Raw genomic sequence first — 124,861 nt, forward strand, 5'->3', positions numbered from 1 at the left:
CTTCACGTTACTTGTGTACCTCGTTGTGTAGCGACGGAGGACTTCTTCTATTTCATCGTCTTTTTCTTCTTCTCCTTCTTCTTCGTCGTTGTCGTCTTCTTGACAGACTGGACTTAGCTTTGGCGTAAGGCAGCCCCCCACAGTCTGAAGACGTAACTGCACTTAAGGGGTGTCCCATTTCTAAGCCCTTACACTTATTTTTGAGGGCCAAGATTGAGGGCCAAAGATTGAGGGTTAAGGGCGAGGGTTGAGATTGAGGAGTTAAGGGAGGAATTGGAATTGGCCCTTGGTCATAATGTCCGATGTACTGAATTTTGTTTTGAGGCCTCGCTCGGAAAATACGCTTCAAAGTCACGCACAGCAGAAGCACCGGAGATCCTGGGAGATGCTGCTAGCAAAACATGTGCGTTACACACACACACACACACACACACACACACACACACACACACACACACACACACACACACACCGATTGTATAGTAGGTAGATCTTTTTGACTTGGTCATTTTAAAAGTAGCTCGCATGTTGAACAAGTGTGAGCACCCCTGGTTTAAAGGTACAGAGTGTAAAATCCTGCCATCTGGTGGTCAGATTTCAGCGCTCATTCACTCACCCTCTCTCCTTTGTTGAGTGTCAGATTCTAAAGTCGACTTTTGACTTTGATTCTCAGAGTGATGACACCCTGGAAAAACTCTCCATCATTATAAACTCTCCTTCATTTCTTCTTTATTCAGGTTGTGGAGGTGCAGTTTGTCAAAGCTCAGCTGTGATTGGCTGCTCTCAGCTCTGAAGTCCAACCCCTCCCACCTCAGACACTTGGACCTGAGTTGGAACCACCTTCAGGATTCAACAGTGAAGGAGCTGAGTGGTTTTCTGCAGGGTCCAGACTGTAAACTGGAGACTCTGAGGTCAGTTCACCCTCTTCACTCTACAACCTCTATCACTCTTGTTGTTGTTGTCATGATTTTCACTTCACTGCTGTTGGAAATTCTATTTGCAGTCACTGCTTTGTGTTTGAATTGTATGAAATTGGGTGGAAAGGTACAGTGTGTAAAATCCTACCATCTAGTGGTCAGATTTCAGATTGCTTTAGTGTCAGATTCTGAAGTCAACATTTCACTTTGATTTTCAGAGTGATGACACCCTGGAAAAACTCTCCATCATTTCTTCTCTATTCAGGTTGTAGAGATGTAGTTTGTTAGAGCTCAGCTGTGATTGGCTGCTCTCAGCTCTGAAGTCCAACCCCTCCCAACTCAGACACCTGGAGCTGAGTTGGAACTGCCTTCTGGATTCAACAGTGAAGGAGCTGAGTGGTTTTCTGCAGGGTCCAGACTGTAAACTGGAGGCTCTGAGGTCAGTTCACCCTCTTCACTCTACAACTGCTGCAGTTATTGTTGTCATGACTTTGAATTGAGTTTGTTGGAATTCACTTTGATTCCATTAGAAATGTGTAAAACTGGTTTTAAATTACACACACACACACACACACACACACACACACACACACACGTATGCGCACATACGCACTCACGCACGCGCGCACACACACACACACACGCGTGCGCGCACACCCAACTGTGAATGACACTCTCCATCATTTATTCCGTATTCAGGTTGGAGAGGTGCAGGTTGTCAAAGATCAGCTGTGGTTGGCTGCTCTCAGCTCTGAAGTCCAACCCCTCCCACCTCAGAGAGCTGGACCGTGCTGAGAACTATCTTCAGGATTCATCAGTTAAGGAGCTGAGTGGTTTTCTGCAGAGTCCAGACTGTAAACTGGAGACTCTGAGGTCAGTTCACCCTCTTCACTCTACAACTTCTATAACTCTTGTTGTTGTCGTCATGATTTTCACTTTACTGCTGTTGGAAATTCAATTTGCAGACACTGGTTTGTGATAGTAATGAATGAAACTGGGCTTGAAGGTACAGTGGGTAAAATCCTCCCATCTAGTGGTCAGATTGCAGATTGCAGATGCTGAAGTGGACATTTCACTTTGATTTTCAGAGTGATGACACCCAGGAAAAACTCTCTATCATTATAAACTCCATCATTTATTCTCTGTTCAGGTTGTGGGGCTGCAATTTGTCAGAGCTCAGCTGTGATTGGCTGCTCTCAGCTCTGAAGTCCAACCCCTCCCACCTCAGAGAGCTGGACCTGAATATGAACCCCCTGAAGGAGTCATCAGTGAAGGAGCCACTGATGGATCTTGTCTACAGCAGTGACCATCAACTGAAGAGTGTGAGGTCAGTACTGGTTTGGAACCATTGGATGATGGTTCCAGCACCAAAGCCAGTTGATCCCACAGCAGAGGTCCAGTGTTCCCAGTCACAGTGTGAGAGGAGGAGGATGGTGACGTCCAGCTGCTCCTCATTCATCCAACATCTGCTGCCAAACTGCTTCTTCTCTCAGTTCACCACCCAATTATTCATCAGTTCATCTTCATCAGGCCTCAGTATCAGTCCTACACTCCATGGTCACATGACCTTCTGATGTTCCACACTTGACATGTGACTGAGAGTCTGCTTCTTCTCACCAGTCACTCCATCATCTCCATCAACAGTCAACGTCTGTGTGATGATGCGTTCAAGGACCGTGAGTCCTGACTCCTGCTGTCTCTTCTTATCTTTGCAGGTGATGGTGAGGATGAGGAGAGTGAAGAGGAGCGCTCCATCTACTGGTGGCTGACAGAACTACAACCAGTGGAGCCAAACAGCAAGCTGCACGCACCAACACTGTGTGGGCGTGTCACGACCTTTGACCCCAGTGCAGCCTGGTGGCTGGCGGACTGCTTCTCCCTACAAGCTGCTGTGGTTACTGGGAGAGACGTCCCAGAAGCCACTGGTGGAGCTGAATCCTCAGTGGAAGAAGCAGGACTTGGAGCAGCTGCTCAGTGAAGGCAGCAGCAACACAACCACTGCTTCTGCTCTCATCATCCACGGCTGGAACATCTCAGCATGAAGGTTCCACACATCAACAACACACTGCTCTGCTCTCACTTCAGACTTCTATAACATCTTCATTTTCAAGGTGAAAAATACTTTTCAAGAGACTTTATTTCTGCTTCATGATCTTAAATAAGGAAATCATGTGGAAAAGATAAAGTGATTCACAACACCTGTGATGGGAACTCAAATCATTATTGAATCATAAGTAAGACAAAAGAAGTTTCCCTCAAAATAATTCATGGTTTTGATGCTTGCCAGATGTTTGTGTGGAGATTTCAGAAGGACGTCAATGAATCAGAAGGAAACCAGATCATTTATTTTATGTGATTATGTTATATCATCCTAACTTTGTTACTAGCTCAAACATTATATTTCAATGATTCAATATTCTGACAATAAAAGCCATCACAACCTCTGACCTGTGTAACCTTGACCTCAACTGACGTTTCATTTCTGCTGCTTTAACACTTTGATTATATATCTCCTGAAGTCCTGCCATGGGGATTCTCCGTATCTGAATAACTTGTGTACTCAAACCTTCTGTAGACCATACCCACTTCTCCACTAGGTCTCAACATAAACCACATGAATCAATGAAAATAAATCTGACTTTTACAAACAAATCCAATTCAGTTCAAATATAATTTAAATAAAATAAATGATACATTATAATTAATCACCAACAGATAAATCAATGCTGGATATGAGGTGGTTTGCCCTCTCTGGGTCGGTGGGGAGGCCCTGCCTCAGGGGGAGGAGTTCCAGCATCTCGGGGTCTTGTTTAGGACGCCTCCCTGGGGAGGTGTTCCAGGCATGTCCCACCAGGAGGAGACCCTGCTGGAGGGACCAGGTCTCTGGGCTGGACTGGGAAGCCTTGGGGTCCCGCTGGAGGAGCTGGAGGAGGTGACTGGGTCCAGGGAAGTCTGGGGGTCTCTGCTGAGGCTGCTGCCCCCGAGACCTGACTCCAGATACGGCAGTAGAAGATGGATGGATGGGTGGATGGATGGATGGATGGATGGATGGATGGATGCCAGGTGATAGAACATTTCATAAAAACAGACTCTGCATTATAACTTCTATTACACTCTAAATAACTCACTCCAATATAACTGCACTCGTCCTTCTCTCACATTACATTGGATCACAATGACCAAACAACACAACAAAGACAATGATCCAACTGTACTGCCACATCCAGACTCAGTATAGGTCTGTAGGCCTCTTGGACCTTCATGTGAACCACTGCGTGTTGACTGGAGGTGAAACATGGCTGACTGCTGTCCTCCCACCTGGACAATGCAATCTCACTTTCAATCTCACAGCCACTAAAAAACCTGATTGTGATTGAGAGGTCCTCAGCAGCCAATCACTGTTGGGAGTCCAGCCTTCAAACACTCCTCCTGAATCCACAGTCACATCTGTGAGCATCTGGAACTTTGGCCCTGATCCTCCACACCACACACCTTGGGATGACAGCGTCACCTACCTGGATCCTTTCAGCAGCCAGTCCATGCTCTGACCCGTTTCCACTGTGGCCTGTTGGCTCATCTGGACCGGAGTCTGGATCATCAGTGTCCAGGTTCATGGAATCTGTCAGAGTGCCGCCGTCCTGTCATGTAATGATTTCGATTTGTCATGTATGAATTTCACCATGGTTTTTTTTTTGACTCGGGGAACAGTTAACAGGCCAGTGCCAGAAGACCTAGGATATGATGAAAGCAGGTCAGTTAGATAAGATGGGCCAAGACCGTTGAGACATTTAAAAACTAATAAGAGAACCTTAAAATCAATCCTGAAGCGGACGGGGAGCCAAAGCAGCGACTTTAAAAGCGGTGTAATGTGTTCCCTTCCTCTGGTCCTAGTCAGCACACGTGCGACTGAGTTTTGTAGTATTTGTAGACTGTAAACACTCTTTTTGGGAAGACCAGAGAGCAGGGCATTGCAATAATCTAGTCTACAAGAAATAAAAGCATGCATTAGCACCTCCGTGTTGGCCTGAGAGAGGAACGGGCGGATTCTGGCTATTTTCTTTAGATGATAAAAACCTATCTTTGTAATATTTTTTATATGTGGAACAAAGGTGAGCTCAGAATCAAAAACAACGCCCAGATTCTTTACAAATTGCGAGGGTTTAAAATCCCAACGTTTTGGTAAAAGTTCCTCTCTCCGGCCTTCAGGACCAATAACTAAAACCTCAGTTTTGTCCTGGTTAAGCTGTAGGAAATTCTCTGCCATCCATGATTTCATATCTAAAATACAGTTTAAAAGGGCATCAATTGGCGCTGTGTCATCAGGAGACACGGCAATGTACATTTGTGTATCATCAGCATAGCTGTGGAAGCTGATGCCGTGTTTCCTTACGACGTCCCCCAAGGGAAGCATGTAAAGATTAAAAAGAACCGGACTTAAAATTGACCCTTGGGGGACCCCACATCTAATTTCATGCATTCTGGAGGAGCACGTATCCATACTTACAAAGAAACATCGATCTGTGAGATAAGAACGAAACCAGTTAAAAACAGTACCTGACAGGCCCACCAGGTTTCTGAGTCTATTTAATAAAATATGGTGATCTACTGTATCAAAAGCAGCGCTTTGATCCAGTAGCACCAAGACTGTCAGCTTCTGAGAGTCTGCGTTACACCTGAAATCATTGACGATCTTTAAAAGGGCTTTCTCAGGACTGTGGTTCTTTCTAAAACCAGATTGATAATTCTCTAAAATATTGTTTGTATTTAAAAAGTAATTTACTTGGTTAAAAAACAGTTTTTCTAAAATCTTACTTAAAAATGGTAAGTTGGATACAGGTCGGTAGTTATTAAAAATGTTTGGATCCAAGTTGCTCCTCTTCAAAAGGGGCCTCACCACCGCCGTTCTAGAGGCAGCAGGGAAAACACCCGTCTGAAGAGAGCAATTGACAATATATAAAATCTGCTCCTCAAAGAACCCATAAAGTGACTTTAAGAGTGACGTGGGAATTGGGTCTAAAAGGCAGGCTGTGGGCTTTACTTGGGAGAAAACTCGACCAAGTGTCCTTGCATCAACTAGAGCAAAACTCTCCAGTGTTTCCTCAGATAAAAGTGGTTGTCCAGATGTGTAGAAAAATTGATTTTGATTAATTAAAATACTGGACCTAATGACATCAATTTTACTTACAAAGTGGTCTGCAAAATCCTCACAGAGGGCATCTGTTGGTGTCTGTACGTCCTGATTAAAATTTGTATTGGTTAAAAGATTGAAGGTAGAGAAAAGAAATCAAGGGTTTTTGCTATTGTTTGTGATGAGGTTGGAGAAATGGGTTATTCTTGCCTGTTTGACAGTTTTATTGTAAGATTTGAGTAGATGACGAAATGTTTCATAATGGACAGTGTTACGAGAGTTAACCACTAGATGGCAGCCAAGTTCCATGCAATATGCAGAGACATCTAGTGCGAGTTGATGACGTTGGCTTCCGGGTGTTTTACCTGATGAGCACTGTTCTAACCATAGATATATACAGAAGGCGAGATGTCTTATCCGCGCTGCTGGCCAATGGAATGGAACGTCCGCACTGGCGGCCATCTTGCCACAGTCACCTCGCTCCGCCCCTCTCACTCATAACTGTATTCTTCTTATGTATTCTTATTGTGCATGTTCTTTTAAATAGCCCTAAATTGCTCTATTTTCAACCGAATTTCGAGCGGTTTGGTTTGTTACAAAGGTTATAAGCATAGTTATGATACTGCATACTTATTAATGATTTATAACCATAGGCTTTCATGTGAAAATAGCAAAAACACGCACACACCCGTATTTAATAAAAACATATATGCTAAACGCTAAACTAAACAAACCAGCACTAAATCGTAACATTAATCAAACAGCTCCAACAATATCTTACAGATGAAATGTGATCCTACAAGCTTTTGTTTGTGGACAGCGACGATTGCTGCAACCATAAGCGGCACAGAAGTTCGGCATTTTTTCAGTCACCGATTTCCTGTAGAAACCATAATGCATGATGCTGTAGCAAAGCAATCCAATTGTAAATCATTTGCGAATTAAGTTAAATGATATAGAAAAAAAGCTATTCTGTCTCTCCATATGTCAAATTGCTTGTTTTATTTACACCTACCAATCCTAATCCCTTTTATCACAACAAGAAAAAAGACGGACTGTAATCTCAGGTTGTCACCGTTCGACTCTGAATCAAACAGGTGGGGGATGAGATATCAGCAGCTCTAGTTCATTGATCACCGTGTCTCTGCTGCATGAACTGATGAGACTGCGTTCATGCAGCAGCAACGTTATAGGAAACGCACCTCAGCAAATAACTACAACCGACACCACAAATATTGTATGTGAACAAAATAGTAGTTTGTCCTGAAATAGCTGTTGGCTAAACTTAACTTAAGAAATGAAAATCTTAGTGGTCTCAGTCGTATTAACTTGTGCAGATAGGCTGCCATAGCACCATTGTGTTTTTTTTCTAATAGAAAGCTGCACTCTCAACATGTTCAACCATCCAGAATTATTGCTACGTTATGAACGTTTGTAAGAAAGCAAACCGTGTGCAAAGCCGTCAAGTTTTCAGCGAGATCAGAGTGTTAATGTTTGTTCAGATCACTCACGTTCCCTCACATTCACTACATCAGACAGTGACTGCCTGACTGTGGAAAGATGGCGGCCAGTGTGGACGTTGGATTCTGCGCCGTGAGACATCTAGCCTTCTGTATATATCTATGGTTATAACTAGCGGCCATACAATAAAAGTAGCGTATCTACAAAGATTGCGTGACTGTATAAAAGAAAGAACGAAACATGGTGTCAGAAGCGGAAACTTAACGCCGCGGCTGAAGACAGAACAACAAGGCGCTATAAAGGCTGGACGTTTTTTCAATGGAGCTAAACTGCTAAGCTAATACCTGACGAACCATGGCTTTTTCGATTCCTGTACCAGACGCAATGGACATGAAGGGCGACGTATATAACAACTGGACATTCTTTAGAGCACAATGGGAAAACTATGAGATAACAACGTAACTGGACAAAAAAGAAGCAAAAGTAAGAGTAGCCACCCTGCTTACAGTAATGGGCAAAGAATGTCACATAATACAAAGACATCTTCACATGTCAGCGGAGGACAGAGACAATCCACAGAAGAATCTGGATGCACTACAAAAACACTTTGAACCTTCCAGAAATGTAATCTACGAGTGCTACGTATTTAACACTGCACAGCAGAGTCAACATGAGTCAACAGAGCAATATGTTGCAAACCTGAGAAAGCTAGCAGACAAATGTGAATTTGGTCCCCTGCGAGATGAATTGATCCGTGACAGATTAGTGCTTGTGACTAAAAATGCAAGTACACAAGCACTCATGTTACGTGAATCAGAACTCACACTTGCCAAAGCAATAGACATGTTTAGAGTCAGCGAACTAGCACAAATTCAAAATAAGATAATAACTGGTGTGGAACAGGAGAATGTACACTTTGCACATGACAAACGCTCAGAGATGCGCCCCTCATTTGCACCTCAGCATAATTACAAAGAGCATATGGGACATGCAAACAAAGATAAACGCCCAAATAATAACCTCTGTCGTTACTGTGGAGCAGTGCATGACAGAATGAAATGCCCTGCATTTGGCGTCATCTGCAAAGCCTGTGGAAAGAAAAACCACTTGCCACTGCAAGAGTGTGCAAACAAGCCCAGCGCAAGACACGGGTGAACTTTCTTGGAGAAGACAGAGTAGAGGAGGAAGAAGAAATGGAAGAGGTGTGGTTCCTATCAAACATAAACGCTATGGAACAGGGAAACGAGAAATGGCTTGTCAACCTCAAAGTAACACCGTACATGACTGAACCAGTATCATATGACCCTAGCCATACAATCACATGTCAATTGGAAACAGGAGCCACAACCAACGCCATAAGCTTCAGAGATCTACAGCTCATCACACAAGATGGTAATCCAGACATACCAGCCAGCAAAGCCACCATTAAACTGTATGATGGGTCACAAGTGAAACTAGCTGGGTTGTGTCACCTCAAAGCTGACCATGATGGACAAACACACGACCTGAAGTTTCAAGTTATACACACGTCACAAATGCCTCTGCTTTCTGCAAAAACATGCAAAAGACTCAACTTGCTATTTCATACACCACACAGATATGTCATCTACAGCGGTCTCACGCAGCACAACAGGGACAGATATGCATTTCACAACCACCACAGAGGACATCATCTCAAAATACAACAACGTGTTTGAAGGCCTTGGCTGTCTTCCTGGTGAACTACACCTCGAGGTGGACCCCGACATTAGGCCTGTGCATCAGGTGCCACGACGAATTCCCATTCCGCTCAAACACAAAGTCACTGAAGCCAATACGATGCATGGAGAAGAATGGCATCATCAAAAGAGTCACAGAGCCAACACAATGGATCAGCAACATGGTTGTCATAGAAAAGCCAGGAAAGCTGCGCACCTGCATTGATCCCAGCGCACTCAATAAAGCTCTACGGCGGTCACACTACCAGATGCCAACAATAGAGGAGATACTTCCAGACATTGCAAAAGCAAAAGTATTCTCCGTGCTTGATGCCAAAGATGGCTACTGGCAAGTCAAACTTGAAGAAGAGAGCAGTTATCTGACCACCTTTTGGACCCCGCTTGGCAGATTCGGGTGGCTAAAGATGCCTTTCGGCATAAAACCAGCTGCAGAAGAATATCAACGCAGGCAACATGAGGTGTTGCAAGGCCTGACCGGTGTAAGTGTCATTGCAGACAACATTCTTCTCTACGGCTGTGGAGACACTTCAGAAGAGGCACTAACTGACCATGACAGAAACCTGACTGCCTTGCTGCAGAGGGCCAGGGAGGTCAATCTAAAGCTCAATAAAAAGAAGCTGAAACTAAAACTATCCAGTGTCCAATACATGGGACATCTTCTCGCCACAGAGGGCCTTCGCCCTGACCCAGAGAAGGTGGCAGCGTTTCAACACATGCAAACACCCACTGATGTTAAATCGCTACAGAGATTCCTGGGGTTTGTAAATTATCTTGCCAAATTTCTTCCTCATCTCTCAGATGTGTGCGAGCCTCTCCAACGCCTGACAGATAAGGACGTGGAGTGGACATGGCTATCACAACATGAATCTGCCGTTGACACTGTGAAGCAATTAATCACATGCCACCCAGTACTCAAGTACTACAACCTGCAGGAAGAAGTCACACTACAGTGTGACGCCAGCGAGACAGGCCTAGGTGCAGCTCTTCTCCAGAATGGGCAACCTGTTGCATTCGCCTACTGAACAGAGATATGCGCAAAGGTGGTGTAGAAGCAAGGGAAGGATCTTCATGTGGCAGATTTTCTGTCGAGGACTTAACAGCCAAACACACAGCATGCCCACATGCAAACACCTGCCACCATCTATGCCATGGGCCTCACCACCGAAGACCTACAACGAGTCGACCACCTCGCAGACACGAATATTTCAACAGCTACACTGGAGTCCATTAGAACTGCCACAATCAAAGATCCACTATGTTGTGCACTGCAGACTTACATATTGAAAGGGTGGCCCACAGCTACACAAGCAGTAGCTCCAGAACTGCGACCTTTCTACTACTCTGACGACTGGGAACTAGATGAACTTTCAGACACAACTAGTGATGTTCTCTCTGACACGGGGCTTCGAACCACGCCCCACAACTCGGTAGGGTTTTTTTCTGAAGCACTGCTCCGGAGCTTGCTTCAAATCACGTGACTGATGACGTTTGAACCACTTCACTGCTTCATTCAGACTGAATCAGCTGGCTGGTTTGGTTCAGTGGGCGAGGCTTTGAAAGACTGGCAGGTCTCAGTTGAGTTTAAAATGGATGAAACGGCGCAATGCGTTGCCTATCTGGTCGATACCTTTTGGATTGATTTGATCAGCTTTCATATTGCTTTCGGTTTGCTTTCTTATTGCTCTGCAACGGAACCAACCAGGAAGAGATCTCAAGTCTGGGAGCACTTTTAAATCGTGCCGCCGAACAAGGTCATTTGTTACAAGCGTATTACTCAACTTATTCATACAATAACAAATAAAAGCCCTGAAAATGCTGAGTCAGCTGTGCGCCGGTTAAAATCTGAGTGTGCAGCATTGTTGCAGAATGTACCGCATGAAGAGGAGCCACCATCTACTTCGAGAGCACAGCCAGAACCAGCTGCATCTTCCCAAGGTACAAAAATTATAGAATTTGGATCAATAAACTTTATTTGTATTTTTTCATGTACGGACTAAACTTTATCTAATGTTTCATTTTCAGCCATTGACCTGTGGAAGCTGTTGGAGCGGGACGCTGAAGAAGCGAGGGCATCCAGCAATGCTACTGCTGATGCCATAGTGGAGGTGCAGTGTTATCACAGGACCCTCTGGTGTACTGGATGACACACAAAGCTGTATACCCAAACCTATACAAGCTAGCAAATGAGTACCTGCCTGGCAACACCAGCATCCTCTGTGCCCTGCGAGAGGGTGTTTTCGAAAGCTGGGGAAATAGTTTCCGAAAAGAGAAACACCCAAGCACCTTAAGCCCATACACCCCATCTGTACATAAAATATATAGAAAAAAAAAAAAAAATAAAATATATATATATATACACATATATATATATATATATATATATATATATATATATATATATATATATATGTACATATATATATATGTATATATACATACATTTTTTCCTTTTTCTTTTTTCTATATATTTTATGTACAGATGGGGTATATATATATATATTCCCTGGTGGAAGATGACTGGGACAACAGTCAAACAGACAGCAGACTCGAGCACATAGTTGGTGACAGGAGGGAAGGGGCTTCAGAACTAGAACGGGCTCCAGTGTTGACTGATGTGCCAAGTGTCCCCCAATCTGGACATTTAGGCCTCAAGCAGACCAGAACCAGATCCAACATAAAACCTCCTGAGAGTTACCGCAAAGACTTTGTTGTTTAAACTTTCTGAAGAAGGAATGTCATCTCTTGTTTATTTCTGTGCCACTTTGTTCATGTGGACTGTTCATTTTTTTCTAATGTTTAGGAGAGTGAACTAGTCATTTCTGTTTAACCTGTAGCCAGCTATTGTTGTTGCTGGCCACGTAACTCTCATCTGGTCACTATTGTCCATTTTCAACTGCTTTCTTTCCATATGTTAAAGGAGATGTTACGAAAGTTAACCACTAGATGGCAGCCAAGTTCCATGCAATATGCAGAGACATCTGGTGCGAGTTGATGACGTTGGCTTCCGGGTGTTTTACCTGATGAGCACTGTTATAACTTGCGGCCATACAATAAAAGTAGCGTATCTACAAAGATTGCCTGACTGTATAAAAGAAAGAACGAAACAAGGACAGGAGTTGGGGAAAGAACACCTCACCCCATCAACAACCACAGAATCAACGAGGCAAACGTCCCTGTCACTGTCCCGCCACAAGGGGCGAAACGTCAATGAATGGTAGTTCATGGTTGATGACCCTGCAGCCGACCCGTGGGCACCGAAAGAAGTGCGACAGGCAGCAATGCCAAGCAGGAAATGTCTCCTACCTGTACATTTACAGTAAGTCATAAAATAGCTATATTGCATTTATTTTTCAGTGTTTTAAGAGTCCTTTCATTAAAAAGCTAAATACCATGAAGACACATATTTTGTGGAAACACACCCACTCCCACATTCAGGTGGAGGTCCTCCACCCCCGCGAGATGTCCCGGTGTTGAAACTGTAGGAGGCGGCGACTCTCACTGGAAGTGTCGGGACTGTTCTTCGCTGTAGGGGAGCGCTCCTCGTGGAGCAACTCTACTTCCGGTGTAGGGAATGCGTTATGCAGCGTTTTCTTGCTTTGCATCGCTCCTCTGATGAAGTGAATGTTTTTATGTCCTGCAGCGTGTTGTTTTTTGTTTGGTTTTTTTGCGTTTGCACCACAATCCTTTTTTTGTACCGTTTTAAACTTGTATTTGTGTTTGTGACTTTGCGTCGTTTCCGTGCTCAAATACGCGATTGTCCCGTATTTGGCAACTAAAAAAGCTGTCCCGTAATGAACTGAGACGGGACGCACTTGACTTTGTCTCCACTCCGCCGCTCCGGCAACCCCAGTGTCCACGCTGAGAACTCTGTCCTCCGCAGTTCTTGGCATTTCGGCTCGCATTCCCAGAGGTGGGCAATGGGCATTCATTGCTGAATGTTTTAAAAAGCTTCTGGCGCGTGGTGGTGGGGTTTAAAGCGGGTGCACTGGGCTTGGACATTAGCGCAGCCGGAGGAAGAACCCTGGTTGCGGGTACCCGTTCATCGGCAGGTGGTGCTGTGTGTGCGTGATGGTTGTGCGTTCACCGCTTGGCTGTTAAAGCCTGGAAACTTTCTCTGCCTTTTGGACTCATACGGTGCAGCTGGAAGAAAAAGAAAAAAATCATCATTCTGAAGGCGTAGCGGTGCGCCGCCTAATAAAAGCTCTAAAATTATTAATTAATACGTTTCTGTTGAATTTTATTTTATGTGCTACATAGATTTCCTTGTGCGCTGAGAATGTGCAAGTAGTGCGCGATTGCGCAAGCAAGCAGCTTAGAGGGAACATTGGTTATGATGCAATAAAGTAAATACACTGTGAGTCAGTAAAGTACCCGTTCTCTACTTGTTCTGTAAAATAGTGGTGTGTGTGCGTGTGTGTGTGTGTGTGTGTGTGTGTGTGTGTGCCAGATAAATATCAGCTGTTTCCCACATTGACTGATGTGCTTTTGAAACTTTGATCTTGTCTTCATGGTGTTGACTTTCTAAATGTCTGTGGTGAATACATGGAGAACAAGCAGAGACTTTATCTGGATTGTCTTGTTGCTTTATTGCTTCAATTCAACAGTTGATCATTGACTTGACATTGTTATGCAGTATAGACTGATGGTATATTTCATGACTTATTGATTGACTGTTGTCACATTGAGCCAACAAGGAGAATCAAAAGACAAAATTCTCTCACAATATTTACATGCATTCATCTGATTGTTGACAAACGGATCAACAGTCAGAAGGTTGATCAGATGGATGAGTTGTTGAAAGGTCAAAGGTCCAGAGTGGAAACAGACCTCAGCTGTGTTTCCACAGTAATAAAGTTGTCATGTGGACTAATGACACATTATTAATCTGCGGGATGAATGGGCTGCAGAGGAAGAGAAACAACGTGGCACAAACATCCAGCAGGTGGACAACAGTCACCAGGAGCACCAACAGGAAGTGGCGTCCAGGCCCCGCCCACCCTGTGATTGACAGCCGGAGACACTGGGCAACAAACGTGAAGACAGAAGAAGAATCAAAGGTGAGAATTCAGCTCAGAGTCTCTCTGACGACTTCAGTCACACTTTCATCAACTCAGCTGAAGAACCTGAAGGAACATAAAGTCCAACATGTAGCGGCTGAGTGAAGGAGGTCTGGACTCTGTGGAGGAGCTCCATGGTTCCAGAGACGCTGTAGAAGGACAGAAGACCTGCTCTGTGGTCCAGGTGACCTGAGACACGAGTACTCATGTTGTTGTGACGAAACCAATATTCACCTGGGTAACAATATAAACTCCAGGATTTGTCATTTGCTGTGTCTCAATTCAGGTTCTGCACCCTTGAGGCCGAGTGTCCTCCGTCTGAAGGAAGCGTTCTTAGAGTTCCCAGCCTAGAAGGACGGACCAAACCCCGCCTCCCCGGTAACCACTCGGGACGGTCTAGCCTTCGGCGTATTTCCTCGTTTCGTCACCGCCGTTCCCTCTGGCTGGCCAACCCCGGAAGTGACGTTTCTATAGTATCACGCTAACCATTGGTTTGCCATCTAACGATGCCGTTGAATGTTCAAATAAATAAAATCCTACCTTAAAAACTGGATACTTTATGTGAAACGTCAATATTTAGATTGATATGTCGTGTCTTAACCAGTACATGCCGCTAATTTCAGCTGACTTCCCAGGATCCCACGATGCTTTGCAGCAGCACGCAAAGCATCATGGGATACCCAAGTACGCAAAGGATAGTAGCGGTGTATTCTTGGAATCGGCTAAAGCGAGTGCGTATTTACGAGTGCGCATTTTGAGCGTCCTAAACGCCCTCGGGAATTGGGACAAGCCTTCGCGCAGTGCGATGACGCAACTTCCTTTCAAAATGCGCACTTCAAGGATGCCGAGGAACCTGAATTGAGACACAGCAATTGAATCCAAATCTACTTTCCTCTGACCTTCCTGCTCTGCCAATGTTCCTGTAGGCCACTGCTACACCAACCCCCTAAAATAAACCACAGAAGTCCCTCCCCCTTCTCCACTCAACCTCCCAGTAACATCGTCCAGTCAGACCTTCTCTACTCAGGACCTGCTTCTTGTCAGTGAATCTGTCTGGATGATCACAATAAGACTGAACTTCCTCCATGAATGTCACTTTTCTGTTCTCCTCAGATAATAACAGACGTTTGTGCACTGTGCAGAACTTGCTGTATTTCATCTCTCAGCTTGGTCCAGCTGCTGCCACGTCCTCAAAGTATCTCAGAGGACGGATCTCCAGGCTGGAGGAGTCTGGAGACGCACTGAGTGCTGGCAGTGAGGAGAACCTGTGGAGAAACTGGCTGTGGTCCAGTGTGTGTGAGATCTTCCCCAGCTCAGCGTCTCTCCTCTTCAGCTCCATCATCTCCTGCTCCAGCTTCTTCTCAAGCTCTTTGACTCCACTCACTGCTGCCCCCTGTGTGGATCTGACCTGCTGCTGCACCTCAGAGCGTCTTTTCTCCAGCAGACGGATCATCTGGGTGAGGATCTTCTCGCTGTCCTTCACTGCTTTATCAGCAGAGCCGTTGATGGACTCCACCCCCTTCAGGTCTTCCTCTGTGTGCTGGATCTTCTGCTGGATCTTCTGCCTGGTCTCCTCCAGCTCTCTCTGCCTCCCAGGCCTCTGTACTGCTGCTGACACTGTCTGATGACCTTTATGTTCATCCATACAGCATAAAGCACAGATGATCTTCTGATCAGTGCGGCAGAACATCTTCATCACCTCATCATGACGAGGGCAGATGTTCTCCTGGAGCTGCTGGCTGGGTTCCACCAGCTTGTGTCTCTGTAGGGGAGCAGCATCACGATGAGGCTGGAGGTGAGAGTCACAGTAGGAGGCCCGACAGACCAGACAGGACTTGAGGGCCTTCAGTTTCCTCCCAGTGCAGACATCACAGGCCACATCTCCAGCTCCAGCATAGCAGTGATCAGCAGGAGCATCTTGGAGTCCAGTCCCCAAGATGCTTTATTTAGTTAGATAAAAATGTTTCCTCCCAGCACAATATGTATTTGTTAATTTAACTCACATTCCTGCCATCATCTTAACACAATTCAGTGTCACTTTTAAGTTGGAAAAGCATAATAATTAAATTACTTAAATGGCACATTTCAAGTAAAACAGTTGCTATTTAGTCTATTTGTGGTGGTATGTGAGTTATACTTCCCATAAAAAGACTTCCTTTTACATCAAGAATATTTAAATTTTTCATCGATGACTCCCAAAGAGACAGACATATTCTGTCAAGTTCTAACCTGAAGACCACTCTGTCTGGTCCAAAAACAATTATATTGAATTGAGAGCAGCTGTTCTTATTCTCTCTTTTTTGAGAGAGATTTGCTCAGATTTTCAGTTGACCTGTTGATTTGATTTCTCTGATTAAAATTAAAACAAAGTCTGATATTTGGCAGCTTGTTTAATTCTTATACATAGGTATAAAATACATTTTTTATAATAACATTCACGAGTTTTCGTTGTAAAAGTCATCATTTTCATATACACAAGTTGGACATCTAAAAGTATCAGTATCTGTATTGGTATCGGGATACTAGCCTTGGTATCACCTGGTATCGTATCGAAAGGAAAAATAGTGGTATTGCACATCCCTACTTCCACACACACACACACACACACACACACTATACTGTAAATGGCTGCAGTGTCCTTTACAAAAGTGCTACAGACGTCATTCAAACATCCAAGTGTTTGTCTCATCAAGACCTATATTTTACATTTGACAGCCACTTAAAAAAAAATGCAGGTCAAAAATATGCATCATTTGCATACACAGGCATATGATGATTAGACCTCTTCTCCCTCTTTGTCAACACACAAATGCCTGCAGTTTCCTTTAGAAAAGTGCTACAGATGTCATTCAAATACCTACGTGTTTGTCTCATCAAGGCCAATATTTTACATTTGACAGCATCCTCCAAAAAAAAAAAATGGAGGTGAGAAATCTGCATCATTTGCATAGACTTCTTTCAGCAGATGTCGCCGGGCGTCGGCAGAGGACGGGGGTCAATTGCGGGCGTCGACAGGGGTCAGGCGTCACTGGGGGTCATCGGGCATCACGTCGGCCACGGCGGCTCAGTCCCGCAAACGCTGCTTGCAGCTTTAATTTATGAGTTTATGATTATTTTTTTTACCCTGTGCATCTTTTGTTTTGTTCGTAGTACTTGTCATTGCTCCAACACGAGTAAACATGTTGCGTCCCACTAGATGGCGCATTTGCCTTATTTACAAGCACCACGGTCATCGGAGCTGATCGCTGCCACTCTCAGCAGCGTGCGTCTACTAAGGTCTACTAAGATTCCACAATCTATTACACCTCGTGAGCAAAACAGGCTACAGGTAAAATTAAACATCTTCAGTTGAGCAACTCAGGCAAGTTAAACTGATTTAAAAACAAACAAACACTATAATACTAGGAAAAGAATCGTCTATATGTCAATAAATACAACAGATTGAGTATTCATAAAAAAAAAAATGCTTACTTTAAATAAGAAAATCCAACAAACCAACAAGTGCAACACTAAAAAGCAAACCAACAATTAAAATAATGCTTAATTGCCTTAGCTTCGTCCCACACTTATCAGCTTAGCTACTAAGAATAACACACATTATTCACCTGGACAGAAGGAGGTTCTGAGGAACGTGTTGGTCCTGGAGCTTCCTGGTCAGGATGTTCGGGAGATCCCTCGGGCTCAATGTCTGCAGCGCCAACATATTTTAGAATTGCTCCTGCAGAAACAAAGCTCACTAGATCATCAAGCAAAACAGATCAGAAGCACATTTTCCTATTTTATTATTACAGTGATGTTGCAGTAATATAGGAAAATTAAAAATTTATTTGTTTTTAAATTAAACATTATGATTGCAGTGTCCCTTTAAAGCTTTTACCCAATTACAAAACTGTCACTTTTAAGAGTTTTTGGCATTACTTTACACACTGTACTAGTTAAAGTAATAAAACTAAGATAAATGACCCACTGTCACAACAGTCTAAAATAGTCAACACCATGCCAAATAAAGTATTTCCATAAAATATTTCTTTGAATTATAAAACAGTAGCACATTTCTAATGAAGGGCCTACAAAATACAAACTAAGCTTAGTAAATTCATCCTAAGTTAAGGCTAAAATAACATTAAGAGTCAAATATGTGAGAGACAACTTCCACTGAACAATAACAGGGGACTGACTACAACAACAACTACAACATGCCCTCCCTCCCTGTTAGAATGTGAATGAACGGGTGTGGAGTCAATCAGTCATTCCCATGGCAGGATAGGCCAACTTGACAGGATATGGTCAACTTTCATAAAACAAACAAAAACGCTGATTCATGACGAACAAATATTAGCCAGCCAGCTAACATTTAACCGACGCTAGCTAGCTGGCTAGCAGGACAAATAAACAAACTTTGGGGGGGGGGACAACAGCGTTTCACCTCCACCTCTCCAGCCCACATCACAAACAAATAACTTACCTTTCCCCTTTGCAAGTTTTTATTGATCAGTTTTCTTTTCCTTCCGTTTTTCCGCACCGCTGGGATAAGTCCATTTTGATGCCATTATGGTGTCTGTTTGTTTTTAATCCTCTCGCTAACGGGAACAAATGGTAGCTATCAATCATTCACATCATACCTGTCGGCGTCGCCGGCCCGCTACGTCACAACCTGCGTGACAGTGCGGCAAGCCCCCAGAGTCCAAGATGGCGTCCCATTCCTTTCAATGAAGTTGCTCACCCAGCGCATGGCTCCCAAAAACCTTTTGACTTTCGCATTGATGGGATAACAGAGCATGCGCAGTTGTGTCAGTGTGGAGATCGTCACTGACAGACGTGCGCGCTCACGAACCGTACAAAATTCAACATGGAAATGAATGTATTTTTTACGGAACAACTGACGATTGTTGTTTCAAAATTTTATCAAGAATGATTATTATTATTATTATTATTATTATTATTATTATTATTATTATTATTATTATTATTATCATTATATTAATAAAATAGTATTATTATAATAATATACTATTATTTGTGTATTAAACAAGTGAGCAATGTGCCACTGAATAATAAATGATAATTCTTTGAAGCAACTCTCTATGGACCATAACAGCACTGCCACACATATTTTTTTAATTAATAACCTCTTTGGAAAGCAGACAAAGTAATAAAATGATTGGTCTATTTATTTCATCAGAACTAAAAAAATAAAAAATAAAAACTCAACGATCTTGAAAGTTCCTCCCTTTCTCTTGCACCTGTCGATGTGTGTAGCTAACACAAATTTGCAAATATTTTGTCGTCCTCATGGAATTAAACAGTATACCATGTTAATTTATCAGCGAGTGCTCTCTCTTTTCATGCAATTCATCACTCTTAACATGTAATGCTGAATCATGAAAGCTATGGAGCAAAAAATAATAATTACATAAACGACAAGTGAAATAAAATGTGTCATTCATTCAGTAAAGATTTCATTCATTCATTCATTCATCTTCTATACCCGCTTATTCCTATTCAGGGCCACGGGGGTCTGCTGGAGCCTATCCCAGCTGTCTTAGGGCGAAGGCAGGGTGACACCCTGGACAAGTCGCCAGTTCATCGCAGGGCCACATAGAGACAAACAACCATTCACACTCACATGCACACCTACGGACAATTTAGAACGTTCAATTGACCTCACATGCATGTTTTTGGAGTGTGGGAGGAAGCCGGAGAACCCGGAGAGAACCCACGCAGACACAGGGAGAACATGCAAACTCCACACAGAAAGGTCCCAGGTCCGGGCCCCGGAATCGAACCCACGACCTTCTTGCTGTGAGGCGGCAGCGCTTTTATTTCATTTAACAAAGCATATCATTATTTCATCATGCATTTAATTGTTTTGTGGTCCTGTGTTTTAGTGCTTCATAATTGTATTCTGTTGTCAAATTTGCCCATCAAAGTCAGATTAGTAATCCTGTACATCAGTTTAAGGAAAACCAATTCTAGGTAATGGATTGCAGATCTGGTAGTGACCTGTTACAATGGAAAGAAATGTATACATAATAAGTACGTCTGTGTGCCCGATATTTTAGCTAACACTAAACTTTCTGCACAACTGTCTGCATTGTGTTTAAGTTTAAATTAGTTAAATATTTTTGCATACCCAATTTTAAGTAAAATTACACAAAAAAAAATATTGTACATTTATTTTTGGAATGTTTTGCTTTTTACAGCTTTCCTTTTGGGGACAGAAAAAGGTTGCACAAAAGGGTGGAAAATGTGAGAAGAAAAAACTGGACACCCAATGACAACTCCAGGCTGTGTGCTCTTCACTTTGAGGAGAAATCTTTCATTTTGCGTGGTGAGAGAAAGTGCCTAACTTCAACAGCTGTCCCAACCATTTTTAGTTTCTTCAAATCAGGTAAGAGCATGTCTACCAAACAAAAGGTAAGTGAGTCACACACACACCCACACACACACACGTGATTTTGATCAAATCTTTGACCACACATATTCTAAAAAATGTAAAGAGGTGTCAGAGATCTTGGAAGAAGACAGTTTTCTCGTGATTCAGGAACCATGTGACAGCCATACTGTGTCTGATGTAGATGTAGAGGTCACAAATGATGTACAGATCACCAATGATGAAGAGGTCACAAATGATGAAGAGGTCAGAGCAACAATGAAGGGATTTTACATTGACTGTTCAGTTAACATGTTCAATGTTAAAATATTCACATGAAAAAAACTTGAAAATCATTACGGCAGACGTAAAAAAAAAATTTGTAAGAAAGTGTTGAAAGTTATCTTGAAATCATTTATGAGGATACTCATTATAATATTGATGAAGTGTTATTTCATGTTTTGTTGGCTGTTTCAAGGGTTTATTTCGTTTGTTGTGACACAATCTAAGGTTCAATTTGTAAAGAAATAAAAGTTCTTGTGAAAAAAGATAGTGGTCAAAGTGATATTAGTGTTATTTGTGTTTGTGTTTTTTGTAGTCTTGTCTGGATTTGTCCTGTTCGTTTCTGGTCTGTGTTTGTGTTCCCACTCTTGGCCTGCACCTTGTCGTGGTGAGTGGGCTTTTAACTAAGACAGGCCAATTATATATATTGTGTGAAGCCAGCAAAACAGTCATTATTATGAGAATTATAACTGAAGCACACTAAATAATACACCATCAGTCACATTTTGCTTTTCTGTTATTAATCTAATGTGTGTTATGTCAAGCCTCCACAGTGGCGTGCTGCAGTCAGGATGAGACGACCAAGGTGAATGGATGGACGGATTGATGAGCCCAGCGAGCCTCCACCATCCACAGACAAGCCAGTCCCATTTTCCACCCAGAAGGATGTCTCTTCCATCTATCTTTGCCTGCCAGGGAAATGCAACCAAACATAGTAATTACAGATGGTGTTGTCTCTGTTAAAGTGACACATGAAAAAAAAAAAAAATATATATATATATATACATATATATATATATATATATATATATGTATATATATATATATATATATATATATATATGTATATATATATACATATAAATATATATATATGTTTTGTGATTCATGTTCATGACAATAACAATCGAACAGATTTTCTTCATTCTTCCAATGAGTTTCGCAAACAAACATGGAATTTTCCATGGATCATACTAATACGTTTGTAGATTATATAAAGAAAATTATAAAACACATTTTTTGCGGTTTTATATTAAAGCAGATAGTCAAACGTAAATGTAGCGTGGTAATGTTGCGAAGACACATTTATTTTTGTTTTTCTTTGTTTCTTTAGAAGCTTTTATTTTGGTTTTCAGTGGAAGCACAACAGACAACACACATGTTAACGTCCGCTACTACGGTTCGCTCCATATAGGTCTCACGAGCCACTTGAGAGACTTCCTCTCGAGCGTTATCTACTTTTTACATTTCAAAACACAGATCCATACCCGACTTTGACTTGAACTTATTAATCATGTCGTTTCCCACATTCAATCTTACTCATATACATTTAAATATTCACATTTCTACTGAATAAACATCCCATAACGTTAAACGAACACTAACGTAACCGAGCGTCAACCCCGCCTCCTGGTAACCTAGCAACGGGCTAGCCGTTGTTTCCTCTTCGCTAGGTAATCACTCGGAGACGATACATTCAAAACGTAAATTTAACTCACATACCCTCGATCTCAGACTTCAATTACGAAACAGCCACACATACATTTGCTCTTATTTTCAACCATTTCCCCTTCTCACCTGTGGAAGCACAACAGATAACACACACGTTAACGTCCGCTACGACGGTTCGCTCCACATAGGTCTCACGAGCCACTTGAGAGACCTCTCTAGCGTTATTCCCCGGGGCGAACACGACCTCCACTGGTAGAAGTGGGTAACTGCACCCTGCTCACTCATCACTCTCACACACGCCACAAACCACAACAAAAGCAGGAACAGTGCTTTGCCACAATTATGCTACATAAACACGTCCTGGTCCCCTCTGGATCCTCTTTTCCGGTCCTCGCGATCACTCTCTTGGCTGCGGTGGGCATGGTTCTGCCCGCGGTGTCTTCCTTTGTCAGGGCATTCTCTGGCCCAGTGACCCATGCGGCCGCAGACGTGGCACGCCCCCTTTTCGCCTCTGTCTCCGCTAGTCGCCCTTCGTCGGTTGTCGTTGTTCCTGTAGGGCCGTCTCGCCGTGTCACTGAGGTGCTTCATCATGGTGAGGGAGGCACGCTTTATCTTCTTGTCCTCTGCATCGCTGGCCTCCTGCAGAAGCCTCTCAGCGTGCACTGCATGACGTCGGACCTCTGTCAGCCGGGCATCTTCAATCCCCACACAGCAGCTTCTGTTAACTGCTTTGGCGATCTGGGGGAGCAGCCCTTGTCTGAAAGCAGTGATGAGGCTGGCCGTTTGGTTGACAGCAGTCCTGATGAACGTGGCGACGCTGCGGCGTCGGTGCTGGAGTGCGCAGGGTTGTACGGTGGTAGCGTTGGATGAGGGCAGGCGGGAGGAGGGAAGACAGGCATGTCCAGGAGAGGGTCCCTCAGGCCTGTAAGAGAAGGATACAGACGATTTGGTGCATTTGAATGCTCGTGTGTGAGTGGCTCCTTTTCTCCCTCCTCTGGGGAGTGTGTGTGAGTGTGTGCACCCTCTGCCGTTATCTCTATCACCCCTGTGCTCCAGCGCCCAGCGCTGTTCACACCTTTCTTTACTTGTTTCCTGTCCCTGACCTCTGCTTCAGGTTTCCAGAATGAAAAACACCTTTCATGATCTTTGATGATTTGAATCTCCCACCTGTTTGGGTTTTTCTTTTTTGTAACCTTTCCCTCGGCTATATTCTGTTTATCCCGGAGGTTTCTCAATTCCTCCATACTCAGTGATCCCCCCTCTGGGAAACCATACTTTTCAACCCAAACATCCGACATATCAAGACAATCTGGACCGTATTTTTTCCGAATGTCGTCCACAATTTGTCCCCCCTGGGGAACTGCAGCAGCCACTTTGCTCTGGTTCTTCCCCATCCCTGTCTAGACTTATTACTTGTAGCTGCACAGGCGTCCCTGTGCCCCCTTTTTTTAATCAGGCGCAAAAAGGTAGAGAAAAAATTCACCCCCTCGGTACTTAGTCACCAAAGGTTTTGCCCGCTCAGCCCTCACCAACCTTCTTGGATATCTGGTGAGCGGGACAGGCCCGCGATATGACCTTGACTGGCGCGATATTATGATTTAGCGTACGTTACGCTCAACGTCATTCCGTGCAGCAGGTAAAAAAAAAGGTGGTGTTGTCCTGGGTGTCCCAATTCCATCGCAAGCCGATCGGAGCCGATTATCACCCGGGTCGTTTGTCGGGTTGGTTGACCCGTTTTGTCGTGCAACAGCTGCAACTGCAAACTGCAGGCTTCAATTTACTGACGCCTTACACATGTGATGGCATGGAGACTGTGCATTGTAGCAACATCAGTCCCCTCAGAGAGAATCTTCTCCAAAACAGGGCAGATATTTACAGAGAGAAGAAACAGGATCAGCCGCACAAAGATGAGGCTCTTGGTTTTTCTCATTGTCAATCTTCACTAAAGGACAAAACTGTTATCTGAATGCTGATTTTTTTTTCTTTTTGTTTTACACATTTTAATTTATATTTTGTTGTGTGAGTTTCTGTAAGCGTATGTTGTTTGACTTTACATTTGTGTAGTAGTAAAAAACTAAACGTTTAAAATTGGTAATAGTTATTTAGATAGAGGCACCTAGACCCACCTGTGGGTCATAACACCCCCTCTCTTAAGAACTAAACCCTATTAACATACCTACAAACAAAACTAAACAAGAAAAACCTCAGTTCCCCTGAAATAAGAATTCCGCAGCTAGTCCACATGTACACGTGATAACGCATCTGCCAACACATTATCAACCCCCCTTCCTGTGGCAAATCTGGAGATTGAAGTCTTGCAGGAGCAGAGATCACCGCATCTACGGCTGGTTTGATTGCGCATCCTATCCAGGACCACGAGGGCATTATAGTCTGTAAAAACCTGACCCCAAATTAACATCAAGATGGGCACTGTCAGAAGGAGAGCCAAAGCTTCTTTCTTAACTTCCCAGAATTGACTCTGTGTGCGTGCTGCTTAGTTGTGGCATGTCCCTCTACTTCTATGTCATGGTGCAAAACTGACGTACGGCGGGGGTGGTCAGAAAACAATAGTGGGTGGCTCTCAATTAATTTAACAATATCATGACGGGCTGATGCAGGCAAATGGGACAAAAACAAGCTTAAGTTATTCATAATTTCAGAGTTTCCCAGGCGCGCCGAATGAACACCGATTTTTTTTTTTTTTTTTTTTTTTCATGAGCCCTCCCTCCGCCAATGGGCACGGAGGGGGCGGAGGCTCAGGCGACACATTTTTCCTAGCGACGTAACGCCCGGTTCACACTGGACGCGGAAGCGCCACAAAGCGCCGCAAAGTGCCGAGCGCTTCCATTCGTCGCCCATGTTAAGCAATGTAGTAGTTCACACCAGACGCGAACAGGCGCGCGGCTCCCCCTCGCGGATCGCGCCATGCATTTAATGTCAGTTCACTGGACGTGGAAGCGAAGCGCCGCCGAGCGCTTCCATTCGGCGCCCACGTTAATCAATGTGGTGGTTGCGCGGCTCGCGGCATGCATTTGTTGTTTCGGCGTCTGCTCTATTTCGTGCGCGAGCCGCGAGCGGTCCTCGTCAATAGTACAGGAAGTCGCTCAATAAAAACGAGAAAATCCGGTGAATTTTCAAAATAAAATAATTTCAAAATAAAAACCCAATGACAAATTCGATCATATATCATATTTGTATGTTATATTTGTCAGTACATTGTATCAGAGTGCGAGAGAGATTAAACACACACACACACACACACACACACACACACACACACAGAGGAAGACTTGATCAAAATACGTCTGTTTGATCCTAGAGATGACACAACAGGCCACAGTGGAAACGGGTCAGAACATGGACTGGCTGCTGAAAGGATCCAGGTAGGTGGCGCTGTCATCCCAAGGTGTGTGGTGTGGAGGATCAGGGCCAAAGTTCCAGATGCTCACAGATGTGACTGTGGATTCAGGAGGAGTGTTTGAAGGCTGGACTCCCAACAGTGATTGGCTGCTGAGGACCTCTCAATCACAATCAGGTTTTTTAGTGGCTGTGAGATTGAAAGTGAGATTGCATTGTCCAGGTAGGAGGACAGCAGTCAGCCATGTTTCACCTCCAGTCAACACGCAGTGGTTCACATGAAGGTCCAAGAGGCCTACAGACCTACACTGAGTCTGGAAGTGGCAGTACAGTTGGATCATTGTCTTTGTTGTGTTGTTTGGTCATTGTGATCCAATGTAATGTGAGAGAAGGACGAGTGCAGTTATATTGGAGTGAATTATTTAGAGTGGAATAGAAGTTATAATGCAGAGTCTGTTTTTATGAAATGTTCTATCACCTGGCATCCATCCATCCATCCATCCATCTTCTACTGCCGTATCCGGAGTCAGGTCTCGGGGGCAGCAGCCTCAGCAGAGACCCCCAGACTTCCCTGGACCCAGTCACCTCCTCCAGCTCCTCCAGTGGGACCCCAAGGCTTCCCAGTCCAGCCCAGAGACCTGGTCCCTCCAGCAGGGTCTCCTCCTGGTGGGACATGCCTGGAACACTTCCCCAGGGAGGCGTCCCAAACAAGACCCCGAGATGCTGGAACTCCTCCCCCTGAGGCAGGGCCTCCCCGCCGACCCAGAGAGGGCAAACCACCTCATATCTTGCATTGATTTATCTGTTGGTGATTAATTATAATGTATCATTTATTTTATTTAAATTATATTTGAACTGAATTGGATTTGTTTGTAAAAGTGAGATTTATTTTCATTGATTCATGTGGTTTATGTTGAGACCTAGTGGAGAAGTGGGTATGGCCTACAGAAGGTTTGAGTACACAAGTTATTCAGATATGGAGAATCCCCATGGTAGGACTTCAGGAGATATATAATCAAAGTGTTAAAGCAGCAGAAATGAAACGTCAGTTGAGGTCAAGGTCACACAGGTTGTAATGGCTTTTATTGTGAGAATATTGAATCATTGAAATATAATGTTTGAGCTTGTAACAAAGTTAGGATGATATAACATAATCACATAAAATAAATGATCTGGTTTCCTTCTGATTCATTGACGTCCTTCTGAAATCTCCACACAAACATCTGGCAAGCATCAAAACCATGAATTATTTTGAGGGAAACTTCTTTTGTCTTACTTATGATTCAATAATGATTTGAGTTCCCATCACAGGTGTTGTGAATCACTTTATCTTTTCCACATGATTTCCTTATTTAAGATCATGAAGCAGAAATAAAGTCTCTTGAAAAGTATTTTTCACCTCCAAAATGAAGATGTTATAGAAGTCTGAAGTGAGAGCAGAGCAGTGTGTTGTTGATGTGTGGAACCTTCATGCTGAGATGTTCCAGCCGTGGATGATGAGAGCAGAAGCAGTGGTTGTGTTGCTGCTGCCTTCACTGAGCAGCTGCTCCAAGTCCTGCTTCTTCCACTGAGGATTCAGCTCCACCAGTGGCTTCTGGGACGTCTCTCCCAGTAACCACAGCAGCTTGTAGGGAGAAGCAGTCCGCCAGCCACCAGGCTGCACTGGGGTCAAAGGTCGTGACACACCCACACAGTGTTGGTGCGTGCAGCTTGCTGTTTGGCTCCACTGGTTGTTGTTCTGTCAGCCACCAGTAGATGGAGCTCTCCTCTTCACTCTCCTCATCCTCACCACCACCTGCAAAGATAAGAAGAGACAGCAGGAGTCAGGACTCACGGTCCTTGAACGCATCATCACAGAGACGTTGACTGTTGATGGAGATGATGGAGTGACTGGTGAGAAGAAGCAGACTCTCAGTCACATGTCAAGTGTGGAACATCAGAAGGTCATGTGACCATGGAGTGTTGGACTGATACTGAGGCCTGATGAAGATGAACTGATCAATAATTGGGTGGTGAACTGAGAGAAGAAGCAGTTTGGCAGCAGATGTTGAATGAATGAGGAGCAGCTGGACGTCACCATCCTCCTCTCACACTGTGACTGGGAACACTGGACCTCTGCTGTGGGATCAACTGGCTTTGGTGCTGGAACCATCAACAACTGGTTCCAAACCAGTACTGACCTCACACTCTCCAGTTGATGGTCACTGCTGTAGACAAGATCCATCAGTGGCTCCTTCACTGATGACTCCTTCAGGGGGTTCATATTCAGGTCCAGCTCTCTGAGGTGGGAGGGGTTGGACTTCAGAGCTGAGAGCAGCCAATCACAGCTGAGCTTTGTCAACCAGCAGTTCTCCAGCCTGAATAAAGAATCAATATTTGATTCCTTCCATGGTGTAAATGTCATATTAAGAGTCATTTCTCCCTGTTGATGATCCAGATGTACAGCTGTTGGGATCACTGAGTCATTCCCTCAAAGGAGTCATTGTGCCAGTGGGTTGTCAACACAATAACAACAGCAGTGTGTCAGTCAGTGTGCAGCCAATCAGCAGTGAAGATGGAAAATAATCAGTGAGTCCTTTGTGTGCTTGTGGCTGTTTTCAGTCATCAGAGTCTCGTTACTAGTCAAACACATTCAAAGGACAAGATGAAGAAATACTGCTGCACTATTAATCTGCCTCTAATATTTCTTCACAGGATCTTCTGCTCAGTCATGTGACCTTCATCTCCAATCAACAACTTCCATTGAGCTCCAAAGTGACTGGAGACATTTTCCACACTTTCTTCCACCATCCAAAGTCTTTTCTGGCTGCAGATTGTTGACATGAAAATATCAACAACATCCACTTTGTCTAGATGAGTCTTTAATATCTGCTTCAAAGTCTTCACACTGAGCAGCATTACACACCAGTTGTCATCTGCTGACACACACTGTCCACCAGTAGAAAGCAGGAACTGACCTGAGAACTTCCAGTCTGCAGTTTGGACTCTGCAGTCCAGCACAGAGCAGCTTCACTCCAGGATCCCTCAGGAAGTTCTCACTCAGGTCCAGCAGTGTGAGGTGGGAGGGGCTGGACTGCAGAGCTGAAGACACCACTGTACACTGAAGCTCTGAGAGTTCACTGGATGAAGGAGAGCAGAGAGAGAAGTTGTGGTCGACATGTGAGATTCTAAAGACAGTGAAAGTGAATCAAGACTCATTAATGTCTGATCATCATCATCATCATCATCATCACCATCACCATCATCATGTAAATGGAGGGAAGTCCCGCGGTGGTGCAGCATGTGTTTACATCTGTGGTGCGTGGTGCCGGGACACTGCAGTGGTATGCAAACACTGTTCACCACTGGCACAGTTGATGATCATCATCATGTCTTCAATGTCCGTCCGTCATACCAGCACCACTACATCATTCATAAATTGATGAGACGTGGGTTCCTTTTAACTCGTTAATTTTCCTTCTTGAGTTTTTGGTTCGAGGCAACACAGACAACGTGAGGTCAAAAGAATTTTTGGCTCACCAACCACTCCGGCTTGACCCGCTTTCCATCAAACAAACATTTCGGCCATTTTTTTTTCTCGACCTAAAATAGCTGCGGGTCACCTTTCAAAATAAAATAACGGCTTCAGCATCAGAATCGGATGGTCTTGGTTCCCTTTCTTGAAGAACTTGGCAGTTGTCAGCCGGAAGGCATCTTGCACTGTACCCCTGACGACGCCATTAACTTCGTCCAGCAGTGCAACGTAGGGCTCTTTCATCAGACGTTGACTGATACATGACTGAACGAATGGCTCGCGGCTTAGCGCATCAGCGACAACGTTCTTAACGGCAGGGACATACTTCAGATCGAAATCGAATGCGGCAAGCTTAGCAACCCATCTTTGTTCACATGCGTCCAAACATGGCTTTGTTAAGATGTAGGACAATGGGCAAGGACAATGACCAAACTTGTCACAAATGGCCCATTTTAACGCCAGGAATTCCAACCTGTGCGCTGGATAGTTAATTTGTGATCGGGACAGTGTCTTGCTGGCGAAAGCGACAGGTCGAGCAACAGTCTCACCTGGTGGCACTTGAGACAGGACTGCGCCAATGCCATCAAACGACGCATCAACAGCGAGAACGAAGGGCTCACTGAAGTTGGGGTGGGATAAGGTGACATTGCAAGCTAATTCATTCTTCAGGGTCTGGAACGATTCTTTGCATGCAGCAGTCCAGTCGCTTGCCATAAGCGCTGGTGGAGCAGATGATCGCTTTTTCACCTTCCTGCCTCTCATGGCCTTATGCTGCACCTGCCTTCCAGAGGAGTCTGAACAAGGGTTTTGCTTTAGCAGAGCAGTCAGCTATGAAGTGCTGATAGTAGAAGATTAGGCCCAGGAAAGAATTAATCTTCCTCCAGGAAGGGGTCACACCATCACTCTCCATCAGGTCAGCCTCTCCCACATCCATGATGGCTTTCATCTTGTCAGGGTCCTTCATCACCCCGTCCCCACAAATGACATGTCCCAGGAACCTTACTGACCTCCGCAAGAGATGACACTTCTTGGGGGCCAGTTTGAGTTTGTGACTTTTCAGACGGGAGAACACCATCTCTAGACGCTCAAGCGCCTGCTGTTCAGTTGGGGCAAAGACCATCAGGTCATCAAGATAGCAGAGCAGACTAGTGAAGTTTTCATCCCCGAAGATTGACATCATCATTCGCATGAATGTTGCAGGACTGTTGGACAGACCTTGTGGCATTCTGTTGTACTAGTGGAGGCCAAAAGGTGAAGAGAAAGCTGTGTATTTTTTGTGCTCTTCATGGAGTGGCACATTGTAGAAGCCAGACGTCAAGTCCATGGTGAAGAAGAAGACATTTCCTCCAAGTGCAACCCACTGATCCTGGGGTGCCTTGGGCAAGGCCGTCGAGTCGGACCATGAACAGGACTGTTTGAAGCTGGGGAAGATCTTTGCAGGAGCACCTTCTCCAGCATGTTAATAAGGCGGTTCAGGGCATCAGGGTCAGTGGCCTGTGGCTGCAGTGGGCTCTGTTCTTCAGCAGGTGGTGCAGGTGGCGAGACAGCAGCAAGAGCATTCACTGACACCCTTTCTCTGGAAGTTCTGTTCACTGACATCATTTCAGAATGATATTCGTTCAGAATGTCTTGGACTTCACGAGCAGTCCACTTGTCTATCGTCTTCGACCTGAAGGTCATGGCGAGCTCAGTAGACGGGCAGTTCTTTATGAACATTCGAGTCACCTCAGTGCTGGGGCTGTCCAGTGACTTTCCTTGCTCCTTCAGACGTTCAATGGCCAAGTCAACAGCGCGGTTCAGTCTAAGCCAGTAGTCAAAGGCATCCTCACCCTTCCCAGGAAGAGTGGTGTAAAAGTCTGCTAATGGGAGTGGTGAACACGGAACAGAATCAAAGTGCTTCCGCAAGAGACCATAAATGGCATCGGGGTTACAGGTGATGTTAATACCACTGTTCCTGGTCCCAAACCTGACAACATCCTTTGCTTTGCCACCAAGATGAACAAGGATCTCCTCCGCTTGTTCCTCAGGTTGCAGATTCCCCCTCTTAATGAAACTCCTCATGAGCTCCTCCCACTCCTGGACGGAAACAGAGTCTGAGTTGTCTCCTCTGAAGCAGGGGGGCTCCTTCAGCTTTCGATGAGGGACATATTGCAAATGGGACACGTCAAAAGCATTTGTGGCAGACACATTGGCATGGCTAGGTCAAGGGGTAGCACTATGTAAAGGGGAACTGGCTAGCATATCAGCATGGGCAGGTGAAGGGGCAGCACTGAGTAAAGGGGTAGTGACAGATGCACTGAGGTGAGAGATAATGTCCTGTGCCACCCGCTGGCTGACCTGTTGAATCAATGCATCACCCATCTGACCTACAATACTAGCAGCAATAACACCAAAAGGAGTTACAAAAACATTACCCTGAGGATTACTCATCTTTCCAAAAAGTTAACAAAACACAATACCACAAAACAAAAGGATGAAACCATAAAAGGCCTAGACTGGAAACTGAAAAAAAAAAAAAAAAAAAAAAAAAATCAAATAAAAGTACATAAACCCTCTATCTGATGTCTAACACTGCACAAAAGCAACACATCTGACCGACTTCAGTGACCGCAGATGAACAGCAGCAGCAGAACAGTCCCCGGGTCGCTCTGCAGCATCGGTAGCACAACAAAAGAGTCTCGAGTCACGGCACCAATGTGACCTCTCCTATTCTGTCCTGCTTGCTGTATAATGAAGACTTGCAGAAGTCAGGTGTGGAGCAGCAGTTTATTCTCTGAAACAGAATGGGACACAACCATAACTTGCTCCGTGAAACTTGGTCACCTCCTGCTTCATGGGCTTCCTCTGTACTGAAGTAGTGATCGTATAGTTGTTGTTTCTACAATACAAATAATATTAAAAATAAAATACATTTTTCTACAAAATACAAAAAAATGACATTCGCAATTTCAATAATTCGCTCCCTAAAGCTCCATTTTTATACACTGTAACATTCTTCCAGTTACACACACATACCTGAAACAGAATGGGACACAACCATAACTTGCTCCGTGAAACTTGGTCACCTCCTGCAGAGACAACGTGCTCCGTATGAGAGCTGTGTCCTGCTAATGGACATGCTAGCATGCTAATCGTTTTTAATAGCAATAAAAAAAAGAACTTTGCTAAAACAAAAAACAAACAAAAAAAAAAAATTAAATGAAAGACACCAGCACACATTTAAACACTGAAACACAGTTACATGAAGCATAGCTCAACTTATTGCATTAATTTCTGTATCAGCAGGGAGGAGACCGTCTCACCTGCTTCATGGGCTTCCTCTGTACTGAGGATCGCCCAGAATGCAAAACGCTAACTTCAAAATAAAATACAAAATAAAATAAAACATAAAATATAAAGAGCCATGGCTGTGCCCCAACCAAGTTTAACATGATTGAACACAATTTATTTTGTGTGTGTGTGAGAGAGAGAGTGGATGACGCCTTGCAGGTGCGGTCCTGGATGTCGGCTGCTGATTGGACGCGCCACGTCTGAGAAGGAGGAGCAGTCGAGCCAGCCTGACTGTCATCCCTCCTCCGCTCCCAAGTCTGCAGTTAGTCACTTCTGAAATGGTGTTAGAGCACGCAGCCGTAGGTAGTGATGGCCGATGGAGGCTTTGTTGAAGCTTCGACACTTGTTTCAAAAAATGGTTCATTACTCGAGGCTTCAATGACACAGTGCTCGAGGAGGTCATCTAGTGCTCAATAAAATGAAGTGCAATAGAAACGTGTTCATTGTTTCATAGGTTGTTTGGGATTTGATTCGCCATGCATTCTTGTTGGACAACACTACATGCTTGTACGGTTCAATGCTGACACAATAAAATAAAAATGACAAATAAAGACAATGTCTCTTTTTTGGCACGACTGATTGTAGTAGACTATAGCTCTATACTTAGCCTGACAGTTTGTGCAATGAATTATATTATATCCTAAAACAAGACTAAATAGCCCATAGTTTAAAAATATGTTCAATAGTAAGTGTTCAGTGGGTGAGATGTCAAATGTGATCTATTTAAAATGTAGAATAGATGAGCTAAATAACACATATATAATACACGTTGATGGGAATTGAACCGTCGCCTCAGTCTTGCAAGTCCAACATTGTCATAATGTACCACAAACCCAAATCACACTCCCTTTTTTCATCGAAGCTGTTTGAGTAGCGTTAGCACACCGTGATTCCTCATCAACTACAGGCCTACACTTCAAATAATTATGAGAAAAACCCAACGTAAAGAGAGCACTTCCATTAGGAAATAGTCAACATGAAATTTCGTCTTCTACTGACACCTGCTGGTCAAATTGAATAGTTGCAAATATTGTGAAGAAGTTGTCATCTAATTCTAATCCTAAACAATATGGCCATTCGAAGTGAAGTATTAAGACAATTAATCAGGTTTGTACTGCTTGATTGAACACATTCATCCCGTTCCAGTGCAATAAAACCCACTTCCCTTCAGGACCGTGTCAGCGAAGCCAAAACTTCCTTGAGTGACGCTGTTTCCCAGCATGCAATGCGAGCTAGCGATTCACAATACTATTCCATCACAAACATGGATGTAAAAAATAAAAAGGGACGAAAAATGAAACTTCAGGAACACCAACCATTGCAATACAAGCAGAACTGGGCCGAAGTTTTATATTATGTACACCATAATACAGCCTTCTAGTGGACAAGCTATACTATTTAATCCGTGTCCTCCTATGGCACTTCCGTGGGTGGAAGCTCGTCGTAGAGGTCACGTGCAGGTTGTGTGTCACTCCACCGATCACCTCGGGGAAGGTCGTTGATTCAGGTGAGTATATGGAAAATATGGGTCAATGTGGTCAGTCGTAACAAGAGAAGCTTGCTGGCAAAAATAATGCACTACAAGTGGATGTGACACTTTTTTTTTGTTTTGTATGAGCATTTAAAAAAAACAACAACATAATAATAATATGGATTTTGACCATGTATGTTTTGGAGTTCATTGAAAGAGGTTAATATATATATGTATATATATATATGTGCGTGTGTGTAACTTTAACTAACTTATCTATTTCTATCCATCTATCAAACTTACTATCTAGGGATCTATCTACTACTAACTCTCAAAAAACTAACGGACAACCAAGAGCAACAAAACCAACCTACTGCAATTCGTATATTTTAGTGTGTGTGTGTGTGTGTGTGTGGGTGGGGGGGGTTAAAATGAGCACAGTGATGGTTCCGCAGCATAAAGTGTATCTTCAGTCGTCGATTGTATGTGTGGGAGTCCCTCGGGTTCAGCCCAGCTGAATTAATGTTCGGTGAGAGGACCCTTGCGTCTGTTAAGGGGTAAGTGGCTTTCTGATGTTAAACGAGTAGAGAATAATGTGTTAGATTACGTAATTTTTTTTCCGTGAACGCTTGCATCGTGCTTGTGAAACTGCTCACCAAACTCTTGTCGCCAGCCAGTCTAAAATGAAGCGGCAGTTTGACAAGAAAGCTGTGGCTCGAGTTTTTGAGACAGGCGACCAAGTGTTGGTATTGTTGCCGTTACCCGGTTCCGGTGTGCAGGCTGGTTTTTCTGGTCCGTATGTCGTGGAGCGCAAACTTTCCGATACAGATTATGTAGTGCACACTCCTGATAGAAAACGATCATCCCGCGTCTGCCACGTCAAAATGTTGAAAAGTTCCGCCCGGTTCACACAGGACGCGGAAGCGCCGCGAAGTGAAGCGCTGCGAATCGCCAAGCGCTTCCATTCAGCGCCCATGTTAATCAATCAGTGCGTTTACATGCAGAGCTTAATCGGACTAAGCAATCATTCGGTTTTCTCGTCCAATCGGAGTTCTCACCTTGGTCCCCGTATACATGCAGCTGAGAAATTCAAATTATTGACGGGTCCTCCTCCCAACACTAGGGGGTGGAGTGAGTCTTTTCAGCCGGTCAGCTGCTTTCGGTTGACATATTAAATCTATTATGATATGGAACGATAGTTCATAATGTACGTGTTACTTGCTTTGCAGATAAGGTGTACCCTATTTCTTGTGCTCCTGGTTATTTTAAAAGGCAGACAAGAACGTTGTTTGCTGTTGGAGGGCTACAACAACACTTCGATGCTACGCTTTGTGCCGTCGCTACGGACCCCAAACTCTCGTTCTTGTTGGATTCGGGTTCGGAGCAGACTGGTGGGAGAGTTTGTGTACAGGTTTTGCAAAGGAACGGTGTCTTCAGTTATACACACGCTCATTAAAGTGCCGACCGTGGAGGAAGCTGGTGCCGCTGCACGCCGTTTCCAGCAGAATAACAGCGAAATTACCCAAATAAAAACAAATCAGGAAAACATCTCTTTGCTGTGCTTTTATTTACAAAGTTGAAATTCTTCTAACTTACAAAAAATGTGAACGAAAAGGTAGAAATATAAATACGAAGGAATACGTATTTGTTCAGGGGTGCGCAAAGCCGGAGCCCTGCATTTGCTGCGCTACCCTTTTTAAAAAGGTCTCCGTTGCGCGTTATTTTAATATGTCCATCTCTTTTAGAAGAGAAAGCATCGCCCCGGTCTCATCCTCTCTCCAAATGTCAACATTCTTATTCGCGTTTGCCAGGTTGTTTCGCGCCGTCTGTTTTGTTAGACGACGTAGTTGTGCGGTCATGAGTCGCGAGAGCGAGGCGTGGCGCATGCGCACTCGCATTGTCCAGTTAATAGTCCGATTAAGGCGTATACATGGCAGAGAAATTCGAATTCCAATCGCATTATCTGGGTGTCTCAATCGGAGTTCTCCGATTCCAATCGGAGTTCTCAAACTCCAATCATAATCGGAGTAAGGTGTTTACATGCACGTGAGTTCTCCGATCATAATCGGACTAAGGCAATAATTCGATTTTCTCTAGTGCCATGTAAACGCACTGAATGTAGTGGTTCAGACCAGACGCGAACAGGCTCGCGCGGCTCGTGCCATTCATTTCAATGGAAGCGGAAGCGCCGCGCCAACGAATTTCGCGAGCGAGGCTCCAAATGGTTCACACCAGACGCGAACAGCTCCGCGACGGTCGACAAGCGCGTCTGCTCAGCTGCACTCTTTCTTTCACTCCCACTTTTTCACTTCTTTTTTTTTTCTTTAAAAAAAATAAAATAAAAAAAATCATTTTCGTCATTGCCCCCCCTCGCCCCGTAGGCAGCCCGCTCCATAGCTCACTTTTGTGCGTGTGTGTGTAAATAAATAGAAACACGCACTCAGGTGTCCATCTCAAGACAAGACCTCTTTCACAATGATCATTGACCGGCATCTCTAGGATCAAACAGACGTATTTTGATCAAGTCTTCCTGTGTGTGTGTGTGTGTGTGTGTGTGTGTGTGTGTGTGTGTGTGTGTGTGTGTGTTTAAACTCTCTCGCACTCTGATACAATGTACTGACAAATGTAACATACAAATATGATATATGATCGAATTTGTCATTGGGTTTTTATTTTGAAAATTCACCGGATTTTCTCGTTTTTATTGAGCGACTTCCTGTACTATTGACGAGGACCGCTCGCGGCTCGCGCACGAAATAGAGCAGACGCCGAAACAACAAATGCATGCCGCGAGCCGCGCAACCACCACATTGATTAACGTGGGCGCCGAATGGAAGCGCTCGGCGGCGCTTCGCGTCCACGTCCAGTGAACTGACGTTAAATGCATGGCGCGATCCGCGAGGGGAGCCGCGCGCATGTTCGCGTCTGGTGTGAACTACTACATTGCTTAACATGGGCGCCGAATGGAAGCGCTCGGCACTTTGCGGCGCTTTGTGGCGCTTCCGCGTCCAGTGTGAACCGGGCGTTACGTCGCTCGGAAAAATGTGTCGCCTGAGCCTCCGCCCCCTCCGTGCCCATTGGCGGAGGGAGGGCTCATGAAAAAAAAAAAAAAAAAAAAATCGGTGTTCATTCGGCGCGCCTGGGAAACTCTGAAATTATGAATAACTTAAGCTTATTTTTGTCCCATTTGCCTGCATTAGCCCGTCATGATATTGTTAAATTAATTGAGAGCCACCCACTATTGTTTTCTGACCACCCCCGCCATACGTCAGTTTTGCACCATGACATAGAAGTAGAGGGACATGCCACAAGTAAGCAGCACGCACATCCATTCTGGGAAGATAAGAAAGAAGCTTTGGCTCTCCTTCTGACAATGCCCATCTTGATGTTAATTTGGGGTCAGGTTTTTACAGACTATAATGCCCTCGTGGTCCTGAATAGGATGCGCAATCAAACCAGCCGTACATGCGGTGGTCTCTGCTCCTGCAAGACTTCAATCTCCAGATTTGCCACAGGAAGGGGGGTTGATAAATTGTGTTGGCAGATGCGTTATCACGTGTACATGTGGACTAGCTGCGGAATTCTTATTTCAGGGGAACTGAGGTTTTTCTTGTTTAGTTTTGTTTGCAGGTATGTTAATAGGGTTTAGTTCTTAAGAGAGGGGGTGTTATGACCCACAGGTGGGTCTAGGTGCCTCTATCTAAATAACTATTACCAATTTTAAACGTTTAGTTTTTTACTATTACACAAATGTAAAGTCAAACAACATACGCTTACAGAAACTCACACAACAAAATATGAATTAAAATGTGTAAAACAAAAAGAAAAAAAAATCAGCATTCAGATAACAGTTTTGTCCTTTAGTGAAGATTGACAATGAGAAAAACCAAGAGCCTCATCTTTGTGCGGCTGATCCTGTTTCTTCTCTCTGTAAATATCTGCCCTGTTTTGGAGAAGATTCTCTCTGAGGGGACTGATGTTGCTACAATGCACAGTCTCCATGCCATCACATGTGTAAGGCGTCGGTAAATTGAAGCCTGCAGTTTGCAGTTGCAGCTGTTGCACGACAAAACGGGTCAACCAACCCGACAAACGAGCCGGGTGATAATCGGCTCCGATCGGCTTGCGATGGAATTGGGACACCCAGGACAACACCACCTTTTTTTTTACCTGCCGCACGGAATGACGTTGAGCGTAACGTACGCTAAATCATAATATCGCGCCAGTCAAGGTCATATCGCGGGCCTGTCCCGCTCACCAGATATCCAAGAAGGTTGGTGAGGGCTGAGCGGGCAAAACCTTTGGTGACTAAGTACCGAAGGGGTGAATTTTTTCTCTACCTTTTTGCGCCTGAGTAAAAAAAGGGGGCACAGGGACGCCTGTGCAGCTACAAGTAATAAGTCTAGACAGGGATGGGGAAGAACCAGAGCAAAGTGGCTGCTGCAGTTCCCCAGGGGGGACAAATTGTGGACGACATGCGGAAAAAATACGGTCCAGATTGTCTTGATATGTTGGATGTTTGGGTTGAAAAGTATGGTTTCCCAGAGGGGGGATCACTGAGTATGGAAGAATTGAGAAACCTCCGGGATAAACTGAATATAGCCGAGGGAAAGGTTACAAAAAAGAAAAACCCAAACAGGTGGGAGATTCAAATCATCAAAGATCATGAAAGGTGTTTTTCATTCTGGAAACCTGAAGCAGAGGTCAGGGACAGGAAACAAGTAAAGAAAGGTGTGAACAGCGCTGGGCGCTGGAGCACAGGGGTGACAGAGATAACGGCAGAGGGTGCACACACTCACACACACTCCCCAGAGGAGGGAGAAAAGGAGCCATTCACACACGAGCATTCAAATGCATCAAATCGTCTGTATCCTTCTCTTACAGGCCTGAGGGACCCTCTCCTGGACATGCCTGTCTTCCCTCCTCCCGCCTGCCCTCATCCAACGCTACCACCGTACAACCCTGCGCACTCCAGCACCGACGCCGCAGCGTCGCCACGTTCATCAGGACTGCCGTCAACCAAACGGCCAGCCTCATCACTGCTTTCAGACAAGGGCTGCTCCCCCAGATCGCCAAAGCAGTTAACAGAAGCTGCTGCGTGGGGATTGAAGATGCCCGGCTGACAGAGGTCCGACGTCATGCAGTGCACGCTGAGAGGCTTCTGCAGGAGGCCAGCGATGCAGAGGACAAGAAGATAAAGCGTGCCTCCCTCACCATGATGAAGCACCTCAGTGACACGGCGAGACGGCCCTACAGGAACAACGACAACCGACGAAGGGCGACTAGCGGAGACAGAGGCGAAAAGGGGGCGTGCCACATCTGCGGCCGCATGGGTCACTGGGCCAGAGAATGCCCTGACAAAGGAAGACACCGCGGGCAGAACCATGCCCACCGCAGCCAAGAGAGTGATCGCGAGGATATACATATATATATATATATATATATATATATATATATATATATATATATATACATATATATATATATATATATATATATATACATATATATATATATATATATATATATGTATATATATATATATATATATATATATATATATATATATATATATATATGTATATATATATGTATATATATATATACATATATATATATATATGTATATATATATATATATACATATATATATGTATATATATATATATATATATATATATGTATATATATATATATATATATACATATATATATATATGTATATATATGTCCTCAATTCTCATAATAATGACTGTTTTGCTGGCTTCACACAATATATATAATTGGCCTGTCTTAGTTAAAAGCCCACTCACCACGACAAGGTGCAGGCCAAGAGTGGGAACACAAACACAGACCAGAAACGAACAGGACAAATCCAGACACGACTACAAAAAACACAAACACAAATAACACTAATATCACTTTGACCACTATCTTTTTTCACAAGAACTTTTATTTCTTTACAAATTGAACCTTAGATTGTGTCACAACAAACTAAATAAACCCTTGAAACAGCCAACAAAACATGAAATGACACTTCATCAATATTATAATGAGTATCCTCATAAATGATTTCAAGATAACTTTCAACACTTTCTTACAATTTTTTTTTTACATCTGCCGTAATGATTTTCAAGTTTTTTTCATGTGAATATTTTAACATTGAACATGTTAACTGAACAGTCAATGTAAAATCCCTTCATTGTTGCTCTGACCTCTTCATCATTTGTGACCTCTTCATCATTGGTGATCTGTACATCATTTGTGACCTCTACATCTACATCAGACACTGTATGGCTGTCACATGGTTCCTGAATCACGAGAAAACTGTCTTCTTCCAAGATCTCTGACACCTCTTTACATTTTTTAGAATATGTGTGGTCAAAGATTTGATCAAAATCACGTGTGTGTGTGGGTGTGTGTGTGACTCACTTACCTTTTGTTTGGTAGACATGCTCTTACCTGATTTGAAGAAACTAAAAATGGTTGGGACAGCTGTTGAAGTTAGGCACTTTCTCTCACCACGCAAAATGAAAGATTTCTCCTCAAAGTGAAGAGCACACAGCCTGGAGTTGTCATTGGGTGTCCAGTTTTTTCTTCTCACATTTTCCACCCATTTGCGCAACCTTTTTCTGTCCCCAAAAGGAAAGCTGTAAAAAGCAAAACATTCCAAAAATAAATGCACAATATTTTTTTTGTGTAATTTTACTTAAAATTGGGTATGCAAACATATTTAACTAATTTAAACTTAAACACAATGCAGACAGTTGTGCAGAAAGTTTAGTGTTAGCTAAAATATCGGGCACACAGACGTACTTATTATGTATACATTTCTTTCCATTGTAACAGGTCACTACCAGATCTGCAATCCATTACCTAGAATTGGTTTTCCTTAAACTGATGTACAGGATTACTAATCTGACTTTGATGGGCAAATTTGACAACAGAATACAATTATGAAGCACTAAAACACAGGACCACAAAACAATTAAATGCATGATGAAATAATGATATGCTTTGTTAAATGAATTTGTAGTATCTGAAACTGCTGCTGCCTTCCTATGCATATGACACCATTTGATATATGGCAGAATGTGAACTCAATCTGAACCCACTGCTGCCTTCCTCCCAAAAAGGGGAATTATTGTCCATGTATGGTTTTGTTATTACCACTGTTATTTGATTGAAACCAGATGGTCATTAGGGGTGTAACTATGAATGCATACATCCCCCCCATATCCTGGATCTTCCTCCTCTTCTTGTTGGGAGGCATAAAAGGTGATGCGAACAAAGCATCATTGGAGTTGCTCACATCTGGCCCAGAGACCTCCACAGGCTTTCCATGGTGCCTGTCTGACTCTTGACTTCTTTGAAATAAACCAGTTTTTATCCAACTAAGTCTGTGTCAGTGAAGACTCCTTCAACATCTACATCACCTGAATCCACCAGAAGAATTCACCACAAATTTGGCGTCACGAACAGGATCTGCTGTGGCTGCTGACGCTGTCGCCATCTGCTTCCTTGGCCTGGCTGCTGCTCCTTGTCGACAAAAGGTAATAATGCGCAATGTTCCTTTTGTCTTAGGAGTGTTGGCTGGTTCAGTTAGGCCTTTGGCTGGCTGTCGTCTGGTCACACTGTATAAAGATCATTTGTGTGGGTGTGGATTTGGGTGTTGATGTTGTAGGACCCTTCGTAAAAATTCTTTTTTATTATTTTAAACGTTTTAGGATACCTTGGGAAGTTCGCTGATATGCGAAGATTTTTGTTTTAGTTCCCCTGGAAAGTCGCCGGCGTGCGAAGTGTAGGTTGGTTTGGTGGAGTTCCCCTGGAAAGTCGCTTTTCAGTGACGTGTAGGTTGGATTGGTGGCCAGGATGTTCGCTTTTTAGTGAAGTTTGTTGTTTTAAGTCTCCTCCAGGACGTTCGCTCTTTAGTGAAGTTTGTTATTTTACGGCTCCCCCAAGAAGTTCACTGTTTAGTGAAGTGTTTTATTTGTGCACATGTTTTGAGCGTCTGGGACGTTCGCTCGAGCTGCCGCGGGATTTGACCTAAGCCCTCTGGGAGGCCGTCTAGCATACGTGGCCGTGAAATCCTGGATGTCCGTTAGGGATATTCTGGTCAGCAGCTTTCGGGCGGCTGGAACTGTGGGTTAAATATCAGGTTGTAAATGACCTCTCTGGCATATGCTGACGAGTGATGTTTGATGCCGTTTGATCTGATATCCACACTTCAAGGTAGCACAAATTTAGTTTGCATAATTTTTATGCTGTAGTCTTTTTCTTTGCGGCCGTAGTTGATATGCCGGTTAGGAGTGTGTGATTGTGTTATTTCTGTCGGGTACCGTTGTCTGTGTTTTTCTTTTGAGGGGATGTGCGTGTGTGTGTGTGTGTATGAGAGGAGGAGTGACTGGGATTTTTGTTCACTGTGTGTCTGTCTTGATGTTCTTTGTGTGTGGAGAAGTTGGAAGTTTGAAGTTTTACATCACCTGCGTTAGAGCTGATATTAGAAATATAGTGGTGTATGTGGAGAGGTTGAGCTGATTCCCTCATTGTTAAGTTTATGAGCCTACTGGGGACTTTTGCATAGACTGAAAATAAGGTGTTTAGAGGGACATATGTCTTTCAACACCTAGTTAACTTATGAGCCCCAGCTAGAACGTTTTATTGTTTATTAGAATATTTTGAAGTTAATTTCTATGAGCCCAAATGAGGACTTTTTAGAATATCTTGAAGTTAATTTCTATGAGCCCAAATGAGGACTTTTTGCTTAGGTAACATTTTTGGAGGTCTCTGTTGAGGTGGTGAAGAGAGGAGCCTCATCAGTGACTTTCTGTTGCACCAACACACATATGCGTTGAATGTGCTGGCTCTTGTGTGCGTGTGGCGCTGGCTGTGAATGAGCAGCCGGAGCTGTGAGTGCGTGCAAGGGGAGATAAATAGATAAAGATAAAGATAAAATAAATAGATAAAGAAACGTGTGGAAATAAAGAATTTTCTTTTGTTTGTTTCAGGATTGGGTGATTTTGTGGGTTTTTCTTTTCTCATAAAGATTGTGTGCATTTTCTTTTAGTTCATTTTGGGTTATTTTGGCCTTGAAGGTTTTTTGGACTAGGGCGTGGTCTGTCTTTGTGTGGTCAGTCAGGGGTTGGTGCGCCTGGCTCCCAAGGAGCTGAGTGGGGTGTTTCACCTTCGGTGGTCAAGTGTGGACTGGAAGTTCTTCCCGGCCTCGAGGGGCGGGGCTTGTTTGCTCCTCCTACAAGTGGGGGTTATTCTTTTTCCTCACCCCCTCCTCACAGTTTTTTGAGATAAAAGAGACAAAAAAAAAAAAAAAAAAAAAAAAGGGTGGAGTAGGTCTGCTATAGAGCGGTTTATTAACTTTTGTTGATGGCTGTTTATAATTTGATAATAATTGTTTATAACTTTATAAACTAAAATAATGATTTCTCAGTAAGTAATAATAAAAAGTAAATAAGCTTTGTGTTTTCTTTAGAGAATTTCACCAGTTTATTTATTATCTAATTTTTTCTCTTTTCCTTTTCTGTATTTGTGATTCATCTGAACCTGGATCCTTTGGAGGCAGACAGGAGGACGAGTTGCCCTGTTGGTGACGGCATAGAGGTCTTGCATTTAAGACCAGTGAAATTTATATATACATGTATTGTTTATGATTTGGAATTTACGCTTGCTCTCTTGTGGCCTCCTCTTTTGAACAGGTTCAGAAGGACATAAAATACGTTTATACACATTCCGAACTATTCTTGCATACTCTGATTTTTACAGGTCATTTTTGAATCTTTTGTCCTTTTCTGGCTCGGTGCATATCATCTTGCTTTACCTTTGTTATCTCTGTTTTTGAAAATTAAGGGTCAATTTTTTAGAATTCATAACTGAGTTTATTTTTTAGATTGAGAGCCCATATCGGAAACCTTTCAGTTCTTTTTTTACAGTAGATAAACCCCGCGAAAGACGAAAATGACGGAGGTTGTTGCTAAACCCATAACACCACTTGAGGTGATGCAGAAAAATAATCCTCTTGTTAAAGGTTTACCAGAAGCCTCTAAGAAGTGGAACAAGCGTTGGCCAGATATTGAGAGACCCTGGCCAGTTGAAGGTACTTTCAATTCGGATGTGATCAAAACAATGAGCGTGCTCATTACCGCATACAAAGCTAAAGAGAAGAAAGGTAAAAAAGGTAGATCACGTGCTGAGAAGAGACAAATTGAACTCGCAATGTTGCAGCTTTTTGAGGATGAGGGACAAAAGTTGAGAGCTGCGGCTGAAGGGAAAGATAAAGTGGCTATGGAAGTAATCGCCAAAGCCACAGAGTCAACAGCGACACTACTGGAAAAAATCAATACTCCTTTCTCGCATACTGCTCCTGTGAAAAATCCGCCATCTTATCAGGAAGCGGAGTACGCTGACATTTATCCACAGCTTCCAGTAATTAAGCAAAAAGGTAATTACAGTATTAAAGATGACCGGGACGAAATACTCGAGATGGGGAAAGCAAAAACAACGGTGAAAATGTATCCTTCCACGACAACTAAAAATACAGCAGTGGGGAAACTAGAGGGTAAAATGAGAAAGTTGGAGCTGGATGATAGTGACAGTGATTCGGGAGAGGCCATTGGCGGCTACGATCCTGCCATTAAAAAGATGCTGGCCAGAGCGGAGAAACTAGGATCTAAACTCCGGAGAGCAAAGAAAATAAATCGAGATCCCTCTGATGAGAGTTCAGAATCTGACAGTGAAGATGATCCCGACTTTGATCACTCTTCCATGGGAGAGAGACAGAAGTCTCTCAGGACCCTTGAAAAGAAAATATTGCAATGTCGTTCAGACATTTGTGAGGCCAGAACTCCAGAGGTCTTTAAAAAACTGGAAAGAAAATTGAGTGACTTGGAGTCGATGGAAAAATCTTTCCATAGGGAACAATCAGGCTATGCCTTGCGTTCAAGAAAAGGAGGAGCATCTGCTAAAATGTGCCCAGTGGTCGTTCGCGGACAAACCTTCGAATATAAGCCTTGGCAAAACTCGGACATGTCCGACATATTGGAGAAACTACCGATTCTCCAGGATGGGGCACATCCTTGGATTTCAAAATTAGAGGAGCTCATGGTAGGCACACAGTCTGCAGTGGGTGACATCAAGCGACTCTTAGCTAGCCTCATTGGTGTCCCTGCTATGGAGGAACTTTTGCAGAAGGCTAAGATGCTTCGCTTCATAGGTACAGCGGTAAATGATGCCGAATTATTTGCTGCATATAGAGGCCAATTTTGGGGTGCGCTGCGTGATGCCTTCCCAACAAACGTACACCCTGACAACATTCTAATAGAGCCGTTGGGAGATCATGAGAATCCCAGAGCTTATGTGCCAAGAGCTCTCCAATCTTGGAGAAACGTTACCGGCAATGACCCCGACGCTAATCAAATGGAACAATCTATTGTGCGGACTAAAATCCAACAGGGACTGCCACTGGCAGTACGCAGTAAATTAGCAGAGGTAGTTGGTCTCGGCGGCATGGCCAAAAACGTGTACATTGATCACATTGCCCATCAGGTTGAACTTTTTCGGAAGAAGGAGTCTGACTTGAAAACTCAAGAGCAGGAGACTCTCAGAAAACTCAATCAGTTGCTGCTAGGCGATAATAAACGCAAAGAGAAAACACAAGCAGTGGTCATGACAGGTCAACCTGGTCAGGTGTCATCGATGCAATCCAATCAAACCAATGTTCAACTTTACAGACCACAACTTCACTAATTACTACTCAGCAGACTATGACGCTGTTGACCACATCTTCAAGTACTCATGTCACTCTACGAGCTGTTACTATTCCGACGATGACAACGCGACGGGCGGAGACGACTCTGTCTCCAAAAGATGACAATGTGGTTCAACCAACGACTGTGACAACTACAGTTGTTACGACCGAATCTATTCCGAAGCAAATTGACCTGGGAGTAGCCTTACGGGATTCAGAAGGGCGACACAAATCTTCGCGTGCCAAGGCGGGACGTGATCACAAACACAAAACTTTGCGTGCCAAGGTGAGACGTAATCACAGATGGACAGCGTTTGGATTCGATTCATCTGTCTTGGAGATTTCGGATCCATTTGCGGCGAAAAATTTGTGGTTTCAACAGCTAACTCATGCAGTGAGATCACAAGCATCAGTAAAGGGCCCATATATCATAAGAGTGCCTTCACCAAGCACTTGGCCTTCAATTCTAGAGGCAATAGCAGAGCCGTTGCCTTACGAGTGTCAATTTTCTTTGTTGACCTGGCTGTTCCATCTCCAAAGGGGTATGGACCTGAGATCGAGAAATGTGTCGATGGATGAGAACACCGGTATTTGCGATCCTTACAGAGGGCTGCCATACATTAATCTATTGGATCAACAGGATGATCTTTTAGCAGCAGTACCTGATTCTATTGGGGTGAAAACTGGGAGAGTTCCTACATGTTTTTGTGCCAACGATACTTATGACTTTGTGTTTCTATTCTCTTCCTTGTGGGCGAGTGCCCAAGGGGGGAAATAGTATGTGTACTCATGTTTGATGTTTGATGTATCTCTTGTAATGGAAGTACATTTGTGATGTTCTGTATACAAAAGATACTGGCAGATATTTTCTCTGTTTCAGGACGATAGTTGGGGAGCCTACGTGGGGGTGTCAACTATGTTCAGAATGGACTCAGAGACTCAAATAAGCTGATGAACACTGGAGGACCCTGAATGAGGATGCAGAACATGTGAAGATCCTGCATCAGGGAACTGTGAACAACAGAACTCAATGAAACAACTGTGTATTAACCACTGTGTTTATTTGTATTAACCTGAATTAATCTGAATTGCAACACAACATTTATTTTTTGAGAATAAAGTTATTTGGGGGATTATCAGTAGGCAGATGCTTATGGGAACTCAATCTTTTTCTTTGTTTTGGTGAACAGGAACAGGGGTGTTAGGCAGGGAAAGGTCCACGGTGTAGGTCCGATGGGATGACCAGCCAAGCCCTGGATGTTTTTGATTTTGTTTTTGAGTTTCTCATGTGTGTGTTTGCCAAACTTTTCCCTGAATGCTGTTTTCTCTACAGAATTGATTTGGAGGGCCGTAAGGTGGTCGCCTAGGACAGAGGGGCCGTGAGAGAATTTTCCTATCTAGAAGGTTTTGATGGCTTTGATTGAAAGATAGCTGTCTGATAGGTTTTTCGCTCTCACACTCTACAAATTTACAGCGTTGCTTATCATCATTATGATATATGAGGTGACAATTACCTCATCAAGTTTGTACTTTGTATTTGTACTTACATCCTTTGCTATACATATATCATGTGTGGGTATCTTCTGTTTGTTTCGAGACTTTATGAAGTCTCGAAGGGGGGAAATATGTAGTATCTGAAACTGCTGCTGCCTTCCTATGCATATGACACCATTTGATATATGGCAGAATGTGAACTCAATCTGAACCCACTGCTGCCTTCCTCCCAAAAAGGGGAATTATTGTCCATGTATGGTTTTGTTATTACCACTGTTATTTGATTGAAACCAGATGGTCATTAGGGGTGTAACTATGAATGCATACATCCCCCCCATATCCTGGATCTTCCTCCTCTTCTTGTTGGGAGGCATAAAAGGTGATGCGAACAAAGCATCATTGGAGTTGCTCACATCTGGCCCAGAGACCTCCACAGGCTTTCCATGGTGCCTGTCTGACTCTTGACTTCTTTGAAATAAACCAGTTTTTATCCAACTAAGTCTGTGTCAGTGAAGACTCCTTCAACATCTACATCACCTGAATCCACCAGAAGAATTCACCACAAAATAAAATGGCATTTTCAACTGAGTAATAAAATAGTCGGTGGTGCAGTGGTTAGCGCTCCCGCCTCACAGCAAGAAGGTCGTGGGTTCGATTCCGGGGCCCGGACCTGGGACCTTTCTGTGTGGAGTTTGCATGTTCTCCCTGTGTCTGCGTGGGTTCTCTCCGGGTTCTCCGGCTTCCTCCCACACTCCAAAAACATGCATGTGAGGTCAATTGAACGTTCTAAATTGTCCGTAGGTGTGCATGTGAGTGTGAATGGTTGTTTGTCTCTATGTGGCCCTGCGATGAACTGGCGACTTGTCCAGGGTGTCACCCTGCCTTCGCCCTAAGACAGCTGGGATAGGCTCCAGCAGACCCCCGTGACCCTGAATAGGAATAAGCGGGTATAGAAGATGAATGAATGAATGAATGAAATCGTTATTGAATGAATGACACATTTTATTTCACTCGTCGTTTATGTAATTATTATTTTTTGCTCCATAGCTTTCATGATTCAGCATTACATGTTAAGAGTGATGAATTGCATGAAAAGAGAGAGCACTCGCTGATAAATTAACATGGTGTGCTGTTTAATTCCATGAGGACGACAAAATATTTGCAAATTTGTGTTAGCTACACACATCGACAGGTGCAAGAGAAAGGGAGGAACTTTCAAGATCGTTGAGTTTTTATTTTTTATTTTTTTAGTTCTGATGAAATAAATAGACCAATCATTTTATTACTTTGTCTGCTTTCCAAAGAGGTTATTAATTAAAAAAATATGTGTGGCAGTGCTGTTATGGTCCATAGAGAGTTGCTTCAAAGAATTATCATTTATTATTCAGTGGCACATTGCTCACTTGTTTAATACACAAATAATAGTATATTATTATAATAATACTATTTTATTAATATAATAATAATAATAATAATAATAATAATAATAATAATGATAATAATAATAATCATTATTATTGATATAATTTTGAAACAACAATCGTCAGTTGTTCCGTAAAAAATACATTCATTTCCATGTTGAATTTTGTACGGTTCGTGAGCGCGCACGTCTGTCAGTGACGGTCTCCACACTGACACAACTGCGCATGCTCTATTATCCCATCAATGCGGAAGTCAAAAGGTTTTTGGGAGCCATGCGCTGGGTGAGCAACTTCATTGAAATGAATGGGACGCCATCTTGGACTCTGGGGGCTTGCCGCACTGTCACGCAGGTTGTGACGTAGCGGGCCGGCGACGCCGACAGGTATGATGTGAATGATTGATAGCTACCATTCGTTCCCGTTAGCGAGAGGATTAAAAACAAACAAACACCATAATGGCATCAAAAAGGAGTTATCCCAGCGGTGCGGAAAAACGGAAGGAAAAGAAAACTGATCAAGAAAAACTTGCAAAGGGGAAAGGTAAGTTATTTGTTTGTGATGTGGGCTGGAGAGGTGGAGGTGAAACGCTGTTGTCCCCCCCCCCCAAGTTTGTTTATTTGTCCTGCTAGCCAGCTAGCTAGCGTCGGATAAATGTTAGCTGGCTGGCTAATATTTGTTCGTCATGAATCAGCGTTTTTGTTTGTTTTATGAAAGTTGACCATATCCTGTCAAGTTGGCCTATCCTGCCATGGGAATGACTGATTGACTCCACACCCGTTCATTCACATTCTAACAGGGAGGGAGGGAGGGAGGGCATGTTGTAGTTGTTGTTGTAGTCAGTCCCCTGTTATTGTTCAGTGGAAGTTGTCTCTCACATATTTGACTCTTAATGTTATTTTAGCCTTAACTTAGGATGAATTTACTAAGCTTAGTTTGTATTTTGTAGGCCCTTCATTAGAAATGTGCTACTGTTTTATAATTCAAAGAAATATTTTATGGAAATACTTTTTTTTTGGCATGGTGTTGACTATTTTAGACTATTGTGGTAGTGGGTCATTTATCTTAGTTTTATTACTTTAACTAGTACAGTGTGTAAAGTAATGCCAAAAACTCTTAAAAGTGACAGTTTTGTAATTGGGTAAAAGCTTTAAAGGGACACTGCAATCATAATGTTTAATTTAAAAACAAATACATTTTTAATTTTCCTATATTACTGCAACATCACTGTAATAATAAAATAGGAAAATGTGCTTCTGATCTGTTTTGCTTGATGATCTAATGAGCTTTGTCTCTGCAGGAGCAATTCTAAAATATGTTGGCGCTGCAGACATTGAGCCCGAGGGATCTCCCGAACATCCTGACCAGGAAGCTCCAGGACCAACACGTTCCTCAGAACCTCCTTCTGTCCAGGTGAATAATGTGTGTTATTCTTAGTAGCTAAGCTGATAAGTGTGGGACGAAGCTAAGGCAATTAAGCATTATTTTAATTGTTGGTTTGCTTTTTAGTGTTGCACTTGTTGGTTTGTTGGATTTTCTTATTTAAAGTAAGCATTTTTTTTTTAATGAATACTCAATCTGTTGTATTTATTGACATATAGACGATTCTTTTCCTAGTATTATAGTGTTTGTTTGTTTTTAAATCACTTTAAATTGCCTGAGTTGCTCAACTGAAGATGTTTAATTTTACCTGTAGCCTGTTTTGCTCACGAGGTGTAATAGATTGTGGAATCTTAGTAGACCTTAGTAGACGCACGCTGCTGTGAGTGGCAGCGATCAGCTCCGATGACCATGGTGCTTGTAAATAAGGCAAATGCGCCATCTAGTGGGACGCAACATGTTTACTCGTGTTGGAGCAATGACAAGTACTACGAACAAAACAAAAGATGCACAGGGTAAAAAAAAAAATCATAAACTCAAGCCCAACAAAGATAACAGATGGGCATAACTGTACTTAGTAATGATTACTAGTACTACCAACATTTGTATATTTTACTTTCAACTCGAATTTGAACTATTCATCCCCTTTTTTCAGCAGCCATTAACACTAATAAATTAAATTAAATCAAAACAATAAATTAAAGCTGCAAGCAGCGTTTGCGGGACTGAGCCGCCGTGGCCGACGCGATGCCCGATGACCCCCGATGACGCCTGACCCCTGTCGACGCCCGCAATTGACCCCCGTCCTCTGCCGACGCCTGGCGACATCTGCTGAAAGAAGTCTACGCAAATGATGCAGATTTCTCACCTCCATTTTTTTTTTTGAGGATGCTGTCAAATGTAAAATATTGGCCTTGATGAGACAAACACGTAGGTATTTGAATAACGTCTGTAGCACTTTTCTAAAGGAAACTGCAGGCATTTGTGTGTTGACAAAGAGGGAGAAGAGGTCTAATCATCATATGCCTGTGTATGCAAATGATGCATATTTTTGACCTGCATTTTTTTTTAAGTGGCTGTCAAATGTAAAATATAGGTCTTGATGAGACAAACACATGGATGTTTGAATGACGTCTGTAGCACTTTTGTAAAGGAAACTGCAGCCATTTACAGTATAGTGTGTGTGTGTGTGTGTGTGTGTGTGTGTGGAAGTAGGGATGTGCGATACCACTATTTTTCCTTTCGATACAATACCAGGTGATACCAAGGCTAGTATCCCGATACCAATACAGATACCGACACTTTTAGATGTCCAACTTGTGTATATGAAAATGATGACTTTTACAACGAAAACTCGTGAATGTTATTATAAAAAATGTATTTTATACCAATGTATAAGAATTAAACAAGCTGCCAAATATCAGACTTTGTTTTAATTTTAATCATAGAAATCAAATCAACAGGTCAACTGAAAATCTGAGCAAATCTCTCTCAATTCAATATAATTCTTTTTGGACCAGACAGAGTGGTCTTCAGGTTAGAACTTGACAGAATATGTCTGTCTCTTTGGGAGTCATCTATGAAAAATTTAAATATTCTTGATGTAAAAGGAAGTCTTTTTATGGGAAGTATAACTCACATACCACCACAAATAGACTAAATAGCAACTGTTTTACTTGAAATGTGCCATTTAAGTAATTTAATTATTATGCTTTTCCAACTTAAAAGTGACACTGAATTGTGTTAAGATGATGGCAGGAATGTGAGTGAAATTAACAAATACATATTGTGCTGGGAGGAAACATTTTTATCTAACTAAATAAATAAAACATGTTTTAATGAAAAATTGACAAACATTCTGGTATTTTATGTAAATTTATCTTATCTACGTCTATATGCCTGTGATGGTGGGCACTGGGATGTATTTTCACTCCACCTGGATATTGCCTTTCTCTCTGCAGTGCTGGTTGGAAATTGCGCTAACGTTGACGGGGGGGGGGGCACGCTAACGTGTCGGCAAAGTTAACGTGCCAAGTTTCTTTGCGGGGGGGGGGGGGGGGACTGGACTCCAAGATGCTCCTGCTGATCACTGCTATGCTGGAGCTGGAGATGTGGCCTGTGATGTCTGCACTGGGAGGAAACTGAAGGCCCTCAAGTCCTGTCTGGTCTGTCGGGCCTCCTACTGTGACTCTCACCTCCAGCCTCATCGTGATGCTGCTCCCCTACAGAGACACAAGCTGGTGGAACCCAGCCAGCAGCTCCAGGAGAACATTTGCCCTCGTCATGATGAGGTGATGAAGATGTTCTGCCGCACTGATCAGAAGATCATCTGTGCTTTATGCTGTATGGATGAACATAAAGGTCATCAGACAGTGTCAGCAGCAGTACAGAGGCCTGGGAGGCAGAGAGAGCTGGAGGAGACCAGGCAGAAGATCCAGCAGAAGATCCAGCACACAGAGGAAGACCTGAAGGGGGTGGAGTCCATCAACGGCTCTGCTGATAAAGCAGTGAAGGACAGCGAGAAGATCCTCACCCAGATGATCCGTCTGCTGGAGAAAAGACGCTCTGAGGTGCAGCAGCAGGTCAGATCCACACAGGGGGCAGCAGTGAGTGGAGTCAAAGAGCTTGAGAAGAAGCTGGAGCAGGAGATGATGGAGCTGAAGAGGAGAGACGCTGAGCTGGAGAAGATCTCACACACACTGGACCACAGCCAGTTTCTCCACAGGTTCTCCTCACTGCCAGCACTCAGTGCGTCTCCAGACTCCTCCAGCCTGGAGATCCGTCCTCTGAGATACTTTGAGGACGTGGCAGCAGCTGGACCAAGCTGAGAGATGAAATACAGCAAGTTCTGCACAGTGCACAAACGTCTGTTATTATCTGAGGAGAACAGAAAAGTGACATTCATGGAGGAAGTTCAGTCTTATTGTGATCATCCAGACAGATTCACTGACAAGAAGCAGGTCCTGAGTAGAGAAGGTCTGACTGGACGATGTTACTGGGAGGTTGAGTGGAGAAGGGGGAGGGACTTCTGTGGTTTATTTTAGGGGGTTGGTGTAGCAGTGGCCTACAGGAACATTGGCAGAGCAGGAAGGTCAGAGGAAAGTAGATTTGGATTCAATTGCTGTGTCTCAATTCAGGTTCTGCATCCTTGAAGTGCACATTTTGAAAGGAAGTTGCGTCATCGCACTGCGTGAAGGCTTGTCCCAATTCCCGAGGGTGTTTAGGACGCTCAAAATGCGCACTCGTAAATACGCACTCGTTTTAGCCGATTCCAAAGATACACCGCTACTATCCTTTGCGTACTTGGGTATCCCATGATGCTTTGCGTGCTGCTGCAAAGCATCGTGGGATCCTGGGAAGTGCGGCATGTACTGGTTAAGACACAACATATAAATCTAAATATTGACGTTTCACATAAAGTATCCAGTTTTTAAGGTAGGATTTTATTTATTTGAACATTCAACGGCATCGTTAGATGGCAAACCAATGGTTAGCGTGATACTATAGAAACGTCACTTCCGGGGTTGGCCAGCCAGAGGGAACGGCGGTGACGAAACGAGGAAATACGCCGAAGGCTAGACCGTCCCGAGTGGTTACCGGGGAGGCGGGGTTTGGTCCGTCCTTCTAGGCTGGGAACTCTAAGAACGCTTCCTTCAGACGGAGGACACTCGGCCTCAAGGGTGCAGAACCTGAATTGAGACACAGCAAATGACAAATCCTGGAGTTTATATTGTTACCCAGGTGAATATTGGTTTCGTCACAACAACATGAGTACTCGTGTCTCAGGTCCTCGGTCCTCCAGAGTGCGAGTGTACCTGGACCACAGAGCAGGTCTTCTGTCCTTCTACAGCGTCTCTGGAACCATGGAGCTCCTCCACAGAGTCCAGACCTCCTTCACTCAGCCGCTACATGTTGGACTTTATGTTCCTTCAGGTTCTTCAGCTGAGTTGATGAAAGTGTGACTGAAGTCGTCAGAGAGACTCTGAGCTGAATTCTCACCTTTGATTCTTCTTCTGTCTTGACGTTTGTTACCCAGTGTCTCCGGCTGTCAATCACAGGGTGGGCGGGGCCTGGACGCCACTTCCTGTTGGTGCTCATGGTGACTGTTGTCCACCTGCTGGATGTTTGTGCCACGTTCTTTCTCTTCCTCTGCAGCCCATTCATCCCGCAGATTAATAATGTGTCATTAGTCCACATGACAACTTTATTACTGTGGAAACACAGCTGAGGTCTGTTTCCACTCTGGACCTTTCCGCCCTGACCTTTGACCTTTCAACAACTCATCCATCTGATCAACCTTCTGACTGTTGATCCGTGTGTCAACAATCAGATGAATGCATGTAAATATTGTGAGAGAATTTTGTCTTTTGATTCTGCTTGTTGGCTCAATGTGACAACAGTCAATCAATAAGTCATGAAATATACCATCAGTCTATACTGCATAACAATGTCAAGTCAATGATCAACTGTTTAATTGAAGCAATAAAGCAACAAGACAATCCAGATAAAGTCTCTGCTTGTTGGTAGATTTCTCTTCTGTCAAGATCTCCATGTATTCACCACAGACATTTAGAAAGTCAACACCATGAAGACAAGATCAAAGTTTCAAAAGCACATCAGTCAATGTCGGAAACAGCTGATATTTATCTGGCACACACACACACACACACACACACACACACACACCACTATTTTACAGAACAAGTAGAGAACGGGTACTTTACTGACTCATAGTGTATTTACTTTATTGCATCATAACCAATGTTCCCTCTAAGCTGCTTGCTTGCGCAATCGCGCACTACTTGCACATTCTCAGCGCACAAGGAAATCTATGTAGCACATAAAATAAAATTCAACAGAAACGTATTAATTAATAATTTTAGAGCTTTTATTAGGCGGCGCACCGCTTCGCCTTCAGAATGATGATTTTTTTTTTTTTCTTCCAGCTGCACCGTATGAGTCCAAAAGGCAGAGAAAGTTTCCAGGCTTTAACAGCCAAGCGGTGAACGCACAACCATCACGCACACACAGCACCACCTGCCGATGAACGGGCACCCGCAACCAGGGTTCTTCCTCCGGCTGCGCTAATGTCCAAGCCCAGTGCACCCGCTTTAAACCCCACCACCACGCGCCAGAAGCTTTTTAAAACATTCAGCAATCAATCAATCAATCAATCAATCAATCAAATTTTATTTATATAGCACCTTTCATACAAAGGCTTGCAACTCAAGGTGCTTAACAGAAATTAAAATCAAATATTAGTGAAGATAAAAGAAAAATAGAGCAAATACCATCCACCCATGTCCTCCCAAATCACATACAGGTTACCACCCCCCCCCCCACACACACACGCGCGCACATACAAACACACACAAAACATCCCAGAGAACAGTTTAGAAATAAGTAAGTAAATACATAAAAAATGTCAGTCAATCAGCACAATAAAAATTGAAATGGCAAGGCACTGAGAGACCTGTAGTAGGAAACAGCCACCCACGGGGATCATCCATACCGAGAGGGTCCCTAGAACGATGAGACCCCTCCCAGTGAGCAGGCCCCCTACAAGGAAACACTGGAGCTAAAAACAATACAGGAAAAGGAAGTTAAAACAATAATAATAGTAACAATAATGAAAATAAATAAAAAATAAAATAAATAATATAAACTAAACTAAATTAAAAAACTATAAGATTGTAAAAAGTAAAAAGATATACAGGAAATAAGATAGTAAAGATAAAAATAAGATAAAATATTCAATAATCCTAAAAGCTTTAAAGCTAAAAAGCAAGACAAGTAAAATACAAATTAAATAAATCACTTAAAAGCCAAACTAAAAAGGTGAGTCTTAAGCCTCCCCTTAAAAACCATCAACAGTCTCTGCAGTCCTGATTCCCTCTGGCAGGCTGTTCCAAAGTTTCGGACCGTAGTGGCTGAACGCAGCCTCTCCATGGGTTCTGGTCCGAACACTTGGAACAATTAATAGGCCGGTTCCAGAGGACCTCAAGATCCGCGAGGGCTGATAAGATAAAAGCATATCTGATAAATAAGATGGTCCAAGACCGTTAAGACACTTGAAAACTAATAAAAGCACTTTAAAGTCGATCCTGAATCGCACAGGGAGCCAATGCAGTGATTTTAAAACTGGAGTAATGTGATCCCGCCCCCTGGTCCTAGTAAGAACATGAGCGGCTGAGTTCTGAAGTACCTGTAAGTTACAGATAGTTTTTTTTCGGTAGACCAGAGAGCAGGGCATTGCAGTAGTCTATCCGACAAGAAATAAAAGCATGCATCAGCACCTCTGTGTCTGCCTGGGAGAGAAACGGGCGGACTCTAGCTATGTTCTTAAGATGATAAAAACCCGTCCTTGTGACGTTTTTAATATGCGCAATAAAACTAAGCTCAGAGTCAAAAATGATGCCCAGGTTCTTTACAGATTGTGTTGGTTTAAAATGATGAAGTTTTGGTAAAAGTTTCTCTCTCTTGCCTTCAGGACCAATAACTAAAACCTCTGTTTTGTCCTGGTTGAGCTGTAGGAAGTTCGCTGCCACCCATGACTTAATATCTAAAATACATTTTAAAAGGGTATCAATAGGCCCTGTGTCATCAGGAGACACAGCAATGTAAAGCTGTGTATCATCAGCATAAGAGTGGAAGGTGACGCTGTGTCTCCTGATGACATCCCTAAGGGGCAGCATGTAAAGATTAAAAAGTACTGGACCTAAAATTGACCCTTGGGGAACCCCACACTTAATTTTATGTTTTCCGGAGGAACACGCATCCAAACTTACGAAGAAATAGCGATCTATGAGGTAAGAACAAAACCAGTTAAGAACAGCACCAGAGAGGCCCACCAGGTTTCTGAGTCTGTTTAATAAAATGTGGTGATCTACTGTATCGAAGGCAGCGCTTAGATCCAGTAGCACCAGGACTGTGAGTTTATTTGAGTCCGCATTACACCTCATATCATTTAAAATCTTTACAAGGGCTGTCTCGGTGCTGTGGTTCATCCTAAATCCAGACTGATATTTCTCTAAGATGTTGTTTGTACTTAAAAAATAATTTAATTGGTTAAAAGCAATTTTTTTCTAAAATCTTACTTAAAAATGGCAAGTTGGATACAGGTCTGTAATTGTCAAGAATAGTTTGGTCTAAATTGCTCTTCTTCAGAAGGGGCCTCACCACTGCCGTTTTAAAGGCAGCAGGGAAGACACCCGTCTGAAGAGAGCAATTTACGATGTATAAAATCTGTTCCTCAAAGAATCCATAAAATGTCTTTAAAAGTGATGTGGGAATTGGATCTAAAAGGCAGGTTGTTGGGTTTACCTGGGAGAAAACTCGACCAAGTGTCCTTGCATCAACCAGGGCAAAACTCTCCAGTGTTTCCTTGGATAAAAATGACAGTCCAGATATATTAAAAGATACATTTTGATGCGCTAAAAGACTGGACCTGATGCCATCGATTTTACCTCTGAAGTGGCCTGCAAAGTTCTCGCAGAGAGCGTCAGACGGCATCTCTGGGGATTTTTTAAAATTATTATTTGTTAAAAGGTTGAAGGTGGAGAAAAGATACTTTGAATTATTTTTGTTTTCTATGATAAGTTTTGAAAAATGGGAGATTCTTGCCTGTTTGATTGTATTATTGTGACATTTTAGTTGTTCACGAAGAACTTCATAATGAACGGTGAGTTTGCTTTTTCTCCACCTTCTCTCTGCACTCCTGCATTGTCTTTTTGATTTTAAAATCTCTGGTTTATGTCTCCACGGGGATAAAAGCTGCTTTGGTTTAACAGTTTTTGTTAAAAGTGGAGCCACAGAGTCTAATGTGGATTTAAGTTTGCTATTAAAATTTTCAACAATAAAATCACAGGGTGCAGGTAAAATTTCAGCAGGAGTCCATTTTAAAACCTCAATAAAATTTGCATCCACCTCAGAAGTAAGGCAGCGTTTCCTCACTGTTCTCACCGGGGCTTCCTGTTGGTTAAAACTGGCAATGTTAAAATACACACAATAATGGTCGGACACGGCCAGATCAACAACAGAGGACACACCAGTGGACAAGCCATAGGTTATGACTAGGTCCAGGGTGTGTCCCCTGTTGTGAGTAGGCCGTGTGACGTGCTGGTTAAAATTCATGCAGTTTAAAAGGTGTAAAAACTCTCTTGACAGTGGGTCAGAGTTGTTGTCGATGTGCAAGTTAAAATCGCCAGTTATTAAAATTCTATCATAAGTTGTCAGTGTGATTGATAAAAGGTCGGAGAGCTCACTGATAAAAGCAGTTGAGTAATGCGGGGGTCTGTATACATTAATGCAAATAATTGGTGGACTGCTAAAAACAAAAGCGTGGTACTCAAATGATGAGTAACTGTTAAAAGAAACTTCCTTTGACATTAAATTGTTTTTAAAAATTGATGCAGTTCCACCTCCTCTCTTACATCCCCTGATAGAAAATAAAAAGCTAAAATTTGGTGGGCAAGCCTCGGTGAGGACAGCTGGAGCCTCTGTGCCAAGCCATGTCTCTGTTAAAAGCATACCATCTAACTTATTATCTAAAATCAATTCATTTATGATAAAAGATTTGTTTAAAAGGGAGCGCACGTTCAGCACGGCCAGGTTAATGTAAAAGATTGCTTCTGTTAAAACCAAATTGTCTGTATGTCTCGGGGGAAAGTCTGCCTGTAGCGTGGGTTGTGCGGTTGTGGGTTATGTGTTTGTTGCGTTTATATGGTCGATGATTCATTATTACAGGAATGGGAGCAGGTGTTGGTGGAACAGCAGTAGCAAGCTCAGTTCTATCAGCACTAGGGAAGCGTGCCCTGTGGGAGGCGCTGCAGGAGGCAATGTCCACAGGGTGCTCCGTAGAGGAAGTGGTCGGCACTGAGCAGGGGGTGTGACGCGAAGACAGTCACGCAGGTGTGAGAGACGCTGATTGTATGGTGTAGTGGATGTTTGAGGTTAACGTGCGGCTACCTAATTTGTTTGGGTGAAGTCCATCATGACGGTAAAATGATGGGCGATTCCAGAATAAATTAAAATTGTGTATGAAGTTAAAACCAATGGTGGTGCAGGCGGTGCGGAGCCAGGAATGAAGTTGCAGGAGTCGACTGAACCGCTCTGCTCCGAGGCCAAGTGTCGGGAGAGGACCGCTGATGAAGATTGACATCCCGCAATTCTTCAGGGCCACAAACAGATCGTTAAAGTGACACTTTAGCAGCTCGGATTCCCGACGATGCACATCATTGGCTCCAACGTGCAGGACCAAACGTTTAATGGAGTGTGGGAACGACTGCAACAAGTCCGGGAGTTTGTTTTTAATGTCATTGACGGTGGCTCCTGGAAAACAATGAGTGGTGGCATTGAAGAAACGGACGTTTCTAATTATGGAGCTACCAATGATGGCGGTGGTTGGGGCAAACAGTGGCTGAGGACGAGGGGCCGAGCGCTGGTGCCACAGTGTCACATCATCGGCGGAGGCTGGGGTCCCGCACGACTCTACAAGACCCAGAGCGCCACCAGAACGTCGTCGCGCCCTGAGAGCAGCCTCCTTCACCAACCTGCGCCGAGAGGTGGAGGTTGCGGACCTGACTGGAGGTTCCAGCGCAGACGACCCAACAGCCCGGGCCGCTGGCAGTGGACCAGTAAGAGAGGAGGCGAGATGGTCATTTTGGAGGGGAGGGAAGTCCTCAACACTCAAGATGTCATATTTGTTGTCCATCTGAAGCTCACAAGGCGGAGCAGGTAACGGACTGGGTCGCGTCCGCCGCCCTCCCAGCACTGTGGACCAGGGCTGTTGGTTGGGAGTGGAGTTGTTAGCTCGGAGCCTCGGATTGGGGCTAAAAGTGAAAGCTGCCCTCGCACTGCCGCTCAGCCATTTAGGCTTAGCCCCCTGCACCAGCCACGTATCCTCCCGGATGGAATTAAGTGGTGGAATTGAAGACGCTAGCCCAGGTGTCGTTGCGGCAGGCGGTTCGTCGGCGCGGAGCTGGGGAGCTAGGGCCGATCCCTCAGCCGGAGCTGAGCCAGTGAGCCCGGGATCTGTGTCCATGGAACCGGGACCGAGCATCGGGATGGTTGAATCCAGATCCGCGAGTCCGACTGAATCGGGACCAGTAGGACCCAGGCTAACAACAGAATCCAGCCTCATCTCTTCATCCCTGATCCAGTAGAGGTTGGAGATACGCTGCTCCAGCTCCGCGATCTTCTGCGATTTGTGGATACAGCTGTCACACTCGTGTGGGGAGGTAAGTGGAGCCATGCGGGGGGCAGGCGGGACAATCTGGAAACCAGAAAAGAAACTCCGGCAGCAACAGTGTAGTGCAAAACGGCGTAGCTCGTAGCTCTTTTACTGGTGTTTATGGCTGTGGGCCGCAGTGGAAAACTTACACGCGCCAAAGAGGAGTCCGCTGCGTTTTGTTGTCTTAGATCAGAGTGGGTTTAGGTCCGGCAAACAGCGAAACTTACCAGCGCGGGCCCATCTCTGGGCCCGTTGAGGTGAAAACGTATCCTGGATAAAACTTTGCCAGGTATCTGCAGATACTCCGGTGTCCAGGAGTGGAACAGAATGTGAGCAACTGTTGGTGCTCTGTTATATTAGTCTCTGGTAAAAACTCTGGATGGTATTTGTGCTCAGTAATTGAGGACGAACTAAAGCTAAGCATCTGGCAGTGTGAGCAAGAAAAGACGGGAGGAGAGAGAGGAGGGACAGAGGAGAGGTGAGAGGGAGAAGCCATGGCTTCGACTGTGCTTATGCAAACAGATAGAGATAGGTGTATTGAGAAGATACTAAATAATTTGGAGAACGATCACCTTTTGAGAGAAAACAGTCCAGTGGTTCGCTCAGTCAGAGCTCAAGCTCAGGAGCGGCGTGGCTGGCTGTCTGGCTGTGCTGTCGCCTCCTGTGTGACGCGCTGTCACACAGGAGGTTATATGTGTTATATGTGTTTTTTTCTGGTTTTCAGACATGTTGAGATTTTGCTTAGAGTAGCGCCATCTTGTGCTAAGCTACCACAGGACTTTTTAATAACTTTTATTAAAGTATTTAAAATTCTTTGTTCAATTGTGATGACAAATTGCTCCTCTTGAATTCAAAACACCAGTGTGCCTGTGCCGGGTCTTGAACCAGCAACCTTGACATTCAAAGCTCTTCCTATGATGCAGTGAGCTACCTGGCCGCTCTTCAAACCTTCTGATGGTTCACTGGTCCTTTGTAAGTCTTGGTTTGCATCCTTCCACTCTGTCTCAACCATGACAGGACACTCATTGACCTCAGTTTCAGCCGCATTCAAGGACTTTGAGGAAAAAAATGTCCCAGAAAAAAAAGACAAATTGCAAATTTCCCCAATGTGGGATTAATAAATGCTTCTTCTTTGGATTTTGCTTGGAAATCCCAGCAAATTCAAGTTTTGGGTTTTTTTGGACATTAGGGGGGGAAAAAAAATCAACATTCTATGTTGTGTATATTTTCTATGTGTGTATTGTATCAGTGAGTGGAAAGAGTCTCTGTGGTCTGGTGAAAGATGACAGGAAGTGACGGAGCAGGAAGTTGACATTGTCTGTTGAAATCCATTTATTTCCTTATCTATATTTTCAGATGCACTGTGTGTTAATGAACCTTCTTCACGTGACTGATCCAGTCTCACATGCCACTGGCCACAGAGACTGATTCTGTCCCAGCAAAAACACAACACACTGTGTTCAGAGTCTGTTGGGTTTTTTCCAGTTGTTTCAGACATGATGAGATTTCGCTTTCTACCACTCCGTCTCATGCTGAACTGTGATTGGACGGTCGACATTTAGTGGATTTATTCGGTTCTTTTGACCGAGGAGGCCTGCTGGAGACTGAAGGGAGTAAAAACAACACAAGGAATACATTTGTCAAAAACTTTATTCAGAAAATTCTTCAACCAACCAGGAACAACCAATGAGCTCAGGAGCAACATTAAAAGTGGTGGCACACAACCAGAACCTTTGATCCAAAGTGAAAAGGAGGCTTCATGCTGAGAACCATCTGCTCCGGCCTCCATCTCCAAGTCCTGCTTCTTCCACTGAGGATTCAGCTCCACCAGTGGCTTCTGGGACGTCTCTCCCAGTAACCACAGCAGCTTGTAGGGAGAAGCAGTCCGTCAGCCACCAGGCTCCACTGGGGTCAAAGATCGTGACACGCCCACACACTGTGTGTGTGTGCAGCTTGCTGTTTAGCTCCACTGGTTGTAGTTCTGTCAGCCACCACTAGATGAAGCTCTCCTCTTCACTCTCCTCCTCATCCTCCCTCACCTCCAGCTGTCGAGAGAAGAAGAGACAGCAGGAGTCAGGACTCACGGTCCTTGAACGCATCATCACAGAGACGTTGACTGTTGATGGAGATGATGGAGTGACTGGTGAGAAGAAGCAGACTCTCAGTCACATGTCAAGTGTGGAACATATGAAAGTCATGTGACCATGGAGTGTTGGACTGATACTGAGGCCTGATGAAGATGAACTGATCAATAATTGAGTGGTGAACTGAGAGAAGAAGCAGTTTGGCAGCAGATGTTGCGTGTCGAGCAGCTGGACGTCACCATCCTCCTCTCACACTGTGACTGGGAACACTGGACCTCTGCTGTGGGATCAACTGGCTTTGGTGCTGGAACCATCATCCACTGGTTCCTAACCAGTACTGACCTCACACTCTTCAGTTGATGGTCACTGCTGTGGACAAGATCCATCAGTGGCTTCACTGATGATTCCTTCAGCTGATTCCAACCCAGGTCCAGCTCTCTGAGGTGGGAGGGGTTGGACTTCAGAGCTGAGAGCAGCCAATCACAGCTGAGCTCTGGCAAACTGCAGCTCCTCAACCTGAATAGAGAATAAATGATGGAGAGTTTTTCCTGGGTGTCATCACTCTGAAAATCAAAGTGAAATGTCGACTTCAGAATCTGACACTACAGAAAATGTCATCTTGAAATGAAGTCCTCGGTCCAAAACTAATGTGTGTTGAAATGATGTTTGGTCACATGACCACTGATTACCTTTTCTTTTCTTTTTAATTTAGACACTGAATGAAGTTTTCATATTTCTGGATGTCATTTTGATATGAATCAACCTTCAGTTCAATGTTTATTCAACATGTGTGATGAACTGTGTTTGGTGCTGAAACCATCATCCACTGGTTCCAAACCAGTACTGACCTTAGGGTCTCCAGTTTCCAGTCTGGACTCTGCAGAAAACCACTCAGCACCTTCACTGATGAATCCTGCAGCTGGTTCCCACCCAGGTCCAGCTCTCTGAGGTGGGAGGGGTTGGACTTCAGAGCTGAGAGCAGCCAATCACAGCTGAGCTCTGACAAACTGCAGCAACTCAACCTGAATAGAGAATAAATGATGGAGAGTTTTTCCAGGGTGTCATCACTCTGAAAATCAAAGTGAAATGTCGACTTCAGAATCTGACACTACAGAAACAGAGAGGGAGGGAGAGAGGGTGAGTGAATGAGCGCTGCAATCTGAAATCTGACCACTGGATGGCAGGATTTTACACACTGTGCCTTTAGACCAGTGGTTCTCAAACTTTTCTCTGTCACCCCCCACCTTGGAGGAAGGAAAGTTTTCATGCCCCCCCAGACAAAATCGTGGCAAAAAATTTTTTTTCAAATTGACTGAAACAACATAAAAGATGAACATTCCTCTCACCAGCTTTACGCATTCCTGCTGTGCAAATAATGTTTGACCTTTGACAATTTTTGTGACATCAAAACCAACATTCTTTTTTTATCATTAACATTCATTTCACATTCAGTTCACTTTTCTCTTCATTTATGAAATCATTTATGTTGTTCAAATAAACAACTTTAGCAAATCACTCTTTGTGGCATCAAATCCTGAACATTACTTTTTAAACAAGAATACTTTCACTGTTCTGCTGTGCAAAGATCTTTTCTGGCAAAGCACTTTTGTAATAATAATAATAATAAACTTTTATTTGTACAGCGCTAAATCACAACCAAAGGCGTCTCAAAGCGCTTTATACAATCAGAGAGAACCAACCGGGCCCCCGGAGCAAGCAAGATGCGACAGTGGCTGGGAAAAACTCCCCTGTGGGAAGAAACCTAGGGTAGAACCAGACTCCAGAGGGCGATCATCTGCCTATGAGTAGTTGGGGTGAAGTAGAAAGATAGAGGAGAGACAGAGAAAGAGAGAAAGGAGCAGAGTGAGCCAGGGTGGCAGACAGGACAGAGTGAAAAACAGATACACCAACCAGGCAAAACGGATATAAACACAAAGAATAGGAACTAATTCAAGGCTGCTGTCCATGTGGAGTGTAAGTGTCCATGCTTTGGAAGGCAAGAGCCTAGCTCGATGGACAATCTGCCGATAGGACTAGTCCAGGTCTTAAGCGTGGTGGTGGGATGAAGCGATGACAGCAAGACCCCCAGGACAGCACAATCCAGCTCCTGGCGCAGTGGTCATCACCTGCCGGGGACACAGAGACTGCGGCAGTATCATGCATATCGAGCATACTGTACAAAGCATAATGAGAGCTTGGACAGAGTGGATAGAGTAAAACATTGATTGGGTGAGGAGAGTGATAAAGGCTCCGCCTGCACAGAGCAACGATCCCTGTAATGGGAGTGAAAGATCTCCCTCCACGGCGTAAGCCTACAGCAGCTTAACTGACAGTGGATGGAGTCTAACTATAAGCTTTAAGAAAAAGGAAAGTCTTAAGTCTACTCCTAAATAAACTAACTGTGTCTGCCCCCCTCACCGAGGCTGGATTGTAAAATCCAATAAAGAAAATGAACTTTTTATCATCAACATTCCCTCTGTTTTCTATCAAGTTATTCTGTTGTGCAAATAACCATTCATTCACTTCACTAATACACTAACAATGGAGTTGAATATGTAGATAAAATAAGAAATGCAGGTATTTGGCAAGAGTAGTGAGAGTGTGTGAGAGTTACTGTATTAGGGCGTTTACCCACAGGCGCTCTAGGTAACATCTCGGTACGGTACGGGTCGGTATTCAGGCATTTCCACGAGCCCCAGCACGGTCCCAGGGGTTACGATTTTGGTACCTGCCTCCTTGGGGTTCGACGCGAGCAGAGCTGACACCGTATGGGTGACGTAGCAACGTGCAGGGCACTGATTGGGTAAAAGTTTTGATGAAAGCCAAAGGCAGTCTCTCATGAAAGACCAAAACCGCCATTTTTTAAATGCCCCGCGTGTGGATTTTTACAGTTTCACGTATTAAAAACTGAAAAGATTATGAAACTTTACCATGGGCGAACGTAGAAATGCAGACATTTCTGTTCTCTGTGGCCGAAGAAAAAGCTCATAGAGAGCTGGATGGACGGAGCGACACGCAATGAAAAGCCTTCCTGGTTTCGCAGCCGGTGGCCGTCGCTGTACAGCGAAACAGTGTCCGGAGAAACAAAAAAATAAAAATGCCGAGCGACTACCGACGCACCAAGGACTACAACAGTCGGAGTGGAACGAACAGAGAAAATGTTGGAGGTTTGTTCAGCCTAATTCGGATGCGATGGAACACCGCCGCGGTGTCCAACGGGAGTGAGACGGGCTCGACTCGGCCCCCTGGTGGACGACGAGAGAATAGTCGGCCACAACGCTATTTGAAAACATGCTTGAGGACTGTAAATGTGTTTTGTAACATCAAGCAACTTTAGTTTGAAGGCTATTTGCAAAGTAGAGCCGTTGAATCGTGTCGATAAACCGCTAGCCACCACCGCTAACTCCGTGCTCTGCTTGTGTTGTGTTTGCTGGCAGCGAAAGTGGCGATTCTGGCTCGCAAGTTTCCTAAGTTTCACTCCCTATAGCGATTTTTAAACGCTGCTCGCTTGTTAACGCCGGTCGAATAGAGTTGTTGCTGTTTTGTGCTTTGTGTGGACTTAAGTTGTGCGGATATTCTTGTCTAATAATAAACGACTATGAGACTCAGGTGATCGTTTCAGCGTCTACGTTTTCTCTTCTAGGAAAGTGTTTTGATACAAGTCAACAGTATGAAACAAAATCATTCTAAGACCTACGAAAATGTCTCGCACAAAACAAAACCACGGTTAATACAAAAAGTGAATCCTATGGTTTCCGGGACACGGGAGGCACAAAAAAACCTTTGGTTCGCCTTGCAACCGTGACTCCGCCCACGCTCAGGTACTAGTCAGGCTTATGGAAATACATTTCAACCGAGCTGTCCCGTACCGTGAAAGGCTGGCACTAGCCGCACAGGGCTAGTGGGTAAACGACCTTAGCTGTGAAAGTAGGACACCTTGTGATGCAATGAGTTTAATTTTTATAGACAAAGCAAGGCCATTTTGGTTTACTGCTGAATGCTTCTTGTCTTTCTTGGGGGAAACTCTTTGTTTGTGTGTTTGTGTTGAAGGCCTTAGCTCTCTTTGGGATTCTATCATCTTTAGTTTTAAAATTTATCATCAGTGGAGAAGCGACTGGGTTTCAGGCTTTCCTTGCTTCTCTACTCAAGAACTCTGTTAAACGTGCAAAATCTGGATAGCTGCCTGATGTGTCGAGTTCATCTACGACAACTCTACTCCACTTTCTCATAATCCATTCTGGCAGTTTTTTGAGCAATTTGTGGTTTTCCTCACAATCATTAAGGATAGCCAGTCCTTGAACGTGTGGAATTGCTTCAGTGCAGCTTCGGAGGAAATCAGAAAACTCTCGTAGTGCTAGTGGGTCATTTGTGCTGATCTTTGGCCATTTCATGAGCTTATAACAGAAAGCCTTTTATATGATGAACGGATTTCCATACCTGTCCTGTAGAACTTTCCACGCTCCGTTGTATGCGTTCTCTGAATCTCGATAAAAGACAGCTTTGCGCGCCTCTCCGGCAAGATAATTTTTGAGATAAAACATCTTCTCACTCACTGGTAGGGGCTTTTTGTCAATAAGAGTAATGAATGACATCTTCCAATCTGTGAATCTTAAAGGGTCGCCACTGAATGTGGTGGGTTCAGGGACTGGCAAGTGATTCATACTCAATGAACTAGCAATTGCTTGTGCTAGATTGTCAGACTCTTGGTTCAGTGTTCTTGCAGAAGCTGCTTGGCTAGGTTGGAATGATGCGATATCTGGATTTAAAGGAGCTTCTTTTTTCTGTCTTCTGTAGCAAGCAGAACCAATTTGAGTGTCAATTCCTTCATTATGGTCCTCAAAACTTTCATAGGCTCTGACAGGGGCTGCTGCTATAGCAACCTCCTTTTCTGCTTGTAACTGCTGCAGCTTTGCTCTCTCTTGTTCCAACTGTTGTTGCATTTCCACCTCTCTTTGTTTCATTTCTGACAACAGTTTTGCTTCTTTAAGTTTCCATTCACTTTCTAAATTGTGGACATGTGCTTGCTCTGCTTGAATTTCTTCGATGGCCTTGGATTGCTCCATTTTAACAGCGAGCTCTGCCTTTGCATTAACTATGCTGCTGTGAGTAACTGCTTGAGCCAGAGTGATTGCTTAATTGCTCTGATGGGCTTGTGGTTTCAGTTTCGGTGTGACCAAAGACAGACCCATATTCCCTTTTGTTTAAAATTTCTCTAACTCTTTCCTTTTCAAGTTGATTATTATATTCTTTATCAATGGTTTCTATGCGGTTGCTTACAAGTTCACAGATTTCCTTTGTTAGTGTACCACAGGCGTCCATTTTGTTCACAATCTCAGGTGTAGTGTCGCTGTTACGTAGAATTGGTTCATATTGCTGTTTTACGGTTTCATGCCTTGTTTCAATATCTTTCTGTAAGTCATTTAGGTCTTCTAAGAAGCACAGGGTTTTTAGTTTTGTCCTTGCCTCCCTTGCTGTAACTTTCCAAGAGTTATAAGCCTTGTGAAATGTTTTTTCACGTTTTTTGGCATTTTCATGATGCATTTCTTGACCTTTCTCTGTTCGTTTTCTCTGACGTGAGCTAGACTCGAGTGGGGTGTCCACAAGATTGTCTATTTTTTCCGTTGGGAGTGACATTTTTCTTGCCTTGCAACTGTTTTAGTTCAACTGTCTACTATGCCTAAATCTTTACTTATAAGGTGTAGCTATCTTCACCACAGAGTAACAATATGTCATGCATTCACAGACCATGAAGATATATAGACCCTTTCATAAACATGAATTATTATTCCATTGACACGTTTGACAAACACCATGAAATATCGTCAATATCAGTTCACTTTTTCAATTTATTTGACCTCAGAATATGTTCAAGACACTTTAGTTGCATTGTGAACTTATGTGGATAAAGTCTCTTTGGCTCCTTCACACTCAATGTCTCTTTCTTTACCTTCTGTAGTTGTACCATTAGTATATTGTCGTTTTAATCTTGCCTGAGCATCATGAGAAGAGCGAAGTCGTCTGGCTTGTAGCAGGTCAGCAGATGAATCTAGAACCGGATGGCGCCAACTTCTCTGCAGGGATCCGTTGCAGCTGGGGCTTTCGCTGATCGTCGTCGGGGGAGTTTTCACTGTAGCAGCCCACTTGGAATTACTCGCAAACGCAGAGGGTTTTTACGGGTGTTATTTTATTCTTCTCCTCCTCCTAATCCTTCACGTTTGACACAGTGAAAACTAATAAATAAACAAAACAACAAAACAAAATACAATGACGTGGTGTCATGCTTCAGCAAACAATACAAATCATATTTACATCTTTTGAATCAATCAACAATTATCCACCATAAACTCAATATTTCACATTAAATACATCAATAAACTTTGCCTACCTCCTTCCGCTTTCCAAGGGTGATAAACTTGAACTCAGTCTGCTAAACCTTTAGCTTCGACACTTCGTGATGATGCTCCTTACATAAGATAACCAACAAAGAAAAACGTAAGGCAAGCCACAGTGACACAAACTTTCACAAGATTAACACATTACGTTAGAAGTAGATTTTACATGTTTTACCGACTCTGAAGTGAGATGGAGCATGTTGCTTTCCGAGGCAGGAGCAAACTTTCTTCGGCAAAAAGGAAATAGGCGGTTTTCAAAATAAAGGCACAAACGAAAAACGGTAACACAACAACACTTTAAAATAAAATCACTGCCATTTACAGTTTTTCCTTATGATGTTGAAAAAGAATAAAACTTTTTATTATTATTTCAATTATGGAATCCAGCGACAGTTCAAGAGGAGAAACCCCACCCCCACCCCCACAAGTTCAGTTAAGCCATTGCACACAAATGGAAGCATGTACAAAAACAAAATATTCTATTCAATATCTTTATCGTACATTTTTGCATTAAAACAAGCTTCATTTTGGTGTGAGAAGTTGTGTGTTTTATCCGTTCCGACAAAGGTCTCGGCTTGAATACGTCGAATGCTTCCGTATTGAAAAAAAGACACTTGGAAGATGTTTTTTTAAGAAATGTCCACTGGCCTTTGAGTAGTAGTGGGATGAGTTCGGAGCAAATTTCATCATTTTTTTGTACTCAGAAGGAGAAGTACTTGGTAAACCACTCCTGTTTCAGCTCCTCTCGCCCCCTCTGCTCCAGATATGGGCCCCTACAAAAACAAATAAACATTTATTTAGAGTGTCTTAATTTGAAATGGTTGCAAACCAAAATGTGAGCCATTGGCCGTTAAATAAAATGTTTTTTTATAGTGTTTTCTTTGATTCTTTCTAATTCAAAAAAGAACTGCATGTTCTCCGAAAATGTAAACCTTGCAGAAGGGGTGGACCACCTTGCCAACTTGCAATAAAAAAGCATTTTCAGTCAGTCTCAGCATACCCTGACCAATCAGCCTCTTTAACATTTTGCTATAATCAGGTAGCAGCTGCCGCAAGCTGGCCCAGTCCCAGTAGAAGATGGAGGAAAACAGGAATTGACTGTGAGCTGAGCTGCTGCTGAAGAAACTTGGAGAAACTTTTGTGTATACGCGGTGGTTTTTATCATATTAAAAGAAGTCTTGGGATTCACTTTACATTGAGTTATAAAGAAACTGGGAACAAAGATGGGAAATAACAAAAAAACATGCTTGTTGCTTTTGTATTTAAAAGATACAAATTCTCTGCAAAGTCATTACCCTATCGTTATTTCAGTTCTATTTCTTGAAGTGGAGCTATTTGAACTATGCTGTTGTGTAGTTAAATATAAAGATAGATGATATTTCAGAGGGGGATTATTTAGAGTTCCTTCATCTTTTGGGGTAAAAGTTCAGTTTTCAGTACAGACAAAAATAAGCATGGAGAAAATGACATTGGTTATTGTTATTAAAAGTGTAAGCATTCAATAATGACTCCTTGGTTGTAAGCATTAGTGATTACAGTTTGGTTGTGCTGCCGTTGAAAAACAAAAAGAAACTATAGTATCAAGAGAACCAAAAAATGATCCAGGTGCTAATGCAACACCTCTGGTCAGTTCAGTCCAGATGATTCTGCTACAACTTTGTCCTTTTTGCAAAAACTAATTGCAAATGTATTTTTTCATTAAAGGCAAAAAAAAAAAAAAAGAACTTTTTAATTTAAGTACATTTCAGAGCTTTTACTTTTGTATCTTTACTTAAGTAAAGGAGTTGAATCAGTACTTTTATGTTTACCAGACTATTTTTCTACATACAAATCCATACTTTTGCCATCTATAACTAGGAAGCAGTTGCTTTCAGCTGCTTTTAAAAAACAAACAACGCTCAGAAACACTAGAAACATCCTGTATCAGTACCAGTAGATTAGGCTCTTTTGATCTGTGTTGATGCAACGAGGCTCCTCCTACCTGTTTGAGTGGCTCTGCAGGTCCGTGTGTGGATCCTAGCAGGAAGGCGACACGTAGCGGATGCCCGTCTGTGGCGAGGGGCAGACGGGCAGCGGGGCGGTGGGCGCCGGGGTCGGGGGGATGCAGGAGGTGCGGCACCTGGACGAGCGGAAGATGGAGGGGGAGGAGGGCTGGCCCAGCGATAGGGAGGTGTGCATGTGCGGCAGGGAGGAGGTGGAGTAGTGCGGGGAGGGGTGAACGTGGGAGCTGGACTGGTGGGGGAGGGTCGAGGAGGAGTGCTGATGGAGGGAGGCGGGGGAGGGGGAGGAGGAAGAGGTGTAGGAGGTGTAGGACGGAAGGTGCTCCTGTCGAAGGTGGTGGCGGTGGCGCTCGGGACGCTGGTGGGACACGCGGGAGACTCCGTCTGCTTCCGCTGTCGATGACAAACAGCAGAGTCCAGGGCGACTTGTAGGACTTTGCATTTCATGAACACGGCAATGATCCTCAACCAGCGAGTCAAAGGTGTGCAATAAATGTTATGTGAGTAATATTTGGAGATTCTGAAGAAGAAAGCTACATCAATGCAGCACCCAAACCTGGATACCGCAGCCCCGTTCTAAACTAGCATGAGGCTACCTGGCTAAACTAGTGAGAGATGGGATCAGGCAGCTTGAAAGCAACCTGGACTGACTGGACACGAGAAATAAATCAAAAGGATTCAGACAGTGTGAGGTTACCGGTACACAGAACTCAGGAGATTATTTACACTGTACTGTAGTAGGTGATTCACTTCTGCCATTCATCTTTTAATCAGGTCCATTTGTTTTGAGATAGTAGCGGTGGTTTTGTATTTTTTATCTAATTTTATTACAATCATTATTCAGAAGGACAAATGATTTTCAGTGTTGCATGCAGCCGTCAGATTGTCACGTCTTCTGACTCAGGAGTGTGTTTGATATTTGGAAGAAGAAGAAGAAGAAGAAGAAGAAGAAGAAGAAGAAGAAGAAGAAGAAGATTTTTACAATCACATTTATTTACAAAATACAGGCTAAAAACTTATGCACCTTTTCCTAACATAAATAACTGATTAAACAAAGAATTAAATGAACTAAAAAAATATAATAATGAACAACAACACAAAATCAAAACCAAGCCAAAAGAGACAACCCATTCAAAACAAAACGAAAATAAAAATAAAATATTAAATAAATAAATACATAAATAGACAAATAAAAATAAAAACACAAAAAAAAACACAAACACAAATCAAAAGCCAAAAAAAGAAAACATTCAACCTTTTAGTGCATCAGAAAAAAATAACTTATTGTTTAAAATAGCACACAAAGTATTCTTGTGGCACCAGATTTTTTGGAAAGCGTCAAGGTCTTTCACCATTTTAAAAAAAGAAAACTCTAGGTGGATTCGGGAACGCAGGTTGCGGCGCCACACCATTGTTGCATCATCGCTACCGAGACATTCTATTTTATTTTTCCTTGAGATGTAAATTGCCATTTTCGCTTCTCCAATAATAAAATTTAAAAGTTGCCACATTTCCTTGTTTTTTTTGCTGTAGCCCCTACAATAAATAAAATTTGTGATTGTAAAACTCTGATTAAAAGAACTAAAAACATTTGTTAAAACAATAAAAAATGCAGTGAGTCTAAAACAATCAATAAAAATGTGAAAAACCGTTTCGCTGGAGTCGCAGAAGGGGCACTGGTTGGACACAGCAGGGTTAATGATGGAGATAAAAGCATTGGAGGCAATGGCCCCATGCAGGATCCGCCACTGAAGATCTCCTGTTCTTTTCTTCAGTGGCGGCTTGTACAGGACTCTCCAGTGGGGTCTACCGTCCAGTCTTTTACTCCAAGCACACGTTGTTCTTTTCCCCAGAATCTTTTGGTTAAAAACTTGGACGCACACTTTATAGAGGTCCTTCTTCTTAGTGTGACCAAGGTGAAGGGATGTGGTCTTCAGTAGAGGGCCTTCGGTCTCAAGGCGAGGGGTGATTCTTAAAGCCGGGAAGGGTTCTGTGGTGTCTGGCTCTGTGCCTGACTCCAGCTGCACGAGGAGACTGCGTTCTCCAGGGGATAGTCTCTCCCTCCACAGCTGGAGCAGTCTCTCCGTCATCCTGGTGGACTGCAGGCCCAGCACACTTCCCACAGTCTGGTGGTCACCAAGGGTCGGTCCTGCCGCTTGAACCAGGCGCTGCAAGTCCACGGTGTTTGTCCTGAACAGAGCAGCCGTCAACCCGGGCGTCGCACCACTGGAAATGTCCAATCTGGCACCATGAATGAGTGGTTCTTTTAAAAGCCAGAACAGAGAATCGGAGGTGGTTTTTTCTTTGCTGCTTTTTAAAAAAGCCCATACTTTAAAAACACTTTGATAAAAAGGAGGAATCCCATTTAACTTTAAAAAATTGGAATCTATTAAAAACAGAGCAGTATCCAGTCCCAGTTGACTCACCTCTCTGAAGATGCAGCTGGCCACACCCCTACACACCAGGTCTGTTGGACCAGTCAGGAAGCGCTGGAGAAACTGCAGCCTGAAAGCTGCAGTCCTGCTGGCCAGGTGGATGAGGCCCTGTCCCCCCTCCTCTCTCGGTAAAAACAGCACCCCCTGTGGCACCCAATGTTTTTCATCCCAAAAAAAATCTATGACTTTTTCTTGGATTCTGACCATAAGTCCAGCTGGAGGATCCAGACAGGACAGTCGGTGCCACAGGAGGGACGCGACTCGGTTGTTTAAAACCAAAACTCTGCCTCTATAGGACTCTCAATGTCACTGTACAACACACGGATCATGGCAATGAAGCCAGGGCTGAACCCAAACCTCCCCATGACTTTCCAGAGGAAGCTGTGTTCAACCCGGTCAAAAGCCTTTTCCTGGTCTAGCGAAATGAGACCAGTGTCAATACCCAATGAGCTGGAGACCTCCAAAACATCCCGAATTAGGTAGACGTTGTCTACCATGGACCTGCCGGGTATTTTATAATCCACGCAGAGAAGGGACACCGGGCGCCAGTTCTTAATCTCCTGCAGTTGTCCTTTTTTAGGAAGGAGAGTCACCACTGCTCTTCGACAGGAGAGAGGGAGGGAACCGCTGTCCAAGCTTTGGTTCAGAACCTGGAGCAGGTCAGCTCCTAGAATGTCCCAGTACTCTTTGTAAAACTCAACGGTGAGTCCATCGATCCCCGGGGATCTCCGTCCCTGCATGCCCTTCAGGGCAGCCGTTAATTCCTCCAGCTGTAGAGGGAGGTCCAGCTGTGCATTTGTGTCAGCTGACACCTGCGGGAGAGTTCTGAGAAAGTCTTCCTCCAGTTCAACGTCTTCCTCATACTCCGACGAGTAAAGCTGGGAGAAGAACTGCGTGGCTCTGCTCCTGATCTCCTGGGGCTCGGTCAGCTCCTGCCCGGTGTTCGTCAGCAGGCAGTGGATGTCCTTGTGCTGTCCATTCTTCTTCTCCAGGCCGAAGAAGTAGCCAGAGGGAGCATCCATCTCTGAGATGTTCTGGATCCGGGACCGGACCAGCGCCCCCTGTACCCTTTAGTCCAGCAGGCTGGCTAAGGCCATCTTTTTGGAGTTGAGGACTTCAATGCGCCCTCGATTTCCTGTGGAATAGCCAAGCGCTTCTAATTCCACTATTTCACTCTCCAGGTCTTTGATTGATCTACATGTATACTGTGTGACATTGAGAGGGTACTGCTGACAGAGTAGTTTAATTTGTACTTTTCCATGGTCCCACCACTGGCTAAGACTACTAAAATCAGATATTTGATTTTTAAAACCACACCAGAAAATTTTTAAAACTTCTTTAAAACCTTTATCTAAAATCAAAGCAGAATGAAAATGCCAGTAGGCGCTCTTTGGTAAAATATCTTTTAGTATGACGTCACATAAAACCAGAGAGTGATCAGAAAAAACAGATGGCACAATCCTACAATCTTTAAAAACATTAAAATGATGCTTAAAACAATAAAACCTGTCTAACCTCGCTAGAGAGACTCCGTTCTCTCTCAGGTGGGACCAGGTGTACTGACGACAGTCTGCATGCATCCTCCTCCACACATCCACCAGGTCATGGGAGTAGACCAGCTGCTTCAGAGTGTGCTGGGAAGCTGGATGTGGCTCTGTGGTTGCGGTCTAAAAACTCATCTTCAGTACAATTAAAATCCCCGCCCAAAATTAAATAATCCTCTGAGCCGCAGCTGTTTAACTTATTATTAACAATTTCTAAAAACCTCTTCCTCTCTGCTCCATGGTTTGGTGCATAAATGTTCATAAAAAACAGATTAAAACTGTGGACCTTGGCTTTGACCAGCAGGCATCTCCCCTTCACCACCTGCTCCACCTCCACAGAGGATGGAGAGAACCTCTTGGAGAGGAGGATGCCCACTCCTCCACTTGCTGTGGTGTTGTGGTTTAAAGACACGCTGCCCTCCCACTCCTTCTCCCAGCACCCCTCAATACTTGGGTCACTGTGGACCTCCTGAAGAAATAAAGTGTCCAAGTGCTTTCTTCTTGCTGTGTCCAACACAAGTGCCCTCTTTTTTGGTTCTCTGGCTCCATTCACATTGAGCGTTCCAATTTTTAAAACATCCATGTTTGGGATTAAAAAGCACAAAAATAAGAAAATAAAAACACAGATAAAAATAAAATCCCTGTCATCATTTTAAAAATGTATTTCTTTTCGGACTCGTATAAGGTGCTTTTTTAACCTGAAGATTTCTTGCTCAGTTAAATCTGATGAAGATTTGTTTTTTATAACATGTTTGGCAGACAGAAAAAAGGTGACTTTGTCAGGAAAGTGCATGTCAATGTTCAGGTTTTTAACTCCTTTTGTTTTTTGCAAAAAACTTTTTATCATCTTTGCTGAATAAAAATGTTTCTCTCTATTAGCTAGAGGTGTTGTTAAAACTATTTGTGAGAGCGACAATTCGCTGCAGTCAGATATGGCGCCCTCACTGTCACTGCTGTCTTCTGCAGCAGCTCCAGCCCCCAGTCTACCAGTTTTCCCTCCCCCCTCATTTGACACTGTCTGTTTCCTTTTGCTGCGTCTCTGAGACACAGCAGTTTTCCATTCCGGTGTTTCACCCAGACCATCAGTTTGTTCAGTCACACAAGAAGACCCACCACCAGTTTTCTCATCCACACCACCCAGTGCTTCAAACACACCTCCACCCACTATCGTGTCCTCTGAAGGATCTTTTTCTTTTCTTTTTCCTTCACCTGATTCCTCCACCTCACCCGTTTCCTTCACCTCACCTGTCTCCCTCACCTCATCTGCTTCCAACACCCCACCATTTTCCCTCACCTCACCGAATTCATTCACCTCACCCGTCTCCCTCACCACACCCGCACCCAGCCCCGCTACCTTCCCTAATTCCTCCACCTCACCTACTTCTAACCCCCCACCTCACCCGTCTCCCCTCCCTGACTCCCTGACTCACCTGTCTCTCCCAACTCACCCTCTTCCATCTCCTTGACCTCTCCACCTTTGTTCACTCTCACCTCCTGCTCCTTCGCTCCCTCTTCCCTGCTCGGGCCAGCGGTGCCCCCCGCATCTCTGGAGTTTCTCCGTCGTGGAGCGGGGACGGGCTTTCCGCTCGGAGCTGCCGCAGCCGCGACTGCCACACCGCCGACCGGACCCGTCGCGTCAGCACCCGCCCGGTTTCGGACAGGCCCTGACGAGGTGTCCCTCCGCCCCACAGCCGAAGCATTTTACCTCCGATGATGTGGCAAACAGAGTATAATCGAAGTCATCCACTCGTACGATGAATCGATAGTTGAACTCTTGTGCCCTGTTATTTAATATCATGTAAACCTGCCGCCTGTGCGACACCACATGGCGAAGCAGCGGAGATTTACACCCAGAAAGCAACTTTCTGATCAGGGAGACCACCTTACCCTGCCGGGACAGTTTTTGGAGCAGGAACTTGTCACTGATGAAGGGGGGGACGTTGGACAGGGTGATCCGGGCTGCCGGCTGTGTGAGTGGCTGCACCGCCTCGAACAGCCCGATCACCGTCACCCCGGTCTCTACCAGCAACTTTACCTGCTTCACCTTCTCTAAAAACAGGACCACAGCTCAGTTCATTCGGGCTGCCGACTTCACCGAGCTGTGTCCGATCCGCTCCCCGACGGGGACGCTACATCTTCTACGTTGCACGAGGAGCCGGCACCTAGTTTAATGCCGTGCTTCCTTGACAGGGAGGAGAACCCTGCGGCCGCCATGACGGCGCACCTGGTCTCCTCCTCCCGACCAGACGGCGTCTGGCCGCAAAACACAACAAAACAAACACTAAAAACTAAACTAACTCACACTAAAATAAACTACACAAATACACAAAAACAACCACCAAAGTGTAAAGAAAAGAATAAAGTTATAGGTAGCGCAATCGCTTTCAATTTTCTCTCTCCCTCTCACGCTCCTTCCGCTCAGAAGAAGAAGAAGAAGAAGAAGAAGATTTTTTTGATTTTTACAATCACATTTATTTACAAAGTACAGGCTAAAAACTTATGCACCTTTCCTAACATAAATAAATGATTAAAACAAAGAAAATAAATGAACTAAAAAATAAAATAATGAACAACAACACAAAATCAAAAACCAAAACAAAAGAGACAACCCATTCAAAACAAAACGAAATAAAAATAAAAGTATTAAATGAATAAATACATAAATAGACAAAAAAACACAAACACAAATCAAAAGCCAAAAAAAAGAAAACATTCAATCTTTTAGTGCATCAGAAAAAAATAACTTATTGTTTAAAATAGCACACAAAATATTCTTGTGGCACCAGATTTTTTGGAAAGCATCAAGGTCTTTCACCATTTTAAAAAAAGAAAACTCTAGGTGGATTCGGGAACGCAGGTTACGGCGCCACACCATTGTTACATCATCGCTACCGAGACATTCTATTTTATTTTTCCTTGAGATGTAAATTGCCATTTTTGCTTCTCCAATAATAAAATTTAAAAGTTGCCACATTTCTTTGTTTTTTTTGCTGTAGCCCGTACCATAAATAAAATTTGTGATTGTAAAACTCTGATTAAAAGAACTAAAAACATTAGTTAAAACAATAAAAAATGCAGTGAGTCTAAAACAATCAGTAAAAATGTGAAAAAACGTTTCGCTGGAGTCGCAGAAGGGGCACTGGTTGGACACAGCAGGGTTAATGATGGAGATAAAAGCATTGGAGGCAATGGCCCCATGCAGGATCCGCCACTGAAGATCACCTGTTCTTTTCTTCAGTGGCGGCTTGTACAGGACTCTCCAGTGGGGTGTACCATCCAGTCTTTTACTCCAAGCACACGTTGTTCTTTTTCCCAGAGTCTTTTGGTTAAAAACTTGGATGCACACTTTATAGAAGTCCTTCTTCTTAGTGTGGCCAAGGTGAAGGGATGTGGTCTTTAGTAGAGGGCCTTCGGTCTCAAAGCGAGGGGTGATTCTTAAAGCCGGGAAGGGTTCTGTGGTGTCTGGCTCTGTGCCTGACTCCAGCTGCACAAGGAGACTGCGTTCTCCAGGGGATAGTCTCTCTCTCCACAGCTGGAGCAGTCTCTCCGTCATCCTGGTGGACTGCAGGCCCAGCACACTTCCCACAGTCTGGTGGTCGCCAAGGGTCGGTCCTGCCGCTCGGACCAGGCGCTGCAAGTCCACGGTGTTTGTCCTGAGCAGAGCAGCCGTCAGCCCGGGCGTCGCACCACTAGAAATGTCCAATCTTGCACCATGAATAAGTGGTTCTTTTAAAAGCCAGAGCAGAGAATCGGAGGTGTTTTTTTCTTTGCTGCTTCTAAAAAAAGCCCATACTTTAAAAACACTTTGATAAAAAGGAGGAATCCCATTTAACTTTAAAAAATTGGAATCCATTAAAAACAGAGCAGTGTCCAGTCCCAGTTGACTCACCTCTCTGAAGATGCAGCAGGCCACACCTCTCCACACCAGGTCTGTTGGACCAGTCAGGAAGCGCTGGAGAAACTGCAGCCTGAAAGCTGCAGTCCTGCTGGCCAGGTGGATGAGGCCCTGTCCCCCCTCCTCTCTCGGTAAAAACAGCACCCCCTGTGGCACCCAATGTTTTTCATCCCAAAAAAAATCTATGACTTTCTCTTGGATTCTGACCATAAGTCCAGCTGGAGGGTCCAGACAGGACAGTCGGTGCCACAGGAGGGACGCGACTAGGTTGTTTAAAACCAGAACTCTGCCTCTATAGGACATCTGTGGGAGCAACCATTTCCATTTCTTTATTCTTTGTTCGATTTTTTCCTCCACTCCTTCCCAGTTTTTTTTCACCATGGCCTCATTTCCGAGGAAGACCCCGAGGTACTTTAGCCCCTCTGTCTTCCAGGCCAGGTTCTGGGGAAGGGTTGGGAGGCCACTTGCCCACTTCCCAACAGCAATTGCCTCACTTTTACTCCAATTAACTTTTGCAGCAGACATTTTATTATATTTATCAGTTAGAATGGTTAAAATATCAACATCGTTTTGGCTTTTAACTAAAACAATGACATCATCCGCATAAGCAGATAAAACAATGTTGCTATTAAAACCAGGTAAAACCAAGCCATTAATATTAAAACGTATTTTTGAGAGGAGAGGTTCTAGGGAGAGTGCATAGAGCATCCCAGACAGAGCACAGCCCTGCCGGACGCCCCTCTGCACCCTGAAGGGAGCGCACAAACTGCCGTTGAATTTCAGTAGACTCTCAATGTCACTGTACAACACACGGATCATGGCAATGAAGCCAGGGCTGAACCCAAACCTCCCCATGACTTTCCAGAGGAAGCTGTGTTCAACCCGGTCAAACGCCTTTTCCTGGTCTAGCGAAATGAGACCAGTGTCAATACCCAATGAGCTGGAGACCTCCAAAACATCCCGAATTAGGTAGACGTTGTCTACCATGGACCTGCCGGGTACACAGTAGGTCTGGTCCCGGTGGATGACCTGCTCCATGGCTCTTCCCAGCCTGGAGGCCAACGTTTTGGACAGTATCTTATAGTCCACGCAGAGAAGGGACACCGGGCGCCAGTTCTTAATCTCCTGCAGTTGTCCTTTTTTAGGAAGGAGAGTCACCACTGCTCGTCGACAGGAGAGAGGGAGGGAACCACTGTCCAAGCTTTGGTTCAGAACCTGGAGCAGGTCAGCTCCTAGAATGTCCCAGTACTCGTTGTAGAATTCAACGGTGAGTCCGTCGATCCCCGGGGATCTCCGTCCCTGCATGCCCTTCAGGGTAGCCGTTAATTCCTCCAGCTGTAGAGGGCGGTCCAGCTGTGCATTGATGTCAGCTGACACCTGCGGTAGAGCTCTGAGAAAGTCTTCCTCCAGTTCAACGTCTTCCTCATACTCCGACGAGTAAAGCTGTGAGAAGAACTGTGTGGCTCTGCTCCTGATCTCCTGGGGCTCGGTCAGCTCCTGCCCGGTGTCCGTCAGCAGGCAGTGGATGGCCTTGTGCTGTCCGTTCTTCTTCTCCAGGCCGAAGAAGTAACCAGAGGGAGCATCCATCTCTGAGATGTTCTGGATCCGGGACCGGACCAGCGCCCCCTGTACCCTTGAGTCCAACAGGCTGGCTAAGGCCATCTTTTTGGAGTTGAGGACTTCAATGTGTCCTCGATTTCCTGTAGAATAGCCAAGCGCTTCTAATTCCACTATTTCACTCTCCAGGTCTTTGATTGATCTACATGTATACTGTGTGACATTGAGAGTGTACTGCTGACAGAGTAGTTTAATTTGTACTTTTCCATGGTCCCACCACTGGCTAAGACTACTAAAATCAGATATTTGATTTTTAAAACCACACCAGAAAAATTTTAAAACTTCTTTAAAACCTTTATCTAAAATCAAAGCAGAATTAAAATGCCAGTAGGCGCTCTTTGGTAAAATATTTTTTAGGATGACGTCACATAAAACCAGAGAGTGATCAGAAAAACCAGATGGCACAATCCTACAATCTTTAAAAACATTAAAATGATGCTTAAAACAATAAAACCTGTCTAACCTCGCTAGAGAGACTCCGTTCTCTCTCAGGTGGGACCAGGTGTACTGACGACAGTCTGCATGCATCCTCCTCCACACATCCACCAGGTCATGGGAGTAGACCAGCTGCTTCAGAGTGTGCTGGGAAGCTGGATGTGGCTCTGTGTGGTTGCGGTCTAAAAAACCATCTTCAGTACAATTAAAATCCCCGCCCAAAATTAAATAATCCTCCGAGCCGCAGCTGTTTAATTTATTATTAACAATTTCTAAAAACCTCTTCCTCTCTGCTCCATGGTTTGGTGCGTAAATGTTCATAAAAACCAGATTAAAACTGTGGAGCTTGGCTTTGACCAGCAGGCATCTCCCCTTCACCACCTGCTCTACCTCCACAGAGGATGGAGAGAACCTCTTAGAGAGGAAGATGCCCACTCCTCCACTTGCTGTGGTGTTGTGGCTTAAAAACACCCTGCCCTCCCACTCCTTCTCCCAGCACCCCTCAATACTTGCGTCACTGTGGACCTCTTGAAGAAATAAAGTGTCCAAGTGCTTTCTTCTTGCTGTGTCCAACACAAGTGCTCTCTTTTTTAGTTCTCTGGCTCCATTCACATTGAGCGTTCCAATTTTTAAAACCTCCATGTTTGGGATTAAGAGATAAAAAGTACAAAAATTAAGAAATAAAAACACAGATAAAAATAAAATCCCTGTCATCATTTTAAAAATGTATTTCTTTTCGGACTCGTATAAGGTGCTTTTTTAACCTGAAGATTTCTTGCTCAGTTAAATCTGATGAACTTTTGTTTTTTATTACATGCTTGGCAGACAGAAAAAAGGTGACTTTGTCAGGAAAGTGCATGTCAATGTTCAAGTTTTTAACTCCTTTTGTTTTTTGCAAGAAGCTTTTTATCATCTTTGCTGAATAGAAATGTTTTTCTCTATTAGCTAGAGGTGTTGTTAAAACAATTTGAGAGAGCGACAATTCGCTGCAGTCAGATATGGCGCCCTCACTGTCACTGCTGTCTTCAGCCACAGCTCCAGCCCCCAGTCTACCAGTTTTCCCTCCCCCCTCATTTGACACTGTCTGCTTCCTTTTGCTGCGTCTCTGAGACGCAGCAGTTTTCAATTCTGGTGTTTCAAACAGACCATACGTTTTTTCAGTCACACAAGACCCACCACCAGTTCTCTCATCCACACCACCCAGTGCTTCAAAACCACCTCCACCCACTATCATGTCCTCTGAAGGATCTTTTTCTTTTCTTTTTCCCTCACCTGATTCTTCTACCTCACCCGTTTCCCTCACCTCACCTATCTCTCTCACCACACCCGCACCCAACTCTGCAACCTTCCCTGATTCCTCCACCTCACCCGTCTCCCTCACCTCATCTGCTTCCACCACCCCACCATTTTCCCTCACCTCACCTAATTCATTCACCTCACCTGTCTCCCTCACCACACCCGCACCCAGCTCCGCTACCTTCCCTGATTCCTCCACCTCACCTACTTCTAACCCCGCACCTGATCCCTCCACCTCACCCGTCTCCCCTCCCTGACTCCCTGACTCACCTGTCTCTCCCAACTCACCCTCTTCCATCTCCTCGACCTCTCCACCTTCGTTCTCTCTCACCTCCTGCTCCTTCGCTCCCTCTTCCCTGCTCGGGCCAGCGGCCCCCCCCGTATCTCCGGAGTTTCTCCGTCGTGGAGCGGGGACGGGCTTCTCGCTCGGAGCTGCCGCAGCCGCGACTGCCGCACCGCCGACCGGACCCGTCGCGTCAGCACCCGCCCGGTTCGGACAGGCTCTGACGAGGTGTCCCTCCGCCCCACAGCCGAAGCATTTTACCTCCGACGATGTGGCAAACAGAGTATAATCGAAGTCATCCACTCGTACGATGAATCGATAATTAAACTCTTCCGCCCTGTTGTTTAATATCATGTAAACCTGCCGCCTATGCGACACCACATGGCGAAGCAGCGGAGATTTACACCCAGAAAGCAACTTTCTGATCGGGGAGACCACCTTACCGTGCCGGGACAGTTTTTGGAGCAGGAACTCGTCGCTGATGAAGGGGGGGACGTTGGACAGGGTGATCCGGGCTGCCGGCTGTGTGAGCGGCTGCACCGCCTCGAACAGCCCGTTCACCGTCACCCCGGTCTCCACCAGCAACTTTACCTGCTCCACCCTCTCTAAAAACAGGACCACAGCTCGGTTCATTCGGGCTGCCGACTTCACCGAGCTGTGTCCGATCCGCTCCGGCTAACGCTACGTCTTCTACGTTGCACGAGGAGCCGGCACCTAGCTTGATGCCGTGCTTCCTCGACAGGGAGGAGAACCCTGCAGCCGCCATGACGGCGCACCTGGTCTCCTCCTCCCGACCAGACGGCGTCTGGCCGCAAAACACGACAAAACAAACACTAAAACTAAAACAACTCACACTAAAATAAACTACACAAATAGACAAAAAGAACCACCAAAGTGTAAAGAATAGAAAAGAATATAGGTAGCACAATCGCTTCCAATTTTCTCTCTCCCTCTCACGCTCCTTCCGCTCAGAAGAAGAAGAAGAAGAAGAAGAAGAAGGAGAAGAAGAAGAAGAAGAAGACGACAAAAAAAAAAGTCCTCTGTCGCTACACAACGATGTACACAAGTAACGTGAAGCCGGGACCGCCAGTCCGGTTGACAAACATCGTAAAGTAAAAAAAAAGAATGTTACGCAACAACGATGTCAATAATCCATAAAAAAGTCTTAAACTAAGACAATAAAATGGTTTCGTAATATTTATATCTTTATTAACTAAGTGTAGCAGTATGAACCCAAATAGTGCGTTGATTACCCGTAATGCCATTGGTGGCAGTGACGGGCCAAGCCGTATAAAAACGCCCATCTTCGCCAGCTCTTGGTTCTGCGCCTTCCGTCATTTGGACGTCATTTCCGGTCGGGGTTTTAGTTTGGATGCTGCAATTGTGCCCTGTGCATGCTGCCCGGGCTTTGTGAATTTCTGGAGCTCCCGGCGGTAAACACCAGTGTTGGAGATTGTCCCCTTAGATTGTCCCCTTCCTGCCTCCTCCTGCATGTGCAATAGAACCTTACTGAGAGGACTGGCTGAAATCACCCCAGTTTCTGCTGCTCTGTCTACCGTCCTGTCAACTGTTTTGTCGACTGCTCCGTCGAGCCCTGTGTCCCGACTCTGTTGCCTCGCCGCTGTGCCTCACCGCCGCTGCTGCTGCTTCACCGCCGCCGCCTCACCGCTGCTGCTGCTGCTTCACCGCCGCCGCCTCACCGCTGCTGCTGCTGCTTCACCGCCGCCGCTTCGCCGCTGCTGCTGAGCCGCCACCGCGTCCCCGTCGCTTCGCCCAGTGTATTGTGTGTGGGTAAAAGAGAGAGCGTGTGTTCGTGTGAGAGAAGGTGAGCGATTGTTAAAATAAGTTGCCATTGTTGTTCGTTTTTATTGTATTATTTGTTGTTTTTCCTTCTTTTAGTTGTTGGAGACTGGTGGTGGCAGTACCAGTGTGGTGGTGGTGGTGGAGACCCTCCACGTTTGGTTTCCTTTTGTTTTGTGCACAAGTATAACTTTAGACTTTGTTTTTTTGGGATTTGTTATTATTTGTTATTTTCAGCTTCACCACTCACACTGGTCCATGACCATTCAACCAGCTCCAGCTTTTGTTTGTTTTTACTCAAAAAGAAAAGATTTTATTCACTGTCTCTTGTATTCAATAAAAGTTGTATTTTTCATTATCTGAGAACCACATCCTGCATCCGTTACCGGGTAGCAAACCTGTGTGTCTTTTTTAGTTTAGTTAATGCCTGGGTGAAATTCCCAGGGTGGTGTTGTCGGTCCCCATTTCTCTTGTTTTGCTAATCCATTTTATCATTAGTTCTATTCTGTTCAGTTCACCCCTACCCTCGCCACAACTTGGCGTTGTCGGCAGGATTCTCGGTTTAAACGGTCAAGACGTGTGTTCTCTGTTTGTTTTTTTTGTTTGTTTTGTCTTTCTATTTTTGGGGGGATTTTCTTTTGAATGTGTTTTTTACTTGTATTAATCCTGTTTCTTATTGTGTGTAGATTGGAGCATATTGGTGACAGAGCAGCAGTGACTTCTTGAGGACCCTCGTGAATGGTGGTGAGGTTTTATTCTAGGTGTAACTTTCCCCCTTTTATCTTTTGAGTGCTATTGCATCATAGCAATTGTTTTTGTTTTAGGGAATTCTTTTTTTTAGTCATGGAGGAGGGAATACAAGAGCTTAGGGACTTGATCGCACATTTAAAAGCCGATAACGAGAGGTTGTGAGGGGAACAGGCTGGCCCTAGTGGTTTACCGTCCACCTTGTCTGCCCAACCAGGACTAATTTTTGTATCTAGGGATAGGAAGTGTCCCATTTTTAGGGGATGGTCAGGTATAGGTTTGAGTGAGTGGGTGGAGGAGGTACAGGCGAGCATGAGGGCTCTGCGCTTATCCCGATCCTTCCAGGCGTTCTTCCTGTTTGACCATCTGGAAGGGGAGGCTAAGGAGGAGATACGGTACCGCTCTGCCGCTGAGAGGGAGGATCCTGCAAGAATACTTGCCATTTTAGAGGAGCTCTATGGGTGCACAGAGTCTTATGTGGCACTGCAGCAGGCCTTTTTCTCCAGAAGACAGCAAGAGGGAGAAACTCTTCAGGAGTTCTCTCTTGCCTTGATGGGTCTCATGGGGAAGGTAAAGCAGTGTGCCCCTACTGCCATGCCCAATGCTGAGACGCTTTTGAGAGACCAGTTCGTTGAGCATGTCCTGAACTGTTCCTTGCGGCGTGAGCTGAAGCAGTTGGTGCGTCAGCAACCCGATTCCACTTTGTTGGATGTAAGAGCTGAGGCCATCCGCTGGGAACGTGAAGGTTCGCTTGGTGGTGCGAGGGGCCGCAGTCAATCAGTTTCCACTGCGTATGGTGTTCAGTATGGCGTTTCTGGCAGCCCCCAAGCTGCTGCGCAGTCAGAGATGAGCGAAATGAGTGATATGCTACGGCGTCAGCAGGAGCAGCTTAATCAGCTGATGGCCAGTATCGCTCAACTGCAGAACTCCAGTCAGCACCGCCGTCCACCCCGATCCGGACCTTTAGTATGTAGGCGTTGTAACCAGCCTGGGCACTTTTCGCACGAGTGTGATGGGGTGCGTGTTCCGCCTCGTTCACAGTTCTCTCTTCGACCTCAGTCAAATTCTGGTCAGCAGTCTCAATCCCCTTCTGTGGCGGAAAACTAGTGCCCGTCAAACTACAGAGCCACAGTTTGGACAGGGCCGTTACTGGCTCACAGGCTGTTTTATCTGACGTGGATGCTTCCGGATTAATTTCATCTTGCTCTCATTTAGATGTGAACATGAGTGGCGTTAGGGTCCCTTGTGTTGAGTGTTTCTTTCCGCCAGCATCTTGAGCCTTTGGGCCAGGAACGCCTCCGTGCCTGCCATTGGTTAGAGGTCAGGGCTGCCAATGGCCTGACTATCCCTTACTGGATGTGCAACTGTGTGGTAAAACCATGCCCCGTTGTGGTGTCCTGGTCGTGAGGGACCCACCTGTAGTGATGGTCCGCTGACACCCGAGGCTCCGACACATGCGCTGTTGCTCATGAAGCAAACGTATCAAAACACTGTGCCGAGGCGCGGTTTGGTCACGTGACTAGTGACGTCCGAAGCAGTTGAGCGCTTCGGACGTCAAATGAATCACCTGATTGGTTCGGTTTGTCATGTGAATCGATTGTGTTTAGGGATAGGGCATCCCTATTTAATGGCGCTAATTTCAAAAAAAAATTGCAGAGTAGGTTGGTTTTGTTGCTGTTGGTTGTCAGTTTTTTGAGAGTTAGTAGTAGATAGATCCATATATACACCGTGTGCACAATTATTAGGCAAGTGACTATTTTGACCATATGATCATTTTATCCTTAATTTCCAACCCCAAGCTGTATAAACTTGAATGCTAAGAGGATATAATGCATATTAGATGATGTGTATTTGTATAACGAGGGAGGGTGTGGCCTAAGGACATCAACGCCCTATATCAAGGTGTGCATAATTATTAGGCAGATTCTTCTCCTCGGGAAAAATGGGCCAAAAAAGAGATTTGACTGACTCTGAAAAGTCAAAAATTGTAAAAAGGTCTTTCAGAGGGATGCAGCACACTTGAAATATCTAAGATATTGGGGCGTGATCACAGAACCATCAAACGTTTTGTAGCAAATGGTAAACAGGGTTGCAAGAAACGAGTTGAGAAGAAAAGATGCAATTTAACCGCAAAAAATTGAGAAGAAACAAACTTGAAGCCACCAGGAACCCATTATCCTCCAGTTCTGCAATATTTCACAACTGCAACCTACCTGGAGTGTCAAGAAGTACAAGGTATTTAGTTCTCAGAGACATGGCCAAGGTCAGAAAGGCTGAAACCCGACCACCTCTGAACAAGACACACAAGTTGAAACGTCAAGAATGGGCCAAGAAATATCTGAAGACAGATTCTTCAAAGGTTTTGTGGACTGATGAGATGAGAGTGACTCTTGTTGGAAAGGATTGAAGGGCCCGTGGTTGGATCAGTAATGGCTACAGAGCTCCACTTCGACTCAGATGCCAGCAAGATGGCGGTGGGGTACTGGCAGAGATGCCCATGAGTCTTTGATTTAGAGTCCGAGTCGAGTCACGAGTCTTCGGCCTCGAGTCGAGTCAATTCTCGAGTCTTTGAGGGGCAAGACTCGTCGAGTCGCGAGTCTTTGATTTAGAGTCCGAGTCGAGTCACGAGTCTTTACACACACACACACACACACACACACACACACACATATATATAAAATGACATAGCCTCTGGCTGAAATACAGTATATCCAAATTTTTATTCAGACTTTTTTTTAAAAAAACACAAAAATAGATGGCATTTATAATAATAAATAATATTAAATAATAAAATAGATAAAATAAAGTAGTAAAACTGTCTGTCCTTTCCATGGGCCTTAACTATTACTAAACTAACCCATGTGTGGAAAAAAGAAAAGAAAGAAAGCCTCCAAGAAGGTGAACTTAGTTACATTTAAAAAAAAAAACATTAGGCTGCCTCTCAGTGGCCGAAAGACTGAAAAATTATACAACTGAACTTAAGTTACATTAAAAAAAAACATTAGGCTGCCTCTCAGTGGCCGAAAGACTGAAAAATTATACAACTGAACTTAAGTTACATTTAAAAAAAATATTAGGCTGCCTCCGAATTCTGGATGTAGCGCTTGAGTTCAGCCCTGACAGATGAGGCATGGTCTGGGTTCTTCTTGCTTTTCTTCCGATAGGCTGAGAACAGGCGAGGAACTTTGGCAGGTGTCGGTGACTGCTCCTTGTCATCTTCACCACCGCTGCTGTTCTCTTGACGTACAGTGACTTGAGAAGCATCAGCCAAGACATGATCTGAAAAATGTTAACAAAAAACATGGTTAGTTACATTATGTTCATCAGATCATGATCTTAGTTATACAAATAGTGATGATTAAATTAAGGAATATATAAGTTAAGGAATCTATCACAAGTAAACTTACCCATTACCATCTCCTTCACATCACTCTTGACATCATTTGGGATGGGAACATCATGCTCCAGCCAAAAGAGGCAGTAGTATGGGTCCAGTAGTGCAGCCATCATGTAAACCTTATCTCCAAAGGGCAGGTCTCCTGCAGGCTTGTCCGACTCCTCCATTCTGACATTTACGAACATCCCCTGAAACAAAATCAGATCATCAAATTCAGCTTTACGGTCAGATCACAGGTTTACAGAAGTAAAGAAGTGGGTGAAAATGTTTTGTTTTTATAGCTACCATCATACCTGAAAACGGCGTTGGAGGGACTGCTGTAGGGCTTTCACTAAACCGCGCAGGTAATGAGCTTTCTTCTGCATACTGTTGAGGTGGCTGTTGAGTGATAGAATGCTAGGGAGAGCCGCACTGAGAGTAACCACCTTCTCTGCTTGTGTGAGATCTGTTGCTTGAAGAAACGGGCCCAGAATTTCCACAAGCTCTTTCCGCTGGCTCAACTCTCTGCCTGTTAGGCACAGGCTTTTGTGTCTTTCATCTTCCAGGAGAGTGTTAAGGCTTTGGGGATCAAGGTCAGTGACTGCCTGTACAAGGCGGAGAGTCGAGTTCCAACGAGTTGCTACAGCAGAGGGGATGCTCCGATTGGCTCCATACGTTTTCTTAAAAGCTTCCTTAAGTCCACAAGTTGTATGAAGTAAACTGCAGAATTTTGTCACCTTTGCCAATGCACAGTTAATAATTTTGGTCTCTTTCAGTCCATCTCGCACGACGAGCTGCAATGAATGGGCAAAGCACTGCAGCCGCTGTTGCCGGCAGCTACTCTGGATGGTGTCCACATCTTCTTGGAGGGTTTCACCTGTATCCTCCCATAAGTCATCATTTTCTAGCTCATCATCATCTTCACCCTCGTCATCCAACTCATGCCTCTCAGCTCTAGTTGTTGAGGGGAAACAAACTGTAAAGGCCTTCTTCATATTTGAAGCGTTATCACTGATAATGTAATCTAATTTGTGTTTTACATTAAATTTGTCACATATCTCCTCAAATTGTTCACTGATTCTGATTCCAGTGTGTGAACCTGTGAATCTATCACAACTTAAGAGAACTGTCTGCAGTCTTGAGACACTGTTCTTCTCCATTTCCATGAAGTGGGCCGTTACACCTAGAAAGCCTTGCATGCTCCTGTCAGTCCAAATGTCCACAGTCACAGACACAGTGTCTGCTTTTTGTAATTTGGATTTGATCTTGTACTCTTTGTCGGATGCTAGATCACTCAGACGTCTGGTAACGGTGTTTCGACTTACTGGGCAGTATTTTTCATCCACCACTGACATGAAGTTCTGGAAGCTGAGTATGTCAACCAAGGACAGAGGAAGGTTGCATGAGATGATGAGGTCATGAATTATGGAGTCAGTAATGGTCTTCTGTCGGGGATGGCCCTGGCTGTATGTTTTCACTCCTTGTTTTAGTCCCACAAAGGAATCGAGGCTGCTCTGAGTCTGACCCTCTTGGGCTTCTCCACAGGAAACTTTTTTGGCTGCCTTATATTCAGCATACCTGTAGATGAACAACATGGGAGGTTGCTCATTTTTGTAACACAAACACTAGTAGGGTTGCCACCTACTAGAGTTTCAAATCCGGGACATGGGGGGGAGGCGGAGGCATCCCCGAAATATACGGGTAAAAAGTGAAGTGCGTATATTTACGGGAGGGTTGGCAACCCTATCTAGACCACAGACGGAAATCAAATGAGGTTTTGTCATTTTCCCTAAACAACGGGACAAATTGTGTCCCGGGAGAGATTTTATTTTTCCCGGGACAGGTGGTGAAAAAAGAGAACAATTCTGGGAAAAACGAGACGGGTGGCAACCCTAAACACTAGTGTGATAAGCTAGCGCAACAAGGTAGCGCAACAAGCTAGCTTGTAAAACGGCGGTAACCAAGCCGTGGTGTTTGTTTAATGTTACACTGCGGTCTCGTTAAACACCACGGCCCGACAGTTTCTTCTTGGTAATGCACTAAGCTAAACAATAACTAGACAATGTATGCAAAAACACTATGAGTACAACTTACCTTTCCTTGTGCACCTTTTCAATGTGCCGCAGAAAGTTACTGGTTGTGGAACCTTTTTCTTTTATTGTCCTTTTGCAGCATTTACATTTTGCAGTTCTGTCTCTGCCGTTCTGTTTGAAGTTTGTGTAGCAGTGCGTTAATATAAAGGGTAGCGAACCTGGCGGTGGACTTTCTTTAGCAGCAGCTGCTCCACTTGCACTTGCCATGATGACTGATAATGAAGGAGAGAGGGAGGGATGTGACGCGATGCGTCGCGCATCGGAGGTGGTTTTGTGAAAAATAAATAAATAAATAAAACAACAAAAAAATTAAATTAAATTAAAGATTGCCCACGAGTCTTTGATCTCGAGTCGAGTCAATTCTCGAGTCTTTTAGGGTCGAGTCCGAGTCGAGTCTGGAGTCTCCAAAAATGCGACTCGAGTACGACTCGAGTACGAGTCTTTAACTCGAGTCCCCATCTCTGGGTACTGGTATGGGCAGGTATTGTTAAAGATGAGCAGTTGGACCTTTTTGGGTTGAATATGGACTCAAAATCAACTCTCAGACCTACTGCCAATTTTTAGAAGACACTTTCTTCAAGCAGTGGTACAGGAAAAAGTCTGCATCTTTCAAGAGGACTTTGATTTTATGCAAGACAATGCTCCATCACATGCATCAAAGTATTCCACTGTGTGGCTGGCCAGTAAAGGCCTTAAAAATGAAAAACTAATGACATGGTCCCCCTTTTCACCTGACTTAAACCCTATTGAGAACTTTTGGGCCGTTCTTAAGCAGGACATTTAGAGTAAAGGTAAACAGTGCACCTCTCTGAACAGTGTTTCGGCAGCTGTACAAAAAGTTGATTCTGACCAGATCAAGAAACTGACTAAACTCCGCGAATGGAAGGCTTGTGAATGTTATTGAAAAGAAGGGTGGCGATACTGGTGACTGTTTTTTTTAAATTATTATTATTAATATTCGGGACTGAGCCTCAGCGAAGGCCTGCTCTCATCATTATTATTATTATTATTATTATTATTATTATTATTATTATTATTATTATTATTATTATTATTATTATTATTTCTGAAATGTTTATTTGTTAATTCTGAGGGTTTTTTTAAATTCTGACTTTAACATGTAAAAATAAACAAGTGAGATGCGAAAATCTTTGTTTTTCATTTAGTTGCATAATAATTGTGCACACTAATAGTTTCCGAATAATGGTGTACATAAAGATATTCTCATAAGAAAGCCAGAACTTCACTTTTACTACTTAAATGTTCAGGTTTGATGGTTTGTTCACATTTTGGATAGATCAAAAGCACTCTAGATGTACAATAGCAAAATTAATCCTCAAAAATACAACTTGCCTAATAATTGTGCACACGGTGTAGACGGTACCGCTGCGGTTCCGACCCGACTCTGTTCATGACAGACAGAATCTTCAGACATCAAGAACCTGATTCTAACTCCACTGGTAGTTTGGTGGCCTGCAGTGCTGGGATGCTTTGTTTTGTCTGTCACTGTGGTCCATTGAAGCAGCTCCAGAGAATTCTTCCTACACACAGAGATGTGAAGGTGTGAATGGTGTTAGTGAATGGAACTCACTCTGCTGTAGGTAGTACATGGTGGCGACGCCTCCACCAGTCAGCACAGTGGTGAAGATGGTGAGCTGCTGCAGCTGAGAGGTAGACACCCTCATCTTCTGCTTCCTCTGCAGACTCTTCCAGTGAGCTCACAGGACAAACTGTTGCACAGAAGATCATGTGGAGATCCACAGTGGGACATTTCAAAGAGATGGTTGCTTCTTCAAGCCCAGGCCAAGACCATGGTGCTCATCAACAGACACACTACACTATTGATTTTATTATGTTAATGACTTTGTAAAGTGTCTGAGGTTTCTAAAATGTGCCATACAAATAAAATGTATTAATATCTATCTATCTATCTATCATGCTTGATTACTACTATTACTGATGTACTACATCTGCTGAAGTTCCACAGGCTGTCTAATACATTCAATGAGTGTTTGTGACCAGTGTATTCTTTCTAATGATCCATGAAAATACGTGTGAACGAAGTGAAAATACACCAGGCCAGGCAGAAAGTACCGCGCCGCATCGGTAGGGGGCAGTGACGTGCCGGGAGGCTGATGACTAACTGACTGACAGCGCTATCAGGTGCAGTCAGGCACAGACGTAATAAATGAGTGAATGACGGTGGCCAACAGAGGTACAACACCGCCCCCAAGTGGTGAGCACTAAACAACACATGTGTGGGAGCTTTCTGACAGTGGCCACCTCTCTTTGAGCTGCAGCCAGTGATGGTCTTCATCCTCTCCCACACCTCCCTCATATTGTTGTTCTGCATCCTTTCTTCATTTTTCCTTCTGTGCTGCTCCCTCGCCTCCTTGACTTGGACTCTGAGTTCCCTCTGGACCCGCTGGAACTCCTGTCGCTCAGCATCTTTGAAGACCTTCTCCTGGTTCAGAAGGTCCTTGATGTCGCTGGTTCTCCAGGGCTTGTTGTTGGCAAAGCAGTGTCCAGATCCAACTTGAACAACAGCGTCCATACAGAAGTTTCTAAAGTCCGTAGTGCAGTCAACCATCTGGTCCATGTTGTGGTTGTGAGAGCCCTGCAATGCGTCCCAGTCTGTGGAGTCAAAGCAGTCTTTCAGAGGCTGCTCCATGTGACCAGCCTCTCTGTCGTGCCTTGTCTTGTCCAGTGGGTGAAGGGCCTGGGTTCTGGTCCAGGGCCTGGTTCTGGTACTCTCTTGTCCTGGGGGTCCCCATCCATCCGGGGGCCAGGTTGTGCTTCCTGTCCTCCATCCAGGGGTGTCTGCCTCCCAGACCTCTGGTCCTGGCTCTTCGGGGGGCTGGTGGCCTCTGGCCAGAGGGGCTCACTGCTCTGGACCTCTTCCCCACCGGCTCTGAGTTCATCTGTTTACTATTTGAATGAGTTCATTTTTGGATCACTAATTATGTAAACTAATATCTGTTGTTGTTTGGACACAATACCTGTACATTGTTGCCAGTTGCTCTCCCAAGCCCTCACTTCCATCCAATTTTTTCTCTCTTTTTCTCTCTCTGTCCCTCCCTCAGTCCTGGCCACAATATCACTCATCCATCAAAATGGAATCAAAGCAGTCATCAGGTCCTTCCTGAACCCACCCGTGTCATTCACACCCTGGGCTCACAAGCTCCGCCTTTGAGAATCAAATCTGTCAGCCATCATGAAGACATTCAGACACACTTCTGCTGCTCATGATGGCCAGACAGGACAAGGGAAAAAAAAGATTCCCCTCTGTCATTGTCAAGAAACATTTGAACATTGACACCATCACCTACCCTCACATATATTTGTATTTGTATTGATTTATTGAGCACAATTTAAAACAAGGAGGGAACGAAGCCCAAAGGGCTTGAACAGAGTTCTACTCCCATCATCTACAATCAATCCAAAGTCAAATGTCAACATAGGAAGAGAATCATTTCAAACAACAGACAACAATATAGAATACATTGAACAGTTCAAACATAAGGAGATGTTTTTTCAGTCAGTATATTTGCAGAACACACACAGTGTGTGTTAAGGCCAGTCAGGTTATTGATTCATACACACTCATCCTTTCATTGTTTGCTGAGGGCTTCTGTTAACTGCTGTCTCCCTCCTCCACAGTCACTGGGTCGGAACCAGAGCTGCTCTCAAGTGCTGCTGATAGAGCTAACAGGAAGTAGCCATCTGCACAGGGCTGCTGCTGATAGTGGAGCATCACGTGTGCTTCAGTAATCATCCAATCAGGAGTGTTGTGCTACGACTTTGAGGTTGACTTGTCAGGGGGAAGCAGTGGAATTGTGTGTATTTTTGTTTTGCTTGTGAGAGTGATGGTAGGGAGCCTCTAATGTTGACTGAAGGCCTTCTATTGGCTGCTTTTGTCATTTGCCACTTCATTGTGGGTTGGTCCAGAGGGAGGAGCTTGCTAGTTAAAAGCTGACCACCAAGGCTCAGGTGGTTGTGATGAGGCAATTCAAAGCAGAAACAAGGTATTGAAAGTCTTCAAACAGAATCTAAATGATCAGAGTCTTATTGTATATCAAAGATCACAAGCCAGGGTAGGAAGAATCATAAAGTGTGCAAAGAAAGAGTATTGGCAAAGGTTTTGTCACTCAGTAGGGACTAGTGTTTTCAATTCAAGAGGAGCAATTTGTCATCTCAATTGAAGCATCCAGTATTCAGAGACACTTTGCTTTTCATGCTGAGCTACGTGAAAACTCTGAAGTCACTTCTACTGATCTTTTGGGGCCGTTGGAGTCTCAGTCCATGGTGGGACTCCAACCAACAACCTTGTGATTCACAGTTAGTTGTCTTATTAACTGAGCCATCTGTGGGCTGATGGGATGCAGCTCCTGGAGAACTGATTGAAGCTCTTCTCTGAACAGTTGAAAAAATCTGCATACAATGTTGTTTTTTTCCAAGTACAAAGAATTTTAAATACTTTCATTAAAAGTTATTAAAAAAGTCCTGTGGTAGCTTAGCACGAGACGGCGCTACTCCAAGCAAAATCTCAACATGTCTGAAAACCAGAAAAAAACACATGCTATAGTATAAAGTACAAATATACACAGTATAAACCTGGTCATGTGGTACCAAGTGGGATTTGAAGCCACATCTTCTACAACCACAGTGAGAGATTTAGCCTACTGAGCTAACCACCTTGTTAGCCTGAGCACTGTGGAGGTCAATCGGTCACCCTGTTCATACATCCTATTATACAGCCCACTGCTTCTGGTAAACACGTGACTATAAACTGTGTCATTATATCATACAGTGACCTATATATGATTGATTTGATGCTGATGATCTTCTATTATTCATCACTGATGAGGAAATGAGTTGAAGAATCTTTGGTTTTGGCAACTTGTTGTCCTTTGTTGTGTGTCTGTGTCGCTGCTTGTCAGTGTGTGTCAGTGTGTGTGTGTCAGTGTGTGTCAGTGTGTCAGGTGAAGCACTGAGGCCTCTGTAGTTCTTTGCTTTCTCAGCGCTGAAGACGGTCTTGTGGGGACCAATGCTGACTCCCAACACAGAGCTCCCCCTTCCCTCTTTACAAACTCTGTTTGAATTCCATTTTCAAAGAGTGAGGAGAATTTTCTTTCCTCTTCATTGTATCTAAAAGGCTTCAGCTCCACTTGTTGTGTTGCACTTGTACAAAGTGACTGTGGCTGTTTGTTTCTCCTGCAGAGTCCAGTGTTGAAACGCACCAATGTCAAGTCACTGCTGTCTATTGATATAGTGACATCCCTGCACAGACCTCAGGAACCTGCTTAGCAGCTTAGCTCAGTGGGTTAGCCTGCTTACTGTGGTGCTGAAAACCAGGGTTCCAATCCTGGTTGTTGGTTCAATTCTGAAGCAAAGCCTCTTTTGTTCTCTTGCTACTTTGAACCAAGCCCAACTCCAACACTAAGTGAGCCTCTAATCTGTTTGACTGGTGGGCCATAATGGCTTCCACAATATGACAGAGGGGCCGCTTTCTCATTGGAGGAAGACATATATCAGGGGATGTGTAGACAACATGTTGCTTTAATGGCAATTAAATAATGAACACAACAAAATAATTGTTTTCATTGTTTTCTATTTCATGACTTAATGACTATTAATATAATTCCTTCAAGTTTGGTCGGCCGGATTGGAGAGTGTAATTGGCCGCATATGGCCCCCGGGACGTAGTTTGACTTTAAACCTGGATCCTCTGACATAATTCCTCCCTTCTGAACAGGCCAGAGGTGGAATCATCTTTAAATGACCTTCCGTTCCTGAAATACACGTCTTTGACCTATGAATTTGACCTTTGACCCGGTTCCAACCGTCTGACCCCTGATTCAATTGTTCCGTTAAGATCAGGCTCCCTGAAACTGGGAGGGTGGGCGGAGTTTCAACTCAACAACAGGAAGGTAAAGTCAGTGAATGTGGATTTGAACAGTGCCACTGATCCCTCTGGCCCTGCGCTTTTCAAAGCCTCCACTGGGGGGCGCCAGAGGACTGCAGGGGAGGCGAGCGTGAAAAGTGCGGCATCCTATTGAAAGTGAAGCCAAAGTTGAACGATGAAGCGGCGGGAAAAGCAACAGTGTCCATAGTGATGATGAAAGTCTCTGACTACAGTTGATGTGTTGATGATTTGATTGGAGGAATTGCACCAGCAGCCTCAGAATGAAGACATGAGTTGACTGGAGAACTGGAGGAGCTTTCAATGCATTGAAAAATATGTTGAAAAACACTGCAATATTTATTAGAATGTGTTTCAAAGAGATGGTAAAGCATGCAGATGATAGAATGTGTTGAAAAAAGACATTGAAGATCAAACACAAAGGATTATTAAAATGTTATTGAAATATACACGTTCAAGAACATACACATGTGAAAGATGCTTACAAAATTACACATGTGTACAACATTTATTGTTGAAACCTTTTTTTAATTAACAAAGCAATGAGAATAACAGTAGTAATGGACCTACCTTGACCTCTGACCCTTGACCTTTGACCCTGAGAGAGAGATTATTTCAAGTCGAGGCTTTTTAAGGTCAAAGGTGATCAGAGCAATGATACTTCAGCATCAAAGCTTCTCTACAATAAATGCAGCATCCTGAATGCTGCTCATTGAGATGTGTGTGTGTGTGTGTGTGTGTGTGTGTGTGTGTGTGTGTGTGTGTGTGTGTGTGTGTGTGTGTGGCCAGCAGAGGGCAGTGTTACTGCAGCTTGCAGTCATTTGCAGCCATTTTCAAGCAGTGGCTCCAGTGCTTGGATGTTTCCCACAAGCTTCATTTGTCCATCACTGCTTTGTCCTGCAGTGTGTTCTGCTCCTTGTGCAGTTTCTGCCACTGTTTTCCTGCCACTGCTTCTGACACAATGTTTGCTGCCCTTGTCTTTTGATGGAGTGAGCAGCTCCTTGAGGACCAGACCATCTTCACCTCTTGCACTCCAACTGCTCCTGGGAGCCACAGCCACACTGGATGCACCCTGGCAGAGAGAGAGGGGCGTGGCTGCACTTCAGCTCAACACAGCGTCATGTGATTTCAGGGAAGTGGGAGCAGAAACACTGATCAGAGAATCTAAGAATCAGAAAATATCCCAAGAGCACCTCAAAGTCCAAGTGCTTCTCCGTCTGGCTGCATGTTGGCTGGAGGCCCCGCCCACACCTTCACTGGTAATCTGATTGGATGTTGGTTCTGGGATTGGATGGAATCTTGGAAACGGGTTGAAAAGGGAAAGAAGGATTCTGAAATGGGATTAGATGATGTAATCCAATCCTAATTTTAATCTGGATCAAAGCTTCAGTTTGTGTTGTTGAAAACATTTCAGTAGGATGTGGAGAACTTTGATCCAAAAAGAACTGTATTATCCTGATCCCAGCTGGGGGTGGGATTTCAAGGTGAATTTCAGGAAGGAAATGAGCAAAACTTTAACATTGGTCAAATAACCAATTTGTATCATTTTAGCAGAGGCCCTTCAGGCAGGCAGGCAGCAGTCATTCAGAGTTGGAGCATTTCTATCTGGCTGTACCCCAGAGAAACAATGGAAGGCCTCAGATGACTGGAGTATTGATTTGAGAATCCACGTATTGGACAGATCAATATTTTAGTCCTGATCTGCTCAATAGTGTCATTTCCCATCATGCCCCTCTCACCAGTCAAGCCGTCCCGCTGCCAATACTGGTAAAGACACGACATATAAATTTAAATATTGAAGTTTCACATAAAGTATCCAGTTTTTAACATAGGATTTTACTTATTTGATCATCCAACAGCATTGTTAGATGGCGAACCAATGGCTTGATACTATAAAAACGTCACTTCCGGGGTTGGCCAGCCGGAGGGAACGGTGGTGACGCAACCAGGAAATACACTGAAGGCTAGACCGTCCCCAGTGGTTACCGGGGAGGCGGGGTTTGGTCCGTCCTTCTAGGCTGGGTCCTCGAAGAACGCTTCCTTCAGACGGAGGACACTTGGACTGAAGGGTGCACACCCTGAATTGAGACACAGCACATATGTGACGGAGAGTCTGCTTCTCATCAGCAGTGAATCCATCATCTTCACTCAACAGCAGTGAACGTCTCTGATGATGCGTTCAAGGACTGAAGTGTGAGTGCTGACTTCTGCCGTCTCTTCTTCTCTCCTCACATGGAAGTGATGTGTTCACGTTGAGGGAGGATCACTTGGTCCTGAGGATGGGGGGAGGGCTCTTCCAGAGTGCAGCCAGTAGGGGGCATTAGAGGCTCGGCCTCCTTGTTGTCCTCAGGAGCTGACAGGAAGTGTCACATCCCTCAACAAGTGTCCAGTCTCATCACGTCAGGGAGAAACAGGTGCAGCTCTTCAAAGAGGAAATCACATTTTTCTCACCGTCATCATGGACTGCCAACAAGTGATAGCAACTGTAGTTCTGGAAAGAGCCGCCAGGGGGCGCCCTCGATTCAAAACTACCTTCTACTGCAGACTTTACAGAGAAATGAACACATGCTGAAAAAATAACACATTGATTAACAGGCAGATATTTCAGACAGGTCACTCTATAATATGTCAATAAGAAACACAATGTGTTCAAATGTGGCCTTGAACCTTCAAACCTTCCTATGACGCGTCGGTCCTCGCAGCTCCCAGTTCTGCCACTGAGGGGCGCTGTTTGACCAGTTTTTGCTTGTTTGGTTTTGTTTGTAGCCACAATGCAAGCATCAGTTGTATCATACTGGGGAGTTGATCTTTCTGCCTGGCAACAAGACATTTCCAGCCAATAGAAAAACTATGTCAACATAATAATACTGCTGAAAATCAATCAATCCTCTCTCTCTCTGCCCCCCCCCTCTCTCTCCCACCCACTCTGCCTCCCCGCCCCCCACCCCACCCCACCCCACCCCACCCCACCCAACTCTCTCTCTCTCTCTCTCTCTTACACACAGCATCATGTGACTTTCTGGAAATGTGGGAGCAGTTGAGGCGGCTGGATGGGAGGAGCCACAGTGAGCAGCAGAAACAGGAAAGCCTGAAGTGAAAGTTGTTCTGTGTCAGGCTCCATTTTGAAGCATAGCAGCAGCACCACCACCACCACCACCACCAACAGCAGCAGCAGCACCACCACCACCACCAACAGCAGCAGCAGCAGCAGCAGCAGCAGCAGCAGCAGCAGGTGAGTCCTGACTGACTGAATAACTCATTCAGTGTGACGCTAGTCAACAATGTGACTTCAGTCTGGTTGATTTCTTCCTGTTCTCTCGCTCCCAAGTGGAAGTCAGAGTGTTCTGAGCTCACTGCCTCACTTCCTGTTTGACCTCCAGCTCAAGATGAGTGTTCGAGTGGAGGAAGAGGAGGTCGGAGCAGCAGCGTCTCCAGGGTCCAGTGGGGTGTCTCTGAAGAGTGACAGGTCCATGGAACTACCTGCAACCTTCAGTAATGAAGCTGGAGCCTCTGGAACACAGTAAGAACACTAATGTCCTTGTTTCTCAGTCTAATTCTAGTTTGATTTGACAGTGATAAATTCCTCAGAAGGTGAAAAGGTGTCAGATGTTGTGGTCAGTGGTCAAGAGAAGAGAATCTTTGACATGGTCACATTCATCATGTTGAAATGCAGCAAAGCCTTTTTGAGACTGAACTTTATGCAGTGGCAGGAATGTTTGATGCTCTGTCATAAAGTGCAGCTCAACTCCACTGAGATGAATTTCAATCCAAAGTTCAGTGCAATGTGACTCCACTGTCTCTGTCTGCTGAGAAACAAAGGACCAGTTCCACAGAGCCACTGCTCAACCAGAGCCCACCAGGTGTCAACCACACCAGATAGAAAATATACATTTGATAGATGAATATGTCATCTAATAATATATTAAATGATGTGACAAGACCAGCCTAGAAAACAGCTACAAATCCATGACGGGCGCAACGTGGTGGCTAAAAGACGGCGTCATTAACGGCTGCGCTCCATTCTTTGTGGCTCAAATTCTTTGATTGTGAAGCTGCATGAAGGGATTGAATTTAGAAAAGAGAGCAAAAGACAAGAAGTGATTTGTGAAGAGCCCACTAGGAGGCCAGCAGGCTGTCAGTAAGTGTTGATGGAGACAATGAGTCCATCCAACTAATGATGGAGTCAGAAAAACAGCTGACAAGTGATGGACACCAACAACTGATCCACTCACTCAAAGCCAAAGTGTCTCCACAGGAAGACGGAGGGGAGTCCTGGTGGTGAGAAGCAGCAGCTGAAGGAGCTTCTACAGCGGCAGCAGCAGCAGCAGCAGCAGCAGCAGCAGCAGCAGCAGGCCAGGATGAGCTGGACGTCCTCGTTATACAGAAGGTTCATTGGCTCATTCTGGGACCGGCCTGCTCCATCAGGTGAGTCCTCGTGTCTTCAGTGTGGAGCAGCACTGCAACCTGCCAGTCACAGCCAGACTGATCACAGTAAGACTGTCCACCGGCACCTCCTTCACTTCTCCCTCTGAGATCACGTCAGGACCTCCAGTGAGAAGATTCACTGAGGGACGTTGAGAGCAAACAGTCACACAGCAGCTTCACCACAGCAGCTGAAAAGTTGTGGAGAGAAAATGATGCTCACACTGTCACACTGATGTTTTCTTCTCCAACCTTTTCTCTGCTCCAGAGGCTGATGATGGTCTGCAGGAGCTTCTACAGCAGCAGAAGATCAGTCTGGAGAGGAGATGTGAACGTGCGACTGAAGGTGAAGAAGCAGGAAGTCAAACCCTCCTCAACAGCATCTACACTGACCTCTACATCACTGAGGGACTGAGTGAGGAGGTCAACAGAGAGCATGAGGTCAGGCAGCTGGAGACCAACAAGACCAAGAAGACCACAGAGACCAAGAAGACCAAGAAGACCAAGAGGACCACCAAGACCTCTGAGACCATGGAGACCAAGAAGACCAAGAGGACCACCAAGACCTCTGAGACCATGGAGACCAAGAAGACCAAGAAGAGCCTCCACGACCGTCCAATCAGGTGCAGCCAGATCTTTGAAGCCTCACCTGAGCAGCAGGGACTCAGAGTCAGAGTGGTGCTGACCAACGGCGTCGCTGGGGTTGGAAAAACCTTCTCAGTGCAGAAGTTCACTCTGGACTGGGCCCAGGGCCTGGAGAACCAGGACCTTCATCTGGTGCTTCCTCTCTCATTCAGGGAGCTCAACTTGGTCAAAGAGCAGCACTACAGTCTTCTGGAGCTTCTCCATGTTTTCCATCCAACGTTAGAGAAGCTCACAGCAGAGCAGCTGCATGTCTGCAAACTTCTCTTCATCTTGGACGGCCTGGATGAAAGCAGACTGGCTCTGGACTTTGAGAAGAACCAGGTGGTGACTGACGTCACTCAGAAGAAGTCAGTCAGCGTCCTGCTAACAAACCTGATCAGAGGAGATCTGCTTCCCTCGGCTCTGCTGTGGATAACTTCCAGACCTGCAGCAGCCAATCAGATCCCTCCGTCATGTGTGGACAGGCTGACAGAAGTACGAGGCTTCACCGATGACCAGAAGGAGTATTTCAGGAGGAGGTTCAGAGATAGAGGAGATGTGTCCAGCAGGATCATTTCCCACATCAAGGCCTCCAGGAACCTCCACATCATGTGTGAGATCCCGGTCTTCTGCTGGATCACTGCCACAGTTCTGGAGAGCATGTTGAGCTCAGAGCAGAGAGGAGAGCTGCCCAAGACCCTGACTGACATGTACTCACACTTCCTGCTGGTCCAGACCAAGAGGAAGCAGCACAAGTATGGAGGAGGTCCACAGGAGCTGACGGAGGCTGACAGGGAGCTTCTTCTGAAGCTGGGCCAGCTGGCATTTGAACATCTGGAGAGTGGAAACATCATGTTCTACAGTGAAGACCTGGAGAAGTGTGGTCTCAGTGTGACTGAAGCCTCTTTGTACTCAGGAGTTTGTACAGAGATCTTCAGAAGAGAGAGTGTGATCTTCCACAAAACCGTCTACTGCTTCGTTCATCTGAGCATCCAGGAGTTTCTGGCTGCAGTCTTCAGCTTCCACTGTCACACCAACTGGAAGAGGACAGAAGATGGTCACTCTGGAGAATCCCTGGATGAGTTCCTTCAGAAGATGATGAAGAAATCCCTGCAGAGTCCAAACGGTCACCTGGACTTGTTTGTTCGCTTTCTCCATGGACTCAGTCTGGAATCCAACCATAGACTCTTAGGAGGCCTGCTGGGTCTCACTGACAATCATACAGGAACCTTACAGAAGGTCATCAACAACCTGAAGGAGCTGAACACTGGTGATGTTTCTCCTGACAGAAGCATCAACATCTTCCACTGTCTGCTGGAGGTGAAGGATCAGTCAGTGCATCAGGAGGTCCAAGAGTTCCTGCAGTCAGAGAACAGATCAGAGAAGGGACTCTCAGCCATCCAGTGTTCAGCTCTGGCCTACATGCTGCAGATGTCAGAGGAGGTTATGGAGGAGTTGGACCCCAGCAAGTACAACACAACCTGGGAGGGAAGATTGAGACTGATTCCAGCTGTGAGGAACTGCAGGAAGGCTGTGATACGTTTAGTAAGGTATGTAAACACTGTGTGTGTGTGTGTGTGTGTGTGTGTGTGTGTGTGTGTGTGTGTGTGTGTGTGTGTGTGTGTGTGTGTGTATGTGTGTTGAATTGTGAGTCAATGATGAAGAATAATGTCAAGCATATTGCATATTTTGTTGAGTTGCACTTCTCTTTTTTTCCTTTTTGATTTTGTCTGACTAATTATTCCAGCTAATCTTATGGACTGTATAGGACAGGCAAGAATCAGCTTGGGCTTCAGCCTGCTGCTTTTTCCTTCACACAGTTGTTATGTTTTTGTTGTTGTGAGTCTTTATAATGTGCACATTTGTTTGGGAAGCTTCTTTTTCATTGTTGTCAGTTGATTGCACAAGATTGATTGAATTTACACTGTCAACCAAAATCAACTCTTCAATCATTCATGATGAAGATGATGGTGATGGTGGTGTTGATGATGTTGATGATGATGATGATTATGATGATGATGGAGGTGATGATGATGTTGATGATGATGATGATGGTGGTTATGATGGTGATGGTGGTGATGATGGTGATGGTGATGATGGTGATGGTGATGATCGTGGTGATGGTGGTGGTGATGATGATGATGATGATGGTGGTGGTGATGACGGTGATGGCGATGATGGTGATGAAGATTATGATGATGGTGATGATGATTATGGTGGTGATGATGATGGCAATGATGATGATGATGATGATGATGATGATGGAAGCAGCAACTTCTCATTCTGCTCTCCTTCATTCAGTGTTCAGCTCTGCAGTCCAGCCCCTCCCACCTCACACTGCTGGACCTGAGTTGGACAATCCTGAAGGATCCTGGAGTGAAGCTGCTCTGTGCTGGACTGCAGAGTCCAAACTGCAGACTGGAAGTTCTCAGGTCAGTTCCTGCTTTCTACTGGTGGACAGTGTGTGTCAGCAGATGACAACTGGTGTGTAACGCTGCTCAGTGTGAAGACTTTGAAGCAGATATTAAAGACTCTATACAAAGTGGATGTTGTTGATATTTTCATGTCAACAATCTGCAGCCAGAAAAGACTTTGGATGGTGGAAGAAAGTGTGGAAAATGTCTCCAGTCACTTGAGAGCTCAACGGAAGTTGTTGATTGGTGATGAAGGTCACATGACTGAGCAGAAGATCCTGTGAAGAAATATTAGAGGCAGATTAATAGTGCAGCAGTATTTCTTCATCTTGTCCTTTGAATGTGTTTGACTTGTAACGAGACTCTGATGACTGAAAACAGCCACAAGCACACAAAGGACTCACTGATTATTTTCCATCTTCACTGCTGATTGGCTGCACACTGACTGACACACTGCTGTTGTTATTGTGTTGACAACACACTGGCACAATGACTCCTTTGAGGGAATGACTCAGTGATCCCAACAGCCGCACATCTGGATCATCAACAGGGAGGAATGACTCTGAATATGACATTTACACCATGGAAGGAATCAAATATTCATTCTTTATTCAGGTTGGAGAGCTGCAGGTTGTCAGAGCTCAGCTGTGATTGGCTGCTCTCAGCTCTGAAGTCCAACCCCTCCCACCTCAGACTCCTGGACCTGAGTCAGAACCAGCTGCAGGATTCAGGAGTGAAGGAGCTGAGTGGTTTTCTGCAGAGTCCAGAATGTAAACTGGAGACTCTGAGGTCAGTTCACCCTCTTCACTCTACAACTTCTATCACTCTTGTTATTGTTGTCATGATTTTCACTTCACTGCTGTTGGAAATTCAATTTGCAGTCACTGGTTTGTGTTTGAAATGAGTGAAACTGGGTTTAAAGGTCCAGTGTGTAAAATACTGCAATCTAATGGTCAGATTTCAGATTGCAGCACTCACTCACTCACCCTCTCTCCCTCCCTCTCTGTTTCTGTCGTGTCAGATTCTGAAGTCCACATTTCACTTTGATGTTCAGAGTGATGACACCCTGGAAAAACTCTCCATCATTATAAACTCTCCATCATTTATTCTACATTCAGGTTGGAGAGCTGCAGGTTGTCAGAGCTCAGCTGTGATTGGCTGCTCTCAGCTCTGAAGTCCAACCCCTCCCACCTCAGACACCTGGACCTGAGTCTCAACCAGCTGCAGGATTCAGGAGTGAAGGTGCTGAGTGGTTTTCTGCAGAGTCCAGACTGTAAACTGGAGACTCTGAGGTCAGTTCACCCTCTTCACTCTACAACTTCTATCACTCTTGTTATTGTTGTCATGATTTTCACTTGACTGGGCCCTGTTGCAGGAAACTAGGATGAGGGATTAAGCCGGGATATCTTGGTTATCCTGGATCAATTGATGTTTGATGTGGTTGCACAACAGTGGGATAGGTGGAAGTGAGATATGTTCTGCTAGAAGTTACCATGGAGATTTATTGTGTGGAGTGAGCTGCTCCAGACCAGGCTGAGTTCCAGGATCTATTTCATCCTTGTCTCAGTCAACAGTCACCACCAGTGGAAGGCAGTGCTTCTTCCACTCAACACTGCACATTGTTATCACATTCACCTCCAGCCACTGTCATTATTTCAAGCTTTGGAATCATTTCATTTCAATCATGATAAAGAAATGAGTTGAGATCATATTGCAATCATTGGATAATTTCTAAGATGACTTCTACTTTGCCATGCATCCTATATAAAAATACACATCCCATAGAAAGATGAAGACACATCAAAGAGTAACATGAGGTTGTTGTTGTGACAGTGGACGGTCCTGTCACTATGCCTCCAATTGATCATGCGCCCTGGCTGCTTGGCCAAGGGAAGATCCCTTTGGCTGAATGCTTGGTGCGCATGACTATGACCTGGGAGTCTGGGCTTCCAAGCTCGCGAGCTTTGAAAGTTCGAGAGTCTGGAGACTCATGGAGATGGCAGCTCGATAGAATGGCTCCCGAAAGAACCGAAGAAATCACAGACCTACCCCTATCCAGTTGAGTAATATAATTTCCACATACCACGGTAAACGTACAGAGGGGGTAAGACGACAAACGAAGCCCCTGCTCCTATATAACAATCGGCAAGAGAAAGGAAGTAGTTACAGCTAACTCCGTGAAGCCACGGGCTAACGAAGAAGCGAGGACGAGATGGCTAGCTTAGAAGTGTTACTAGAAGAACTGAGAGGTTTCCGTCAGGAAAACAACAAACAACTGAAGTCTATCAAGGAGGAAATTAATAAAACGAATGCAAGAATCAGCGAAGTGGAGGAGTGGGTGGAGAAAAATGAAGAGAGGACTCTAAACACGGAGGAAGTGTTAACCGGGCTGCTAAAGTTACACGTGAAGCTGGAAGAAAAGCTAACGGACCTGGACAGTCGATCTCGTCGGGAAAATGTCAGGATCTACGGTCTTCCGGAGGGGTCCGAGAAGGACTCGGAGTCGATGACTACATTTGTGGAGACCTTACTGAAAGAGGGGCTCGGTCTGGTCGAGAACGCGGCAGACGTGCGGATAAAAAGAGCACATCGGGCGCTGGGACCGCAACCCCCGAAGAATGTATCACCACGTTCAATACTTGTGAGGTTTTCGAGCTTCAAAATGAAAGAGTCTGTACTGCGCAAGGCTTGGCAACAAAAGGGACTCTTTTGGCGTGAAAAGCGAATAAATCTCGACCACGACTACCCACCAGCCATTCTCAGAAAACGACGAGAGTATACGGAGGTTCGTAGGGCTCTGAAGGAGAACAGGGTCTCGTTCCAGACCCTTTTTCTGGCGAGATTGCGAGTGAGATATGAAGAAGGGCCCAGAACCTACGACAACATAGAGGAGGCTACGGAGGACATGGTCAAAAGAGTTTACAAAGTGAAAGTCATCAGTTCACCTGATTCCCTGAAGGAGCAGATCGAGCGGCTGACCTGGACTAGGACAGGAGGGAGAAGAGAGAAAGGCGCCTCCAGCTCTTCAAGAGAAGTCAACTGCAAAGAGAGACTCCGGGCATTTAGGAGAACATCACCACCAGCTCCTTGAGAACTGAAGGATACCACGTTTTTCCTCTTGAGGTACACTTCTCAGATAGAAATTTCTACATAGGCTAAGTTAAAGATGATAGTTTCACAAAAAGGTTCGTCAGGGTCCATCCGGAACTGTGCTGCTGCCACCTGAAGGGCCCTCACCAATAGATTTGGGAGGACATTCCCTTCCGGGCTGTCACCAAGAAGCTCAACAGGGTCTAGGTTATGGACCCCTGTTTGGAAGCCGAGCTTGTTTTGTTTTGTTTTTTGTTTTTTTGTTTTTTCATTGTGCAGTGAGTATGTATGTTCTTGCTTTATCTGTTCATGTTCTTTTAGTTCTAGTGGGCTTGAGGGGGCTCTCCAATGTGATTGGTGAAATGGAAGACATCACTTAAATGGAAAGAAAACAACTGAAGGTGGTTTCATTCAATATAAATGGTATGCATAATCCGATAAAAAGATGGAAGATTTTATCTAGAGAAAGAAAGAAAAGGTCCAAATAGCTTTTCTGCAGGAAACCCACCTAGACGATTCCGAACATGCCAAGTTGAATAAGATGGGATATAAATATGTGTATTTTTCTTCCCATGCTTCGGGGAGGCGAAGAGGGGTGGCAACTTTAATATCAAGTACCCTGCACTATGAACATATTGCAGAACATAAAGACAAGGAAGGCAGATTTGTTTTGACTACAGGGAAAATTGATGGCGTCCTGATAACTCTTATTAATGTTTATGCTCCACCTGGTAGCGACTGGACCTTCTATAGACACATATTTGAAATGACAGTAACAAAAAGTCAAGGGGTATTGATATATGCCGGGGACTTTAATGTTAGATTAAACCCGAATTTGGATTTGTCTAATGGAAAATCTAATACACAAACTATCAGTAAAAGAATCAGAAACATGTTAGAAGAAACTGGATTGGTGGATGTTTGGAGAGTTAAAAATCCATGTCGTCGGGATTACACGCATTACTCCCCTCCATACAAAGTATACTCACGCATAGATTATTTTTTCATGCTCAAAGATGATATTCATAGGATAGAAAAATGTGAAATCGGCCAGAGCCCTAACTCGGACCACAGTCCAATTTATATGTCTTTTTTTCTGACTAAGAAAAACAGATTCACTCTCTGGAGGTTTAACACAAACTTGCTGAAAAATAAAATTATTAAAAATAATTTGAAAGATGAAATTAAAAGATACTTGGATGAAAACGACAATGAAGAGGTGGGGCCAATTATACTCTGGGACGCGTTAAAGTCGGTGATCAGGGGTAAAATAATAGCGATCTCCTCAAACGAAAAGAAAATGAGATTACAAAAACAATACAAACTGGAGGAGGAGTTAAGGAAACTCCAACAGGAGCATTCTAAAACCTTCTGGGAGGTAACAAATATTAAAATCAAGGAAGTGAAAAGAGAATTGGATGAGTTAAACACACTAGAGATACATTATAGAGCCTTTGAGCCAAAGGATAAGGCAGAGGCCTGACATAACAGGAGTTGCGATGGCCTCTGGTGAACAAAAGCTATCCCTGTTCGCTGATGATTTAATACTAACTATAACAAATCCAACTAAAACTATACCCATATTAATGGAGATGATTGCGGAATATGGTTCATTGTCGGGTTACAAGATTAAGATCAACAAGACTCAGGTTTTAACACTGAATTATGTCCCTCCAAACAAAATTAAGAGTTTGTATAGATGGAATTGGGAGGCGGATTCCATAAAATATTTGGGGGTTTTTCTAACAAAAGAATTTTCCAGGACTTTCGATGCCAACTATGGCCCCCTAACATCAAGACTAAAAATAGACATACAGAGATGGAATGTGATCCCTTTTTTCAATTTACACTTCAGAGTTGAGTCAGTCCACGCTTGTTATATCTATTTCAGTGCTTACCTATCTTGATTCCAGAGAAACAATTTACAGAATGGGACAGATTAATGTCACAATATATCTGGCAAGGGAAAAAGGCCAGAATAAGGTACAGAACACTGCAGTTGAAGAAAGAGAAAGGGGGGTTGGGTCTTCCCAACCTACAGGAATATTATCTTGCAGCTCAACTGAAACCATTAATCTATCTATGCTGTCCACAATACAATGCAGGATGGAAAGACATAGAGAGTTCCTCAGTGGAAGGTGTACCTCTCTTATCGATGTTGATGGACAAAGAACTACAAGAATATTTTGATGATACCGCATGACTCGATGTTATACACAATGCTAAACTCTTGGAGAAGAATAGTGAAACTTTGCCATTTAGGTAACCAGATCAAAATGTTCAAGTGGTGCGCTTTTGACTCGGCTTTTAAACCAAACAAGAATGACGGGAGATTCAAGGGATGGATCTCAAAAGGATTAACCACCTATTATACATTTATCAAGAGGGGGGTGTTTCAGAGTTTTGAAGAACTTCAAAGGTCAAATGGGTTGGAGAAGGATGACTTCTTCAGATATCTGCAGGTTAGGTCTTACTATAATCATAATCTACAAGAAACTTGGGAAACAGCTGGACCAGGATTCTTAGAAGTGCTTTTGTCATTGTTGAAATCAGGTTCCTGTACTAAAGTTGTCTCCAAGTTATACAATGGTATTCAGCTGTTCAAACAAGTTGACACAGACTACATAAGGAATAAATGGCAAAAAGAAGGAAATTTAATTATTTCAGTTGAAAGCTGGGAAAAGATTCACAAATTTCAATGGAAGACCTCAAGCTCCAATTCATGGAGGGAATTCTGTTGGAAGAACATTGTTCGGTTTTTTGTAACCCCTGCCCAGAAAAAACATCACAGCAACAGTGCAACCTGCTGGAGACAATGTAAGACAGACAAGGCAAATCATTACCATATCTTCTGGGGTTGTCCGGTGATCAAACCATTCTGGGATCAACTGTGCATGCACTTAAATAACATTTTTGTTGAGAAAATTCCTTGTAAATGTGAAGTCCTGTACTTAGGAGACATCTCATGGGATAACTGGAATTTGTCAGATAAAAAACTCATGGCAATGCTTCTGGCAGCAAGCAAAAAAACTATCACGAGAAAATGGTTGAGGACTGAAGCACCTACAATTGATGAATGGATTGATATTGTTCAGAATATTTACATTCTAGTGAAATTGTCATTCTGTCTTAAAGGTCAAAGAGACTCCTTTTTCAGGATATGGACAAAATGGACAGAATATATAAAAGCTGTAATTTCTGTAAACTGAATTTGACTGCTCTGTAAAATCATTGTCATGATACACACTGCTAGACTGGTTCATGAGATGATACACATTTTACTGTGTTTTTTTTTTTTTCTTTCTTTCTTTTTTATGTTAAAAGGAATGGAGTAGACCCTCTCACTTGCTCACTTGTTCCGTTCTGTTATGGTTATTGTTGTTAAAAAAATACTGGATTAGCAATTATATTTTCATATCCACACTTGATGTGGACTTTATATTGTACGCAAGAGAAATGTCTGTACACTTGCTTCTCCAAATAAACAATAAATTACAAAAAAAAAGAAAGTTCGAGAGTCTGAATCCCCGTCCCAGGCGCAAATCCTCATGGAGGCTTATGAGGAGGTCAAAGATGGCCAATCCGTTAATCCCAGCTCCATAACCGGGGTCTATGGAAGGAAGCCGCGTGCATGGTGCACTGATCCAGGATAGCTTTCACCTGGCTTGATGAATCCGTGTCTTCTCATCCTGGATGGCTTTTAGTGCAACCCATGAAGCCTGGACACACGTGTTGTGGATTGGTTGAACGCTGAAGGCTTAGTGACTCATCTTGGATGACGCAATCCTACTTTGGTGCAAGGGGGCCCAGACACCAACATCATCAAGAGCCAGTAATGGACTCCACAGTGCAGCACTCGTTCGCTCACCCTCCCTCTCCCATTTTATTCTGTAGTGCCAGATTCTGAAGTCGACATTTCACTTTGATTTTCAGAGTGATGACACCCTGGAAAAACTCTCCATCATTATAAACTCTCCATCATTTATTCTACATTCAGGCTGGAGAGGTGCAGGTTGTCAGAGCTCAGCTGTGATTGGCTGCTCTCAGCTCTGAAGTCCAACCCCTCCCACCTCAGAGAGCTGGACCTGAGTGACAACCAGCTGCAGGATTCAGGAGTGAAGGAGCTGAGTGGTTTTCTGCAGAGTCCAGACTGTAAACTGGAGACTCTGAGGTCAGTTCACCCTCTTCACTTTACAACTTCTATCACTCTTGTTATTGTTGTCATGATTTTCACTTCACTGCTGTTGGAAATTCAATTTGCAGTCACTGGTTTGTGTTTGAAATGAGTGAAACTGGGTTTGAAGGTCCAGTATGTAAAATCCTGCCATCTAGTGCCATCAGATTGCAGTGCTTACTTGCTGACGCTCCCGCTCCCCTTCTTGCCAGTGAACTACGGTAGCCTTCCAGCATCATAAAGGATGTGGTTGACAGCAAAGGTGTCTAGTTCTCTGTATAATGATAAAGTTCCATCAACACAAATATTACAACCATCGCTAGCATTAGCCACCTGTATGAGCACTTAGATACTGTAGATAGATCCAGCTGGACTCAGCAGAAGGTCAAGGGTCAATGCAGGTTCTATCATCTCAGTCAGTTCAGAATTGATGAGCAAGATGCAGAAAAGATTCCACTGCATTTCAGTCACTTAATAACCATTTGTTCTCAGCACTTGCTTTATTAGAGGATTCCAGCCTCCAACCATCAATATGAAACTGTTTCTCAAACTCATCTTCCCAACCAGCCGCCTACAAATATGGCGGTGCAAGATGGCCACGACCTTTGACCTTCTGTCTGTTTCTAGAAAGAAGCATTCTAATGGCAGGAAAAGCAGAGGACTTTTATTTTCTACTAATCAAAGACTTCAAACTATATTGACGGTTGTATATGAAGCTTTCAGCAATAAATCTGCACTGATTTTACACACTGAACCTTTGAGGCAAAATGAATCAATGAATTCCAACATTGTTAACAGCTGATCAGTGGTCACATGACTAAACAGGTTGATATAAAATATTTTATTGTGGTGATTCATTATTTCAGTATTATTGTTGTGCTTCTGATTGGTTTAATGGACATTACAGTGTGAGAGACATTCGTATTTTTAATTTCATAAAGTGATGAAAACTCCACTCACTCCATCATTTATTCTCTATTCAGGTTAAGGAGCTGCAGTTTGTCAGAGCTCAGCTGTGATTGGCTGCTCTCAGCTCTGAAGTCCAACCCCTCCCACCTCAGACTCCTGGACCTGAGTTGGAACCAGCTGCAGGATTCAGGAGTGAAGGTGCTGAGTGGTTTTCTGCAGAGTCCAGACTGTAAACTGGAGGTTCTGAGGTCAGTACTGGTTTGGAACCAGTGGATGATGGTTTCAGCACCAAACACACTTCATCACACATGTTGAATAAACATTGAACTGAAGGTTGATTCATATCAAAATGACATCCAGAAATATGAAAACTTCATTCTGTTCATCAGTGGTCATGTGACCAAACATCATTTCAACACACATTAGTTTTGGACTGAGGATTTAATTTCAAGGTGACATTTTCTGTAGTGTCAGATTCTGAAGTCGACATTTCACTTTGATTTTCAGAGTGATGACACCCTGGAAAAACTCTCCTTCATTATAAACTCTCCATCATTTATTCTCTATTCAGGTTGATTGACTGCAGTTTGTCAGAGGTCAGTTGTGATTGGCTGCTCTCAGCTCTGAAGTCCAACCCCTCCCACCTCAGACACCTGGACCTGAGGTTGAACAACCTGAAGGCTTCATCAGTGAAGCCACTGATGGATCTTGTCCACAGCAGAGACTATCAACTGCAGACTGTGAGGTCAGTACTGGTTTGGAAGCAGTGGATGATGGTTCCAGCACCAAAGCCAGTTGATCCCACAGCAGAGGTCCAGTGTTCCCAGTCACAGTGTGAGAGGAGGATGGTGACGTCCAGCTGCTCCTCATTCATCCAACATCTGCTGCCAAACTGCTTCTTCTCTCAGTTCACCACTCAATTATTGATCAGTTCATCTTCATCAGGCCTCAGTATCAGTCCAACACTCCATGGTCACATGACCTTCATATGTTCCACACTTGACATGTGACTGAGAGTCTGCTTCTTCTCACCAGTCACTCCATCATCTCCATCAACAGTCAACGTCTGTGTGATGATGCGTTCAAGGACTGTGAGTCCTGACTCCTGCTGTCTCTTCTTCTCTCTGCAGGTGGGAGAGGTATTGAGGGAGGATGAGGAGGAGAGTGAAGAGGAGAGCTCCATCTAGTGGTGGCTGACAGAACTGCGTGTCACAATCTTTGACCCCAGTGGAGCCTGGTGGCTGGCAGACTGCTTCTCCCTACACGCTGCTGTGGTTACTGGGAGAGACGTCCCAGAAGCCACTGGTGGACCTTGCAGTGCCACATATGGACTCTTGGATTGTTCTTGGCCTTCCAGTGAAGCACTGCGTGAGCACTGGAGGTCAACCATGACTGATAGAGGTCAAAGGTCAGAGGTTTGACCAATTACAAAGACCATAATTAATTTGATTATTTTCTTTAATGGAGTCCCAGCACTAATAAATATATATTTGTATGCGTACCCATATAAGTCCATCAATGTTTAATGTTTTTCTTGAGCAGTATCTTTAAATCTCCACCTGCTTGTGTTTGCATGTTCAGGTAGATTAATGTGTATGTAGATCTATGTTAGTAGCTTCAATGTGCTGTGAAATGTGGCATCTTCACCAACACTTGTATCATTTGACTCAGGTGTCTCAGTGTTTGCAGAGTCATTGCAATAAAGCGCTCAACACCCTGGTGGTTCTGGATTGTTCTCGGGGGTTCTAAGAGCTAAACACCCTGGTGGTTCTGGGTGGTTCTGGATGGTTCTAGGAGCTTCTAGGGTGTTCTAAGAGCTAAACACCCTGGTGGTTCTGGATGGTTCTAGGAGGTTCTAGGGGGTTCTAAGAGCTAAACACCCTGGTGGTTCTGGGTGGTTCTAGTACAGACATGGGCAAACCCCATCCTAATAGAGTTGCCGTATGTGACGTCATTGGCAGTCGCCTCTGTCCGGTGGGCGACTGCCAATGACATCACATACGGCAACTCTATTAGGCCAAACTACATCGGTTGATTAAGGTTATCTTTTTTTTTTTCTGTCAATCCCTGGCGTATTTACGGTACTTTGTTTTTATTAATGTTGTATACACAAAATTCTCTCTCTCTCTCTCTCTCTCTATGTATTGTTGGATCAGATTTCCTTGTGCCGTGCTGCTGATCCGCGTGTTGGTTGAATGAAGAGTCACAGGAGAAGAATGCCAATTTAAATATGTCTTTAGTAAAGAAATCAATTGAGGGTACAACTATACAGAGCTCTGGGCCCAGTTCAGAACCCTAGCAACACCAAAGTATTGTCAGGGCATGAAGTCTGACTGCTCTCTGTCCCTTGACCCAGTCCTTTTATACAGAAAGAAAACATGCAAACACTCCCAGGTGTTGTCCTCTTCTGACTGGCTGCCCGGTCTCCAGACCCAAGCCTCATTGGATGTTGGGGCAGCCTTTGATCCAAGTCTCTGATTACTGAGTGCAACAGGAAACAAGTCCTTATTTGGCAGGGAGCCAAATGATCCATCATTGGTTCCAGCGTGACCTGTTGAAATAATACAGTGCACAACATGCCTGAGGTCACAGGCTCCTCCCCCCCGTGCCTCCGATGGATCATGAGTTCTCCCCCCTGTAAATGACCGGGTTATAAAGTCTTATGGTGGTCGCAAAGTCAGTTAGCTCTCTGTCCATCCTCTGGTCCCCCATGGTCACCCTCTGCTCCCCCAGGGTGATCCGGTCCCCCAGGGTCACCCTCTGGTCACCCACTGGTCCCCCAGGGTCACCCTCTGGTCTCCAGGGTCACCCTCTGCTCCCCCAGGGTCACCAGTTAGTGAGGGATGTTCTTCCCTTTGTTCCTTCTTGAGCTCTTTGTGTGACTCCTGCAACAATGCCTTTTCTCTATGAGTAGGTCAGCCAAATGATTAAACAGCTTTATATTAATAATCATGTTATTATAAACAAACATCTAAACTAATTATATTATTCAACACTAACATCTAAACTAAATATATGATTCCAACAGTATAGATATACATACAAGGTAAATCAAAATACAGTGACGAATGTATGTATTCAACACACACTATCTATCACCGGCGAAATAGCGTTTTGACCGCCATCTATCCATATATCACGTTCGACCGCGATGTAGAGGTCTGTCCCAATGGAGTTGCCCCCCCCCCCGTCAACATAACTTCGGTGGCCCGCCGACTCGATGCAGGTCTGTCATGTCACCCCTGTTCTCGTAGCTCAACACCCTGGTGGGGCTTCACAGACACTGACTTGGTTCCATTGACATTACAGCAACACGTTTTCTCCATGATATCCCAGGATACATTGTCTCCTCCTATGAGGTGGCTCACCAAAACACTGCATCCATCTGCTGCTGCTCCGCTACCCCCCACCCCCTCTGTCTAGTAAAGCCTTCTCGTGTGTCACAGTTCCACTCATAGCAAGGCTCCATCAGGGTTAGGTAAAAACAAACCCAGTGTTTGAACAAACTGAGTGGAGCTCAGCAGTGACAAGGTCACCACTGTCCTTTGTCAAGGCCAACGTTGAGCCTCCTACTCCCCCTACAGCCACAAGGATCCAGGACTTCCTCTGGAAACACACCAGGACAAACAGCCCACATCAGAAAAACACATTTCAGTCCATAAAATGTGTGTATTTATTGATCTATTTGTAGTAGTCGATAATAGTTGATACAACTCACTGCTGACAAGGTTTACACAACACAACAAACCGTTGAGTTCAAAACCCAAAGAATAATTGTGTACTTTTCACACACATCCCCGTGCCATGTTCACTGGTCAGTGAACGGGTCACGTGACCCCGTACGTCACCAGCAATCCATGGCTGTGTCTCAGTTCAGGCGCTGCATCCTTGGAAGGCTGCAATTTGAAAGGAAGTTGCGTCACCGCACTGCGCTGAAGGCTCCTCCCAATTCCCAATAGTCAGAACGACGCTCCAAATGCTCCCTACTGTTAGCACCAAGGCTACACCACTACTATCCTTCACCTCCTTCTGTATCCCAGGATGCTTTGCGTGCTGCTGCTGCAAAGCATCCTGGGATCCTGGGAAGTCAGCTGAAATTAGCGCCATTAGCGCAAAGACACCGCGTATAAATTTAAGTATTGAAATTTCACATCAAATCTTCAGTTTTTAACGCAGGGTTTTTACTGATTTGAACATCCAACCAACCAATGGTGAGCTTGATGCTATGAAAACCACACTCCGGGGTTGGCCAGCAGGAGGGAACGGCGGTGACGCAACCAGGAAGTACGCCCAAGGCTAGACCGTCCCGTGAGGTTATCGGGGAGGCGGGGTTTGGGTCGGTCCTTCTGGGCCGGGTCCTTGGGAGGACGCTTCCTTCAGACGGAGGACGCTTCATTCAGACGGAGGACGCATCCTTCGGACGGAGGACGCTTCCTTCAGACGGAGGACGCTTCCTTCAGACAATGGAGGCTTCCTTCCAAAGATGCAGACCCTGGATTGAGACTTAGTCCATGAACTGCTAGTATGTTTTTCTAGATATACAGCGCTTACTGTCTAGGTGGGAACAACTGGCTGTGTGTGTGTGTGTGTGTGTGTGTGTGTGTGTGTGTGTGTGTGTGTGTGTGTGTGTGTGTGTGTGTGTGTGTGAGACGGGCACTAGTAGACAGAGTGTGCGGTCCTCTGGGACGTGGTCCTGCTGCTCTGGCTGCTGAGGCTCATGTGCTTGTGGAGGCACGGCAGCTTCCTGGCCAGCAGCTTTCTCAAGTGGCTCTGGAACTTCTTGCCCACAAACGTGTAAAACACGGGACTGACGCAACAGTACACGTAGGCCACGTTCTGCGTCACGTACAGCGCATAGTCCGTGGCCTCCGAGGCGGCACACGATGAGCCGCCCCCCCTCCCCGGCTGGGGCCGGAGAGCTCGAGGGCGCGCAGGAAGACTATCACGTTGTAGGACGTCCAGCAGAGGAAAAAGGTGAAAACGGTGACAAAGATGAGCTTGACGGTGCGGCACTTGTTCTTCAGCCGAGTGGACAGGACGCGGACGGTGATGCCGGTGTAGCAGTACATCACCATGAAGAGCGGGAGCAGGAAGAAGAGCAGGAACTGCTGGTAGCACGGTGCTCTCGGGGTACCCGGCCTCCTCGCACATCAGCCCGTCGAACGGACTCTCCCACACCGTCCGCAGGACAAACTCCTTGGCGCTGGCCGCCACGCTGACCAGCCAGACCGTCAGCGTTCCCGCCACGGCGTTCGCCCTCCTCCTGCTCTTGGCGGCCGGGACCGCGTGCACCACGGTCAGGTAGCAGAAGCCAACAGAGTAGGCGCCGCTGACCAGCTTGCACAGCGCCTCGCCGAAGATCCACTCCGAGAGGTGGTAGGTGGCCCAGAAGGGGAGGCTGGAGGTGAAGAGGACATTGGACAGGACCAGGTTCAGGAGGAAGACGTTGGTGGCGGTGTTGAGCTTCTCATACTTGTAGATGACAAAGAGCACCAAGCCGTTGCCGAGGTAGCTGAGCAGGAAGTTGACGTAGTAGAAGACTGGGATGATCCTGGCGCCAAAGTGGTTGACGCCGGTCCTGGGACACAGCTGGACCGGGTCGCTGACCACGTAACCCGGCTCAGAGGTGTTGGCGGTGTCGTTGAGAAGCTGCTGGAAGAGCAAGTACTCGTCGTCGTACTCCTCGTAGTCCATGACCCGTACCGGACCTGTGGAAGACACATTACAGACGGTAAGTCTCAGTGGATACATATATATATATATGTATATATATATACATATATATATATATATATATATATATATATATATATATATATATATATATATATATATACATATATATATATATATATATATGTATACACATATATATATATTATTTTGAAATTAGTTTATTTTGAAAATTCACCGGATTTTCTTTTCTCGTTGTTTTTTTTAGCGACTTCCTGTACTATTGACGAGGATCGCTCACGGCTCGCGCACAAAATAGAGCAGACGTCGAAGCGACAACTGCATGGCGCGAGCCGCGCGCCTGTTTGCGTCTAGTGTGAACCACCACATTGAATAACGTGGGCGCCGAATGGAAGCGCTCGGTGCTTCGCTTCCACATCCAGTGAACTGACGTTAAATGCATGGCGCGATCCGCAAGGGGAGCCGCGCGCCTGTTCGCGTCGGGTGTGAACTACTACGTTGATGAACATGGGCGCCGAATGGAAGCGCTCGTTTTTTTTGTTGTGTTTACAAGCCGGTACACCGGCTGCAAGCGTGTGACTGTGTGCTGTGAGTCAATTCATTTCCGGTTTCCACAATCTACGGAGCGGCCAAAGGCTCAAAAAGCATCGTGTGCGTTAATTGCGCGATAAAAAAACATTTCGGCGATAAAGCGGCGTTGAGTTAACGCGTTAACTTTGACACCCTTAATATATATATATATATATACACATATATATATACATATATATATATAACCCGAAAGCTTTAACAGATATAATTATATAATTATAGGTCCATAAATACAATAGATGTTGTCAAGGCTGTGTATAAATAAATAAAATATGGGTACAACGACAATGCATACATACTGTATATATAAACAGTATCTCCATTATACACAGTCAGCCGTTAATAAGAATATATGAAGATATAATGTCAGCTGGAACTCACCAGTGCAGCTGCAGCCTGAGGGGGAGAAAGGCTGATCAGACAGAAGAACACTGTGCAGCAGCAGGAAGTGCAAAGCTGATTTCTAGCTTGTGCTCCAGATGTGGCCAGGCAGTGGACAGTTTGTGCAACAGACTGGTGTGATGTGGCAGGCAGGCAGCTAGCTGCTACAACAGGGTCACTGATCATTTTTATTGAAAGACATTGATGGCATAATTTACGTATAAATAAACAAATGGATTTTATGACGCAGGCAGAAAATGAGCTTCCCCTCCTTGAAAGACCAGCAGCCGCCACTGCCCTCAACAGGTGTCCAGTCTCATCACGTCAGGGAGAAACAGGTGCAGCTCTTCAAAGAGGAAATCACATTTTTCTCACCGTCATCATGGACTGCCAACAAGTGATGGCAACTGTAGTTTTGTAAAGAGCCGCCAGGGGGCGCCCTCGAGTCAGAACTACCTTCTACTGCAGACTGTACAGAGAAATGAACACATGCTGAAAAAATAACACATTGATTAACAGGCAGATATTTCAGACAGGTCACTCTATAATATGTCAATAAGAAACACAATGTGTTCAAATGTAGCCTTGAACCTTCAAACCTTCCTATGACATGTTGGTCCTCGCAGCTCGCAGTTCTGCCACTGAGGGGCACTGTTTGACCAGTTTTTGCTTGTTTGGTTTTGTTCGTAGCCACAATGCAACCATCAGTTGTATCATACTGGGGAGTTGATCTTTCTGCCTGGCAACAAGACATTTCCAACCAATAGAAAAACTATGTCAACATTGATCAACTGCTCCTCATTCATCCAACATCTGCTGCCAAACTGCTTCTTCTCTCAGTTCACCACTCAATTATTGATCAGTTCATCTTCATCAGGCCTCAGTATCAGTCCAACACTCCATGGTCACATGACCTTCATATGTTCCACACTTGACATGTGACTGAGAGTCTGCTTCTTCTCACCAGTCACTCCATCATCTCCATCAACAGTTAACGTCTCTGTGATGTTGCGTTCAAGGACCGTGAGTCCTGACTGTTGCTGTCTCTTCTTCTCTCTGCAGCTGGGAGACCTTTGTGATGGGGAGTGAGGAGGAGAGTGAAGAGGAGAGCCCCATCTAGTGGTGGTTGACAGAACTACAACCAGTGGAGCTAACCAGCAAGCTGGCACGACCTTTGACCCCAGTGGAGCCTGGTGGCTGGCGGACTGCTTCTCCCTACAAGCTGCTGTGGTTACTGGGAGAGACGTCCCAGAAGCCACTGGTGGAGCTGAATCCTCAGTGGAAGAAGCAGGACTTGGAGCAGCTGCTCAGTGAAGGCAGCAGCAACACAACCACTGCTTCTGCTCTCATCATCCACGGCTGGAACATCTCAGCATGAAGGTTCCACACATCAACAACACACTGCTCTGCTCTCACTTCAGAGTTCTATAACATCTTCATTTTGGAGGTGAAAAATACTTTTCAAGAGACTTTATTTCTGCTTCATGATTTTAAATAAGGAAATCATGTGGAAAAGATAAAGTGATTCACAACACCTGTGATGGGAACTCAAATCATTATTGAATCATAAGTAAGACAAAAGAAATTTCCCTCAAAATAATTCATGGTTTTGATGCTTGCCAGATGTTTGTGTGGAGATTTCAGAAGGACGTCAATGAATCAGAAGGAAACCAGATCATTTATTTTATGTGATTATGTTATATCATCCTAACTTTGTTACGAGCTCAAACATTATATTTCAATGATTCAATATTCTGACAATAAAAGCCATCACAACCTCTGACCTGTGTGACCTTGACCTCAACTGACGTTTCATTTCTGCTGCTTTAACACTTTGATTATATATCTCCTGAAGTCCTGCCATGGGGATTCTCCGTATCTCAATAACTTGTGTACTAAAACCTTCTGTAGGCCATACCCACTTCTCCACTCGGTCTCAACATAAACCACATGAATCAATGATAATAAATCTCACTTTTACAAACCATCCAATTCAGTTCAAATATAATTTAAATAAAATAAATGATACATTATAATTAATCACCAACAGATAAATCAATGCTGGATATAATAATAATAATAATAATAATAATAATAATAATAATAATAATAATAATAATAATAATAATAAACTTTTATTTGTACAGCGCTAAATCACAGCCAAAGGCGTCTCAAAGCGCTTTATACAATCAGAGAGAACCAACCGGGCCCCCGGAGCAAGCAAGATGCGACAGTGGCTGGGAAAAACTTCCCTGTGGGAAGAAACCTAGGCCAGAACCAGACTCCAGAGGGCGATCATCTGCCTATGAGCAGTTGGGGTGAAGTAGAAAGATAGAGGAGAGACAGAGAAAGAGAGAAAGGAGCAGAGTGAGCCAGGGTGGCAGACAGGACAGAGTGAAAAACAGATACACCAACCAGGCAAAACGGATATAAACACAAAGAATAGGAAATCATTCAAGGCTGCTGTCCATGTGGAGTGTAAGTGTCCATGCTTTGGAAGGCAAGAGCCTAGCTCGATGGACAATCTGCCGATAGGACAAGTCCAGGTCTTAAGCATGGTGGTGGGATGAAGCGATGACAGCAAGACCCCCAGGACAGCACAATCCAGCTCCTGGCGCAGTGGTCATCACCTGCTGGGGACACAGAGACTGCGGCAGTATCATGCATATCGAGCATTCTGTACAAAGCATAATGAGAGCTTGGACAGAGTGGATAGAGTAAAAGATTGGATAGAGTAAAAGATTGATTGGGTGAGGAGAGTGATAATGATATGAGGTGGTTTGCCCTCTCTGGGTCGGTGGGGAGGCCCTGCCTCAGGGGGAGGAGTTCCAGCATCTCGGGGTCTTGTTTGGGACGCCTCCCTGGGGAGGTGTTCCAGGCATGTCCCACCAGGAGGAGACCCTGCTGGAGGGACCAGGTCTCTGGGCTGGACTGGGAAGCCTTGGGGTCCCACTGGAGGAGCTGGAGGAGGTGACTAGGTCCAGGGAAGTCTGGGGGTCTCTGCTGAGGCTGCTGCCCCCGAGACCTGACTCCGGATGCGGCAGTAGAAGATGGATGGATGGATGGATGGATGGATGGATGGATGCCAGGTGATAGAACATTTCATAAAAACAGACTCTGCATTATAACTTCTATTACACTCTAAATAACTCACTCCAATATAACTGCACTCGTCCTTCTCTCACATTACATTGGATCACAATGACCAAACAACACAACAAAGACAATGATCCAACTGTACTACCACGTCCAGACTCAGTGTAGGTCTGTAGGCCTCTTGGACCTTCATGTGAACTACTGCGTGTTGACTGGAGGTGAAACATGGCTGACTGCTGTCCTCCTCCCTGGACAATGCAATCTCACTTTCAATCTCACAGCCACTAAAAAACCTGATTGTGATTGAGAGGTCCTCAGCAGCCAATCACTGTTGGGAGTCCAGCCTTCAAACACTCCTCCTGAATCCACAGTCACATCTGTGAGCATCTGGAACTTTGGCCCTGATCCTCCACACCACACAACTTGGGATGACAGCGCCACCTACCTGGATCCTTTCAGCAGCCAGTCCATGCTCTGACCCGTTTCCACTGTGGCCTGTTGTGTCATCTGGACCGGAGTCTGGATCATCAGTCTCCAGGTTCATGGAATCTGTCAGAGTGCCGTCGTCCTGTGATGTAATGATAGAGAATCACTCTATTTATACTAATGTGCAGAACCACTAGAGTGTCATTTCTTCACTGCTGTCAGCAACAAGCATTTGGTGTCACACTGGTGTACAACACTTATGGGCTAATTAATAAGAAATGACATATTTATGAATCACCCGCAATGCCCAGATTGTTGCTGCTTATCTGCTGATATGAGCCATCAGCTGTTGCTATATAGAACCACGGGCAGGAAATTACAATTAGTGTAGAGCGTATTATAATTTAAAAGTTTACTAACGGTAGTTCTTTAAAGAATTTAGCAGGGATGGAACAGGCTAACGTGACGACGTCACTTGTAAAACGGAAGGAGCTCAACCTTCTGTCACGGTGAAAACTCCGTGTTACGTCCCGTCTCGGGGGACCGAGACGCAACGTGTGGGACACCTTCCCCCACTCCCAAGGCTCATTAATTTCTCACGGCAGTTGGCGGTTTTCAACAAAAACATTTATGAATCAGTAAATGAAAGAAAAAAAACAACTTAACCGGTGGCCAGCAAAGGCTTCAGGGTGGGCCCAGGCCAAAATAATAAACCAAACTCCAACTAGCTCGCCTTAAGAACTAACTAAAGAAAGAAAGAGAAGCCAAATACAGAAAGGCTAACCTCCCTACATACTTAATAAACAGGAGAAAAGAGGGGACAAAGAAAATGGCAGCCCAGCCCTACGGCTGCGTGCTCTAACACCATTTCAGAAGTGACTAACTGCAGACTTGGGAGCGGAGGAGGGATGACCGTCAGGCTGGCTCGGCTGCTCCTCCTTCTCAGCCATGGCGCGTCCAATCAGCAGCCAACATCCAGAACCGCACCTGCAAGGCATCATCCACTCTCACACACACACACACACAGACACAAACATAGAGGCACCTAGACCCACCCGTGGGTCATAACACCCCCTCCCTTAAGAACCAAACCCTATTAACATACCGACAAACAAAACTAAACAAGAAAACCCTCAGTTCCCCCGAAATAAGAATTTCGCAGCTAGTCCACATGTACACGTGATAATGCATCTGCCAACACAATATCAAGATCCCTAGATAGTAAGTTTGATAGATGGATAGAAATAGATAAGTTAGTTAAAGTTACACACACTATACATATATATATATATATTGTATTTTTCTTTTATTATTAACCTCTTTCAATGAACTCCAAAATGACATCCACTTGTAGCGCATTATTTCCAGCAGCAAGCTTCTGTTATGACTGTTCACTTTTCCGTTCACTCGCAACGATTGGTGGAGCGACGAGCAACCAGCACGTGACCTCTACGATGAGCTTCCTCCCACGGAAGTACCATAGGAGGACACGGATTAAATAGTATGGCTTGTCCACCAGAAGGCTGTATTATGGTGTACATAATATAAAACTTCGGCCCAGTTCTGCTTGTATTGCAATGGTTGGTGTTCCTGAAGTTTCATTTTTCGTCCCTTTTTATTTTTTACATCCATGTTTGTGATGAAATAGTATTGTGAATCGCTAGCTCGCATTGCATGCTGGGAAACAGCGTCACTCAAGGAAGTTTTGGCTTCGCTGACACGGTCCTGAAGGGAAGTGGGTTTTAGTGCACTGGAACGGGATGAATGTGTTCAATCAAGCAGTACAAACCTGATTAATTGTCTTAATACTTCACTTCGAATGGCCATATTGTTTAGGATTAGAATTAGATGACAACTTCTTCACAATATTTGCAACTATTCAATTTGACCAGCAGGTGTCAGTAGAAGACGAAATTTCATGTTGACGATTTCCTAATGGAAGTGCTCTCTTGACGTTGGATTTTTCTCATAATTATTTGAAGTGTAGGCCTGTATCTGCACACAATTTAGAATTCGTCCCAGCGCCCTGAGCTGTAAATTTGGACGATGTAAAATGAAAATGGCCAGCTGCAGCAGAAAAGTGGACCCATATATATATATATATATATATATATATATGTATACATATATATATATATCTGCAATTCATATTTTAACGGTTTATATAGACCCCTCAGGCTCCATTCAAAATGGGCGTTATTGTAGGAGAGTTGCAGTCAACTGAGATTTGGAGAGAGTTTGGATTACTAGATTTTGGATAGTGTTTATAGTTTGGAGTGTTTGAGACTAGATAGCGTTTAGTTTGGAGATAGTTTTGAGAGTTTAGGGAGAGAGTGAGGAGAGGAGAGGTGATAGGATGGAGCCCCCTGTCCTGTACATCAATGTCCATGTTACACAAGCATCTATGCCAGGGGTGCCCATTACGTCCATCGCTATCTACTGGTCAATTGCGAAGGGAGTTTGGGTCGATCGCATGGAGAGAGAGAGAGAGAGAGAGTGAGTGTGAGAGAGAGAGAGAGAGATCCGCGTCAATTACAGCAGGTAGAATCGTTCAGGCAGGATTAGAAAACACGGTGGATCTGGTTGATTTTGGTCATAATGTACGATGTGCTGGATTTTGTTCTTATATGTGCTGTGCTTTACATTCATTCATTCATTCATTTTCCATACCCGCTTAGTCCCGAACTCAGGGTCACGGGGGTCTGCTGGAGCCTCTCCCAGCTGTCTTAGGGCGAAGGCAGGGGACACCCTGGACAAGGGTGTCCAGGGTAAATGTGAC

At 44.4% G+C, this 124,861-nt stretch overlaps 1 protein-coding gene across 1 annotated transcript; it reads left to right on the plus strand.

Annotated features, from left to right (window-relative positions):
* Window positions 1–1,692: 1,692 nt before the first annotated feature.
* LOC142879701 (uncharacterized) lies at window positions 1,693–113,284 on the plus strand (the record flags this gene model as incomplete). Its single annotated transcript, XM_076013111.1, has 6 exons — window positions 1,693–1,790; window positions 104,337–104,510; window positions 104,840–105,013; window positions 110,809–110,982; window positions 112,466–112,639; window positions 113,025–113,284. Coding segments are annotated over 6 exons (810 nt in total), but the record flags the coding sequence as incomplete, so codon positions are not given.
* Between the last annotated feature and the right edge of the window lie 11,577 nt (window positions 113,285–124,861).

This window comes from Nelusetta ayraudi, unplaced genomic scaffold, assembly GCF_046127955.1.
Source record: "Nelusetta ayraudi isolate G7.1 ecotype Tasmania unplaced genomic scaffold, CSIRO-AGI_Nayr_v1 ptg000142l, whole genome shotgun sequence".
Lineage (NCBI taxonomy): Eukaryota > Metazoa > Chordata > Actinopteri > Tetraodontiformes > Monacanthidae > Nelusetta > Nelusetta ayraudi.